General features: G+C 34.6%; 2 protein-coding genes across 2 annotated transcripts in view; both read right to left on the reverse strand.

Moving 5' to 3' along the window:
* The window catches only part of LOC129232464 (TD and POZ domain-containing protein 4-like), an 8,476-nt gene extending 7,584 nt beyond the window's left edge, over positions 1-892 (reverse strand). Inside the window, exon 1 of the mRNA XM_054866608.1 lies at positions 820-892. Coding sequence (XP_054722583.1) covers positions 820-892 — 73 coding nt within the window. The remainder of the gene's footprint in view (positions 1-819) is intronic.
* Positions 893-22,255: 21,363 nt separating this feature from the next.
* LOC129232363 (muscle LIM protein 1-like) lies at positions 22,256-83,777 on the reverse strand. The gene is made up of 4 exons (XM_054866515.1): positions 83,606-83,777; positions 37,463-37,584; positions 25,504-25,678; positions 22,256-22,880 (listed from the first exon to the last, which is right to left on the reverse strand). The coding sequence occupies exons 2-4, from the start codon at positions 37,575-37,577 to the stop codon at positions 22,847-22,849; spliced, it is 324 nt and encodes a 107-aa protein (XP_054722490.1). The 5' UTR covers positions 37,578-37,584; positions 83,606-83,777; the 3' UTR covers positions 22,256-22,846.
* Positions 83,778-144,179: the final 60,402 nt, after the last annotated feature.

Below are 144,179 nucleotides of genomic sequence, written 5' to 3' on the forward strand. Positions count from 1 at the left end.
ATCGACGGTCGTCGAAAATTGCGATTTTTTGAACTTCAATTTCACTCTGAAAGTCACTGAACCCATCCCCCCTCCCCTAATACTACCTGAGGTATGAAGAAATAACATTCCCGGGCTTATTGGCCGTGTTCGAAGTGGAAAAAGAAAATCCAGATGTTTCGTCAAGCTATGCGACTGATGCGCTGCTCCGGTCGCTCTTCGGCAGCTACCTAGCACCAGCATTTTACTAAATACCAGAGCAACAGGAGCAGCTCATCAGTCGCAACGAACTCATCCACTGATGATGTCAGCCACAGAGCTTGACGAAACGTCTGGATTTCCTTTTCCATTCCAACCACGGCTCCAAAGGGCCTGTAGATATTATTTCTTCATATTGATGCCGGTCGTGAAAGCTTGACCACGTTTTCGTTTCTTCATTCTCCTTAAAATGACAGTCTTACAAGTGAAAAAGTTAAATTCCGGATCCAGTTTAGCCTTGTCGCAATAAAACTTTCCCTGGATGTCAAACATTATCAAAAAATATTATAAAATCATCAGCCGTGGCGTGAATTTCATTGTTGGTGACGTCGGCGTCACTCGATCAGTGAATTCGTTATCTAGACTAACAATATAAAGCGGTAAAGTTTGTTTGAACGCGCTAATCTCAGGAATTACTGGTTTGAATCGAAAAGTCCTTTTTGTGCTGAATAGTCCATTTGTTGAGGAAGGTTACAGGCTATATAACATCACACTATGACTAATTGGAGTGGAACAGCAATAAAAAATGTAATGAAAATGGGAAAATTTATATTATAATATAAAATGCTTGGAACGCAGAACTTGCGTAGCCACGATGGCTCGACCTGAAGTTGTGGGCTTCACGATCCAACAGGCGTAGGTTCGAGTCAGCCATGAGGAAAATCTTGAGGGAACTGTTCAGAGAAAATCCTAAACGATGCTGAGAATGATTTGTAAAAAAAAAAAGTTATATATACGTATCATTCTCATATTTTTCTTAATAATTGTTAACTAATAATATAAACTGAAAAGTTTGTTTGGTTTGAACGAGCTAATATCAGGAACTACTGGTTTGAATCGAAAAGTCCTTTTTGTGTTCAATAGTCCATTTATTGAGGACTATTGATTTATCGAGGTCCATTTATTGAGGCTATTTTTAACCGACTTCAAAAAGGAGACGGTTATCAGTTCATACCGTATGTATGTTTTTTTTTTTTTTTTTTTTTTGTCCACTCATAGCGTCTCACCTAGTGAACCGATTTTGATGATTCTTTTTTTAATGGATGGAGGATGGCTCAACTTAGGTCCCATTACTTTGTTTGACCATATTTGTTCTTTAGAAAAAAAGTTATGGGCAAAAAACAGTAAATTTCTCTATTAAATGATTAAAATGATATTGTAGCGAAGTTCGCACTTTTCATCCGTGGATAACGGTGGCTCAGTGGTAGCATTCTCGTCTCCCACACGAGCTACCCGGGTTCAAATCCCGACTAGGACAAGGTGAATTTTACTAAAATTTCGTTTCTACTGTTTCCCGTATTTTCTCGAGTGTTCTATTAATTTCTGTATCTTTTCAAGTCTGGAAAGTTCCAGCACTTTTTCAAGTTGTTTATAAGGAGATGTAACGTTCATTCGTGGTTCTGAATAAAGATCTCGAGTTGAGACGAACGAGTATTCGCTTCATTTGGCTTTCACATTGTCTTCGCTATCTTCATCTACGCGACAATATGAAACTCATTGTTATAAAAGTTTGGTGCTATATAACTGTAACATTAATAGTAATTGTAATGATAATTTTGAATAAAGGCTTTTCTAAAGCAATACAGTGATATAGAGCCGCACTTCTTACTACGTAACTTCTTACTTTTACTGAAATATCTACATTTACACTAAAAAGAATGAAATAAAAAAAAATTGAAAAAAAAAAATAGAACCGACTTCAAAATTGCTCTAAAAATTGAAAAATAATTTTTTTCTTTAAACACCAACGATAATACTTTTAAACATAATTTTTGAAGTTGGCGCAAAAACAAAAAGTAAAATCCATTGTAACCATGCTTCGTTCATATTTTTATCAAAAAATCATCCAAACTTAGGAACGAAACATTTATATCATTACTCAAATATGCTGTCATCAATGCGTAATGCATGTGGTAGTGAAGAAACTGGACCTGGTTAAATTTATACTTGTAGTTGAGTTATGGGTGTGAATGATTTCATCGATCGTTTTTGCGCCAACTTCAAAAATTATGTTTAAAAGTATTATCGATGGTGTTTAAATAATAAAATTATTTTTTACTTTTTAGAGCAATTTTGAAGTCGGTTCTATTTTTTTTTTTTCAATTTTTTTTATTTAAAATCAGATTGACCGAAATGCTTGTAATTGCAAATTAAATGTTTAATTCTTTACTGTAAAAACGAATCAGAAACGTTCCTGGAAAATAATGTGCAGCTGATGTGCCCAATTTCTGCCAGTAACATATCTTGTAAAGTCCAGGTACGTCTTCCGGTAAAAGTGAAAACCTTCCTGAAATCATCCTTAAATCCTTCTGAATAATACAGAAATATCCCCGGTTAAAGCCAGTAAAGTTTCTGGAACCTTCAAGGAAAACTTAAGTAGTAGCTTGGCGCCTTCCTGATTCGCCAAGAAAGCTCCAAAAGTTCTCCTGCAACGAGCACCAGCCTTATAGTACAGTAAAATTCGGCCAAAAAATGGCCAAACCCAAACATCCAAAAAAAAACTAGTATGTTGTGGCCATCACGAAACTTTCTTCTATATTTTTCTTTTTTTTTTCTGATCCCTCCATATGCTTGACGAGGAAGCAATATTCCCAACAAAAATAAAATGACACATGCAAAAACTTGACGACCATCCCAATGTCTGAATTATTGCAAAAGCAAAGCAAAGAGCGAAAATTGAAAGTTATTTTAAAAGCCTTGCTTGAATTAATTACAAATATTTTATTTGTTAACAAACATAAGATGGCAACAGTTAAAAATTTTAAATCATTGAGATAATATTTCTGATCATTTCCATACAATTAAAATCACGAGAAATCCGCAGACGACAATCTATTACGATTTATCTTTCTTATTGTTGCATTAATAAAACTATTTTTATTCGCTAAAAAATAATGATAATAAAAATAAATCAGCACCTCTTGGCGCGATTGGCGCCAAAGTTGAACCAAAGCCTGTTTACATATAGATTCACATATATTCCAAATTTCAACCAGAACGTAGCATTACTTCTTGAGATAGGGCACTCACAATGGAAAAAAAGAACGAGCGATTGCGCTACCCCCTTTTTAGCTGTTGACACCAAAATAAAATAAGCTCTTATACCCACTAAGGGGTACTTGCCGATAAATTTTTCTTTCATTCCGTTCATTATTTCTTGAGATACAGCAGGCACACTTGACGACGAAAAACGTTCTATAGCTCAACACCCGTTTGAGTTATTGACACCAAAATTGAATCAGCACCTGTTCCTGTTAATGGCAACATATGGACCAAATTTTGTTTGATTCCGCCAGTTACTTCCTGAGGAATAGCAATCACGCGTAACTCAAAAAACGTCCCATTGCTCCAGCCCCCTTGGAGGAATTCGCGCCAAAAACCAATGGGCACAAGTTCACATAGGGGCACATATGTGTACCAAATTTCGTTCAATTTCATGCGTTAGTTTTTGCTGTAGAGCGGCCACAAAAAACTGGTCACACACAGACGTGACACACATACACACACACATACATAGACACACACATACATACACACACACAGACAGACAGACATTTTCCAAAAATAGTCGAAATGGACTCAGCACACCTCAAAACGTTCGAATCCGTCAAAATTCGAAATTCGAAAATTTGCACGAATCCAATACTTTCTTCTATGTATTAGATATGGAAGAAAGTAAAAAGGTGAAACCTGTTGCAAATTACTTCTTACCCTTCCAGCAAGAAGGGGTAAAAAGTCCCAGCACTTTGCGCGTCGGGTTTGGGGGGAAGGGGGGACGAAATAATCCTCTATTTAAATAAAAATAATTTCTATTACTTAAAAAAAAAATTCTCAAACCTCGCAGAAACCACTCTATAATAGTAAAACAATAAACTCTCGCAGAAAAAAATTCTAATTAACAGGGGTGCACAGCCGGGGGGGGGGGGGGGGGGCATGGAGCAGCTTTGCGTCATTGGAATTTTTAATGCAGTTTTTTTAAGGGGTATTTCTTTCTTTTTTGAGGACTTTTATTCTGGGAGCTTAGTCAATCTGCATAGCCACAATCGCACTGAAGACGACGCTGTTTATGAATTTCTTCCGTCAATCTCTAAACTGGTAGCTAAAATTACACTTCCCAACTGTGATAAATCTACATTCGTGCAATTCCGTGTAATTCAGGAAACTTTTTGACAAATGTACTTAATTTTCAAGGGAAATCGGTGCAAACCTGGAAAATCCTGAAACGTTCCATAGGAATTACCAGTGACGTTTTTGGAATTTTTTTTTACAAGTTTTAGTTCTATGAATTCCTAATAGATGGCGGGGTAAGTTAACTGTTCGAGAGGGCGCTGGCCAATAGTGTCAATAGCTTCGAGGAACCATGCCCAATGCTACGCTGTTGTGATCAGCGAACAGGTTTTTTGATGCGCTTTTTTTCAATGCTCAGGTACATAGTTTGATTTTGTAGGATTTTTCTGTTGGGTTTTGTTTTCCTTATTTCTTCAAAGTTTGTTTTTGTTCTTATGGTTGAAGACAGTTACTTATCTAAGTAAATAATTTGAATTGTCGGATTATTTAAACCATGATTGTTCTTTATAACGTTTTTATAATAGCACTGTTTATATGGCGAAACACTTTAAATTGCAGGGGGGGGAAAACTTCACTCGCTAAGGGTTACGGTAGCGTGGTTGCTTGGCGCGTTAAGCGATGAACTATGTAGTTGAAGGATTATTTTGAGTTTTAAAGCTATCATTAATATTTTTATGTGTTTCGGTAAATAGTTTTAAATTCCAAAGAGACTTTAATAGTCTTTTGAAAAGGTGTGTGCGCATTTTAGTAGAAGAAAAATGATCATTTCACATCAGAAGGGGGTCGGGGACGTGGAATTTTGTTTTGTTTCAACTTCCTTTAACTTCTTATCACGGGCATCGCCGTGCGGGTACTGTTAGTTATATATATATGAGGTTTAATAAGTATTCTATAAGTACGTGGGGAAAATTGCATTTGATGTATTATAGGATGCCTAAAATTTAATGACAAACTGCTTAGGGTAACACACCCAGTATTAGGGAAGTTTTCGATTTTTCAATTTGATTTTTATATGATAGAGTAAGGTGAATGAACATCATAGGTGAAAAAATTTTTGTGATAAGATAAGTAGTTTTTTTTAAATTAATTTTTAAAGTTCAAGCGATTGTGACGTCAAATGGCACAGGAAGTGACGTCATGCGCTCTTAAGCCGCGGGAGAAACCGAAGGACGTGCAGTTGACTTCGAAGACGAAACTAACGTAAGCCGTAGAAAAGACGGCTTACCTCTTCGCATTTAACTCCTTGCGTTTCTTTAACATTAAACCTCACCTCCTCTCGGAAATATTCGAATATCATCATTGATGTTACTTGAGGAAGATTATTAGATTGTGCTTTAACGAATCCGGCCTCCATAGTGTGTTCAAAAGGGTTATTGAATTTCTAAAAAATAAAAATAACAGCGCGCTCAAAATGTCCGTAGCGAAAACAAGGGATCTTCGGCGGGAGGCTGCCCATTAGTGCCCTGTGACGTAAGCTCGTGACGTTTCAGAAGAGCGCACTTTCGCGCGTGGATTTTTAAAAATTCATTAAAAATCAATCACGGTGTTTTAAAATTCCGCGATGGTGAATTTTTTAGTTTTGAGGGTCAATTAACAATATCCAATAGTCAAAATAGGAACATTTAATAGGTTGCAACTTCCCTATTGGCAGGCCACCAGTGATTGGCACTTTCAACAAAAATGTCCTAAAATAAGATTCATATCCAATCTTTTAAAAGCAGAAGGCTATATACCAACTGAAAGTACATTTACCTCAAAGATTATAACTTCAATTCTTGTTACTAAATGATAGCTGTGCATAGGAAAGAAAAACAATTTTAGTTTGTGTAAAATCAGACATTTTTGTCTCAAAAGCTTCTTTAAAATCTAACTTAAAATATACGAGGCGTATCCGGAAAGTAAGTACCGTTTTGGAAAAAAAAGCTATATTTTTTTTTTTTTAAGATTATTTAATGTTTACATGAAAGATCATACCTTAAATTATTTTTCAACATAGTTTCCACCATTGTTGAGGCAGTTGTCGTAGCGGCTCATCAGCTTATTTATACCTGCCTCAAAGAAACTTGCCGCCAATGAAGAGAGCCATAAATTTACCGCGTTTTTTGCGCCGTCATCACAAGCAAAGCGCCTACCTCCAAGTTCTCGTTTCATGTGCAGGAACAAGTGGAAATCAGACGGTGCCAAGTCTGGGCTGCACGGCGCGTGATTAAACTGCTCCCAACCGAACCGTTCAATTAGTCTTTGAGTGTCACGAGCAGTATGGGGCCGAGCATTGTCATGCAGCAACACAATTCCTTCACTGAGCATTCCTCTACGTTTGCATTCAAAAACCGGATCACAGAACGAATTTCACAGTCGGCGGGATCATCGATTTTTTTAAACATTATATACGGCCACAGTAAACGCAAAACACAACACAAATCAACCGTAATGGCGCGAGTTTGTAGCCGATGAACAGAGGAAACAAGTACGCATGCACTGAGCGCCGACAGCAGCGCTGCAGCGGCATTAGAACGAAACGGTACTTACTTTCCGGATACGCCTCGTATTTTAAATTTTTGTCGTCAAAAGTTTTGTTTAGTTGAAAGGTGTTACTTTAAGTGGGAAGAAGTATATGTTTGTCCCTTTTTGGATTTTTGAAGTAATGACGTATGCCATTTAGTGGTGCTTCAGATTTGCTTGTCCCCAGTAATTGGCACATGTAGCAATAATAGTCACTAATGTGTTGTGCTTAATTTCTGATGCTTTTGCAGCAACAATATTATATAGGTTGTACTATTGATTTGAATCCTACAAATTCTACTGTTATATTTTAAAGAGAGAGAGAAAAAAAAAAATTAAAAAAAATTAATTTGAATTTTGACATCTTGAATTCAAATTATGTGTTTCGCAATCACGAGTGTGTGTATGTAGGCTTGTGTGTTTGTGTGTGGGGAGTATGTGTGTTTGTGTGTGGGGAGTATGTGTGTTTGTGTGTAAAGGGTATGTGTATGTGTGTGTAGGCATATGTGTTTGTGTCTGTGTGCAGGCATGAATGTGTGGGTAGTTGTATGTGTGTATGTTTTTTTGTGTGTGTATGTGTAGGTGTATGTGTGTATGTGTTTGTGTATGTGTGTGTATGTGTTTGTGTGTGTAGTTGTGTATATATGCGCGTGTGTGTAGGACATGGATGCAACCTGGAGACGACTTTCGCTAGAGGAGCAGCATCGTGAGGAGCCGGTCGACGGGTGAAGGTGCGGAGGGTGGCGGTACGAAAATAAAATGATAGCACGCCAAAAACAGTAAAATGAAAGCAATAAGCAATCGTGATTGCTCAACAATATGTTTTGGCATCAAAGTAACATTGCGACTGCAGAGAATCGTTTCATTGTTTATGGTCCCTTAGAATCATCAGGCAATTTTCCTTTTTATGTGGAAACAGGCTATAATTCGTGAAATCAAAACTACATACCAACTGATGGAACAGCATTAATCTCGATTTTTTTCCCATGTAATTCTCCAATTTTATTCTTATTTCTCTAAAACACTTTTTCAACTTCAAGATGTATGATTTACCATTAATTTATGTAAAATTACGTTCTTTAAATCAACATTAATTATTTTTCTGATGATGATATAAATTGAATATAATCTAAAACTAAAAAATCAAACTATTTTCCAGTTCTATTAATGTGTGCCAATCACTGGATCACAAGGTGTCATACACTACACTCTTAATTCAAAAGAGCGAAAAAATAACTCTTAAAAAGAGTGAAATCTATTGCGGGTGCATTCATTCTTTCTGAGTGCTAGCTTTATCGAAAAAAGACGCTTTACGAAAAAACCAAGACTAAAACTTTTCTTTATTCGCGTGAAATTCGAAAACACTCCGTTGATGAGCGAAATATAAAAACATTCTTTAAAAGAAGGACTCAAAAACATTTTCATTGGTTCGATTCTGTCACGTGATTTTGTTTAGGGAGAATTTTCTATACCTCCACGTTAGGCTTACCCAACGTTGGTCGCGAGTAACAAGTGGATGTCGCATTCTAAATGTCTTCATTTAATGAATTTAAATAATATTTGTTGTCGAATGAGGTTTCTGAAGGAAGTGCACAAAAACTGCATGGTAAGTGCGAAGAATTTTCTTTTTTATTAAAACTTGTAACTGTTAATATTTCTTGAACTGCTCGTATATCATTACAAATCATCCACGTGCAATGTTACGGCGAACTTTTTGTAACTTTTTCTTCCAAATGAATGAAATTTTCATCAACAATTTTATTTCGATCATCGAATCAAAAATATGACATTTGAAACAGTCGTTACCATCTTTGGTGAGTGTGTACTGTATATATATTTTAGGCAGGTGTTACAGACCCGACCATGCGCAAATCTATAGGTCGGATACCGAATCCGCTCCCGATGGTCGGAGCTCCAACCACTGCGTATATTTTAAATTAATCAAACATTGTTTTTGTGTATATTAAACTTTAAAGAGTATCATAAACTTTGTATAATACACCCATTCATATGTGTAACGGGCCATTCATTAATTCAGGGTCCTGAGGGGGAGGGGGTGGAAAATTCTCTACAAACCCTTGCTTGGAGAGGGGGAGGGGGGGGGGGTAGATCCATTCTTACGTAATATTTTCCAAGCCGATATTTTATATTAGAAATCCGCGGTCAAGTGATTTGGCAAATATTATATTTCATTTGCTTCAGGAAGGTAAAAGTATGTATTATAGGATGAGCTGTTTTTTACTTTTGTTTCAAAGAATGAAACGTGTAAAATATAATAAAAGACTCGCACTGTGTTTTGCATGTCTTATTTTTAATTATTATCGCATCATATACAAAAATTATTTGTCAAAAAACATTCGGTCTAGATTCCTTAAAAATTTTTTTAAAAAATGATAGTTAATTTAAGAACGATCCCAGTAATGTAATATTTGTTATTTTATTATTGTGAAGAAAAAAAGAATCTTACCTAAGATGGGGGGGGGGGTCTTACATACCCTTACATAGGGGGAAGGGAAGGTCAAAAATTGCCAAAATTGTCCTTACGTAATTAATGAATGGCCTCGAAGAAACAAAATTGAATTCAAACGTATCTTGTCACAATTTATGAGTGACTTTTTAAATTAATTTGAACTGATGTAACTTTTAAAACATTATTAATGTTAAAAGGCACACCGAGAATATCAATATAGAGTTTCAAAATTTTAAATCTATTTATTTGGAACTGTGTGGGTTTTTTAGTTTTATTTCAATCTTTAGATTCGGAAATGTACGTAATATTGCACGTGGGTGATTTGTAACGGTGTACCAGTAGTTCAAGAAATATTACCAGTTAAAGTTTTAATAAAAAAGAAAATTCTTCGTATTTGCCATACAGTTCTTGTGCATCCTCTTCGGAAACACTAAAAACATTTTTTTTTTTCATTTTTTAATTTAAAAAACTAATTTTTTTTTTCAAATGAAATAAGTTTTAAAAACAGTTTTAAATTCAAATACACAGCATAAGCACATGAAAACACGTTTAAAAAACAATTTCACCAAAGGAGAGTGAAATGATTTTACGTATTTTATTCTAAAAAAAGAGTGAAATAGCGGCTTTCCAAAACAGAAAGCAACCACTCATTTAGGATATTAATTTAGTCTTAAAAAGAGTGAAAAACACTTATCAAAAGGGAGTGAAATAAGCTTATCCAAAAGGAGTGAAAATAACCGCTCCGCAAAAGGAATGAAATTCACTCCTATAAGGAAAGTGCGTTTTCGACACTGGAAAGGAGTGAAAATTTACTCAGTCTGAGTTAAAATCGCTGGAATTTTTTAAGAGAGTAGGGTATCAGGTGCCATTTACTGGTGATTTTAGTAACTTTTTATACAGATATTTTTATAAAAATATCTGTTCAAAAGTTTTTGCTTTTAGTTGACTGAATAAATGCATAGATGTGCATTCTTTGATTGAAAAAGAAAATATTTGCAAGGAAATACGTATTTGTTTTCTAAGTGAAGAAAACTGAGGTTAAGTTGAAAAGACAAACTCTTAAAGTGCCAATTACTGGGGTCGTTACCCTATATGGGATCCAAGTTCGTAGTCCATAATCAAGAAGGTAAACGTGGTTCCTCATCATAGTCGAAACTAGCAATATAAAAAAAAAAAATTGAATTTTGACCTCATGAATTCAAATTATGTTTTTCGCAATCACGAGTGTGTGTATGTAGACGTGTGTGTTTGTGTGTGTGGGGGGGGGTTGTGTATGTGAGTGTAGGCATGTGTGTTTGTGTCTGTGTGCTGGCATGAGTGTGTGGATAGTTGTGTGTATGAATGTTGAGTGTGTATGTGTGGGTGTCTGTATGTATCGTGTGTGTATGTGTTTACGTGTGTATGTGTTTGTTTATGTGTGTGTGTGTAGGCGTGTGGGTTTGTGTGTGGGGGGTATGTGTATGTGTGTGTAGGCATGTGTGTTTGTGTCTGTGTGCTGGCATAAGTGTGTGGGTAGTTGTGTGTATGAATGTTGTGTGTGTATGTGTAGGTGTCTCTATGTATGCGAGTGTGTATGTGTTTGCGTGTGTATGTGTATGTAGGCGTGTGGGTTTGTGTGTGGGGGGTATGTGTATGTGTGTGTAGGCATGTGTGTTTGTGTCTGTGTGCTGGCATAAGTGTGTGGGTAGTTGTGTGTATGAATGTTGTGTGTGTATGTGTAGGTGTCTGTATGTATGCGAGTGTGTATGTGTTTGTGTGTGTATGTGTTTGTGTGTGCATGTGTTTGTGTATGTGTTTGTCTGTGTATGTGTCTGTGTTTGTGTATGTGTGTGTATGTGTACTGGCATAAGTGTGTGGGTAGTTGTGTGTATGAATGTTGTATGTGTAGGTGTCTGTATGTATGCGTGTGTGTATGTGTTTACTTGTGTTTGTGTATGTGTGTTTATGTAGGCGTGTGTGTTTGTGTATGGGGGGTATGTGTGTTTGTGTGTAGGGGGTATGTGTATGTGTGTAGGCATGTGTGTTTGTGTCTGTGTGCTGGCATAAGTGTGTGGGTAGTTGTGTGTATGAATATTGTGTGTGCATGTGTAGGTGTTTGTGTGTGTTTGTGTATTTGTGTATGTGTAGGTGTCTGTATGTATGCGTGTGTGTATGTGTGTTTGTGTCTGTGTGCTGGCATAAGTGTGTGGGTAGTTGTGTGTATGAATGTTGTGTGTGTATGTGTAGGTGTCTGTATGTATGCGAGTGTGTATGTGTTTGTATGTGTATGTGTTTGTGTGTGCATGTGTTTGTGTATGTGTGTGTATGTGTACTGGCATAAGTGTGTGGGTAGTTGTGTGTATGAATGTTGTATGTGTAGGTGTCTGTATGTATGCGTGTGTGTATGTGTTTACTTGTGTTTGTGTATGTGTGTTTATGTAGGCGTGTGTGTTTGTGTATGGGGGGTATGTGTGTTTGTGTGTAGGGGGTATGTGTATGTGTGTAGGCATGTGTGTTTGTGTCTGTGTGCTGGCATAAGTGTGTGGGTAGTTGTGTGTATGAATATTGTGTGTGCATGTGTAGGTGTTTGTGTGTGTTTGTGTATTTGTGTATGTGTAGGTGTCTGTATGTATGCGTGTGTGTATGTGTTTGTGTATGTGTGTGTAGGTGTATGTGAGTGTATGTGTGCGTGTGTGTGTAGTTGTGTATGTCTGCGCATGTGTGTAGGACATGGAAGCAAACCTGGAGACGGCTTTCGCTTTAGGAGCAGCATCGTGAGGAGCCCGTCGACGGTGATGGTGCGGAGGGTGACGGTGGGAAAATAAAATGATAGGGCGCCAAAAACGGTTAAATGAAAGCAATAAATAAATCCTGATTGCTCAACAAGGGGCTACTGTGCTAATCTCAAGCAGAGTAATTTTCGAAATACTTACATGGACATTTCTTCTCCGTCAAACTGCCATGTGTGACGGAATTCACTTTCAATTCGCAGAAGACAGTCAAAGTATTGTTAGGCAAAAGGTCTTCAGCAAAATCACGAAGCGTATCCTTAGGGATGGATTGTTGGTGACACGACTCATTCATCCTCGAAATTAATTCATTTTCCCTTTCGTTCGAGAAGCACTCGGACCCGTGTCTATCTTTAAATCCAATTCTGAAACTCAAGCGTCTAGATTTAGAAGACACTTCTACCAAGCTTACTATGACGTCCCCGTGGTTGTGGTGACGTCTTCCGTTCGGATATAGTCTTAGACTCCAGGAAGTGTCCAAACATTTTATCACTGAACTTTCGATAAATTCTTCAACTTCAGCTTCAGATGGTAGAAAATTTTCTATTTTCCATTTGAAATAAGTGCTTTCTTTGCGTATGCTGGAAACTTGTTCACAATATCGATTCATGTCCCATATAAAACAAACAATACTAACTGCTTTATATTGCACCGTCGCAGAGTGTAACAATCATTTGCAGCTTATGCAACTCGTAATAGAATATCCTTCACTGACACGCAAATAAATACCGCTAGTTGAAGTTAGTTAAATTTCCATAATTTGCTCAAAATATCTAGCGATAAAATTTCGAGGGAAGAATTTTTCGCGGTAGAACGTACGCATGAAGGGAAGACATCTGAACGTAACTAGCACAAAAGAATTACTTTGATGCATTCGATATCCTTATGAAAACCCCGATGCACTTGCGTCACCGGGGAAAGCGGGGGGGGGGGGGGGGTAACACTTCTGTTTATCAATAGCGCTCGAAAAGTATGAAAGTACTTTGAAGTTTCGCCGAGATACGCAAATACTGTTTCAAGTGAAAAGTTAAGAATTGGAATCGAAATCTTTCCGTTCGATAAGATGTTCTTGAAGATTGATCTCCGTCGTGGATTATCTTCATCTTAGAAACTGATAAGTTTTTTTTTTTTTTTTTTTTTTGAGCAATCACGATTGCTTATTGCTTTCATTTGACTGTTTTTGGCGTGCTATCATTTTATTTTTCCACCAGTACCCTCTGCACCATCACCGTCGACCGGCTCCTCACGATGCTGTTCCAATAGCGAAAACCGTCTCCAGGTTGCATCTATGTCCTACACACGCGCATACATACACAACTACACACACACACGCACACATACACACACAAACACATACACACACAAACACATACACACGCATACACCTACACACACATACACACATATGCCTACACACAACTACCCACACACTTATGCCAGCACACAGACACAAACACACATGCCTGCACACATACACATACTTCCAACACACATACCCCCCTCACACAAACACACACGCCTACATACACACTCGTGATTGCGAAAAACATAATTTGAATTCAAGATATCAAAATTCAAATTAATTTTTTTTTTTTTTTTTTTTTGTCCTTCAGCTACAATCTCAGAAAAGTATGCTTAAATCTCGCAAAATTTTCGTCAAATTGACGAACATTTCGACAGATTTGACCATGAAAGAGAACTATTTATTTCTGAGAGTGTATTTATTTGAGATACCATTCTTTCCGAAATAAGGCAATTAAGACACTAAAATCTTTAATATGTTTTTTTTTAAATAGGGGAATAAAGAAAAATATTTTTGTTTTCTCTTCAAATAATTACTTTGGAAAACCACAAATTACGGAAAAGTGTAACATAACTCTTATTTTTAATGTCACTTTATCTTACCTAAAAAATACTGTGTTAGTCTACGGTAGGGGTGACCGGGGCTTGCATGCGAAGGGGTAAGTGAGCGAATCTGCGATATTATTCTTGTTTTGTATGTGGCAGGTCTGAGTTCCGAGTCGACTGTCACTCAATTGCATCTACTTCAATGATACAAGGGAAAACAATGTTTTGGAGACTGTAGAGAGGAATATTTTCGCACAGTACGCGAAAAATTGAGAATCATTGCAAAAAAGCTCAACGCCTTACAGCACTCCCTCATTTCGTCCCCCCTTCTCCTGCCCATTTTACTTTATCAATTTTCCCTTCAAGGGTGTTTTTTTTTTTTTTTTTTTTTTAAGTATAGCGCCTAGACCGTTCGGCCGATTTTCAGGAAATTTGGCACAAAGTTAGTTTGTAGCATGAGGATGTGCACCAGGAAGCGATTTTTCGAAAATCCGATGTGGTTCTTTTTTTTTCAAGTTTAATAACAAAATTATCATAAGATGGACGAGTAAATTACGAAATTATCATAACGTGGAACCAGAACACACAAGGCAATTGGCGAGAAAATCTACCATACATTATTTGTAATTATACAGGCGAACCAAAAGACCTTTTAATTTTCTATTACGGACAAAGCCGTGAGGGTACCTCTAGTATCTAATATATAGAAGAAAGTATTGGATTCGTACAAATTTTCGAATTTCAAATTTTGACAGATTCGAACGTTTTGAGGTGTGCTGAGTCCATTTCGACCATTTTTGGAAAATGTCTGTGTGTGTGTGTGTGTGTGTGTTTGTGTGTCCGTATGTGCGAGACCAGCTTTTTGTGGTCGCTCTGCAGCAAAAGCTACCGAATGAAATCGAACGAAATTTGGTACACATATGTGCCCCTATGTGAACTTGTGTCTCTTGGTATTTGGCGCGAATTCCTCCTAAGGAGGAGAAATAGGACGTTTCTTGAGTTATGCATGCCTGCTATTTCCCAAGAAGTAACTGGCGGAATCAAACAAAATTTGGTTTTTAAGTTGCGCCTAACAAGTACAGGTGCTGATTCAATTTTGGTGTCAATAGCTCAAACGGGGGTTGAGCTATAGAACGTATTTTGTCGTCAATTGTGACTGATGTATCTCAAGAAATAATGAACGGAATCAAACAAAAAGCTATCGACAAGTAGCCCTTAGAGGGTATAAGAGCTGATTTTATTTTGGCGTCAACAACTGAAAAGGGGGTGTCGCAATCGAACGTTCTTTTTTTCCCATTGTGAGTGCCATATCTCAAGAAGTAATACTACGTTCTGAATGAAATTGGGAATGAATGTGAATTCATACGTAAACAGGCGTTGGTTCAATTTTGTCGCCAATCGCTCCAAGGGGGGGGGGGAGCTGATTTTTTTGTGTGAATAAAAATAGCTTTATATATGCAACAATGAGAAAGATAAATCGTAATAGACTGTCGTCTACGTATTTCGCGTGATTTTAATTGTTGGAAAATGACCAGAGAAACACGATGATTTAAACTTTTTAACTGTTGCCGTCCTATGTTTATTAACAAAAAAAATATTTGTAATTATTCAAGAAAGACTTTTAAAATAATTTTCAATTTTCATTCTTTGCTTTGCTTTTGAGATAAATCGGGAAGTGGGAAGGTCGTCAACTTTTGGCGTATGTAATTTTGTTCTTTTAGGAATATTGCTTCCTCGTCAAGCAAGTGGGGGGGGGGGATCAGAATTATTAGAAAGAAATAGAAGAAAGTTTCTTGATGGCCACAACATACTAGTTTCAAATTACTATTGACAAAAGGTTGAAAATTATTATATAAAACAAAAATTATTCTAGTTGTTCATTATAATAGTTTTATTGATGCGTTGAAATTTTTTCAGTTTTTTTTTTCCTGTGAAACTAAATCTAACTTGTAGAAACTTCCACTAAATAGTCCATTACTGGCAAATCACGCTATATGCTTCTGCATGATTTTCTCCATTCCTTTCCATTCATTAAGATGGTTCGCCTACTGATCATACTGCTAAATCTCATCCATACCAGCATGTGCTTCAGGGAATAACGACCTTATCTCCTCAAGTATAGGAGAAGAAGCCCAAAAACTGTCAAATACGAAAACACACTATATAGCAATCAATATTCATTGATACTCCTGTCAAAGAGGCTCTTGAAGAAAAGGACAATGCTACAGCAAAATGAAAATCAGTACAAAAAATCCCCAAAACAAGAATCAGGGCGGTCATTCCAAGCTCGCCAGCTTGCGAGATCTAGAACCCCTAAAACTGGAGAGGCCGACGCATCCGCCATTTTGGAGCAAGCGTACAACAGGGAAAGCTACCTTTATTGGCAATCCTTCGCCAAACAGGGAACGAGAGAGTCGGACAGCGAATGTGAACATTGGCGAAATTTTGTAAACAGTTGGCGTCGTTTCCAGGTTGCTAGTCACTTCGCGGGCGATTAATTATCCATTTCCTTTTTCTTTCTGCATCTGCTGGAAATCTGAAGAGTTTAAATCCTTTTTTTTGGAGCTGTTTGCACAATTTACAGCCGAACAACCACCCATTTGACTCAATTTAACACATGCTAAAGAAAGGTAAACATCAGCAGCAATGCCATCGCTACTAAGCACTGGATCAAGTTTGCTCCAAAATGGCGGATGCATCGGCTCCTCCACTATAGGGGCCTTAGCGAGATCGAGATTTTCACTCACGTGATCGGTTGTGACGTAGAAATGTCGCAAAGTAGTATTCTAATCTACTCGAACCTAGCCGAAAGCAAAGTTCAAGTACATTAGAATACTACTTTGCGACATTTCTACGTCACAACCGATCACGTGAGCCAGAATCTCGATCTCGCAAGCTGACGAGCTTGGAATGACCCCGCCCTGAAGATGAAAGTAAACAAAAAATCTCTCGAGGAAATTGGATCCAGTGTGGAAAATCTCTCATGTAGTACGTTGGAGGAGCACTCATTTCCGTTTAATATGAAAATGCAATGCCTGTGACTGTATGGGAGAGGGGTAATCAACTTATGCAGTGTATGTTAGGAACTATTTACAATTTTTAAATACAGAGTGTTCCGTTTCAACCGGCAAGACCTTTATTTTCGCAACCGTCAGTCCTAGATACATACTTCTAATTTCAAAAATGTCCAAAATCAGATGGAGTTTTAAGATATTGAAAGCTTGAAGTGAAAATAAAAATGAGTCAAAAAATACGAAATTTAACTTTTTATACGAGCCCCAGGTCCCCTAACTTATAATTAGTGAAATAATCTCCATTGAAAAGCAATTCCAACACAAAAAGTTTGAAATTAAAAGGACCAATATTCGTCGGGATATGAAACGCAGCGTTTTGTGACTTACACCACTTTACACTCGCCGTTAATAATACCTTTTGAGGGAAAATATAGCAGTTAACAAGTGTTAAAAAAAATTATATGTGTTTATATAGTGTGGTTTTTCAAATAGTTTGAGGTTTTGTGCTGTGTTTTTGCGTATCACGTCATGACATTTGCATTTATTTTAGAATAGCAATAAAAAATATAAATACCTTGCTTTTCTTACTTTGACAACCAATCATTCTTCTGAAAAGAGCGATAAGTTCCAATCTCATCTACAGTATGGTCCCTTAAAACTTTGAACTGGATTATCTCCTTCAGTTTTGGTCGCACAAATGTCAAAATTTTGGTGTCAGTAATAGTTTTTAATAGAGATTATTTCTCCACACGTTAGTTGAGGGTCCTAGGGCCCGTATAAAAAGTTAAATTTTGAAATCTTTGACTCGTTTTTATTTTTGCTTCAAGCTTTCAATACCTTAACTCTGCATCTGATTTTGAACATTTTTACAATTGGAAGTATGCATCTAGGACTAACGGTTGCTAAAATAAAGGTCATGGTGGTTAAAACGGAACACCCTGTAAAATAGCTTACTAACATAGTCTCCATTTTTTAAAACAAATTCTTGAAGTATAAAAGTAAATACGACGTTGTTCAATTTACGTAACGTCTTATTACTTCCTTTTTCAAAAAAGGAAGTATTGTATTCGCGAAAAAAATTTCACTCAAAAATCGTCCTTAATTTTCATTTTGCTCACCCCCGAATGAATGTTGAGTTTTTTTTCGACCCGACCACACGTGCATATATACCTAAGAACGTATAGACGCCTGAAATATCAATTTCGAAGTTTTCCGAGTTAATTACATCGAGTTTTCTCGTGACGTCTATATGTACGTATGTGCGTATGTATGTTGCATAACTCAAGAACGGTATGTCCTAAGAAGTTGAAATTTGATGCATATACTCCTAGTGGGGTCTAGTTGTGCACCTTCTTTTTTGGTTGCATTCGGGTGTTTCTAAAGGGGCCTTTTGCACCTTTTGGGGGAAATCATTGTTAATTTCGTTGCAAACTTAAGTGGTGATATAATTTGATGGACACTTGGCGATATATCGCCAGTCTTTTGGTCGCCAAGTTTTGTTGCCAACTTGGCGACAAATTTGGCGGATTTTCTTTTTCAATCTGGTTTCAATGTGGCCATTGTTGGTGATATTTAGAGAGTTAGAGAGAGAATCCCATTAAAATTGCAATAATAGAGAAATAGCATTAAATTGGTGTAAAAGGAAGTCATGTGATCAGCTCGTTTTTTCAACATCTACTTCTAAAATCGAAGTTAAACTATTTCTATGGAGTAGTACCTAACTTCAAAGCAATTACAATACTAGTTTTGCTTTTTTTACTCATTGGTAAGTTTTTCTTGTTTAATTAAAATATCCCAGAGGAATTGTGTCAAACTTTCTGTTTCGATTATGAATTTCTTCCAATTCGCTAACTCACCCAGTTGACACCGTGACGGGGCAAGTGGGCGAACTATGCAGAGGTTCACAAAAAATTATGTAAAAAATACACAAAGGATAAAAGTGCCAAAACGAAAATACGGCATCACTGCTAATATTATTCAGATCATCCAAGCAATAGAAGAAAGTTGTTCTACTTCATTTACAACCTTTAAAACGAGCCGATGTGTGCATCACATGACTTCCTTTTACTCCAATTTAATGTCATTTTCCCGTTATTGGCAGTTTTAATGTGATTCAATAGTTTACTCTCTAAATATCACCAACAGTGGCCAAATTGAAACCAGATTTTAAAAAAAAGTTTAAAAAAAATCGCCTAATTTGTCCGTAAGTTGGCGATTAAACTTGGCGATATATCGCCAGTCTTTTGGTCACCAAGTGTCCGCCAAATTATAACACCACTTGAGTTTACATCGAAATGAACAATGATTTCCCTCCAAAAAGGGGCAAAAGACCCCCTTTGGAGCATCCGAATGCAACCAAAAAGAGAGGTACACATCTAGATCCCACTAGGCGTCTATGTACCAAATTTCAACTTTCTATGACATTCCGTTCTTGAGTTATGCGACGTACATACAGACGTCACGAGAAAACTCGTTGTAATTAACTCGGGGATCGTCAAAATGGATATTTCGTGTGTCTTTACGTTCCTAGGCATACATCCACGTGTGGTCGGGTTGAAAAATAAACTCAACATTCATTCGAGGGTGAGCAAAATAGAAATTAAGGCCGATTTTAGAGTGAAAATTTTTTCGCGAATACAATACTTCCTTTTTTGTAAAAGGAAGTAAAAAGCAAGTTTAAAACGTTCGCCAACATGCCCCAGTCTTAAAGCATTGTACTTGTTAAAGCATTGTAAAACAGAAACGATAAACGTTTTTGGAATTTCTGTAATTAAAGAAGTCTATTGGAATGATATCAAATGCACTAAATATCATCCCATTCGAAATATGTGTATAAGTTCAACGGACATTTTTTTTTTGATGAGAAAGGAACTTTGCTTACCTTACACACAAACACACACACACTTTACACTTCTCAGAAAAGCCCAATTGTAAACAATCAAGGTTTTATGCTTTACTATTAATTTTTTTTTCAAACACTGCAATAAGCTAATAAAATGTATGATCTAAATTAACAGCGTTGTCTGAATAAAAGTTTTTAAATTTCCTTTTGAATACAGAAATTTTAAGGATGTACACTATTGTTCTATTAACCTCTTCAGTCGGAATTACGAAATATTGGACCAAAATGTTGATATTTGGTACACAGTGTACTATGGTAAAGGGTATCTTACAAACAAAATTTTGAGTTTATAGGAGAAAAATTAAAAGAGTTATGGCACGTCCAATATTCCGGACTTATATTTTTGAAACCAATATTTCATATACAAAAACGATAAAATACCGAATAAACTTCATTATAAAATGTTCTACAAACAATTATAAAACATAATATAAGCGTTTGAAACGATTAATTAAAGATTATATATTTTTAAAAAAATGAGGAAAAAAACCTCGCTTTTCAGATGAAAATCCATGGTTGGAAAAATGAGCCACTTTCTATCTCTCAATCCTTATATGTCAGTGTTGTCAATCCCAAAACGAAAAATTATTTCACAGATTATAATAAGTAGAATGTAAAGAGTCAACTACAAAAAAAAACAAGTAATTTAATCAATTATTAAATGATTAGCAGCTGTTTAAAGTGTATGTCCGGTATACCGGACACCAGGTCTGAGGGGGTTAATTAATTTTTTTCAAGCACTGCAATAAGCTAATAAAATGTATGATGTATTATGAGAACTGGTTGGTATTTTTGTCTAAATTAACAGCGTTGTCTGAATAAAAGTTTTTAAATTTCCTTTTAAATACAGAAATTTCAAGGATGTGCATTATTGTTCTATTAAATGCCTCCATGCAAGAAAAAAAAAACACATTTGTTGAAAAAGAAAGCAAGTCATAATTTCGAAAGTGTAATTTATTAGTCATAATTTCTTTATTAAATTTATAAAGACATATATTTAGTCATAATTTCGAAAGTGTAATTTCAAGGATGTGCATTATTGTTCTATTAAACGCCTCCATGCAAGAAAAAAAAACACATTTGTTGAAAAAGAAAGCAAGTCATAATTTCGAAAGTGTAATTTATTAGTCATAATTTCTTTATTAAATTTATAAAGATATATATTTAGTCATAATTTCGAAAGTGTAATTTCAAGGATGTGCATTATTGTTCTATTAAACGCCTCCATGCAAGAAAAAAAAAACCCATTTGTTGAAAAAGAAAGCAAGTCATAATTTCGAAAGTGTAATTTATTAGTCATAATTTCTTTAAATATATATCTTTATAAATTTAATAGTCATAATTTCGAAAGTGTAATTTCAAGGATGTGCATTATTGTTCTATTAAACGCCTCCATGCAAGAAAAAAAAAACACATTTGTTGAAAAAGAAAGCAAGTCATGATTTCGAAAGTGTAATTTATTAGTCATAATTTCTTTAAATATATATCTTTATAAATTTAATAGTCATAATTTCGAAAGTGTAATTTCAAGGATGTGCATTATTGTTCTATTAAACGCCTCCATGGAAGAAAAAAAAAAAACACATTTGTTGAAAAAGAAAGCAAGTCATAATTTCGAAAGTGTAATTTATTAGTCATAATTTCTTTAAATATATATCTTTATAAATTTAATAGTCATAATTTCGAAAGTGTAATTTCAAGGATGTGCATTATTGTTCTATTAAACGCCTCCATGCAAGAAAAAAAAACACATTTGTTGAAAAAGAAAGCAAGTCATAATTTCGAAAGTGTAATTTATTAGTCATAATTTCTTTATTAAATTTATAAAGATATATATTTAGTCATAATTTCGAAAGTGTAATTTCAAGGATGTGCATTATTGTTCTATTAAACGCCTCCATGCAAGAAAAAAAAAACCCATTTGTTGAAAAAGAAAGCAAGTCATAATTTCGAAAGTGTAATTTATTAGTCATAATTTCTTTAAATATATATCTTTATAAATTTAATAGTCATAATTTCGAAAGTGTAATTTCAAGGATGTGCGTTATTGTTCTATTAAACGCCTCCATGCAAGAAAAAAAAAACACATTTGTTGAAAAAGAAAGCAAGTCATGATTTCGAAAGTGTAATTTATTAGTCATAATTTCTTTAAATATATATCTTTATAAATTTAATAGTCATAATTTCGAAAGTGTAATTTCAAGGATGTGCATTATTGTTCTATTAAACGCCTCCATGGAAGAAAAAAAAACACATTTGTTGAAAAAGAAAGCAAGTCATAATTTCGAAAGTGTAATTTATTAGTCATAATTTCTTTAAATATATATCTTTATAAATTTAATAGTCATAATTTCGAAAGTGTAATTTCAAGGATGTGCATTATTGTTCTATTAAACGCCTCCATGCAAGAAAAAAAAACACATTTGTTGAAAAAGAAAGCAAGTCATAATTTCGAAAGTGTAATTTATTGAAAACATGGACTTGAGATACACAGCACCGATATCAGCATTTCCCTTTGAACCATCCTAGTATAACTTACATAAAACTAGGAACATCGACAGAGTTGAAAATAAAATTTCCACTAAACAAACAATATCCTAATAATGAATCCTCGGAACATTTCAGTAACGAAATAATTACAAAATTGCTATTTGATTTGCTGCTCAACAAACTTGAAAAGTAAACACGTCAACACTTGCTTTTCAGAAATTAACACCTTTGTCCAGGATAACCGGTACTGTAGTAACACAGAGCATATCCAAGAAACATAAGCTGTTGTTTAGAAATAGCAAAAAAACTAGATGCGGTGGCATTGTCGGAATCGTATTGCGCAGTTTCTTTGTTAATATCTTCGGAAGTTCTTCTTTTATTAATTGAAAACAACAAAATGAGACGAATTCTAAGTAACAAAAAAGTTGTGATTCTTCGTTTAACTTGATAAGCACATTTTTCAGCTGGTATTTTTTCTTTTTTCGGAACGAGTTTTGCAGATCACCCAGAGAAAGTTCTATACAGAATAAATTAGTGAGTGGGTGGTTTAACCATAAGTTGGGTCCAATGTGGGCTTGTTGCTGAAAGGAAAAAATAATATTTATAATTTGTTGTAATGGTGTTCGAATTAAAAAGAAAAAAACATTAACAGTTTCGTAATCGTATTCATTCAGTTTTTTTTATACTCACTTGTGCTAGAAATATACTACATTCTACCTATTTGGAATAGGCGTGTCAAAGCCAAGTAATTTTCTCACTCTCTATGCTTTTCCCCTTCTAGTTGTCGTGGTTACGGGAACTATAAGCTTTTTCCACACGCTGTTTTTGCCTTAGATATTCTCAAAGATCTAAGGTTTCTGCAGAACAACTGACCATTTTATTTGTTAGAGAAGCAACGTGGGGGGTAAAAGTTCATAGCTCCGTAACCTTGACAACCAGAAGGGAAAGAGCGTTGAGAGTGGAAAGTTATTTGTCCTTGACACGCCAATTCTAAATACATAGACTATAAAGTGAATCATAAATAAATTTTGCGATAATATGACTTACTTATTTCGTTAGTAAAGCAGTGTTTACTAAAGAAACCTGGCATTCGATGTGCAAGCAATTATATTCTACCGCCTGAGCTAGCTGTCAGCTAGCCCTTCAATACTAGGGCAACACTAATATTTTATTATGATTATTAAGTTGATAATCATAATCATCATATTAATTAAGCAGTAAGTTAATACCCAAGCTTTACCTTTAATTAAGCAGTAATTTAATACCCAAGCTTAATACCCAAGCTTTGCCTTCAATTGACTAGTGTTCAATTTCATTCAACTGACGAGGTACCATTTTTGCGAACTCCGGTGGTGAGATAAATTCACTTTAGCTACCAGTTTGAAGGTGCTCTCAGCTTCAATGAGACGACTTATGCCTCCATCTTACCTTATTGCCGATTCAAGACTTATGAGTCGACAACAAGGACGGAACTACAGTCTCTGGGTGGCAAAATCGGGCTGTCGGTATAGTTTATGTACTTGCCGTGTGTCATATATCTACCGCAGTTCATGCACATGCATACATGTTGTACGTTTCAAAAGTTCATCTGCGTGAAATGTTTCAAAACTTATGACTCACTCGAATGAAAATAAATATAAAAAATTTTTGCGTAGCCATGATATATATATATATATATATATATATATATATATATATATATATATATATATATATATATATATATATATATATATATATATATATATATATATATATATATATATATATATAATCTACCCGTTAGACTAATACAATTTTTTTATTAGTCTAACGGGTAGATTTTTCTCCATTTAAGAGCTATATAAAGGATGAGCCAACTATACAAAAATTGCTGAACAAGAGTTGAAAAAGCTTGATGTTGATAAAAAGATGCTCGATATAATTTAAGTTCTTATGTTGATGTTTATGAGCAGATTCCTTGCTAAAAAAAAGTGTTTTTTTTTTTAACGTACTAAAATTTAGGGCGACATACTAAATTTTAAAATTTATTTTTAAAGCGCACATTAATGTTTTAACTTGACAATTCCGTAAAAATACAGTGATATAGAAGAAAAAAGTATTTAAAAAATTACAAATATCAGTTGTGCACATAATCTACTTAATGCTAAGTTAATTATTATTGTAATTTTATATTACTTTTTTCAAACCCTTAAAGAACCACAAATAGAATTATTACTCAATCCCGGATTATATGCACAAAAATCGCTAAAATATGCACTAAGCTACCTAAAATGTTCAGTTCTACCTAAAGACATTTAAAAGGAGCGCTTATATTTTTGACCGACGTCATGAAAAGATATAGCTTCTGAATTTATATATATATATATATATATATATATATATATATAAGTTGCCTCTTTCTTTTGCACTTTATTATTTTAAGTCAAAAAACATTAATTGAAACTATTATTCACACAGAAAAAAATATTTTCTTTAAGGTTTTCTTCAGTTTGATATTACTTTTAGTAGAAAGATATCATTTCTAAAAATCAAAATATAATTTTGTCTTCTACAAATGCTATTGGGTCACTTAGCCGTATCTGATTTCTGAGAGACAGTATTAGCCAAACGAAAAAGAAATGGTAGATGAACTAGAAGTGGAAATGGATCACTTTATTTTTATATAGATAGCATCAGCCGGATCGCGCCAATAGTAAAAACGTAACTGCGAGTGCGTTCTTGCTGATCTTGCCTATTACAAAATGACAAGCACAAATGAAGAGAGGGGAGGTGGGGGTAATCCCCCCCCCCCCGAGGACCTCTGCACCAGCATTGTTTAGGAATTGAAGTTTTGGAGACGCAGTTTTAGGTCATCTTTGATGACGTTGGAAGAAAGAATGAGATTCGGAAATCTCTCCATGAAATTTTCCGGAATTGAAGTTCTGTAGACGCAATTGCAGGCCATCTTTGATGACGCTGCAGGAAAGATTGAGATTCGGAACCCACTCCAGGAAATTTTTCGAAATTGAAGTTGCAAAACCGCAATTTTAGACGATCTTAGACAAGGAGAAAAAGGAGAGATTTGGAAGCATTCCCCCGGAAATTTTTCACAAATGGATCAACTCGGGATCCGCCCTTGCAAAATGAAATGTTCCATTTCCGCCTCTAGTTTATCCACCATCTTTCCGTGCTCAAGCTATAGAAAAAGCAGCGCAAACTCACCTCATTGCACATTCTGTGTTTCCGAATTGTTCTCCTTTGTCCATGCTCAGGCATCCAGCGCCACCACCGAATCCGTATCCCTTGGGTCCGAATTTCCTGCCGTAGCACTGCTTGCAGTACAGTTCGCCAGCGTGTTCGGTGGCATTGGTGCTGTCTAACCTTTTGCGGCACAGACCTTGGGAAGAAAATAGAAATTAAATTAAATATAGATCAATCGCAGATTTCAGAAAAATTGCATTTTTGCATAAGGAGGAAATGACATGTTTAACATTACTCTGCAGAAAGTTGGTATAATAATGACTATAGATTTGACAAAACTAACCTTTCAGCATTGTGAAGGCTACGCAGATCCTAATCACAACGTTACGAAGCTGCCAAGTTTTAGGTTTTCCCCTACTATAGTTACTCTTTGTTTTTGGTATTTTACTATAGCCCATGTAGCTTGGCGGTAATTTATGAAAACATCAAGCAAAATAATAAAAATATTGTTTAGTCATTACCCTTATGAATAAACAATAGGGTATACCGAAGTACGTTAACGCGGATTTTTTTCAATGACTTTTCTAAATTTTATGTTTTAACTTAGGAAATTTTAGACATTGCGGTTTTATAAAGCAGTTAATGGAGTCAAAATTGGTATATTCAGTTTCTGATCAGTTTGTGTTTTTAACCGTTAAAATAATATTTTTGAGTCCACGCGGTTGCGTGGACTATTTTGACATCTAACGTGGTTCTGTTGGTGTTTTGAACAAAGTGTCTTACCATCGTTAAAATACAGCAAATTTATTACAGACTGAATAGTGTATAAAGTAAAAGCTGAACGGGCATGAAGACAGCACTACATGATTGTACGCTTATAAGATACGAATTTGTAACTCAATTGAAAATTAAACAGTGATTTTCAAAACTAAATGCACTGAAAATACTAAAGTTTAGAGACAGTTCGGAGCGAAAAAAGCGTCAGAGCACGTTTAAAAGTAAGACACAGTAAGAAGGTGTGTAAAGGTGCTCAGACGTCAACGCGTAAACTTGCCCCGTCGCTAACTTAGGATTTATTTTTAACGTGCAAACAAATTTAATAACATTTCAGTACAATTAATACATACAAATACAATTCTCAAAAAAAGGATAAAATTCTGCTAATTTTCGTATATCATTCTTTCTTAACTTAAGGAGTCTAAGGACCTTTAACCTTCAAAATTTTCGATTATCTGGAAAAAATATATGTTGTGCATAATTTAATTCTGAACAATTTGATATCTTTTTTATTACCATACGCCAAACACTTTTCATGTTATCGTAAAAATACGTTAACTTTCCCCATAGGGGTTTATGTTAACAGCAACTGTTGAAGCCTCTTTTTCTCAGGTGCCGCTTTCTTCGGTTTTCTCGTTTTGCGCGCATGATATCTCACAAAGTTTCTTATATATTTCCGTAAAACTTTTCATGCATGTTTGTCTGGTATATTTTTATGATCTGAACCTATGAAAGTTAATATTTAAAAAATATATATATTTGCCCATAATTTTGGAAATTTTCGATTTTAACTTATAAAATTTCAAAAAAATAAATAACTTTAGATTCAGGTCATAAATATAAACCAGATAAACATACATTAAAAATTTTACGAAAATATATAAGAAACTTGCTGAGATATATCATGCGCGCAAAATGAGAAAACCGAAGAAACCGGCACTTGAGAATAAAAAAATTTTGAAAAAAAAATAGAACCGACTTCAAAATTGCTCTAAAAAGTGAAAAATAATTTTATTCTTTAAACACCATCGATAATGCTTTTAAACATAATTTTTGAAGTTGGCGCAAAAACAAAACGTAAAATCCAGTGTAACCATGCTTCGTTCATATTTCTTTTCAGAAAAGCATCGAAAGTTACGAACGAAACATTTATATCGCTATTCAAATATGCTGTCATCAATGCATAATGTATGTGATAGTGAAGAAACTGGTCCTGGTTAAATTTATAGTTGTATTTGAGTTATGACTGTGAATGATTTTATCTATCGTTTTTGCGCCAACTTCAAAAATTATGTTTAAAAGCATTATCGATGGTGTTTAAAGAATAAAATTATTTTTCACTTTTTAGAGCAATTTTGAAGTCGGTTCTATTTTTTTTTCAAAATTTTTTTATTTCATTCTTTTTAGTGTAAATGTAGGTATTTTAGAAATAATAAGAAGTTACCATCACGAAACTTCACATTTTTTCTTAAAAATGCTCCATACTAAAAAAAAAAAACTATATTGACACGCGTTAAACTTTAAGCGATTGGCACTAAAAACCTATCTTTGTTCCTCTCTGGAAATCATGCATAGTTAATTTAATTATAACCATTTAAGTATTACGTTTTTCCTAACTAATTTACATTCCACAGCATCTAAGTTGCTCATGATGCAATTCTGTATTTTCTTACTTAGCCCCGATCATCTGTTATCGGCCTAGATGATAACGATAAAAATACTACAAAGTAGTTGAGTCAAACCTAATGCTTGCATTGTGAAGGCTAAGCAGATCCTAATCACTGCATCACCTCGCTTCCAGGTTAGGTTTACCCCTACTATGGAGCAATAGCACTGAAGAAAGGAAGATTTTGATAATTCACATTGGGTTACTATAAATCAGCAGGGTTACTAAAATAAAATTATTTACGCCAAAAATGAGACGACAGCGTCAGATTCCCCATTATCGAAATATCCCTTGAAGAAATTTGATGCTTGCTTCAGAGAAGCCTTCATTCAAAATTATCATTACAATTACTATTAATGTTACTGTTATAGGGCACCAAAGTTTTATAACAATGAGTTTCCTATTGTCGCGTAGATGAAGAAAGCGAAGACAATGTGAAAGCCAAATGAAGCGAATACTCGTTAGTCTCAACTCGAGATCTTTATTCAGAACCACGAATGAACGTTACATCTCCTTATATACAACTTGAGAAAGTGCTGGAACTTTCCAGACTTGGAAAGATACAGAAATTAATAGAAGATTCGAGAAAATACGGGAAACAGTAGAAACGAAATTTTAGTAAAATACACTTTGTCCTAGTCGGGATTTGAACCCGAGTTGCCCGCGTGGGAGGCGAGAATTCTACCACTGAGCCACCGTTGTCCACGGATGAAAAGTGCGAACTTCGCTACAAAATCATTTAATAGGGAAATTGCATGAAATTTACTGTTTTTTGCCCATAACTTTTTTTCTAAAGAACAAATATGGTCAAACGAAATAATGGGACCTAAGTTGAGCCATCCCCTATCCATTAAAAAAAGAATCATCAAAATCGGTTCACTAGGTGAGACGCTATGAGTGGACAAACAAAAAAAAAAAACATACATACGGTATGAATTGATAACCGCCTCCTTTTTGAAGTCGGTTAAAAAGAGGCTTAAACAGCTGCTGTTAACATAATCTCTACGGGGAAAGTTTACGCATTTTTACGATAACTTGAAATTTTTTTTACTTATGGTAATAAATAAGGTATCAAATTGTTCAGAATTAAATTATGCATAACCTATATTTTATCCAGAAAATCGAAAATCTTGAAGGTTAAAGCTCCTTAGACGCCTTAAGTATTTATTCACAATAGGCTTCAAAACGTTCAATTCAATATTTACTCCACTTGGTAGAATACAGATTATTTTTTCTGCATGCTAGACGGAAGCTCGACTGGTGCTGAAAAAGTTGTGAGGATATTTGCTAAGGAGCAGCATCAATATGTTATGACTGTTTGCTGTCCAGTTATAATTCGTTTTAAAAAAAGGGCACTGCGTAAAAGTGACCCAGTCTACCCTGTTGTTATGTAATAATCAGGGTATTCTAAAATTAATGAAATTCCTACTTACAATCAATCTTTAATCAGAAAATAAATTTGAGTAAGCATTATAGTATCTTAGAAACTTTATATTATCGAAGCGATTGTTTTTACAGATTTATTTCACTAACGTACAAATAGTGTTTTCAAAATAAAATTAAAGCGTATTTTTTATACGATTCTTTTTTTTTTTTTTTCTTTTTTGAGCAATCACGATTTCTTATTGTTCTCATTTGACTGTTTTTTAGGTTACGCTGATTTTATTTTCCCGCCAACACCCTCTGCAGCATCACCGTCGACCGGCCGCCTCACGATGCTGCTCCTCTTGCGAAAACAGTGTCTAGGTTGCGTCCATATCCTACACACACACGCATACATACACACGCACACAACACACCTACACACCTACACATACACACCTACACACACACACACACACACACCCCTACACATACACACACTCATGCCTATACACAGACACAAACACACATGCGTACACACACACACACACGCGAACGCCTACACGCACACGCGCGTACACCACACTCACACACATCCATACATACACTCACACGCACCCAAACACATGCGCCTACACAAACACACACGCGCATAGACACGTTCGTGATTGCGAAAAACATAATTTGAATTCAAGATGCCAAAAATTCAAACTAATTTTTTTTTTTTTTTTTTTTTTTTGACAATAGTAATATTCTGATGTTTCAGTTGCATAGGAAAAATATAATGCATAAATTATTTGTTAGAGATAATTTGTAAAATAAATTTTCAGCTGAAAGACACATGTGTCCCATGTTCCTGAAATGAGGAAAAACGTTTTGACAGGCGACACATATGTTCCATGGTCTTTGAAGTGTTTAAAAAGTTGCTTATTTAACAGGAGACACATATGTACCATGTTTCTCTAAGGGTTAAAAAGGTTGCTTATTTGACAAGGGATACATGTGTCCCTTGGTCCTTAAAGGGTTAAAAAAGTTGCTTTTTTGACAGGAGACACATGTGTCCTATGTTTCTCTAAGGGTTAAAAAAGTTGCTTATTTGACAGGGGACACGTGTCCCATGGTCCTTAGAGGGTTAAAAAAGTTGCTTATTTGACAGGAGACACATTTGTTTATTTCACAAGGGTTGCTTATTTGACAGCCCGTATTTTTTGACTGCACAGCAAATGACAGTGAGAGAAATTACTCAAAAGTTTTTTTTTAAAAACCCATATTTCTTAAAGGTTAAAAAAGTTGCTCTTTTGACAGGAGATACATTTGCTAATTCGACAGTTGGTATTTTAAGACTGCACAGCAAATGACAGAGACCAATTTCATAAAAGTTTTTTTTAAAAAATCATATTCTTCAATGGTTTTTAAAAAAGTTGCATATTTGACAACGCACATATGTCCCATGATCCTTAAATGGTTTAAAAAGGGGACACATTTGCAAATTTGACAAGGTTCGCTTATTTGTCAGCCTGTATTTTACGATTGCACAGCAAATGACGGTGAGGCAAATTACTTAAAAGTTTTTTAAAGTCATCCTTAAAGAGTTTAAAAAAGTGCTTATTTGAGAGTTAAAGGCTAAAAAATTTGATTTGAAAATTTCCGAACAGACACATATAATGTATTGAAGAAAAAACATTTAACTAAGACTTTTGATCTCTTTCTAGAATTAAACCGCAATGCATTTCATTGAATATCGTTTTCAGCCCCGCCTGTTCAGATTATGTTCGATTTTAGTGTAGCCCTGAATATAATCAAATCATTGTACTGCATTAATTACCCTAATTACATTTCCTTAAACTATGCTCCCAGTGTATGACTCATTTTCAAATTAGGTTTATTCTGGGAAAACAACTTGTCCTTCTGTTCCTCTCAGAGACGAAACTGATTGATCAAGTTCATTAATGACGTTTTGAACTAATAATTAATGGTGCCTTTATCTCCAAGAATGATTACGAGTTCGAAATTAATGGTTCGTTCCCATGCAAAAGTGATTCACTTTTTCGATTTGCCAAATCGATAAAATATCTTTCTAATTATAGCCACCGTAAATCGATCTACAACATGTAAGACCTTTTAATTCATGGGCTTCAGTTCTTGGATAAGCTACGTCTGAAGCAGTAAAATAATATATTCAGTAAATTACTAAGTAGTATTAATGACTGAGCTGGCGGTGTATTTCACGTATTTCTGCTTTAGCCCTGGCTAATGGGCGGTAATTTACTGAATATACCTTGCCTCGCGTTCAATCTTCGAGTTGAACCGAACCATTGCTTCGGTCACTCGTCTGGTCTGCTAATTCTATATTAGCTACCAGTTTGTTTCGCACTCTTGGCTTCCTTAAGAGGTTTTCCATCTCCAGCTCAGTCACTTTCCTATGCCGGGCTGATGAGTGCTAATCAGCACGAAACTGCAGTCCTCGGCTGGAAATGACTGAGCTGGCGGTGTATTTCACGTACAGTAAAATAGTGTTTCAGCTTATTTTAAGGAGGAGATTGTTGTTAATTAAAGATTTTTATTAGAAAGGGAACGACCTTATTAATGAATTTGGTTATAGAATAATAACTTTTATTGCAGTACTAGAAAAAAAGTTGCACATTGAACGGGTATGAAATATTTGCTCATATATTTGCACTTTATTCATTGAGTTTTAAACTTAGGCTTTCAATTGTGATAGATTCGAACATAAGGTATTACAACGTGAAGTATCAACTGTTCTAAAAAAAAAATATTTTACTTACGCATTGTGGGCGCGACAGTTTGGTCAAGCCCGTAAAATAGTGTATTTAGTAAATTAGCCCATTAGCCTGGGCTAAAGCAGAAATACGTGAAATACACCGCCAGCTCAGTCATTTCCAGCCGAGGACTGCAGTTTCGTGCTTCTTAGCACTCATCAGCCCGGCATAGGAAAGTGACTGAGCTGGAGATGGAAAACCTCTCACAGGGGTCTGTGCTAATTCTACATTGGCTACCAGTTTGTTTGGCACTCTTGGCTTCCGTAAGAGGTTTTCCATCTCCAGCTCAGTCACTTTCCTATGCCGGGCTGATGAGTGCTAATCAGCACGAAACTGCAGTCCTCGGCTGGAAATGACTGAGCTGGCGGTGTATTTCCCGTAAAAGAGTGTTTCAGATAATTTTAATTAAGGATCCTTTTTATTTAGGGAATGACCTCATTAATGAATTCGGTTATTTAATAATAACTTTTGTTGAACTTTTAGAAAATAAGTTGTACATTGTTCCACCCATTCGCATGGGTGTGACGGGTTTGGGCAGGTTTTTGCATTTGATTCATGAAGTTTTAAACTTTGACTTTTAATTGTAATATATTTGAATGTAAGGAACTGTTATATGTTGTAATATGAAGAATCAACTACTTAAAAAAAATATTGTACTTGAAAACTAATGATTTTTACGCGTTGTGGGCGCGACAGTTTGGTCACGCCCTTAAAATAGTGTTTCGGATAATTTTAATAAAAGATCCTTATTGGAAAGGGAATGACCTCATTTGACAAATTCATAGAAAAAAAAGTTGTACATTGCTCCACCCATTTGCGCAGGTGTGACATTTTTACGCATATATTTGCACTTTATACATGAAATTTTATATTTTAGCTTTCAATTGTGATACTTTCGAACATAAGGAACCAAGAATCAACTACTTTACAAAAATAATTGTATCTGAAAACTGATGATTTGTACGTGATCTGGGAGTGGCAGTTCGATCACGCCCGTTACACGTACATATCACTATTTTTTTAATACATACAAGAACATTTTCGTAAGTTGATACTTCATACTATTACTCAAAATAGTTTTTATATTAGAATACATCACAATTGAAAGCCAAAGTTTAAAACTCCGTGAATAAAGGATGAATATATGCGCAAAAATGTCACATCTGTGCAAATAGATCAAGCAATATACTGCCGTGGGAAGGTAAAGGGCAGCAACTGCAAATTTTTCATTTTTCATTTGTTTGCATTTCTGTCGTCTGTTGTACTTCAGCTGCGTTGTACAAGCTTGCTTATTTGGTTTCCGTAGAAATAAAGCACAAAAAATAAATAAATAAATAGATAAATAAAAATTAATTTGAATTTTGATATCTGGGAATTCAAATTATGTTTTTCGCAATCACGAGTGTATGTGGGTGCATGTATGCGTGGTTTTTTTTTTTGTGTCTGTGTGCAGGCATGAGTGTGTGTAAGTGTGTGTCTGTGCGCAGGCATGAGTGTGTGTATGTGTGTGTAGGTGTGTGTATGTATGCGTGTGTGTGTAGATGTACGCAAGCTGGAGACGGTTTTTGCAAGAGGAGCAGCATCGTGAGGCCGGCCGACGGTGGTGCTGCAGAGGAAGGCGAGGGAAAATTAAAATCATAGGACATCAAAACAGTCAAATGAGGACAAAAAGCAATGTGATTGCTCAAAAAAAAAATGTCAAATTTACATTTTTCTATTGTTATATATTGAATCCAAAGCGCGTTTCTTTAGGGTTGCCAGAGTCCCGGATTTCAAGGGACAGTTCCGTGTTTTGAAAAATTGTCCAGCGTCCGGGAAATTTCCATACGGGTCGGCTAAAATCCCATATTCCAGCTAATAACAATATTTTGCGTAACGAAACATTATTTTAAGAGGAAAAAATAAAGTAAAACAAAAAATGTGAAATAAAGAGCAATAAGAAAATTATGTGGCAGCAAACGCAAAAATTATTTCGTTTTAATTTGGTTTTTGTTTTGGCAGCAAGTACATGAGGAGCCGAATGATTGCTTCCTCTTAGCTCACTGACTAATGTTGGAACTATATCTCTGCGCATGCGTCGTCAATCGCAGTCAAAACGATTTTTATGCTTTAATCGGCGACATTTTGTAAGGTTTAATGCTTTGTTACGATTGCATTTTTCAAATTTATCATGAAGAGACATTCTATGTCGGAAAGTAACCCTTAAAAATACACCATATCCAGTAAATGCCCTCAATCTCAAAAATATCCCCCCCCCCCCTTTTTACTCCTAGAAGCCTGTCTCGGATTTACTGTTGTTAAATCTGACTACCTTGTACTGCGTTTTACTTTTCCACGGCAGTATAACTGTGAGCAGCAATAACCTCATATAAAAATCGTAATAAATGCACCACAACTTCGACTGGTCCAACAGTTTGGTGCACAATAAGCAGCAGTGACCTTTTTAATGAATACTAAAAGAAATCGTTTAATTGTGGTGGTACTATCGAAACAAGCTCAAGTCATGAATTTTCAAAAGAGGTAGTTCTTTTTTTCATAAGTTGATACTTCTGTTTGTTGTGAACGCATCCTGTTTCAGACTGATTGAGCATCTAGCTCAATCAGGTCGAAAACAACTGTCAAAAACTGATTTTGATTGAATGCAGCTCAATCCGGGAATATTTTTTGTCTTTCTATCAAAACTTTTAAAAGGGAAAGGTTATTGTAAGCGGAAATATTTATTGACGTTTTGATGTATAATGAACACGGTAGGTAAGAATGTCTGTTGAGTCAGTGCTGATTGATGATAAGGCTTTTTCAAACCCTTTTCAGAAAAACGAGAGTGTCTGTTGAGTCAGTGCTGATTGATGATAAGGCTTATTCTAACCCTTTTCAGAAAAACGAGAGTGTCTGTTGAGTCAGTGCTGATTGGTGATAAGGCTTATTCTAACCCTTTTCAGAAAAAGGAGAGTGTCTGTTGAGTCAGTGCTGATTGATGATAAGGCGTATTCTAACCCTTTTCAGAAAAACGAGAGTGTCTGTTAAGTCAGTGCTGATTCATGATAAGGCTTATTCTAACCCTTTTCAGAAAAACGAGAGTGTCTGTTGAGTCAGTGCTAATTGATGATAAGGCTTATTCTAACCCTTTTCAGAAAAACGAGAGTGTCTGTTGAGTCAGTGCTGATTGGTGATAAGGCTTATTCTAACCCTTTTCAGAAAAAGGAGAGTGTCTGTTGAGTCAGTGCTGATTGATGATAAGGCGTATTCTAACCCTTTTCAGAAAAACGAGAGTGTCTGTTAAGTCAGTGCTGATTCATGATAAGGCTTATTCTAACCCTTTTCAGAAAAACGAGAGTGTCTGTTGAGTCAGTGCTGATTGATGATAAGGCTTATTCTAACCCTTTTCAGAAAAACGAGAGTGTCTGTTAAGTCAGTGCTGATTGATGATAAGGCTTATTCTAACCCTTTTCAGAAAAACGAGAGTGTCTGTTGAGGCAGTGGTCATTGATGATAAGGCTTATTCTAACCCTTTTCAGAAAAACGAGAGTGTCTGTTAAGTCAGTGCTGATTGATGATAAGGCGTATTCTAACCCTTTTCAGAAAAACGAGAGTGTCTGTTGAGTCAGTGCTAATTAATAATAAAGTTATTTCAGAATTTTTTTTAGAAGCTAAGAAAAATATTAAAGTTAAGCGTGTTGATGATAAGGAACAGACACAGAAAACACAAGTGTGTATTGAGCCATACTGATTAATAATAAAGTTGTTTTAGAATTCGGTTAGAGAACAAGAAATAATATTGAGTCAATGCGGGTTAATAATAAGGATCATTCAAATTCTTTTCAGAAAACACGAGAGTGTCTGTTGAGATAGTACTCACTAATGATAAAGGTTATGCAAAATATTTTCAAACGATCAGAAGTGATTTATATTATTTTCATTTTAAAAAATAGCATGTAATCGTATTCGTTAGTTTCCAACTCTGCAGTACTAGAAATTCCAAGCAATAGAGAATAAAATTATGGCATCAATTAGAGATTTCTATTCTAATTTTGCATGATTATTGAAATACCACATATAATTACTGTAATGTGCGAAATTATCACTAATTAGCGTGAAAATATTCAGAACCTTTTGAAGTTGACAAATTGAAATATTTTTATCGTATTGTAATAAAATTTAATTTCAAATTCTGTTTAATGAAGTACGAATATTTCTTTAGTATAGTGTTTCATTTTTATGCTCAGTATAAAAAGTATTGAATAGTACAGCATTTAATAGTATGGAATAATATTTCAAGTTTATACTAAGCGTTAAAAAATATGTTTTGAGCTGAAATAGATTGTAAGCGTACAGTGTTTAAGAACATTGAATGTGCACACACAACGTAATTAAGAAATAGCCTACAATTTTTAAGATGTTTTGTTCTATATTGTTAAAATTTTTCGTAATTTTTGTGAAGAGGATCCATTGAGTATGTGTGTTTATGGGGGGGGGGGGGGGGTTGCCTTTAAATTTAATCCAGAATATCTATTAAGTCAAGGCAATGTCCACAGATTTCCTTTCTGTAGATACTACCGAGACTTCCTGCATGTACAGTTGGACCTCCATATATCGAAGTAGCAAATTGTCGGAAAAAAGTTCGACATATAGAAATTTCGATATATAGAAACGATCTTATTTTATCTTAAAAATCTCCTAAAACCTTGAAATTAGAACTTATTTTCGTGTATGAAACCTAATCTCTAATTTATACGAGCAACGAATTAAATCAAAGTTAATAATTAAAAAAATTACAAAAACTACATGTTGCTCCTTTATACATCTTCATTCTTCGGCAATTCAACTTGATCCGCAACATTAGGGGATTTTCGTTTTGACAGTGTAATCGAGAGAAAAGTAAAAAACGAACCTATATTTAACTTGAATGATTTTTACTGCATCTATAAAGACTGGGAATGATAATCAACATACAATAGGGATAACTTTAAACTGATTTTACATTGTTTCTGGTTACAACTAATATTTGAAATGAATTTGAGGGAATTCAAGAACTCCAGAATGAAACAACGACCTATCTACACACCCTTACACTCCAGATTCCTAAAGAGTTTCGTAGCAACCTTTAGTGTGAACATAATTTTCTCCCCTAACCTTCATTTTTCATGAGACAAACATTCTAAAGTGGAAAAAAAATCTACGAATGTCTCGAAAAAAATTCGATGTATAGAGATTTTTTCGATATATAGAAACAATTTTTCTATGCAATGAACATAGAAATTTGCTGGGATTTCGATATATAGAAAATTTCGATATTTGGAAGTTCGATATATGGAGGTTCGACTGTAATTAGTTGTGCTGTTCTGTAGCCACATATTTTTTCCAAGATGTGCCTTGATCGGCGGTGAACTCTACTCACCACAGTTGAAGCAGGTTTTGTGCCACTTGGCTCCAGCGGCCAGCATCTCTTCAGCGGCGTAGACGGATTTCCCGCATTTGGGGCATTTGGCTTGTTCCACGGGTGTGAAAGGCATCTTACACCTGCAAAGAAAGAACGATCTTTTAGGAGTGGGCGGATGAGTCAAAATACGAACGCCTGCCAACCCCATTTTTAGCCCAACTTTCAAGCTTTTTTTTTTTTTTTTCCGTCCCAACTGAACCATGGAATGTCTTGAAATACACTGCCAGCTCACTCAATTCCAGCCAAGGACTGCAGTTTCGTGCTTATTAGCACTCATCAGCCCGGCATAGGAAGTGAGTGAGCTGGAGGTGGAAAACCTCTTTAGGAAGTCAAGAGTGCCAAACAAACTAGTAGCTGATACAGAACTAGAACTGACCACACGTGTAACCGAAGCAATGGTTCGGTTCAACTCGAAGATTAAAGGCAAGGCATGGTATAGTCAGTAAGATCTACCATGCCTTGTTGATCATTTAATGCCTGTTGAGCTGATACTGATTAATGATAAAGTTTACTCAGAATGTTTTCAAAGTCTGTTAAGATTGTCTTTCGAGACAGTGCTGATTAATGATAAAGTTTTTCGGAACGTTTTCAAAGTCTCTGAAAATTGTCTGTTGAGCCAATGCTGATTGATCAAAAAGTTTTTCGGAATGTTTTCAAAGTCTGTGAAGATTATTTGTTGAGACGGTGCTGATTAATGATTAAGTTTTTCGGAATGTTTTCAGTCTATGGAAAATGGACTGAAGGGAATTAAAGTCTATGAAGAATGTCTGTTGAGTCAGTGCTGATTGATGAATAAAGTTTATTCAGAATGTTTTAAAAAATCTGTGAAGATTGTCTGTTGAGACAGTGCTGATTGATAATAAAGTTTTTCAGAATGTTTTCAAAGTCAATGAAAAATGTCTGTTGAGCCAATGCTGATTAAAAATAAAGTTTATTCAAAATGTTTCAAAAAGTCTATGAAAAATGTCTGTTTGGCCAGTGCTGATTGATTATAAAGTTTATTCGGAAAGTTTTAAAAGTCTATGAAAAAAATCTGTTGAGTCAGTGCTGATTGATGATAATGTTTATTCACAATGTTTCTAAAAGTCTGTGAAAAATGTCTGTTGAGCCAGTGCTGATTGATGATAAATTTTATTCAAACTATTTTTCGGAGTGTATGGAGAATAAATACTGCGACAGTGCTGTTTAATTAGAAGTTAATTAAGTTAAAGCATTCGGACATTTGGCACGTTTCACAGGTGTGAAAGGAATCTTACACCTGCAACGAAAGAACGATCTTTTAAGAGTGGGCGGATGAGTCAAAATACGATCGTCTGCCAACCCATTTTTAGCCCAACTCGCAAGTTGAGCTTTTTTTTCCGTCCCAACTGAACCATAGAATGGATTATTTTGGATCTGAAATATCGCTCCGATCTTTTTTATCATCTGGAATAAGTAACGTTTGTTCGTTTGCATCTGTTCTTTTTTAGAATTCTTGTCGTTCCGTTCGAGAAGATGGAAAGTGGCGTCATTTCTCGAAGTGACATAGCGTAAATGGAATTCCCTTGCACTTTTAGAAACAGATCCTAACAGTAGTTCTTTCTGCGCGTTGGACGCTCTTTTTTTGATGGCGATAAAGCTCGTCTAATTGCTAGTAAAAGGTTGTTGGCATGATGAGCAACAAAGTACCTATTGAATATTTTCTTTCGGGAAAAAAAAAATTGGAAGGCAATTTTTTTTCTCATTGAAAAAGAATAGATAAGTTATCATTCGAAATAGATGAAAACGGTTATTTTTAATTTTGTCCATTTTAATAAGTGACACTAATTAGTTTCATATGTGACCATAATTAATCTCTCACTTTTTTTTCTTAGCTTTCCACGTCAATGAACTATTAAAAGTTTAAATAATTATTTCGTGCTGAACAGGGAGCCACACGATAGCGTTATAACGAAAATGAAACAATAATATTTGAAAGAGCATACTAAAACACCTTTCTTGACGCATAAATTACTTATTAAAGCAATCGTGATTGCTCAAAAAAAATTAATTTGAATTTTGACATCTTGAATTCAAAATATGTTTTTCTCAATCACGAGTGTGTGTGTGTGTGTATGGGTGTTTGTAGGCATGTGTGTTTGTAGGTGTGTGTGTATGTATGTGTGTGTTTGTGTCTGTGTGCAGGCATGATTGTGTGGGTATGTGTGGGTGCGTATGTATGTATGCGCGTGTTTAGGTGTGTGTGTGTAGATATGGACGCAACCTGGAAACTGTTTTCGCTAGAGGAGCAGCATCGGGAGGAGCCGGTCGACGGTGGTGCTGCAGAGGGAGGCGGGGGGGGGGGAATAAAATCATAGGAACGCCATTCAAAGGCCAAATGAAAACAATAAACAATGTGATTGCTCAAAAAAAAATCAGCGATTGTTATGAATGCGCACGTTTTAACTTAGCAAGAGCAAAATCTTCTTTTTATGCATTCCTTCCCCCCCCCCTTCCAACGACATCAAACCTTCCAAAGTCAACGAATTCTAAACAGTTAAACGTGAGAACTGCACCTAACACTAATTACTGCTTTAGATCTACGCTACTTACCAGTTTTTATATGTACTCCGCTTACAGATGTTTTTTATCTCCACTGTTTAAGCGCCTAAACGGAATGCCTAAACCAGTCTTCTGTGGCAGAATCAGTTTGCGCGATGTATTTAAATGTATGCAATGGGGTGAGTTCGTTCAGTCAAAAGTACTACTTTTAGTCATTGAAATTGATAGAATGAGCAAATAAAAAAATAAAAAATATAACATGGACCAAAAAATACTTTTATTTTATCAGCAGTTATTTTTTAACTAATTTTCTTAACTGTCCGATTTTTCAAACAAGGCGTGGTCTCGATGACGTCACAAATGATGCACTGTGGCGTATCTTTTTACCACTTTTCCACGTTATGATAATGAAGAAGCGAAATAAACATTGCCCTCAACGCTTGCTATCAAACCTATCGTTGCCAATTCACGTGAGTAAAGAAGCGAATTAAATATTTTGCTCTGTGAAAATGGCAACACTGAATGGCATTTCATCATTCGTGGTGTCATCGGGCAGAAGCGTAAACAATGAAAGCGCACCGGTTTAAGTAATTTTTTTAATATATCAAACTTCAACAAATTATTTAAAAAAATGGTCTGATCCCATGTTTTTAAGCATGCTCTTTCAGAAAAAAATACTTTTAAAATTTTGGAAACGACCCCATTGTTATTGATATTTTTATGCTATATTTCATACACTAACATCGTTTTTTACCTGGTTTGCGTTGTTGGAATTCCAGCGCTGTCCAAGCACAGCACAGCATTTGTTGGGCTGTATTTCTCTCCCCCCCCCCCCCATGAAGGATCGGTTTTTGCTGATTAGGTTGTTTAGAAAAAAATCGATTTCTTTATTTATGCATCATTTTACCTCTCAACAGTTGTAGTTTGGTATACTCAATTGGGGAAACATAATAACAATAATTCTTAAGTTGACATCTTCAGTTCGCGCATGATACTGAAAGTTTGAAAAAAAGGCTAAAAATTGAATTTTTTGAAAAAATAATAAAATTAGATTTTCACTTCCTTTTACAATAAAGGAAGTATTGTATTCACGAAAAAAATTTCACCCAAAAATCGGCCTTAATTTCCACTTTGCTCTCCCCCAAATGAATGTTGCGTTTTTTTTCCAACCTGACAACACGTGGATATGTGCCTAAGAACGTACAGACTCCCGAAATATCCAATTTGATTATCCCCGAGTTAATTACAACGAATTTTCTCGTGATGTCTGTATGTACGTATGTGTTTATGTGTGTCGCATAACTCAAGAACGGAATGTCCTAGAAAGTTGAAATTTGGTACACAGTCTCCTAGTGGGGTCTAGTTGTGCACCTTCATTTTTGGTTGCATTCGTATGCTTCGAAGGGGGTCTTATGCCCCTTTTTGGGGGGAAATCATGGTTAATTTCGATGTAAACTCACGTGGTGTTATAATTTGGCGGACACTTGGAGATATATCACCAGTCTTTTGGTCGCCAAGTATTGTCGCCAACTTGGCGACAAATTTGGAGATTAAATTTTTTTTTTTTATTTGGTTTCAATTTGGCCACTGTTGGTGATATTTAGAGAGTAACTATTGAATCACATTAAAATTGCCAATAATGAGAAAATGACATTAAATTGGAGTAAAAGGAAGTCATGTGATGCACACATCAGTTCGTTTATATTTCATAACGCAACAGCCATAAATTGTCAGTATATAGCTTAGTTTGAACCTAAAAAAATACTTCACAGTTTTAACATAAGATCTTTTGTTTGCGCATCCGCCTTAAATAGAGTTAAAATCTCCTGCCCAATCTAAGGCGTATGCGCGAATTAAAGATCCATAAAATATTTTTTTAGGTTCAAACTACGCTATGTACTGACAATTTATGTCTGTTGCGTTATAAAAATATGAAAAAACTAATTTTATTATTTTTTGAAAAATTCAATTTTAGCATATTTTTTCAAACTTTCAGCCTTGTGCGCGAGCTGAAGATGTCTACTTAGAATTTTTTTTATTAATTTTCCCCCCAATGAAGATACCAAACTGCTACTTTTGAGAGGTAACGCGATTCAGAAATAAAACAAATTAATTTTTCCGAACCATCTTATTGTTTATTTAAATGAAAAGTAAGGTTTTTGTTCCAATCTCAAACAAATCTTTTTATGAATAAGTTAGTAAAGTTTTAGGGATGCATTTAAGTGTTTTGTACGCTCTAAAACAAAAATTATGAGTTTGGCCGAGGCATGCAGCTAATTAAAAAATTATGAAAGATTTATGACTAAGTGAAGGGAGTTACTATCCAAAGCAAAAAGTCATGATAGTTTAAGGTATGATTCCAAAATTTGAGGAGCTATTCTATTAGAATAATAAAAATCCTGAAAGATTATGCCAGGTATAATAATGATGATGAAAAACAAAATCGCTGTATCTGAAAGGGCAGTTTTTAAAACTTTAGGAAATTTCTGTCATGACTAAAGAAAAAAATCATTGGATAAAGAAAACACTAAACAAGTTTTTGGGACAGAAGAAGAAATACAGTATGAGCTATATCAAATGATTAAAAAATAATAACGATAAAAGAAAAGTTAACCAAAAGTCAAGCTGAAAGAAAAATCTTTAAAACTAAAGATACATTTTTCATAACAGTAGGAAAAATTCTAGTGATTGAACAACAATCTTTATGATTGAAAAAAAAAAAACATAGTAACTGAAAAAATAAATCTAATAACTGAGGGAAATTTTCGAACTATTAAGGGGAAACGTGGCAAATAAAAAAGCTACGAAACTAAAAAAGTGTAACTGTTCATTAAATGATTAATTATAATAATTTTGGAGAGAACCTAAATTTCGAAGAAAAGTGAAGTTAACTTTTATTCTGAATGAAGAGAAAATTTTAATAAACAAATGTAAGTGAGAACAAATGAAACATACTTTCTATCACTGTAGAGAAAATTCTACTTACTCAGAAAAAACGTTAGTACGTAAGAAAAGTAATATAAATGCAATAGATCTTTTTTTAATTTCTTTTAAGAAGGACATAGTGTGTGATAAAAATTAAATCCCGCCAAGAGAAATAAGAAACTTTTAGATTTTATTCTTTAAAAAAATTCAATGGTGATTATTTTATTGATGTTTTAATTTCCGCTGAACCAGTAAGTTTTGAGAAATGTAAATGAGTATATATTTGTTAAATAAGTAAATAGTTGTTTAAAATTGGAACATAAGTAAAATTTTAGTTATGTTCAAATATATAAATAATGTTAAAGTTATAACATTAAGAAATAACCTATACAGTGTTTGCAAAAAACCGTAGTTTAATATAGAAATGAGTTTGAGATTATGGCAACATTTGCATGAACTTTTTTGAGAGAGTAAACATAAATTTAATTCTTTTTTTTATTATTGAGTTTTAACATCTGCATCTCAAAACGAAAAGATAGGAAAATATCGCAGACAAAAGGTAAGGATGCGGAAAAGTGAAGAATATTAAAAATTTCAATTGAGTAAGAAAAAGAAAAATCGTGCAAAGGTGGGAAAGGCTATCTTTTAGATTCATATATATTTATTTTTAATTATCTTTACTAAAAATAAGATATCTAAATCTCTCTCTGTCAGAATCTCTGTGACGCGCATAGCGCCTAGACCGTACTGCCGATTTTTATGAAATTTGGCACAAAAATTTGTTTGTAGCATGGGGGTGTGCACCTCAAAGCGATTTTTCGAAAATTCGATTTTGTTCTTTTTCTATTCCAATTTTAAGAACATTTTACCGAGCAAATTATCATAACGTGGGGGAGTAAATTACCAAATTATCATAACGTGGAATCGTAACATGGGCGAGCAAATTGACGAGAAATTCCCCATCCATTATTTGTAAATATACAGGCGAACCAAATGACCTTTTAATTTTTCTACTACGGGCAAAACCGTGCGGGTACCACTAGTTCTACTTAAAAAGAGTCACTTAAGTTTTATAAAATCCGCGCTGCTGTTTTGCATCTATTTCGCTCAAGTATGTTCAATTCCATGTAATTTCGCTCAAACAAAGGAAATTACTATACAGCATGAAAAAACGTGATTTATATAAGCGCAAAATGTCTGTTTGCGCTAAATTTACTCTTAGTTTACTTCTTGCTGGCAATAAACATTTGATCTTAATCTTTCGCCTAACTTTTTTTTGTAAACTTAAGCAAAGTGTTTGGTCCACACAAGCGAAAAAAAAAAATTACGAAAAATAGTTTTTTTTTTTTTTTTTTTCAAACGGGAGCAGGGGGCTATGACAGAAGAAACTAATATATTCCCTTTCCACCAGCTAATTTTTTTTCTAACTTCGATTGCACTTTAAAAACAAAAATAAATCATTGAAATTTTTATTTCTTAAAACAGAATAAAATAAATCTCAATTAACTAGGTCCATTAAAATGAAAAAAAAAAAATGATTTCACTGATTCTTCTAGTTCAATGGAAGAAAAATGATTTTATGAAAAAAATATAGAAAAACATCAACATCAGTTTTAAAAAGAGATTTAGAGAATTGATAATAGTCAGAAACTGCTTTTCTCCTTTCCACCTGTTGCTTTTTCGCCAAGTATGTATTTTCAATCATATCTTGTGGCGCCATCTACTAATGATGTAGTGAACTTTGTAAGTATAGGTACAGTTCAACCTCGTATATACAAACTTACTATAGAAGAATCATAGGTAATTCGAAAAATAGAAAATTCGGGGTAACATGGTTAATAAGCAAAATAAATCTTTAAAAGAACTAACTTACCGTTTTTTATGATGATTAAAAACCGCATTTTTGTAATAAAATTAGCAGTTGAACGTCGAGAATTCGAGTTAATTGGGACCATAGTTAGTTCGGATTTTCAAATTGTTCGGAAATTCGAAAATAGCTAAGAAAATACCGTTTAGAAAAAATAATACGTCATTCAGTCAATTAAAGTTGTAATAGAATATCAACGTACTTAACATGCAATACAGTGTACAAAGCCGGGAAATGTAATTTCATTTGTAAACAATAATTAATTCCCAATCCTTTACAACATAGAGTAAACATTTCCGTAAAACATTTTCCGCAGAGCCTGACTACCGCACAGGCCAACTAGGCCTGGGGACCCATCTTCTTCAGAGGCCCCGAATTTTTAAAAACTTATGCATAGCATTAAAAAATCATGCATTTTGGTGAAGATAATGAAAATTAATGATTTATTAATTTTTAAAAAATGTCTCTTTTAAATAATGTTAAACATTATTTTGCATTGACTTAAAGTGATGGAATAAAGAGGGGGACCTCCAAAGCATTCTGGGCCTTGGGCCTCACATTTAGTTATTCGGGTCCTGATTTTCGGTACTGCATGTACTCTGTGAGGAACTATTATACAGTACAGGAATCCCTCGTATTACAGTTACTTTATTCCGTGTAGTATCGAAACCGTGTTGTACGAGACTTTTTTAAAAAGAGTATTTTCACTTATTTTTTAAGCTAATTATTCATGTACATACCATAAATCATGTCAATATGATTCGTGTTATATCGAACCCGCGTTCCGTGTTATATCGAAACCGAGTTATACGAGACTTTTTTAAAAAGAGTATTTTTACTCATTTTTTAAGCTAATTATTCATGTACATACCATAACTCATGTCAATATGATTCGTGTTATATCGAAACCACGTTCCGTGTTATATCGAAACCGTGTTATACGAGACTTAGAAATAATGTAAATCAAGGGATGTGTACCGCGTTATATCGAAACCAAGTTTCATAAAAACAAAGTAAAAATTTATTAGAGTTATCAACCATTAACAGGATGTATTAAACAAGAATGAAATACACAATCTTTTATAATATAACATTCTATATCAAAGCCATGAAGTATTAAATTCAAGATTTGTCCGGTGTTATATCGAAACCGTGTTATACGAGACTTAGAAATAAATGTAAATCAAGGGATGTGTACCGTGTTATATCGAAACCGCGATCCGTGTTATATCGAAACCGTGTTATACGAGACTTAGAAATAATGTAAATCAAGGGATGTGTACCGTGTTATATCGAAACCAAGTTTCATAAAAACAAAGTAAAAATTTATTAGAGTTATCAACCATTAACAGGATGTATTAAACAAGAATGAAATACACAATCTTTTATAAATATAACATTCTATATCAAAGCCATGAAGTATTAAATTCAAGATTTGTCCGGTGTAGTATCGAAACCGTGTTGTAATAATCTTAAATTTGGTACCGTGTCATATCGAAACTGTGTCGTAGACGTACTGTGTTATACGAGGGACGCCTGTATTTAAACTAAGAAAATTGATTGAGTTTCTGAAAGTACACCGATTGCACAAAAAAGAAGTAATTTCTGAAAGGAAAAACTGATTTAAACTTAAAAAAACTTGCTTTTAACGTGAGAAAGTTTTGAAATTCCTTTGAAAGTGAATTGAAACTTCATGTGAATGATTTCGGATTTTCAACATTTCGGACTTTTGGTGTTCGGATTTTCCGGCTTTCAGCTCTTTGCAGTTTTACTGTGTACACACACATTGTCCACCACTGCCAGCCCACGAAATAGTACACATTTAGTGCCGCACGTGACAAAACTTAAACTAATTTAAAAGCGTGAAATAAGATATATATTTTTTTTTTATTAAGAAATCACACGTGTATGCAGGGCCGTATCGAAGGGGGTAGCTTATAGGATTCAAACTCCCTCCGAATTTCTTCATCAAAAGAAATGCTTTCCATTATTTATTTATTTTTTATTTATTTATTTTTAATGACAAAAATAATATTGTTGTTAATATTTTTATTTAAATTTTATTTGTGAAATGAAATCAGCATGACTGAAAAAGTGTACAAACTCATTGTGTGTTTATGGAAGTTATTGAGAAATTCATTTATTGTGTAACAATATGGCGTTTTGTAAGAACATCCGCTCCCTAAATTTAGATAACCTATTGTAACAAAAATCAATAGAACACATGAAACCAAATTTGATAGACGATATAAATGTTTCAAAGAATGTATTTGGTAAAACCCCCTAAGAAAAAAAAAACGGCCCTGCGTGTATGTGACGTTTTTTAGGAAAATATCTGTGTTTCGTATATTTTTCAAACATTGTTTTGACGCAAAATGTGTGTGACAAAATGTCTTTTTTTTTTTTTTTTGAAGTGGAATGGTTCACTATTCGTTTAGCTTTGAAACAAACCGTAAAAAAAGTAAAGATCGCTAAAGTTCTTAAATTTTTTTTAAAATTTTAAAAACAACAGATTTATAAAACCATTGTAAAAGAATTTATAGAAAAAAGTGTGTGCTTTGATGCCGTAGTAAATATTAAGAGTACAAAAACTTCGCTCAATTCCCCTCCTTCCCAGAAATCGAAATTGGAAATAATGAGCGGCTATGCATTTAGAACCATGAGTTGACTGTGTCGTTTGTGTTTGGGGGCGTCGAAAATAATGTCCCGTTTTGAGGGGGAGGGATTCGTGAAAGTGTGACAATATGTGTGACGTGGGGGGCGGGGACAAGACGTGTAACATCACGTCCTTTTTCGATGAAAATATATTTATGAAAAATAGATTTGCATGTCACACAGGGCCGCTGAGAGTCAAGGCGGGCCCATGTCAGTTATGTCACCGAGCCCCTGGTCGCCCCCACCCCCAAAAAAAAGAAGAAAAAGTAAAAGAAAAGGGGGTAAAGAAAAAGGGGAGGGGAAAAGAAGAAAGGGGGAAAAGAAAAGAAAAGGGGTAAAGAAAAAGGGGGAGGGGAAAAGAAGAAGAAAGGGGGAAAAGAAAAGAAAAGGGGTAAAGAAAAAGGGAAAGGGGAAAAGAAGAAGAAAGGGGGGAAAGAAAAGAAAAGGGATAGAAAGAAATAAGAAAAAGTGGGGGAAAAATCAAAACTGCTTTCTAGAAAATAATTATCTCAATTTTAAGTGCCATAAGAGTAAATTTTACTTCATCTTTACGTTTTCTCTTATTCAGAGTTTTTTTTCCCCTTTTTTCTTTTTTTTTTTTTTGTTCAGTGTCGCCACCCCCCCCCCCCCCCCAAGCACGGGACCCTAGTTTCCGACATGGCAAACATGGACTCTCTTCGGGCCTGATTTCACGGGGGAGTTGAGGGGGTCAAGGGAAGTGTCTTACATCAGAGGCGGATTTACAGTCGATTTAAGGGGGTGGCGGTTGAAAACTGTAAAAGCCATTCCTCCCTTCAAATTCATTATGTAGGGGGGCAGGGAGAAATTGGCCGCTCCCGCCCCCCCCTTTATCCTGTCTTTTAAATACTAATCGCCTCCTACCGCCCCTCACGAACATATCTCCCCTTGAAGTGTCAAACCCCCCTTTGGAGGTTGTCACCAGGGTTGGAAACCACTGTTCTAAGCCATCAAAATGTATTTTCATACCAGTATATAGTGGAATAGAAAAGTTGGAAGACATATACAGGGTGTCTCAAAAGGTCGTTTACAAACTTAACATGCTGGTCTGTCATATCATGATGAACAAGATTTACATAGGAACATGTGTTCGCAAACGCAATGCTGGCGCACTCCATGCACACAAAGTCAGACACTAACGGATGCACAACATGTCACATGTCTATTATACAAAGACGGTTTTATACAACATTTTAGTCTTTTAGGAAAGCTTAAAGCAGTTGCCAAAATTTGAGTCCTGCCAGCTCTCATAATCACGTTGCAACGACAACGCAGCGATCAGAGAAATCTTGTCAGAATGGATCGTTATTACGACGGTCGGTACTTCGTTCGTTGCGACGGTGTCTGATAGTTAAAGGCAGCAAATTTGAACAACAGCTATAAGCCTTCCTTGAAAACTAAAATGTTGCGTAAAATCGTCTTTGTGTAATAAATATGCGACATGTTCTGCATCCGTTAGTGCCTGATGTGTGCGTAGTGCGCGAACGTATGTTACTATGTAAATCTTGTTCATCATGATATGGCAGACCAGCATGTTAAGTTTGTAAACGACCTTTTGGGACACCCTGTATAGAAACATAAAAATTATTAAAATTCAAAAAAGGGGCGAGGGACGAGCTTGGGTTCAATTTAAAAAGTGTGTAACCCCGTTCATCCTCGACAACACAAACTGTCTGAACTTAACTTAAAGCAAATTTGTGGAATATACTTGATTGAAATTAATAGCGATTACTTGTAATTCCTTCAATTCTATATTATTAGTCTTAGAAAATGACGGTCACGGAGGGGACGGTCGCCCTCACTGCCCCCTCCGTAAGGGGGGCGGTTTTGACCCCTTAGTAAATCCACCACTGTCTTCCATTGTGACAGTAGGCAGACTTAGATAAAATGAAAAGCTTTCTGCGAACACAAATCCTTACTGGAAAATTTTCTGCAAATAATTATTTTGCCTAACTCACCCTTGAATAAAAAATTAAACTTATATTCAAATATGAAAGACACAAAAAAAAAGTGCTCTAAATCATTTAATTTTTTTTAACAATAGCATATAGTTTGCTTATTTTTCACCAACTGAAGAAAACTGCCAAAACCATTATTTTTTTTTACACATGTGCTTTAAAAGGCTTTTGGAGAAAGGCTTTAACAGAAATAAACTCTGGGATTTTCTCTAAAAATTCCCTTTAAAAAAAATTAAAAATAATAATAATATATTTTTTTTTAAGTCAACCATTAGCAGTTTGAAAATAAAATTTCTGCAGAGCCAAAAATTTTCTGCGAACACCGTTCGCGCGTTCGTCTATATTATGCAAGACTGACAGTAGGGGGGAGGGAGGAGGGTCAAAAATGTTGCAAAACGTAGCATTACTCATGGACAACCCTTTATAAATAATAGCGCGTGTAACCAGTCGTGATTCATAGCTGAAACTATTTGAACACGATTTTATTAAAAAGGAAAACGCCCCGTGAGGCAACTCTTCGTCGCACAAAGAGTAAAAAAGTGCGCGTAAAAAACGCAATATCAGTTCGCAGATTGAAAGAAACCCGGTGTTCGGGGAGAAGGTTTTGAGGGTGGGCCATATTTGGCAATGCTCGATCTATAATTGGCTGCTAGTGGGTGGCTGGGGAGTGTCACGTGACTCTGCCTGGAAAAGCAGACGCGTGGGATGTGAACTCTCTGGCAAAGACTGGAGTCGCTCTTGTTTTCTTAAGAGTTTCTTTTTTTTTCTTTTTTTTATCGGAGTTTTCTAGAAAGAGATTTGGGTGAAGACTCAGTAGCCAAAACTTATTTCTAGCTTTATTTCTTTTCTTAATCTTTGAGCAAACGGAGAGCTTAAGTGGTTTGAAAGGGCCTCTTGAATCAAATATGTCAGCGGAAGCTTCTAAAAGTCGATCCTCTATTTCCAAGCGATTACTAAATCTGAATATAAACATTAGAAGATCGTAAGATTGAGGAATGACGAAATAGTGTGAATGACTTGTTATGGTTAAGGAGAATTTTAAAATTTATAAGCAAACTAGCTGCGTTGCCCGGCTTTGCCCGGTTCTCCTTGAAAATAAAAATTGTGTCAAGTGATGCATATTCAACAATCAGGCGTAAAAAATAAATAAAGAAAAACATCATGATTTCCCTTCCAAACAATGACGACAGATATTAAAATACTTTTAAGAAATTAAATCCAGAAAGATGGATTTAAAATGCGTAACCATGGAAACACAAAATAAAATAAGTGTAAGGAATTAAAATGCGAAAGAAAATGATTCACAATTTGAATAGAATCGAGATTTCCTAAACTTGATTTAAAAAGGCTTGTAACTTTTTTTCCTTTCGAGATAAAAGCTTATTTTTTCGACCACAGGTCGAGATAGATCTGGAGTAAAAAAGGTCGCCTTTTCGAATGGCGTCAAAAAGAAAGCTGTGGGACAATTCCTTCACTTTTTATTGATTTATTTGATGAGGAAAGTAGGGCCTAAATTTCAGCTAAGCCTAAAAAATTTCGAGCTAAAAAAGCAAAGAATTCCGGCCGTAATAAAGTTAGAGCATTGGAACAAATTACGTAGAACGCGGAAAGTTTTACCCTTTCTAACGATATGTAATATTAATATGTGCAAGTAATTTTTCACCCCCATATTTGAGAATTTATGTGTAAATTGGACGTAAATTGGAATAAAAAATGAACTATTAATCGAATTTTATTCGAACTGGTCTGCAAACCTTTTCAGGACTTAAAGGAACAAATTGTGAAAATTTCAGTTCAATCGGCCGGGTAGTTCTCGAGTTTTGCGAATTCAAACACACAGACGCTTTTTGGGGACTTCATTTTATACTATGTAGAGACGTTGCAATTCAAGTACATGGAAAAAACGAAGAGCTTACAGTGTGATATTTTCACTAATTTTCAATCATGATTTATATACATTTTTTGAAATTAATTGGAATGAATTGGTTGAACCAGTTACGGTCCTCTGCTCGCTTAGTTATAGAAATACCAAAACCTAGTACAGTAGACCCTTGTTTTACGCGGGCTTATTTTACGCGGTTTAAAGATTTGACACCTTTATTACTTTCTTCTATATCTAATATATAGAAGAAAGTATTGGATTCGTGCAAATTTTCGAATTTCGAATTTTGACGGATTCGAACGTTTTGAGGTGTGCTGAGTCCATTTCGACCATTTTTGGAAAATGTCTGTCTGTCTGTGTGTGTATGTATGTATGTGTGTGTGTATGTATGTGTGTCACGTCTGTGTGTGACCAGTTTTTTGTGGCCGCTCTACAACAAAAACTACCGCATGAAATCGAACGAAGTTTAGTACACATATGTGCCCCTATGTGAACTTGTGCCCATTAGTTTTTGGCGCGAATTCCTCCAAGGGGGGTGGAGCAATGGGACGTTTTTCGAGTTACGCGTGCTTGCTATTCCTCAGGAAGTTACTGGCGGAATCAAACAAAATTTGATCCATATGTTGGTATTGACAGGAACAGGTGCTGATTCAATTTTGGTGTCAATAACTCAAACGGGGGTTGAGCTATAGAACGTTTTTTGTCGTCAATTGTGACTGCTGTATCTCAAGAAATAATGAACGGAATAAAAGAAAAATTTATCGGCAAGTAGCCCTTAGTGGGTATAAGAACTGTTTTTATTTTTGTGTCAACAGCTAAAAAGGGGGCCGCGCAATCACCCGTTCTTTTTTTCCATTGTGAGTGCCCTATCTCAAGAAGTAATGCTACGTTCTGGTTGAAATTTGGAATATATGTGAATCCATATGTAAACAGGCTTTGGTTCAATTTTGACGCCAATCGCTCCAAGAGGTGTTGATTTTTTTTTGAATAAAAATAGCTTTATTAATGCAACAATAAGAAAGATAAATCGTAATAGATTGTCGTCTGCGTATTTCTCGTGATTTTAATTGCATGGAAATGATCGGAAATATTATCTCAATGATTTAAAATTTTTAACTGTTGCCATCTTATGTTTGTTAACAAATAAAATATTTGTAATTCATTCAAGCAAGGCTTTTAAAATAACTTTCAATTTTCGCTCTTTGCTTTGCTTTTGCAATAATTCAGACATTGGGATAGTCGTCAAGTTTTTGCATGTGTCATTTTGTTTTCGTTGGGAATATTGCTTCCTCGTCAAGCATGGGGAGGGATCAGAAAAAAAAAATATATAGAAGAAAGTTTCGTGATGGCCACAACATACTAGTTTTATTTTACGCGGATGAGTTTCGGTTTTACGTGGATGCGGCAATGCAAACAGATAATATTTTCCTCTTTTTCAAAACTTGGATCCCAGGGACTCTTTATGAGATTGGTTCCAGAGTTCTTTCCAGAAGTAACGTTATTAAACTCACATCGTTCAGAAGTCACTGGGAGAAGAGCTTTCAGGAGTGACAAAGGAGGGAAAAACCAACGAGGATACCGACTTCGGTGACACACAACCAAAAACGTTCACATTGACAATTTTGAGCCATTCCTAGACAATAGAAGTGATCTTTCTGATTTGTTAGTGAAGGAAGATTTTATCATGGAAATGACGCAAACGATCATGGATGCGTTAATGCTCTGCAAAGAATGACAGAGAAAAATTCTTAATGACTGCCAAAAGACTATCATAGCCAACTTCTCTTTATAAACAGAACACGAAAGTAATTTATGTTTTCTTTATGCATGTTGTGCATGAAAATCGATATAAGTACACATTAAACTTATTATACAATTAGTCATCACTACAATGAAGTATTTTTTTATCTACGGAACCTGACTCCTATTTTAACACTACTATTAGATCTCAATTTACGCGGCATTTCCGTGGTCAGGCTAACTGAATTCAGTTGTTTCAAGAAAGACACGCACCAAAAAAAAAAAAAGAGAGAGAACAATATTAAAATTAATATTTTTTTTCTTATTTAATAAATGAGCCATTTAAAGTATATTAAAATGAGCGCTAACTTCAAAATTCTGATCGGAAAACCCAATTTAAACAGAAAAATGAGTACAGGTTCTCAAAATAGCCTACGGAATTCGATTGCATACTGACCATTAGAGTAGATGACAGTCATAAAAGGAGCAGCAATATTTTTAGCATGCTGGTTTAAAGTTAGCAGTCCACGAAGAAATTAACACAAACAACAGATTTTATAAAAGAAGTACAGTAATACCTCCTTTAAGGGTCAACTTTAGTTGAGGGGCATCTTTCCTGGTCCCAGTCCCTTTGAATAGGGACCTCCATATATTTACTCTCATTAAAGGACACTCTATTTAAGGGACTGTCACATAGAAAAATTACAAAAATTACTATATAAAAACATTAGAAATGTTGAATTTTTTGGAGTTTAAAGTTCGCTTTTTGTCCAAAAATTAACTGGTAAAAGTTTGTCTTGACATAACATTCAAAAAAAAAAAAATCTCAACTTCTTGCTGAAACTTACACTTATGCTTTTCCTTCTCATTAATTTCTTTATAAATGAAAACCAGTTGCAAAATTTGTTACTATACACAAGTTTTGATAAAAAAAAATTTAATGTTGTTTTCCCTCTTTGAAGAGTTATGAATTTTAGTATGTATGAAAAAATTGTAACAAATGAAAGCCAGTTACAATAATTTGTTACTATGCACAAGTTTTTAAAAAATTTTAATTTTTTAATGTTTTTTTTTTTCTTTGAATAGTTATGAATTTTAGTATAATATTATTTAGTGTATATGAAAAACTTGTAGCAAATGAAAACCAGGTACAATAATTTGTTACTATACACAAGTTTTGAAAAAAAAATTTTTTAATGTTTTTTTTCTCCTCTTTGAATAGTTTTGAATTTTAGTATATCTGAAAAAATTGTGACAAATGAAAACCAGTTACACAATTTGTTACTATACACAAGTTTTGATAAAAAAATTTTAAATGTTTTTTTCCCTCTTTGAAAAGTTATGAATTTTATTATATATGAAAAAATTGTAACAAATGAAAACCAGTTACAATAGTTTGTTACTATACACAAGCTTTGATAAAATTTTAATTTTTTAAATTTTTTTCCCCTTTTTGAAGAGTTACGAATTTTAGTATATATGAAACATTTTCAATACTTAATCTTAAATATTATTAGTTTACATTCATTATGAAATTATATTGGGTTAAGTGCGCAGCATGCATCAAGTCGCCTACCTCCGGAGAAGGAACACCTTTATTTAAGGTACAAGATGTTCAGTCCCCTTAGTGTACCTCATTGAGAGGTTCTACTACATTTAAGGTAGCGAGGAGCAACATGGATTTGGAGAGGGATCCCCCCCTGACTCCTTGATATTAGTGCATATCGGAAATACTAACACGGTTTCTTATATGCATGTAAGGAGTGTTACGACCCCCCTCCCCCGAAGGTGAATAGGGAAGTTTTCGATTTTTCAATTTTATTTTTATATGATAGAGTAACATGTATGAACATCATAGGTGAAAAAATTTTTGTGATACGATAAGTAGTTTTTTTAAAATTAATTTTTAAAGTTCAAGCTCTTATGACGTCAAATGGCATAGGAAGTGACGTCATCCCCTCTTCCGATAGGGGAGAAGCGAAGGTCACGCATTCGACTTCAAAGACGAAACGTAAAAGGCTTTCTCAACGCATTTAACACCTCGCGTTTCTGGAACATTAAACTTCTCATCCTCTCGAAAATATTCCAATATCTCATTGGTGTTACTTGAGGAAGATTATTTAGATTGTGCTTTAACGAATCCGGCCTCCATAGTGTGTCCAAAAGGATTATTGAATTTCTAAAAAATAAAAATATCAGCGCGCTCAAAATGTCCCTAGCGAAAACGAGGGATCTTCGGCGGAAGGCTGCCCATTCGCGCCCTGTGACGTAGCCTCGTGACGTTTCAGAAGCGCGCACTTTTGCGCGTGGATTTTTAAAAATTCATTAAAAATCAACCACGGTGTTTTAAAATTCGGCGATGGTGAATTTTTTAGTTTTGAGGGTCAATTAACAATATCCAATAGCCAAAATATGAACATTTAATAAGTTGCAACTTCCCTATTGGTGAATTCCGGCAGCGCTAGTGCTGCATTGTTTTTTTATTCCAAGAAATACAAGTTAGTTGCTTATTTCTGTTTGATGAGGATGACTTAACAGCATCACAACTCCAGGATAGCCGTGGTTTTTTAGATAGTTAAACTTTAGTGAACGTAATCTTTACCTTTACTAATAATAAAGCTGAAAGTCTCTCTGTGTGGGTATCTGGATCTCTGTCTGTCTGTCTGGATGTCTGTGAAGAGCATAGCGCCTAGACCGTTCGGCCGAGTTTCATGAAATTTCGCACAAAATTAGTTTGCAGCATGGGGGCGTGCACCTCGAAGCGATTTTTCGAAAATTCGATTTTGTTCTTTTTCTATTCCAATTTTAAGAACATTTTACCGAGCAAATTATCAAAACGTGGAAGAGTAAATTACGAAATTATCATAACGTGGCGAGCAAATGAACATAGCAAATTGGCGAGAAATTCGTCATCTATTATTTGTAAGTAAACAGGCGAACCAAATGACCTTTTAATTTTTAACTACGGGCAAAGCCGTGCGGGTACCATTAGTAGTTTGAATAAAGTAATTAAGGGCTTTGGACAGACAGACACACAGTTCTCCATTTGACAACCCTACTTTTGTTTCATGTTATTCTTTTTGTTTATTTATTGAGCAATCAGGAATTTCTGTTCTTTACTTGACGAAAGTCGACGTTGCTCTGATTTTTCAGATTGCCATGACGACGGTTGTTTTTAATCTTTATTTAGATAGCATAATTTTCGTTGTCATAGTTACAACTCGTCTGCTGTTTGATTTTATCATTGCCTCACTAAATTTCCGCTTGCGCGTACGGGCTTTGACAGCTTTTCCCTCCACCAATCAAAGTCAATGTTTCAAAGTTTGTTTTTTATTTTTGATTGGACGTCAAACACTTTGACCGCAAGAGGCGTTACAGGGAACCCTTGCATCCACCAATCAATGGTGAAGTAATGGAACAGGGGTGCCCTGTAGCACCCTCTTTGTTGCCATGGGTTCCAGCGATTGCCACGGCCTATAAGAATTAAGTGGCGAAAAGATTTTATTCATATTTATTTCAGGGCTTGACCTCAAGCAGACTTTACATTAAAAAAAGGATTTTTTTGTGTAAGATTATGTTTTTTTCTGGAAAAAACACCTGTAAAAAGAGAACAAACAGCAAAATTTCATCTAAATATAGAATTTCCAGATTATTAATCCCCTTTATTTAAGATTAATAGGAATTAAAAATAAATAACGCAGTAAATAATCTTCATGATATGTGTACTGGTGGATATCGGCCATAAAATCTTCGTCTTTTGTTAACGCACCCTAATCACCAATTCTTTTTTTATGGACATGTCTCGTATTACCTATTCTAGAAAATCGTCAGTCATAATATGACGGGTGAAATTTGTTTGGCCATTTCCATTCCATTCCATTTGTAGAAACAAGAAACTAAACGAGTAGGGTACTACAGCAATTCTCGAAAAATATAATTTGAATTCAAGACGTTAACACTCAAATGATTTTATAATTCTTTTAATATTTATTTCACTGTTTAATTTATTTTTGACATTGTTTTTCATTTTTAGCAATATTTTGCATTACATTGTGCCATTTTTCCTTTGCATTTTTAAAAACCTTTAGAGAAATAGATTAAAACGAAGGAAAATATTTAAATGGATGTGTCAGTGTATCACTAAAATATTACTAAACAATTTTGTTTTAATTATCTTTACTAATAATAAAGCTGAAAGTCTCTCTGTCTGGATCTCTGGCGAGCATAGCGCCCAGACCGTTCGGCCGATTTTCATGAAATTTGGCACAAAATTAGTTTGTAGCATGGGTAGTGACTACAAATAGTGACTACAATAGTTTGTAGCATGGGTAGTGATACTCAAGGTGAAGTCTGCACCTTGAAACGATTTTTCAAAAATTCGATTTTGTTTTTTTCTATTCCAATTTTGAGAACATTTTACCGAGCAAATTATCACAACGTGCACGAGTAAATTACCAAATTATCATAACGTGGAATCCTAACGTGTTGGAGCAAATGAACAAGCAAATTGGCGAGAAATTCATCATGCATTATTTGTACAGGTAAATCAAATGACCTTTTATTTTTTTTACTACGGGCAAAGCCGTGCGGGTACCGCTAGCAATAAATAGAGTAGCTTAACAAACATCGAAAATAAAAAATTGAAACGGAGTTGTACGACGATGAAATATTTATCGCTATGTCAATCTGTCTATATGTACACACCTAAAAACTTTTGAAAGAAGGGTCGCATTTGTACAATTTTTTTTTTTTCGAAAAATCTTGTTTAGGACATTCTCTCTCCTCTCGTTGTTCAATTTTATTGTTTGAACTATTTTTTATTTAGTTTTAGTTTTAAACAATTGGAAAAAAAGTCAACGTTTTATCTCCAGGAAAATTCCGAAGTGAAAGACGGATTTGCTTTGACCAAAATTTATTGGAAAGAACATTTTATGCAGAATATATATATATATATATATATATATAAGCATTTTTACTTTCTTCTATCTATACATATAATAAAATAAGATGTTTGTGTGTGTGTGTGTGGCGCGCATCCCGAGAAAACGGTAAGGCCTAGAAAGATGAAATTTGGTATACAGGTGCAGTTTTTGCTGAAGATGTGCACCTCGGGTTTTGATTTTTGATATTTTAATTAGAAAAAATGTTATTTAATGTTTTATGTGTTTTTTTGCACTTTTTACCTCACAGACCCCGAACCAATCACACCACACAAATATTTTTTGCACTATAAGGTAGGAGATTTATTTCTAAATATGATGAATGAAAAAAATTTGAAAATAGAGCAATTTTTGTATTTTTAATGAATTTTTCAAAAAACCTTTAATTTGCATTTTTCCTGGGTTTTGGTTTTTTTAAATATCATCCTGCGAGAAGTATCAAAGCCCCATTTCTAAAATTTAAGTTGGTAATATTAAAACCATTTCGCCCTCTTCATAAGAAAAAAGTTCTTAAAAATACGCAATAGTTTTTTTTTAAACACTTTTTTAATGCTGAACACATTACGTCTTTCCACGCATCGGTCGAAAAAAACGTTCTTTAATCTTTTATGCCTTTGACGTCACTACTTGGATTTCGATTCGGTATTTACGATGGAATCTTAATCGCAAACAATGTTTATCTTTTGTTTTTACTATACAGCTTACTTCTACATTTTATGACGTGATGACCGCGTGTTTTCCGGCAGAGCTTGCTTTTTTTCTTTCCTTTTTTTATTTTATTTAGAGATTGCATTTATTTCTTTTTCCGTTCCCTCCAACCCCCAAGTTGCAACGTTTTGCTGCATCTATATTACGTTACATTTCATAGTTATGCACATTTAATTCAATAATAACAGATATTTTTTTTTTCTTTGTCAAACGCTACTTTTTGCACACTATGGGGAATTTTGAAGATAACTTTTTTTTTGCTCTACTTAAATAAAAAAAAGGTGTTTTTTTTTTTTTTGAGTGATCTTTGTTTTTATCAGGAAATGGGCGGGGAGGTTAAAATAAATAAAGATGGATAAGAAAATTTAGAGATAGATCGTAAAGGTAGATAGCCGCCGAAGGCGGCAATCTTGGCGTAAAAATGTGAATGGCACAACAAAAGATAGAGATTTATTGATTAATACTCCTGCCAAATTTATTTAAACAGCCAAGTAAAAATTTAAATGACAAGTTAGCCAAACAGCCGCCGTAGGTGGCTGCATGCATAGAAAGGCGAATGGCGTAAGAAAGCGGACCAGCTGGTCGCCGCAGGTGGCTAGTATCTAATATATAGAAGAAAGTATTGGATTCGTGCAAATTTTCGAATTTCGAATTTTGACGGATTCGAACGTTTTGAGGTGTGCTGAGTCCATTTCGACCATTTTTAGAAAATGTCTGTCTGTCTGTGTGTGTGTGTATGTATGTATGTATGTATGCGTGTGTGTGTGTGTGTATGTGTGTCACGTCTGTGTGTGATCAGTTTTTTGTGGCTGCTCTACAACAAAAACTACCGCATGAAATCGAACGAAATTTAGTACACATATGTGCCCCTATGTGAACTTGTGCCCATTAGTTTTTGGCGCGAATTCCTCCAAGGGGGGTGGAGCAATGGGACGTTTTTCGAGTTACGCGTGCTTGCTATTCCTCAGGAAGTAACTGGCGGAATCAAACAAAATTTGGTCCATATGTTGGTATTAACAGGAACAGGTGCTGATTCAATTTTGGTGTCAATAACTCAAACGTGGGTTGAGCTATAGAACGTTTTTTGTCGTCAATTGTGACTGCTGTATCTCAAGAAATAATGAACGGAATGAAAGAAAAATTTATCGGCAAGTAGCCCTTAGTGGGTATAAGAACTGATTTTATTTTTGTGTCAACAGCTAAAAAGGGGGGGTAGCGCAATCACCCGTTCTTTTTTTCCATTTTGAGTGCCCTATCTCATTTATATTGATTTTTCAAAGGTTCGCAATAGTAATCAGGGTTCGCCGCTGTATATCAGTCGATATATATTATGATATATATCACGATATATATCCGATATTTATTTTGAAAATATCATGATATTTTGATATTTTCGATATTTATTTTTTTTTAACCACGGTATTTTCAATGTAAAAATTATATTAATCATACATACTAATGTTGATCATTTATTATTTTAAATGACAAACAAGTAATATTCTATATTTATGATGATTTAACTAAACCATTATAAATATAATATGTTAAATTGTATCTGATACAATGATGTTTTTCTGTGCCATTTACAGGGAACAAATAAATTAGTTAGTAGTAGTATGTAATTAGCTTTACAGAGCATATTAATAAAAATCTCAACTTCCAATATTGCAGTTAAGATCAATATCGGTTATGAATAATAATTTTTTTTTTTAACATTAAGTTATCAGACTTTTTTTTTTTTTTTTTTTTGTGTGTGTGCAAATAATTGTAACTATCATTCACATAAAGATACTATTTAAATTATACATAAATTTTTGCATAAAATATACAAAAAACTAAACAATAGTGATTTGAGATGCATTTATTAAACTCAAAGGCTTTAATTTGCGCTGAATGAAAATATCGGATGTACATCAAAATATCCAATATATATCAAAATATCGAATACTTTCGATATTTTTGAAAATATCATGATATTTTCGAACCCTGATAGTAATAAAATAACATTTTCTCCTACCTTACTTACAAGTACTAAATCCTGAACTAGTCCACGGATTTGCTTCGACGGGAACTCTATAGAGGAAATCGTTTGATAATAAAGATAAGGTGCAAAACAGTTTCGTGGTTTGGTTTTATAAAAGTACAGTAGAACCTCAATAATTCGGACCCTGTTAGTCCGGATCTCCGGATAATCCGGATCGATTGAAGTGATCGATTTTTTTACTTCCTTTTACCAAAAAGGAAGTTGCATTCAGATGTTCCAAAGGGGGTCTTTTACACCATTTGGGGTAAAATCATTGCTAATTCAATGCAAACTCAAGTGCTACTATAATTTGGCAAACACTTGCCAATATATCGCCAAGCTTTTAGTCGCCAAGTTTTGTCGCTAACTTGGCAACAAATTTGGTGGGTTTTATTTATTTTATTTTATTTATTTATTAACCGACTTCAAAAAGGAGGCGGTTATCAGTTCATACCGTATGTATGTTTTTTTTTTTTTTTTGTTTGTCCACTCATAACGTCTCACCTAGTGAACCGATTTTGATGATTCTTTTTTTAATGGATAGAGGATGGCTCAACTTAGGTCCCATTACTTTGTTTGACCATATTTGTTCTTTAGAAAAAAAGTTATGGGCAAAAAACAGTAAATTTCCCTATTAAATGATTAAAATGATATTGTAGCGAAGTTCGCACTTTTCATCCGTGGATAACGGTGGCTCAGTGGTAGAATTCTCGTCTCCCACACGAGCAACCCGGGTTCAAATCCCGACTAGGACAAAGTGAATTTTGCTAAAATTTCGTTTCTACTGTTTCCCGTATTTTCTCGAATGTTCTATTAATTTCTGTATCTTTTCAAGTCTGGAAAGTTCCACACTTTTTCAAGTTGTATATAAGGAGATGTAACGTTCATTCGTGGTTCTGAATTAAGATCTCGAGTTGAGACTAACGAGTATTCGCTTCATTTGGTTTTCAAATTGTCTTCGCTATCTTCATCTACGCGACAATATGAAACTCATTGTTATAAAAGTTTGGTGCCATATAACTGTAACATTAATAGTAATTGTAATGATAATTTTGAATAAAGGCTTTTCTAAAGCAATACAGTGATATAGAGCCGCACTTCTTACTAGGTAACTTCTTACTTTTACTGAAATATCTACATTTACACTAAAAAGAATGAAATAAAAAAATTTTGGAAAAAAAATAGAACCGACTTCAAAATTGCTCTAAAAAGTGAAAAATAATTTTATTCTTTAAACACCATCGATAATACTTTTAAACAAAATTTTTGAAGTTGGCGCAAAAACAAAATAAAATCCATTGTAACCATGCTTCGTTCATATTTTTATCAAAAAATCATCCAAACTTAGGAACGAAACATTTATATCGTTTCTCAAATATGCTGTCATCAATGCGTAATGCATGTGGTAGTGAAGAAACTGGACGTGGTTAAATTTATACTTGTAGTTGAGTTATGGCTGTGAATGATTTTATCGATCGTTTTTTGCGCCAACTTCAAAAGTTATGTTTAAAAGTATTATCGATGGTGTTTAAAGAATAAAATTATTTTTCACTTTTTAGAGCAATTTTGAAGTCGGTTCTATTTTTTTTCCAAAATTTTTTTTTTTTTTAATTTGGTTTCAATTTGACCATATTTAGAGAGTTAACCATTGAATCACATTAAAACTGCCAATATTGGGAGAATTTATTTGTATAAAACGCTTTCTTTGCTCCGATTCGCAACAAACTTGGGATGAAAACCATAGACTAATAATAAGAGTAGACCGAGCTATGGCAACCCTTTTGCTGCTTATAAACCAAACCATGTGACTGGTGGATATCCTAGCAACAGCGGGCGTTGATCGTAGCAGACGATCAACGCCAGCGCGAAATAAAATAAATAGAATTGATGGAACTCGGAAGAATGATCTTTTATGGAGTCCGATTTGTAAATTTGTTATTCTAAGTTGTAAATATTTTGTTAATGTAGTGAGTTTTTCGTTTAGATAGTATTGTGCATTTTCTTTATTCAATTTCAATAACACTCTAAGCAATTAAAGATGCAAGCCCCCAAAAAGAATCGGCAAACGGTAAGATTTTTGCCTACAATTTCAATTTAAGATACCGGTTAGTACATTTTTTGCGTTAACGCAAAACGTTTACGCCATTACGTTTACGCCAACTCTGACGTAGTAGTTCCGAATGAAATAAAAGTTACTGAAAACTGTGACCAAAAACTATTACTAATGTCAAAATAATGCATAACTAAAAAAAAAAAAAAAAAAAAAAGTTCAATCTCTGCACTTGGAAATTTTTTTTTAATGAAAACACATTGTCTTAAAATACATGTCGAGTGTCAAACTATAGATAATGCTGCCATCTAGCAACCATGCTGCCAAAGTCTTCGCCAAGCCCTTCCACTAGTCACGTGATACATCTATGAACCAATTTTCTTCATCAGCAAGATTGAAAAAGCTCGGTCTACTCTTATTATTAGTCTACGTGAAAACATTTTAAGTGTTTATTTGCCCCTATGCACTATTATCATTAAACTGGATTAAAAGGAAGTCATGTGATGCAACCGTCAGCTCGTTTTAATTTGAGGAGCGATCATCAAATTTCCACAACATTAATTTATTTAACCCTCTCACGTGCAAGACCTTGTTATGTCGTGCAAAATGGAAGTTAAGGTCGATTTTTGAGTGATTTTTTTTTTTTTTTTTTCTTTTTTTGCGAATGCAATACTTCCTTTTTTGTGAAAGGACGGAAGTAAATACTTCCTTTTCTAACATTAAGAACTTTAAGTTCTTAATGTTAAGTTTTCACATTAAGAACTTAATGTTAAGTTTTAACATTAAGAACTTAATGTTAAGTTTTAACATTAAGAACTTAATGTTAAGTTTTAACATTAAGAACTTAATGTTAAGTTTTAACATTAAGAACTTAATGTTAAGTTTTAACATTAAGAACTTAATGTTAAGTTTTAACATTAAGAACTTAATGTTAAGTTTTAACATTAAGAACTTAATGTTAAGTTTTAACATTAAGAACTTAATGTTAAGTTTTAACATTAAGAACTTAATGTTAAGTTTTAACATTAAGAACTTAATGTTAAGTTTTAACATTAAGAACTTAATGTTAAGTTTTAACATTAAGAACTTAATGTTAAGTTTTAACATTAAGAACTTAATGTTAAGTTTTAACATTAAGAACTTAATGTTAAGTTTTAACATTAAGAACTTAATGTTAAGTTTTAACATTAAGAACTTAATGTTAAGTTTTAACATTAAGAACTAATGTTAAAGATCGAACTAATGTTTCGATCTTTAACATTAGTTCTTAAAAGGAAAAGAAAATTCCTTTTAAGAACTAATGTTAAAGATCGAAGTGGCTTTTCTGAATTTGATTTCTTTCTCGGCTGCAAAATAACGAAATACTTATTAGTATTGATTAAGTGGAATTACGTATAGTTTGAAATGGTGTTGTTGTTACACTAATCCCAGATGATGTAGCTTAGCTACATCCTATATAGTATCCCATTTTTGATGACTTTGGGTTTTACGAGATTCTTTTCGTGGTCCTGATTCGCAAATGCCAATGTATACTGTAAGGGATCGCGAGTATCTGGAGTGAAATGAAACAGCTCATTAATTAAGAGTAATATTTTTAAATGGCTGGTTGTGTCTACCTTGACCTACTTTATCTATCAACTTGTTTGTATAGAAGCTTATGTCCCGTCATAACATGATTGTAGTTTTCTGCTGTTATTGAGTTAGCATTATATTTTTGTGTCAGTATACGAGGTGTTCCATTTTAACCTGCAAGACCTTTATTTTTGCTACCGTTAGTCCCAGATGCATACTTCCAATTGCAAAAATGTTCGAAATCAGATGCAGAGTTAAGATATTCAAAGTTTAAAATGAAAATAAAGAGAAGTCAAAGCATACAAAATTTTACTTTTTATATGGGCCCCAGGTCCCCTTACTTATGTTTAGGGAAATAATCTCCTTTGAAAAATAATTCCAACACATAAAGTTTGAAATTAGTACGACCAATATTCACCGAGATATGAAACGCTGCGTTTTGTGAGTTATACCACTTTTCACTCCCCGTCAGTAACACTTTTTGGGGGAAAATATAGCGGTTAACAAGTGTTTTAAATTATTTGTTTCCAAATTGTTCGAGGTTTTGTAGTGTGTTTTTGTGTATCACGGCATAACATTTGCATTTATTTTTGAATGACAATGAAGAATATATATATATATATATTTTTTTTTTCTTACTTTGACGACTTGTGATTCTTCTGAAAGGGCGATAAGTTCCAATCTCATCTTTTGTATGGTCCCTCAAAACTTTGAACTGGAATATCTCCTTGGGTTTTGGTCGCACAAATGGCAAGTTTTTTGTGTCAGTAATAGTTTTCAATGGAGATTACTTCTCTAAATATTAGTTAGGGGACCTAGGGATCGTATAAAAAGTTAAATTTTGTATTTTTGACTCATTTTTATTCTTGCTTCAAACTTTCAATACCTTAACTCTGAATCTGATTTGGAACATTTTTGCAATTGGAAGTATACATCTAGGTCTAACGGTTGCGAAAATAAATGTCTTGAAGGTTAAAACGGAACACCCTGTAGATATTCACTAAAATTGTGAAAAAAATATTGCAAGGGAGCATTGAGGGGAGGGGGTTGTATATCCCACAACTCTTTGTTTTATTCCATATTTTCACTCCTAGTATGATGATATGCATACTTGTAAAAGGAGAAATCATGCTATAAACAGCATAAATTGTTAAAATTATTATAAGTAATTAATAATAAAAGTAATAATAAAACTACTAAAATAAAAAAATAAAATAAAATGAAAAACTATTTTTGTATTATATGTTTGCTTATTTTACTGATAAAAGGTTTTTAAAGCACGACAAAAAATTAACAAATATCGTCAAATAAGAAAACTACAAAACAATAAATGAAAAAAATAGATAAAACAAACTCACTAAAAAGAAAACTCAAATAATGAAAATCGCCACAAACAACCCAAAATCATCAGTTATGGTACTACCTACAGTTTTAATGTTTAAAATGATAACTGTTATTTTAATGTATAAAGCAGTAAATTAAAATGGCATTTAAAGTTATTAATACAGTTTTAAGTATTTAAAATAATAAAAATATTCAGTGCGCACTTGAAAAGAAATATAAATAAATAATTACCATGATTAGCGAAAGACTCATTTTAACTAAAAGTTAATAAAACCTAATTACTTATCCAAAACTTATTTTTAAGACATTTCTTTATCCACGCCCTACATTCAAAAAGTTGATTCTCCCGTATGGTGATTTGCAATCCATATCAGTCAAAACAGGAAGTTTTTTTTTAAGTGCTATTACAATAAAAGACTCTAAGCTAGATTTCAAAAAGTTTTCAAGCAACATTTAAGAACTTTAAGAAAAGTAGTAGGTAGCTTAGGGTGGTTCAAAAATACATTTAAAAAAAAAAAAGTTTTTCCTAGACAACAGGACACCTCTCAGTATTTTTAGACTCGTGAATAGTAACATACTGGAAGAATTTTAGCTTCCTATTTCAAATGAAAGACGGGGCTCAATCCCCTCCCCAAAACTTCATAAGTATGGGGAGGGGGTTCAACAAAATGCATTAAACTGAAAAAACAGTGCTGCACATTATCATATATACTAGTAATATGCATATACATTGCAATAAAATAATTATTTACAGAAAAAAAAAACAGCTGGAGAAATTAAATGTTTCTCAATGTGTGGCATTTTCTATGCTACGGCTAATGTTAAATGGAGGGGTCATTGAGCACCGTCTTAACATTTGAGTAAGAAGCTGAAACTTTTACAGCATAGTACTATTAGTTACTTAAAAAAAATAGGGGGTTTCCTGGACTCTAGCTGAAAAAATTCTTTTGAACCACCGTACGGTAGCTATTGTAAAAAAAAAAAAAAACGAGCTGATGTGTTCATCACATGACATCCGTTTACTCCAATTTAATGTCATTTCCCCATGATTGGCAATTTTAATGTGATTCAATTGTTTACTCTCTAAACATCACCAACAATGGCCAAATTAAAACCAAATTTTTAAAAAAAAATCGCCAAATTTGTCGCCAAGTTGGCGACAAAACTTGGTGACCAAAAGACTGGCGATATATCGCCAAGTATCCGACAAATTATAACACAACTTGAGTTTACATAGAAATTAACAATGATTTCCCCCCCCCCAAAAAGGGGCAAAAAACCCCCCTTAGGATCATCCGAATGCAACCAAAAGAGAAGGTGCACAACTAGACCCCACTAGGAATCTACGTACCAAATTTCAACTTTCTAGGACTGACCGTTTTTGAGTTATGCGACATACATACACACATACATACGTACATACGGACGTCACGAGAAAATTCGTTGTAATTAACTCGGGGTTCGTCAAAATGGATATTTCGGGTGTCTTTACGTTCCTAGGCATATATCCACGTGTGATCGCGTCAAAAAAAAAAAAAAAAACTCAACATTCATTCGGGGGTGAGAAAAATGGAAATTAAAGTGGATTTTTGAGTGAAATTCTTTTTCGCGAATACAATATTTCCTTTTTTGTAAAAGGAAGTAAAAAAAGAAATCACTGAAATTTAAAATAATTACTCTCTGCTTCCCCTTGAATAAAATAAATTTTAGGTCGGGCACTACATGTTGGAAAACACGGCCAAAAGTATTGGTGCTGACTTCTGCACAAATCTTAGATCGTAATTTCAGTTGATTCACATCGGAGTATAACAAACGACGAAATAGCCTTGTGATTAGTTTCAGCTCTTATTGGAATAAATCCTTAATAGCGGATCAGATAGTCTTATAAACCACACTTAAAAGAAAATTAGTCATGAAACTTACAGTAGTCAAAATGACTAATGACCTGCAAACACTTTTGAGAAACGCATATTTGAATTTCCTCATCGAGCGCTGTTAAGTTTGCTTTGCTGTGCATCCTCTCTCACTATGTAAAGAAACAACATTTACAGATTTGTTAGCATGTCCAAGAAAATCGCGAAGAAAAAAGTTTTAGGAAGGACGAATGTTTGTGAATATGGTAAAATCTATGTTATCCGATATTCGATTAACCGAATAGTCTCTTTAACCGGACAAATTTCCCAAGAGAAAGACATGGTTTTCTCTCTATCAAATGCTATGTTTTCAGGAAGTCTAATCTAAAGCAAAGTATAATCTCAATTTTCTTTTTAAAACTGGTTCCTTTTTACTTCCTTTTACGAAATAAAGGAAGTATTGTATTCGCGAAAAAATTTTCACCCAAAAATCAGCCTTAATTTCCATTTTGCTCGCCCCCGAATGAGTATTGATTTTTTTTTTTTTTTTTTAATCCGGCCACACGTGGATTAGAACTTAGCACCTAAGGACTTAGAAACACCCGAAATATTCATTTTGACGATTCCCGAATTAATTACAAAGAGTTTTCTCGTGACATTTGTATGTACGTGTATGTGCGTATGTGTACGTATGTATCTCGCATAAATTAAAAACGGTATGTCCTAGAAAGTTGAAAATTGGTACGTAGACTCCTGGTGGGGTCTAGTTGTGCACCTCCCCTTTTGGTTGGACTCAGGTATTCCAAAGGGGGTCTTTACACCTTTTTTTTGGGGGGGGGAATCATTGTTTATTGCAAACTCAAATGGTGTTATAATTTTGCAAACACTTGCGATATATAGCCAAGCGTTTGGTCGCCAAGTTTTTTCGCCAACTTCGCGAGAAATTTGGCGTTCCTTTTTTTTTTTAAATCTGATTTTATTCTGGCCACTATTGGCAATATTTCGAGAGTTAAACATTGAATCACATTAAAATGTTCAATATTCGGAAAATTAATCTGTACAAAACGTTTTTTTTTTTTTTTTTTTTTTTTTTTTTGCTTCAGTTCGCAACAAACTTGGGTTAAAAATATTTAAAGTTTATTTGCTTACTCCAAGGCACTATTATCATTAAACTGGCGTAAAAGGAAGTACTGTCACATCAGCTTGTTGTGTTTGATTTTGGTATTTAAGCAAATTTTTTTTTCGAATTCAGGCGATTTTTTAAGTACATTTTAATTAAAAGTTATGAGTGTAAGTAGTAAAAAAGCCTTCTTTCCCACGATTATAGCAATCTTTCTTTTTCCTTTTCACTGGATATCAGTTAATTCCTTTTATGACTATTCCAATTAATCAAGCAGTTTTTTGATGTGCTAAAGAGCTTTATCGTGAACTAGCTGCGTTGCCCGGCTTTGCCCCGTCCACCTTGAAAATAAAAATTGTGTCAAGTGACGTATATTCAACAATCAGGCGTAAAAAATAAATTAAAAAAACATCATGATTTCCTTTCCAAACAATGAAGACAATATTAAAATACTTTTAAGAAATTAAATCCAGAAAGATGGATTAAAATACGTAACCATGGAAACACAAAATGAAATAAGTTTAAGGAATTAAAATGCGAAAGAAAATGGTTTACAATTTGAATGGAATCGAGATTTCTTAAACTTGATTTAAAAAGGCTTGTAACTTTTTTTTCCTTTCGAGATAAAAGCTTATTTTTTCGACCATAGGTCGAGTTAGATCTGGAGTAAAAAAGGTCGTTTTTTCCAATGGCGTCAAAAAGAAAGCTGTGGGACAATTCCTTCACTTTTTATTGATTTATTTAATGAAGAAAGAAGTGCCTAAATTTCAGCTAAGACTAAAAAAATTCGAGCTAAAAACGCAAATAACTCCAGCCATAATAAAGTTCGAGCATTGAAACAAATTGCGTAGAACGCGGAAAATACTACCCTTTCTAACGATATGTAATATTACTATTTGCGAGTAAATTTTCACCCCCATATTCGGGAATTTATGTGAAAATTGGAAGTAAATTGGAATAAAAAAAGAACTATTCATGGAGTTGTTTTCGAACTGTTCTGCAAACCTTCCCAGGACTCAAAGGAACAAACTGTGAAAATTTCAGCGCAATCGGCCCGGTAGTTCTCGAGTTTTGCGAGTTCAAACAAACAGACGCTTTTTGGGGACTTCATTTTATACTATGTAGAGATTGAAAAGGTTGTCGACATTTAAAATACAGCTAAAGTTTTCTTAGTGTTATTTTTTCTGCTTTATTAGTTTTTAAACTGTTATTTTTCTTTTGGGCTTAATCAGTTGCTCAAATGCAGTTTTTAATTAACCGTTAAGTTTTAAACCATTACTATAGAATCAGTGGCGCACGCAGAAATTTTTTAAACAGGGAGTGGTGAGTTGAAATTCGACCATTTTTGCATCACACCCGACATCAAGCATATTCATTTAATTTCATCAATTGTCGGGAACAAAAAACATAAGGAAAAATTACTGTACATTCACTAATTTAAAAAAAAACTAATTATTAATAGAAAATACTTAAATCACCAGAAAGCGCAAGAATTTATGTATATACACTTTGTTTTCATAATTCAAAAATGAAAAAAAAGGCAAATCACTTTCGGAAGAATCAGAACCTTCCAAAATATTTTGTATTGTGTGAAAATCTTCACGTACATTTTTTACGAAAGACAACAATGTGACTTGTTTTGCTTCCTCGATTTCGGTCAGTCGTTTTTACAATATGTGATTTTAAAATCATGACTTTACAGCTAAAAATCAAAATGGAGCTACTCTGTATTAATAGAATACGCTCGCTACGTACTCGTGTACTATCGTGCAATACAAGTATTGAACGAATTTTTGACTTTGGTTGTCACGTGGGTTAATGGCTTATCAGTGCACGTTATGAGATGACAACTATACAAATAGGACTATAATCAATCGAAAAAAATTGAGGGTGATAGGTGGACCGAAACCCCTGGACCCCCCTCCCTTTTTGCGAAACATAAATCATCGCACTGCGATTCCAGTATGTTCCTATTTAGACAGTACAGCTGTTTCGAGGTGAAAGATAATTTTTTCAGGAGTTGAAATGAATCTTCGGAGCTCATAATGTTGTTAACAATTTCATAACATACGAGTCAGTTCAAAATATAAAAATCAATACAGAAAAGCTGTTTTGAGGTGCAAGCCAGTTTTTTTCTAGGGGTTGAAATGAATTTTCTAAATTCAAAATTCTGACAAGTATTTAAAAAGTGCTGTTAAAAGGGTAGATCTTTCTCCCCCTCTCTCTTTATTTTATTATATTATCATTGTTATTATTATTATAAGGCCCGCGGAGCAAGAATTGAAACAAAATTTCTGGCTGTTAAATTTTTCATTATAACAATTTAGTCGAGCAATAACACGCGTTGCCAAAAAACACAGATACTGGCAAACTGATTACTCATAGAATAACAAGTAAATCCTTTACCACAAATTACACTTGCAGATTATTGCTATTTATATTACTATTTATGTAATAGATTGCAGTTATTTTCAACACTCAATAAGATGCAAGTATGATTAATGTGTTGAACTCAAAATCACTGCCAAAATTATCCTTATCAAGTTTCTAGTAATCTAATGGTGGATGTAAAAATTATGACCGATTATCGAATAGTTGATGTGAAGATTATAACTGATTATCGAATAGTTGATATAAAGTTTATAACCGATTATCGAATAGTTGATGCAAAGATTATAACTGACTATAGAATAGTTGTAGATTATGACCGATTATCGAATAGCTGGTGTAAAGATTATGACCGATGATGTAAATAAGCAAATAACGGAAAATTGCGCAAAAAAAAAGACTTAAAATTTTCTGATAAACCGAAAAATAAGGAAAAAACTCGCAAAAGTATTTTACAGCCAAGACTTACTGACTAACCCATTTCGAAGAACACGATAACCAAAAAAAAAATGAAAACTCCCACTTGATAAATAGGACTTCAGCTCTGACTCATAAAAACAACTTCTGAGCCAAAATTATCCTTATCAAGTTTCTAGTAGTCTAATGGTGGATGTAAAAATTATGACCGATTCTCGAATAGTTGATGTGATGATTATAATCGATTATCGAATAGTTGATATAAAGATTATAACCGATTATCGAATAGTTGATGCAAAGATTATAACTGATTATAGAATAGTTGAAGATTATGACCGATTATTGAACAGCTGATGTAAATATTATGACCGATTAATTGAATAGTTGATGTAAAGATTGACCGATGATGTAAATAAGCAAATGACGGAAAACTGAACGTAAAAAAATAAAAAAGACTTAAAATTTTCTGAAAAACGGAAAAATAAGGGGAAAAACCCGAAAGAAAATCCGTTTTACAGTCAAGAGTTACTGACTAACCTATTTCGAAGAACACGATTACCAAAAAAAATTGAAAACTCCCACTTGATAAATAGGGCTTCAGCTCTGACTCATAAAAACAACTTCGGAGCCAAAATTATCCTTATCAAGTTTCTAGTAATCTAATGGTGGATGTAAAAATTACGCCCGATTATCGAATAGTTGATATAAAGATTAGAACCGATTATCGAATATTTGATGTAAAGATTACGACCGATTATCGAATAGTTGATATAAAGATTACGACCGATTATCGAATAGTTGATATAAAGATTATAACCGATTATCGAATAGTTGATGCAAAGTTTGTAACTGATTGTCGAATAGTTGATGTAAAGATTACGATCGATTATGGAAAAGCTGATGTAAAGATTATGACGAATTATCGAATAGTTGATGTAAAGATTATGAGCAATGATGTGAATAAGCAAATGACGGAAAATTGCCTTAAAAAAAAGACTTAAAACTTTCTGAAAAACCGAAAAATAAGGGGGGAAACCCGAAAGAAAATGCGTTTTACAGTCAAGATGTTACTGACTAACCCATTTCGAAGAACACGATAACCAAAAGAAATTGAAAACTCCCACTTGATAAATAGGGCTTCAGCTCTGACTCATAAAAACAACTTCTGAGCCAAAATTATCCTTATCAAGTTTCTAGTAGTCTAATGGTGGATGAAAAAATTATGACCGATTATCGAATAGTTGATGTAAAGATTATAACCGATTGTCGAATAGTTGATGCAAAGATTATAACTGATTATCGAAAAGTTGAAGATTATGACCGATGATGTAAATAAGCAAATAACGGAAAATTGCGCAAAAAAAAGACTTAAAATTTTCTGATAAACCGAAAAATAAGGAAAAAACTCGCAAAAGTGTTTTACAGCCAAGACTTACTAACTAACCCATTTCGAAGAACACGATAACCAAAAAAAAATTTGAAAACCCCCACTTGATAAATAGGGCTTCAGCTCTGACTCATAAAAACAACTTCGGAGCCAAAATTATCCTTATCAAGTGACAAGAAGAGGAAGGGTGTTCTATTCTTGCCGCCAGTTTCTTTTTAAGCATTCCTCCAATCTACCCCCGCTTAAGAAGAATCCGTGAACTTTAAATAACTGGGGAGACGCGATTTTTGCGAGTCGTAGACTGCCAGATCGTTTGACATAAAGTTGGCTATTGTTTTAATTTCTATTTGTCGTCTGATAGTTTCTTCGCGCGCGAACTGTTCTCTGAGCCACATGAGGGGGAGTGATGTCACTCGAAGAAAAAAGAACGATAGAAGTTTATTTTCGTACTATTTTCAACAAAGGAGACTCTTATAAATATCCGGAGTTGGCTTCAATGATTATGTAATTGATTGTTATATTCCTCATGTGTATAAACAGAGATGCCAACACCTTCGAAAAACCCGTAGTTTCTATGAACTAAAGCCTTAAACTACGACGCTACAAAAACGTGTCTAAAACCTACGAGTTTCTTCCTTTTTTTTTTTTTTTTTTTTTTTTTTGAGCAATCATGATTGCTTATTGTCCTCACTTGACCGTGTTTGGCGTCCGGTTCCTTTTTCAGCTTGGACTAGGGGCCTCTGCAGCGCCACCGGCCTCTGCAGGCGCGGCTCCTCCGGTACCGAGCTATCCTCTTCTCCTGGTCGGAATCGTCCATGTCCTACACACACGCACGCTCACACACAAGACTTCACACACATACACTCACACACGCCTACGTGCATACACACATGTCTACGCATACACACAAGCCTACACACACACACACACACAACTATGCACACGTAACCGCCCAGGAGGAGGGACAGGCTTGGGGGGAGCCGTTTCTAGAAACAATAACTCCAATGAGTAGGGTCCTGTCGCAGTTCGTGATTGCGAAAAACATAATTTGAATTCAAAATTTCAGATTTCAAATTAATTTTTTTTCCCTTTTTTGTTATCGCAGGAAAATTTTCAATCATTACAGATAATGTCCATGTTATAATCATTTAGATAATATTTCCTTTCCTGATAAAATTCTTAATGTCTGTTTAAAAATAAGCAAAAGAAATTTACCACAGTTTTTATCTGAAAAAAACATCCTAATTTGTAATGTTAGTACGTTTTTTAGAGTAAAGTGTTACTTGCACTGCTGTTAATTTAAACGTAAATTATTCATTGCGTCTGTTTCATTCGTAATTAAATTTTCCGTTCCCCCCCCCCCCTCCCAAAATAAAACTCTACTAATTTAGTTTCATAGAAGTTGGCAGCTCTGTGTATAATAGCGAATGATCGAGTAACGCTGACGTCATCAGTAATGAAACTCGCTCCACGCCATGATAATTTGATACTATTTTTTGGTAATGTTTAAAATGCGGGGAAAGGCTTTATTGTGGCAAGGCTGAACTGGATCCGGTCACTTAACTGTTTTACTGGTAAGACTATCATTTTAGCGGAATGAAGGAACGAAAAAATGGTCAACAATGAACGCTATCTACTGGAGTTTAGGGTTAATTCACTGGAGTTACGAGTTAAAAAATTTCAACTATCAAAGTATCATCCGACGGGCAATGGCTTCGTTAAAATGTAGAAGCAATTTTTACCCGTCATACCTTGACGGCAGATGTTCTAGTCCTTAATAATTACTTACCTTAGTTAGAGAACTAACAGCTTGGCGGTGTCACTTCGGATCTTCGTATGTGTATGTTGGGGGGGGGGGGGGGAATCTGAATAAATACATCGTACTAGTGACACTATCGATTTTTTACAACCATATACGTAGTTAATAATCTTTATATTTCTGTACTCCAATCGCTAAACTAAGTCCAAAAATGACGATGTTTAGCTAATTACTGCATGGTATGTAGAATCCAACTTCGCATTGAACCCTAACAACGGAATTCTACCACACCAAAATTCCTTTAAAATCATTTATCAGTGTTACAAGAAAGCTAGTTCCTACCTTTGTATCCACCAGGCAAACGTTTTTTATGCTGTCCTGCACAGTAGTGGTTAATGTGACTTACGTTAGTCTTGTTTTGAGCTACAGATTTTTGCAACTTTAGTTACATATTTGCGTTTTTGGTACGTCACAACATATAAAATAACGACTACAAGAAAGAATGAAGTTATCTTTTCACAATCTTTGTAACACAAACTCCTGAAAAAATGAACGCTTCAGAGGAAAAACAAGTTATGTGAAGCAAAGCACGTAACGTACCTGTGATTTATTTTTAATGACTTAAGATTTCGACGAAACATCCCCCCCCCTTTCCTCTCTTTCTTTGCCAGCCACTTTTCTTCTTTGCATAATTACAAAATTTTGACCAATCATTGGAAAAATTCATTAGTTTCTAAGGATTTAAAAAGAAATTTTTTATCTTTAAAACTTCAATTCTTTTCCTTCAAAGGACGTTTTTGGCTCTACTTTTAGAAAATGATAATGGTACTTCAGGGAAAGTTTAATAAACAGTTTCTGTATTTTTAGCGATCATAAAAAACACTCAAAGTATTATTTAAATAAATTAAAAATAACAGTTACAAAAAATTAGGTATTTTTAAAAAATCACTGCAATTTTGATTGAACCAGAAAAAAAATCTAAATGTTTAAAACCACTCTGTTTTTGGCTGTTCTATGATATTTGTGTTTGAATATACTCTAATTGAAACAGACTCGGACAGTGAAATATTTACTGTCTTGGATCAACAATATTGCTCAATATTGACTGACATCTTATTGACATCTACCGTTCAGTAGTCAAAGTTTACACTTGTTAGCGATACAACTGGATTAGTGGCGTTTGGTTGTTCTGTGATATTTGTGTTCGAATATACTCTAATTGAAACAGACTCGGACACTGAAATATTTACTGTCTGGGATCAACAATATTGCTCAATATTGACTGAAGAATCGTAACGTCATAAGTCAAGTGTCACTTAATTCCAAGCAAAACAATATCTTAAATGTTCAATGATAGCTTAATTCCTCATTTTTAACCCCCGACACAGAAAGGAACGGGATTATAAGTTTGACGTGTCTGTGTACCTGTGTGTCTGTCTGTGGCACTCTAGTGCCTAAACGGATGGACAGACTTCGAAAAAAAAAATGTTCGAAAGGAGAGTTGATCGAGATTGTTTTTAGCTAAATTGCGTCTTCGGATGACATTAATTAACGAAGATATTAATTAAAAACCTCTAAAAGGTTTTTCGCATTTTTTCCAGTGAAAACATAGTTAACATTTTTTAAATTTAATACTGAAATAAAGAGATTTTTTTCCCTCGTCTAATAGAGTGTGTTTGGAACTTCCAACTTTCTTAGAATTCGATTTATAACGTTTTTTTAAAGCGGATTTTAATAACGGCTAAGCCTTTATTCACGCGATTGATAACCGAATTCATTGTTGGCCGTCAAGGAAATGGAAAAAGCAATGTTTTAAAATTTTAATCTGTTGCCAGTTTCTATTTAATAGAAAATAAAAAAGTTGACATTGATTTTTAGTAATATAAGGCTTTTAAAAGGATTTTCAATTTTTCCTTTTGATTCTCCAGTTGCGACTCAGTCGGGGTTTTTTGAGCAATCACGATTGCTTATTGTTCTCACTTGACTGTTTTTGATGTTACGCTGATTTTATTTTCCCGCCAGCATCCTCTGCCAGTACGACCGTCGCGTCGACCGGTCTCACGATGCTGCTCTTCTTGCGAAAACAGTCTCCAGGTTGCGGCCATATCCTATACACACACACGCCTACACACTCATGCCTGCGCACAGACACAAACACACGCTCCTACACAAACACATACACATACACACACTCATGCCTGCACACAGACACAAACACATATGCCTATATACACACACACGAACGCCTACACACACACACACACACGCGCGCGTACACACACAGCACTGCATACACAACACGCACACACACACACACGCGCATTCATTATCACACACGCTCGTAATTGCGAAAAACATAACTTGAATTCAAGATGCCAAAAATTCAAATTAATATAATTTTTTTTAAATTTTTAATTTTATCGTTGTTATTATTCCTTTGTCTTGAGCTGACAGAAAGTTTAATTTTCATGTTCAAATAACTCGTTAAGTGGTGAGATTGTTGACGCATCTGATATCCTATAAATGAAACTGAACTCTTTATGCCTCAAACGATTGCTTGGATTCAGAATGGTCAGTTGCCGCCCACACACTAAACCACTTGTTAATATGTCGGTCATCGGCGACTGACCTTGTCCTTGACTAAGATCGAATAGAGATCCCAGTGATGCATTTTTTTTTCTTTCAGTCATTGGTTAGTGATATTTTTCTTTCAGTCATTCATCAGTGATGATGTTTTTTATTCAGTCATTGGTCAGTGACGAGGTTTTGCTTTCAGTCACTGGTTAATGGTATTGTTTTTCGTTCTTTCAGTCATTGGTTAGTGATATTTTTCTTTCCGTCATTCATCAGTGATGATGTTTTTTATTCAGTCACTGGTTAGTGATATTATTTTTCTTTCTCTCGTTGCTCACTGATAACAATTTATGTTCGAACCGCAACAGTCGTTAATGGCTATTAGCATTAGATGTTACGAACGATTTTAATGATTATGAACTGTACTTAGTAAGTGGTGAATGTTACGATAAAAATATTTTGGATGCATACATTACAAAATAAATCAAATTACGAAAATACAAAATTATTTAAGTTTAATGTTTTCCAATAACAAAAGGCGATTGGATTTTTTGTTTTTAAAACAATCAGGAAAAACACAAGTTGATTCTGAGCAACCGTGGTAAATAGAGGGTTAAATAATGCATTGATAACTTGTATCAAATGATATATCGCAATGAATAACAAATAACTGGCTAGTTTAAGAGGCATCATTTTTCGGCAAGCGATACATTCAATTCTAGCCACGATTCTTATCAGTACTAAATAGAAAACTTTCTGTCAGAGCAACGATCAGAAGGATAAAACAACACTAGATTTCAGGCCCGATATTTCAACCGAGTTGTTCATCCTCAGTGTACTAAATTTAAAACTTTTCATCAAAGCAAAGGTCTGAAGGAAAAAGCAGCACTAAATTTCAGACCCGATATTTCAGCTGAGTTCATTATCAGAACTGAACAGAAAACTTTTCGCCCAGTAACGGCCCGAAGCAAAAAACAATACTAGATTTCAGGCCCGATATTTCAACTGAGTTGTTCATCCTCAGCGTACTAAATTTAAAACTTTTCGTCAAAACAACGGTCTGAAGGAGAAATCAACACTAAATTTCAGACCCGATATTTCAGCTGAGTTCATTATCAGAACTGAACAGAAAACCTTCTGCCAAAGCAACGGAATGAAGGAAAAAACTACACAAGATTTGAGACCCGATATTTCAACTGGTTTATCATCAGTGTACTAACTGGAAAACTTTTCGCCAAGCAACGGCCCGAAGGAAAAAGCAACACTAAATTTCGGACCCGATATTTTAGCTGAAATTCATTGTCAGAACTGAATAGAAAACTTTCTGCAAAAGCAACGGAACGAAGGAAAAAACGCTAAATATCAGATCCGGTGTTTTAACTAAGTTCATTATCAGTGTACTGCTCAATAGAAACTTTCCGAAAAAGCAATAGTCTGAAGGAAAAAACAACACTAGGTTTTAGACCCGGTATTTTAACCGAGGTCATTATCAGTACTAAACGGAAAACTTTCCACTGAAACACCAAATGGGAAGAAAATACAACATAAAATTTCGGGCCTAAGATGAAATATATTCCAAGTTCATTATTAGTACTAGCTGCGACTCCCGACTTTGCTTGGTCCACTTCGAAAATAAAAGTTATGTCAAGTGAGGCGTGTTCAACAATCAGGCTTGAACAAAAAGAAAAAGAAAAGAAAAAAATCAGTACAATTTTCTTTCCTTATTACAGGAAAAGTCTTTAAAACAAAACCAGAATTTTATTTATTCATATTCAAGAAAAAAAATGGCAACAGATCTCTCGTCTCAATGATTTTCTTCACGCTATAAATTTTATTAACAGCATTGTTGCGGAAAGTTGAGATGAAGCACTGAATAATAATTTGAATGGAGGAAAGCCTTCGAAAAATAGAGATTTTATGTCGAAATCTAAGTGTCATAATTAATAGTTTTTAATTGATATCTCCGTTAATTATAATCGAAGGATTATGTAAATTAGCCAAACATAAAGACGGGAAGATTACGAATCCATCGATACCTGGTTTGATGGTCAGTTCATTGGCATTCGGGAGAAGTAATTTGGACATACATACATAGTTACATACATAGGTACATACGCTCAGTTTTTAATTATTGATAAGATAGAATAGTAAACTCTCCATCCAAATACTGATTTGGAGAGAAAAAAACATGGCTAACATTCAGGCCCGGTTTGATGAAAGAAGTTGATGAAACTAAGATTCTAGTTTCAAACTAAAATTCTATCGTGTGCTTCATCGTCCGCAAGAGTACGAGTATGCATTAAAAGTATTATGCTATACACTAATAATAACACTTAACTTAGTTGTCATCCACCTTTGTTTGCATTCTAACTATAAAGAGCACGGATCAAAAACTATGTTTTGCATTCAATAACTTAACATAATCTTTCACAGTACATTATGAAATAGTGTAGCCGTTTCGTAATGTATCGCAAAAAATTATAGCCTGATAGTTAAAAAGTAAGTGTACTGAAAAAGAAATAGAGTATACAAATAGTTGTGTCAAATATTAAGGATATAGTTGCGTTAAGTATTTGACACGAGTCTCAAATAGTTAAAAAGAATGTTTACCAAAAAAGTAGTTAAGTATACAAATAGTTGTGTTAAGTATTAAGGATATAATTGTGTTAAGTGCTAAGGATATAAGTGTGTTAAGTATCAAGGATATAAGTGTGTTAAGTATTAAGGATATAAGTGTGTTAAATATTCGGGATGCAAGTGTGTTAAGTATTAAGGATATAAGTGTGTTAAGTATTAAGGATATAAGTGTGTTAAATATTCGGGATGCAAGTGTGTTAAGTATTAAGGATATAAGAGTGTTAAGTATCATGTTGGGAACATTGTTAAGTATCTTACATATGTTCAAGTACAACAAACTACTTGAAAAACAACGAGATAGTGCCGCAGCTTCGTAATATGTTGAAAGAAATATCGTTTGATAGTGAACAAGAAGTTCCGTCTAGAACTAGACGAGCCTACTTTCCCGTATACCCATACTACTTTCTAGTACCTGATCAATATTCTCAAAAATAGCTAAAATCGCAAATTTTTTCAAACATTTTTTTTAAATATTTTAAGCTGATTTCTAGGAATAAAATATTCCTTACTTTTCTTCAAAAAAAACGAACAAATAAAATAGCAGCACCTTTTAAACAAAGCAGCTAATACACTTCTTTCCATTAAAAAAATTTTTTTAACAGCTTTCAAAACGAAAAAATAATAATAAGTTCATTAAAATAAATACATCATATAAAAAAAATCGTTTCTTTTTCCCCTGTTGCCGAAAATAATTTTTTAAACGAATTAATGCACTTACCAAAATAAAAAAAAAAAAAACAATAAAATGTCAACTTAAAGAAATAATTTTCATTGTCAAAAAAAAAAAAAAATCGTCTGCGCATATTTTACGAGTTTATTCACCGAAAACTAAATACCTAAATTAAAACTTTAGCGTGAAAATAAAAACAAATCATATCAACAATAATTATTTCACAGTTAAAACCACAGCAGCGGAGTCGGAGTCGGAGTCAATCTCATTTTGGGATAAAAGAGTCGGAGTCAAATATCCAAGAATCGGAGTCAGTTATTTGTCCTCCGTGTATAAATGTTTGCCAAAGCTACGAAGTCAGAGTCGAAGTCGGGGAGTCGGAGTCCGATTAATTGTCGGGAACAGGAGTCAGAGTCAGTGTCAGGTCCCCCTAAATTCTCGGAGTCGGAGTCGGGAGTTGGTCGTCAAGAGCTATTTCCAACAAAGTTTGTTTGGAGTAAATCCGCCTTCAAGTACGGAATCTACATTGACTTTCAGTTTCCCCGTAGGCGCTAATGTTAAGGGATTTGAACTGTTCAAAATTGAACGGAAAATTGTTCAAATCAAAAAGATATCTTATATACAAGTTTTTTATCAAAAGCTTTTTCCTACAAAGTTTGTTTGAAGCAAATTCGTCTCACAGTTCGGAATTGCTTTGAATTTCCCCGTAGGCGCTAATGTTAGGTTTTTTTGAACTGTTCAAAATTGAACAAAAAATAGTTCAAATCAAAAAGTGAAATATGGGAATGAGGTGTCCTCGCCGAGATCTTTCGAACAAAAAAAAGTTTGTTCGAATCGGACTATTCATTCAAAAGTTATTAGGGGGGACAGACAGACAGACCGACAGACAGACCGACAGACAGACAGACAGACAGACCGACAGACAGACAGACAGACCGACAGACATTTTTCCCCATCTCAATACCCTACTTTCCAATTTTTAATTTTTCAATATTCATTTCATTATTTTATTTATTTTTGACTTTTTTTTGTTTTTCACGATATTTTTAAGATGCATTAAGCCTTCTTTCATGCTTTTTTCTTCTTTTTCTGACTTTTACTGGGAAAGTAGGCTAAAAAGTACAGTTGCTAAAAAGAAATAGTATATGTAGGAGAAAAGTATATGTAGTATGTTGCTACTGTATTTTTTTTTTCATTTGCCAAATTTTGCTTGTCATTTTATAACTATAGTTTGGCAATAAATACTTTTGTCTATTTGACTGTGAAACATGACTGCAAAAAACAAATTAAGAAAAGAAAGTTTAAGCTCTGCAATTACAAAATATTTTCCTTGTAATTATTTGAATTATGGTATGATCGCTATTCTTAAATAATAATTTTAAACATCCTTTTCTACTGCATGCTATTGTACTGCAAACAGGTGCCCCGGACACCGGACGTGTTAATAGTAAATGTATGAAATGACGTGTAACGTATGATGAAAAAAATATCGTGTAACAGTTAAAAATACTTTTATCTGTAAAAACACAAATTCAATAGAATCATTCTATTCCTACATTATTATTAACATATTAAAGATAATTCAACTGCTAAATAATTATTTATCTCTTTTTTCCTTTATCGTTAAGTCAAAACAAGGATTCTTGAGTTATAGACTTTTGGGTGTTGTAAAAAACGAAAAAAAAAAAAAAAAAAAACACTTTTAGTGATCAGATAAGAAATAAAGTCTTTTTTTTTCTTTTTCATCCCAATTCTTGTTATTCTACGATTATAAAGCGGTTTTCATTTCCCCTAATATTTTAGATCTTTCTTTTTTTTTTTTTTTTTTTTTTTTTTTTTTTTTTTTTTTTTTTGCATTAAATATTGCTGAATAATTTTTAGGCGCTAAACCATTTTTTTCTTATAGATCAAGAAACTACTCCTGAATCTAAATAATTTTTTGAGAAAAAAAATCCAAAATTTTGACGCTTTAAAAAGTTTGAATAGAAAAGAAAAGAATTGAATGAAGAAAAGTGGAAGTTTTCGAAGCAGAATATTTTTCAGCAAGTTATTTAATAACAATCTTAAATATAACTTCTCTATGAGGAGAACTTCCTTTAAAGTTATTATTTCCGCAAATGAGCGGTACATAAATTGAAGCAATTGTTCAAACAAATTTGTTGCCGCAAAACTATATTTGCTTTTCGAATAAAAAGCTTGTAAGAAAATAAATATAAATTCATTCCTTGCGTCTTTGCAAAAAATGATTTGATCCGAATAAATAAATTAATTTATCTATTCAAAACAAGGTACAGTGTTACATAAATACAAGGTACAGTGTAAATCATAAATAAATTTAAAAATACCGATTATAATGAAGTGGTAAGGAACAGCTAGCTCTAAAATTAGTAACAACTCCAAACTGTCTTAATGAAAAATTGTTTTCCCTAAAATAAATTAAAAATAAAATACATGAAAAATGTTGCTTAATCTTGTACTCGGGGGCATAGTAATTTTCTTTAAAATTAGTAATACGCAATAAAGGAGTTAGAGAACTTTAAAAAAACTAAAAGTAAACTAGTTTAGTGAAAATTATTGGTGAGTGTAGTAATAATTAGCTGAGAAATTCTCTACATTGCATCTTCAATGAAATGGATTTTTTGAAAACCTGTAGTAGACGACACCTAATGTTAATAGTGTTTTCAAACATTAATTAACTAATTTAATTCAATTTCGATTTTGCCGCTTCATTTTGTAATTCCGTCCCGTGCTTATGCATATTTATATTAATTCGAACTATTTAGTAAAATGGAGCTAAAATATTTTTAAAAAAAATCTTGTCGAGCGAAGTAGGAATTGACTTTATTTTACTTTTATACGACATGTTTTCTTGCTGAAAATTGACTAGATAGTGAATATATCAATAATAAATTCTTACTATTTAGTAAAATGGAACTAAAATAAAATTTTCTTTTGTTGACCTAAGTAACAATTGATTTTATTTTTTATATTACTTGATTTCTAGTTGAAAACAAGTTACAGAGCAATCATATCAATAATAAATGCCTGAAAAATTCAAGAAATTATCCACAAAATAGAAAACAACTCTCCTCACCTCTAATAGAGCTGCGGCGGAAAGAAAAAACCAATGAATTTCCTTTTCAAAGCTGGCGTAGCACTAACTGCGACTGTACCGTGTGGCTGGTGTGTGGGACACTGATTTCGAATCTCCCAGAAGTAAGGGGATTAGATAGAACGAATCCTTAGCGTTTTCTACCGCTTTGCACACGGCACACTTGCGCGCAAAAGGCAAGAGAGGCTAAATTGCTCTCAGAGACTTATATGGAGACGGGAGGGGGTGCAGACCACACCCCCCTGCACAGTTTTTCCGCGTTTTGAGCCTCTGAGATCACCCGCGCTTCTCGGATTTCGGAGCGGTGGTGGCGGTGAAAAAAGTGAGAGATACCCACGTTTTGAGGAAATTGTTTTTGTTGGGGGAAGCTTTACTGGGGTATCAGACGAAATTTTTCATTTTTTTTAGAAAAACCGATGTGCTTTCGTTAGCGTCTTCACATCCGAAGCCGTCGCTTGTCAACTTTTCATGACACACATCCTCAATAATTCCTGGTTAATCTCCAAAATGAACACACTGTCCACAAACTTAAGTTTTTGGGAGGGCAGAAATTCTCAATTTGCCCAATGGAACTCCAAGTTTTGCCGACTGATGATAATTTTGCCTAATGGAATTCCTAATTACGCCGACTGATGATAAGTTTGCCAACTGAAACTCCAAATTTTGCAGAATGATACACTAAGAAAAATGAAGTTTTCAAAAATGAGTACATTCGTGATTTCCAATTTTCTTGAAACCTTTTGTTTCAAATATGAGTACCCGTGTTTACAAATAGAGTGTGCTGAATTATTTCATACTCAAAAATGAGAGCATAACTCGGATAATGCTCAATTTTGACATTGTTACATATTCAAAAATGACACAAATACCTCAAAAGTGACACATGTTGATTTGAGTATTTGTTGAATGTTTCAAATTTAAATGCCACATAGTCGGAACCAATTTGACTCTGCGGTATGTTCAAATTTGAGTACTTTTTCGTCATTTTTGTTGTTTTCAGAGAGTAATAATTTTGCCGAATGGAACTCCAAAATTCGCTGACTGATGATAATTTTGCCGAATAGAACTCCACATTTCTCCGACTGATGATAATTTTGCCGTAGAACTCCAATTTTGCCGAACGATGATAATTTTGCTGAATGAAACTTTAACGAATAGAACTCCAAATTTCATCAACTGATGATAATTTTGCCGAATGTAACTCCTAATTTTGCCGACTGATGATAATTCTGCCGAATGAACTCCATATTTATGCCGACTAATGATGATTTCACCGAATGGATCTAGAAATATTTCCGACTGATGATAATTTCGCCGAACGATGATAATTTTACTGAATCGTCAGACAAAATTTCCGAATAAGGAAATTTTTAGAATGTCACAGTGACCCCCCCCCCCCCGCGTGAACTCCCAACTGGGCTTCACTGACACTTCTCTGCAGATATTGATTAAAGTCTCATATTCAGTAGAGATGAGTAGTTTAAAAAATTGAACGTTTAGTAATTTTTGTGTTCTAATAAAACCAATGCTTTTCGATTCGCATTTTCTCCAAGGCCGCAGTCGGGGAGTGGGAATAGAACTGATTTTGTGTAAAGAAACTTGGAGTAGGGGGGATTCGAAAGCTTCGAAATTCTAAGAGTCTGGGTCTGTCAGCGTCGGACGTTTTCCCTTCGACACGTCATTTCTATCAAGTCTTCGGATATTAGGGTAAACGAGTCGAAGTCGAGCATAGATCGAGGGCTCGAAAATTCTAGGAGTCAAAACCGGAATCGGTAATTTTCCTTCCGGCTCTTTTACCTTTGTTTTCTTCGCTAGAAATTTATACTCAGAAATCATTTTCATTCATCACTAGTGGTACCTGCACGGCTTTGCCCGTAGTAGAAAACTAAAAGGTCATTTGGTTCGCCTGCATATTTACAAATAATGGATGATGAATTTCTCGCCATTTGCTAGCCCACGTTGCGGTTCCACGTAATGATAATGTGTTAATTTACTCGTCCATGTAATGATAATTTGCTCGGTAAAACGTTCTTAAAATTGGAATAGAAAAAAAAACAAAATCGAATTTTCAAAAAATCGCTTCGAAGTGCACACCCTCATGCTACAAACTAATTATGTGCCAAATTTCATGAAAATTGGCTGAACCGTTTAGGCGCTATGCGCGTCACAGAGACATCCGCACAGAGATCCAGATATTCAGACAAACTTTGAGCTTTATCATTAGTAAAGATTTTATTTTTCAAAAGACAAAACGTGCTTTCGTTATCGTCTACTCATCTGAAGACCATCACTTGTCAACTTTTAATGACACACATCCGTAATAATTCCGTGGTTAATCTCCAAAATGAACACAACGATCACTCTGGATAGTAGGGTAGTGTGGGGCAAACTGAAATGTTTAAGATGACTGAGCTTTTTCAAAATTAAAAAATTGGAAATTTGTTTTGAAAATTGCAGTACATAAAGAAAGAACATTGTATTTTGTAATAAAACTTGCACTGAAACGTAATTTTTTATTTTTGGCAGTAAAATTGTTCTTTTAAAAAAAATAAAATTTTCACCCCTTTTTTTTCTTGGGGCACAATGAAAAATTAAATATTTTTCGAATGAAATATTTTTTATTCGATTGTGAAATATTACTTTTGAATAAACTAATGATCAAATAAAAGGATAATTAAATAACAATAAGTTCCGTCTAGAACTAAACGAGCCTACTTTGTCGTACACCAACATCGATTTTCTGGCATTAGGTAAAAAAAAATTTCAACAACTTTCTCAAGAGGTTAAAGTTTTATATTATGTCAAACACATCTTTTTTACACTTGAAACTGATTTCAAACAATTAAACATGCATCTCTTATGCAAATAAAATAAATAATAATAGTTTGCTGTATATGATTAAATAACGCATACATGTATATTTAAATAATTACATATTAATATAATTTTCATATTAATATGTAGTCAATGATACTCCCATCAATTTTTCTGAGTGTATACTCCCAGTAATCCATTACGCACATTATGTGTATAAGATCATATACATAATATGTCATAATATGAAATTTTTTGAAGCTTGAGGGTATACGCTATATGTCTAAGAAATGTTTGATAGTATACTTCGTATACGGAGTATAACCGTATGGGAACACCCCTGTATGTAGTATCAAATTCAGTTACCAAATTTGTTAGAGTTTACTTTTCAGTAAACTTCAACCATTAATTGATTTTGTCTAGAACACTTTAAACCAAGCTATTTTTTCTTACATTTAAGCGTATAATTTTACGACAGGAAAATTGAAGAACAGAATTACAAAAAAGATATTTCTCCCAACATATAATTTCGAATCTGAATGTGCAAAAAATGAATAAACAAATAAAGTAACAACAGCAAATGCAAACGTAGCTAGTATATTAGCTTTTTCAGTTAAACCTTTTTAGTCGTTTGCAAAATTTAAACAGTAATTAAAAAAAGCTTCAAAATAGATCATTTTTGTCAAATGTGAAATCAATAACAGCTCTTTCTTTGGGGGAAAACTATTAATCTCGTCGGATTTCTTTCCTTTTTCCAGTTACAAAAACTTAAAAATAAATAAATGAATAACATAACTTTAGAAAAAATTTAGGATTAAAGCAAATGAAAGAAACTCTGTTTTTTTTAAATATTTCCCGTCGCCAAAAATACAATAAATAAATTCTTTCGTAAGCGCTAATGTGAAAACAATTTTAATTGTTACTTTGAACGTTCTTTCATGAACATATTCTTTATCAAGAGCTTTTAACAATAAAACTTGTTTTAAGCAAATTTGCCTTGAAATTCGTCATTACCTTAAATTTCCCCGGATACGTTAAATGTTAAAAAATTTGGAATAGTTCATTTTGAATGTTCTTTTTTTTAATATGTTCTTCGTTAAAAGCTTTTTCCAACAATATTTATTTTAAGGAAATCCGGCTTTAGTTTTGAAAGCTGCAATTGCCTCTTTGTTTTAACTCTTCAGACGATTTTTTTACGCAAAAATTATTTGCTCTCGTGCCCTCGCTGCCGAAATTTAAAAAAAGGCTGTAAATTAAAAGACTTGGCGGGAAATTCAAGGAATTTAAGTAAATTTCGAAAACCTCAAATGAATTTTAGTTTCACTTTACTGCAAAAATTGCTTTGTCTCGTTCCGTTGTTAAGATGTAGAAAGCTTTTTGAGCGATCAATTTTGATTGTTGATTTTATTTTGCCAGTGCCAGACGTTTCACAAATCTGTTGTCTTTATGATTACTACATAGCGAGTCGCAAGATTCATGCCGAGAGTGGCTCTTAGGTCCTGCAATTAAAAATATATATAGTGAGTTGAAAAATCCTTTGTTTTTATTAATTTTTTTTTTGTTTTTTGCAGATAAAAATCTTTCGCAAATCATTTATTATTATTAATATTATTCATTATTATTATTATTTATCATTATTATTATTCGCTGAAGTTATTTTTAAAAGAATTTTTATTGTTATTTTATTAATAAGTACCTGGACGACCGAGCCTCGCTCGGTTTTAAAAGAATTATTTTTTGTCAAATTGTGTTTTTTTTAAGGTTCAATACTTTTTCAAATATACTTGAAAAGCTTCACGTTAACGAAATATTATGTACTCGACCTTCTTATAACACTTAAGTACCAAACAAAGAAGATTCTGAATGTAATTAAATCAACATTTTGCTTTAAACTATCTATTACGTTTGTTTCCACTATACAATACTCTTGTCAGTAATTAAAATATTTTGACTTTAGTTTTGCTAAGGTGAAATCGGTTTTTAACCGAATACTTCCTTTCATACTATGATGCGTTTCAAGATTTTATCCCAATCGAGATTTTCTTTTTGATTAAGTACTTTCAGTTTTTATGCCAGAAGATGCTACATGCAGCATGATATCCATCAAAACTGATGATCCACAAACCATTCCAACAAATGATAACAACTGTCTTAACAAAACATAAACAATCTCAAGACAAACACTTCTTCGAAACAAAATTTAGATGCGTGATTTAAAAAACATGTTAAACTATTTGAAGTGTAAAAAGAAAATAAAAAAATAAAATAAAATAAAATAGGATGGTCAAGCAATAGTTTCACTTAAAAAAGAAAAAAAGCCTTACATCGACTTACATAATGCTTTTGAATTTGTTTTCAGCCAAGTGTGATTGAAATGAGTCAAAGTGGCTAATATAAGCCAAGCCTGGCAACCCTAAGCAAGTATAAAATTTTAAAGCGAGAAGAGACATATTTTCATTGTTATGATTGCAAATCGTCTGCCTGATGCGCCAACTCACAGTTTACTTCAAGGCTTAACTTAATTAGACTTTATATTAAAAAACTGTTTTTTGTAAAAAAAATCGCGTTTTTACAGAAAAAACACTGATGTAGATGAACTTAGAATGCTAAACTACAATTAAATCCAAAATTTCATCCAAATCGTTAGAGCCGTTTCCGAGATAAGAAATATATACATACCCACAAGAATTGCTCGTTTAAAGATATAAGATATTCTTATTATTTTTATTGTTACTAAACTTAATGTCTCTGAAGTTTTTGAGAGATATACAATCGCAATGTTTTCCATCATTGGATTTTGGCTTGAAATCTTATTTGAATAATCTTAGCTATCGTGTCAATTTGACTCTTCACGCTGACAATAAGAGTGGTTACCGTAGAGAGACAATAGCTGTCACATGGATAAGTGTAAAGAGCTGATTGAAAGAATGTTTCTTTTGCGAACTTACAGAAAAAAAGAAAGAAAACCAACATTAGAGAATCCAAGCTTGTTTAATTGAGTAGCTTGAAACGACCGACTTCACTCCCTGACGCACACAAAAACTCCTTGATTCCTCCTTTTTGCACATAGTGCCAGATTTTACTTCTGCTTCTGGTATGGCTCCCAGGTCAATAGGGAAGTTGCAGCCTATTAAATGTTCATATTTTGACTATTGGATATTGTTAATTGACCCTCAAAACTAAAAAAATTCACCATCACCGAATTTTAAAACACCGTGGTTGATTTTTAATGAATTTTTAAAAATCCACGTGCAAAAGTGCGCTCTTCTGAAACGTCACGAGCTTACGTCACAGGGCGCGAATGGGCAGCCTTCCGCCGAAGATCCCTTGTTTTCGCTAGGGATATTTTGAGCGCGCTGATATTTTTATTTTTTAGAAATTCAATAATCCTTTTGAACACACTATGGAAACCAGATTCGTTAAAGAACAATCTAAATAATCTTCCTCAAGTATCATCAATGATGATATTCGAATATTTCCGAGAGGATGAGAGATTTAATGTTCCAGAAACGCGAGGAGATAAGCCTTTTACGTTTCGTCTTCGAAGCCAACTGCATGCCCTTCGGCTTCTCCCGTATCGAAAGAACGCATGACGTCACTTCCTATGCCATTTGACGTCACAAGCACTTGAGCTTTAAAAATTAATTTAAAAAAAAATTACTTATCGTATCGCAAAAATTTTTTCACCTATAATGGTCATACATGTTACTCTATCATATAAAAATAAAATTGAAAAATCGAAAACTTCCCTATTATATCTGTCAAGAGTGCTTCCTTCACATTCGGTACAAATATTTTCTCCCCCTAAAGCGACTTTTAAAAGTAGCAAAATATTAAGGAAACGATATTCCATCCGATTACGACTCTAGAACTGATATAACAGGTGTAAAGTTACTTATCGCTTGTGGAAGGTATTGCTATGGTAATGTAACTATAGCGTAACGTCTCAGTCATTTCTACGTAAGGTTACACCAGAATTTTCTGTATGCTTGTAGAGATATTGTTTGAAAGGTTACACATTAGGCAAAAATAAAGCTTTCATCTGACTTTCTCGAACGGGTGTTCCTCTTCTTCTTCTTTACTAATAATAAAGCTGAAAGTCTCTCTGTCCGGAGGATGTCTAGATGTCTGGATGTCTGTAGGATGTCTGTGACGCGCATAGCGCCTAGACCGTTCGGCCGATTTTTATGAAATTTGGCACAAAGTTAGTTTGTAGCATGGGGGTGTGCACCTCGAAGCGATTTTTCCAAAATTCGATGTGGTTCTTTTTCTATTCCAATTTTAAGAAAAAAATATCATAAGATGGACGAGTAAATTACGAAATTATCATAACGTGGAACCATAACATGGGCACAAGCCAATTGGCGAGATACGAAGTTATCATAACGTGGAACCATAACATAGGTACAAGCCAACTGGCGAGAAAATTCACCATACATTATTTAAATATACAGGCGAACCAAAAGACCTTTTGATTTTTCTATTACGGGCAAAGCCGTGCGGGTATCACTAGTTACTAATAATGAAGCTGAAAGTCTCTCTGTCCGGAGGATGTCTGTGACGCGCATAGCGCCTAGACCGTTCGGCCGATTTTCATGAAAATTGGCACAAAGTTAGTTTGCAGCGTGGGGGTGTGCATCTCGAAGCGATTTTTCGAAAATTCGATCTAGTTCTTTTTCTATTAAAATTTTAAGAAAACAACTATCATAAATTACGAAATTATCATAACGTGGAACCGTAACAGGGGCACAAGCCAATTGGCGAGATACGAAATTATCATAACGTGGAACTGTAACGTGGGTACAAGCCAATTGGCGAGAAAATTCATCATACTATATTTGTAAATATACAGGCGAACCAAGAGACCTTTTAATTTTTCTATTACACGCAAAGCCGAACGGGTGCCACTAGTTAATTATAAGTAGACTTATGCTTCAAGTTAACCATTCGATGGTTTAAATTGTCTAGATATATTGAATAATCAAGCAATAATTTCTTTCTATACTTTTTAAATTAAAAGTACAAAAATAATTTGGTTACACTGCTTGAAATTTCTGTATGACAGTATTAAAAAAAAACACATTCTAGAAACCCTTTCTTTACAGCTCTTGCTTTTAATTATTCGTTTATTCAGTATTTGTCAAGGTCATGCCTTTCACAACCAATATACACCAACTATTTATTTATTTTATATACAAAAAAGACATTTTAATTGCACTTAGAGAGGAAATAACCCGAGTGGTGTCCGAACACACAACGCGAGTGTCACAAACAAGTCGCAAAGCAAGGGTTTTTACCACTTGGCCACCAAAGGCTTGTTTTCGTTTCGTTATTAAGAGTTCACCTGCTCTGAGCCTATTCTGATCCTTGCGCATGCGCTTTGAATTCTACTGAAACCGTACTGCAAGGTTCCTCCAACAATTTCAGTTTTTAAAACAATGATACTACACACTTTGGAATTCGTGTAAAGTTACACCTATTAATTCTGGTAACCTTACACATCTTTTACAGTGTGACTGATAGATAGATACCAAGTCACATGATGCACAGTCTGAAGGGGTTGTTCTTAAATGACGTCACACTTCTTAAACCTTTTTTGCTCTCCCCCTCCCCTTTTTGTCATTTGTAAATAATGTCACACTTGTTGTTTTTCTACTTGCCAAAAAAAAAAAAAAACATTTTTGACAAATCTGTACAGCAGAGCCAGACTGACATAAGTCAAAAAATTGCGTTTTTCAGTTTATTAGTGCATTATATATATATATATATATATATATATATATATATATATATATCTGTGTGTGTGTGTATTATGATGAACCAGTATTAAAAGAGCGTGCGTCCAATGTTTTGCATGAGCCAGACAAAAGTTTTTCCTCTCTCTTCTAAAGTTGTGATTGACTTACGTTTTTCTGGCTCTGAGGTACAGAAATGACAAAGGAGGGAGGCCCAACCCCCTTTTGTCACTTGTCACACTACTTTTCATCTGTAAATGATGTCACACTTTTAAAACCCTTTTTGATCCCCCCCCACCGCCCCCCCCCCATGTCTCAATTTGTTTATCAGCAAATTCTTATAAAAGAGCGTGATGTTACACTTTTTATTACCTCCTTCCTTCTGTTCCTGAAAGCATTACATCATTTATGGGCAGTCCCTTACTTAAAAAAAAATTCAGGACAGTTTATTGTAGCTTATATTTCAGCTACCATAGTATAAATTACCATTTACATGAATACAAAACTCTTCAAATTTGTTCTGGATTAACCGAAGTTTCGAATAAACGGGAGCCGGATAAACGAGGCATCACTGCATCGAAAAAGTATTCATTTCTGGAACCCCAGTCAAATTTCCAGGGAACCCTCGCGTTTCGCGAAACCCAGGTTCAAGATTTCTGCATGATAGAAAACGAGCTGATGTGTGCATCACATGACTTCTTTTTGCTCCAATTTAATGTCTTTTTCTCATTATTGGCAGTTTTAATGTGATTCAATAGTTTACTCTCTAAGCATCATCAACAGTGGCCAAATTGAAACAAGATTAAAAAAAAAAAAAATTAATTTGAATTTTGACATCTTGAATTCAAATTATGTTTTTCGCAATCACGAGTGTATGTTTGTATGTGTGTGGGGGGGAGGGTATGTGTATGTGTGTAGGCATGTGTGTTTGTGTCTGTGTGCAGTCATGTGTGTTTGTGTCTGTGTGCAGTCATGAGTGTGTGGGTAGTTGTGTGTATGAGTGTTTGTGTGCGTGGGGGGGATATGTGTATGTGTGTAGGCATGTGTGTTTGTGTCTGTGTGCAGTCATGTGTGTTTGTGTCTGTGTGCAGTCATGAGTGTGTGGGTAGTTGTGTGTATGAGTGTTTGTGTGCGTGGGGGCGGGGTATGTGTATGTGTGTGTGTAAACATATGTGTTTGTGTCTGTGTGCAGGCATGAATGTGTGGGCAGTTGTGTGTATTTGTGTGTATGTGTAGGTGTCTGTATGCATGCGTGTGTGTATGTGTTTGTGTATGTGTATAGGGGTATGTGTGTGTATGGTGGTGTTTCTGTATGTGTGTGTATGTGTTTGTGTGTTTGTGTGTGTGCGTGCGTGTATGTATGCGTGTGTGTGTAGGATATGGACGCAACCTGGAGACGGTTTTCGCTAGAGGAGCAGCATCCTGAGGCCAGCCGACGCGACGGGTGGTGCTGGCAGAGGGTGGCGCCGCGCCGATGGGAAAAATGATAGCACGCCAAAAACAGTCAAATCAAAGCAATAAGCAATCGTGATTGCTCAAAAAATAAATAAATAAAATCGCCAAATTTATTGCCAAGTTGGCGATAAAACTTGGCGACCAAAAGACTGGCGATATATCGCGAAGTGTCCGCCAAATTATAACACCACTTGAGTTCACATCGAAATTAACAATGATTTCCTCCCCAAAAAGGGGCAAAAGACCCCCTTTGGAGCATCCGAATGCAACCAAAAAGGAAGGTGCACAACTAGACCCCACTAGAAGTCTACGTACTAAATTTCAACTTTCTAGGACATTCCGTTCTAGAATTATGCGACACACATACGCATATACATACGTACATACAGACGTCACGAGAAAACTCGTTGTAATTAACTCAGGAATCGTCAAAATGGATATTTCGGGTGTTTGTACGTTCCTAGGCATTTATCCACGTGTGGTCGGGTTGAAGAAAAAACTCAACATTCATTCGGGAGTGAGCAAAATGGAAATTAAGGCCAATTTTTGAGTGAAAACTTTTTTGCGAATACAATACTTCCTTTTTTGTAAAAGGAAGTGAAAAGCTGCTTTAGAGAAAAAGAAACAGGTAGAGGTATGATTTCAAGTTTAGCACCATTATTCGCTTATCATCGACAAACGGCGACTTTTCTTTATCTTTAAGTATTCTAATTACCGAAAATAATGTGCAAATAACAATGTGCACTGCGCCAACTGAGCCACGCTTTTTGAAGTATTTATAGTAAACCTATTCACCGGTTCACTGGCAAAATTCCATTTGGAAACTCTGAGTCATATCGAGTCATCATGAGGAGTTTTACTGAACCTGTGACGGCAATAAATTACCGCATTATAATCAATTATGATTCCGTTCTGCTTAACGCATTTGAAGCGCTTACACAATATGTTCTTTCTCTACTATCGGTAACCAACAGTGTTGCCAGATTGGGGGAAATTTCCCCATTTTAAGGAAATCTGGTGCTCTCTGGGGAAATTTTGGGGAAATGAGTTTTGAGGGGAATTTTTTGGGGAAAATTTTTTTTCTTGGGGAAAACCTGGGAGGAAAAAACTCAAGGAAAAAAGAATTTTTTTCATATTTAGCTTCGCATCAAGAAGTAGTAGTTACATTGTTTGTATCAAACAGCGTTGGTTTAGCTTTGCTCAACTTTATGGAATTCGCATTTCGCATTATGTGGAATATTATGCTACGGAAATAATATTAATGTTCTGTGTGAGTAACTACTTAATACGTGAAACGGGTAAAAATAAGTGTGATGAAGAATGTTCTTGGATAAATATATACAAAAATCATAGTTTAAATGTACGTACAGAAGCAGAGTAGTAAATATAAGTAGAAAAAAAAACATTTGGCTATTTCTTATCTTTCGGTCAGGCGGTTGTATTTATGACTAGTGGCACCCGCATGGCTTTGCCCGTAGTGAAAAATTAAAAGATCTTTTGGTTCCCCTGTATATTTACAAAAAATGCATGATGAATCTCTAGCCAATTGGCTTGCCCACGTTACGGTTCCACGTTATAATAGCTTGGTAATTTACTCGTCCATCTTATGATAATTTTGCTCGGGAAAATGTTCTTAAAATTGGAATAGAAAAGGAACAAAATCGAATTTTTTAAAAATCGCTTAAAGGTGCACACCCCCATGCTACAAACTAATTCATTGCCAATTTCATGAAAATCGACCGAACGGTCTAGGCGCTATGCGCGTCCCAGAGATCCAGTAACAGACAGAGAGATGTCCAGACAGAGAGACTTTCAGCTTTATTATTAGTACAGTTAAAGAAAAATAAAGATAAAGAAGACAAAAAAAAGCGAAAATAGAAAAAAAAAAGTTGGGGAATTTTATAAGAAAATTTGGCCACTTGGGGAAAAAACAAATTTTCAAAAGACAAAAATATTAGAGGAAGTCGATTCATTTTCTGAAAATATTAGTGGAAAAATAATTTTTGCATTTGGGGAATTTTGGTAGAAAACATCGCTTTTTGGGGAAAAGTTGGAAGGGAATTGGGGAAATCTGGATTTGACCATCTGGCAACACTGGTAACCAACTGAGGGCACTTTAAATTATTTTTGGAATTCATGCAAAGAAAGACCTTATAGGATTATTGTTAAACTCATCACAGGAGAAAACAAGTGATGCAGTAAAGTGAGAAAAACAACGTTAAAAAAAGCACAAATTTGCTAATTACAGCAGACACGTGTTTCGGCGTTACAGGGAAGGCCTTTTTTTCAATGCAAAAAGTAATGAGCTTATGGATGAAAAGACATCCGACAAAAGCCAAGAGCAGAAAAGCATGCAGATTAAAAGATAAAAATAGCGGATTAGTCAAACACCAATGAGAAAATTATAAACCGATAAGGAACCAATAGGAATGCAAGCAAAGGTCAAGAGCTTTCTCTTAGGTACGGAACCCATAAAAAAAAGAATTCAACTGGACAAAGATTAAACCGAAGCTTAAACAAAAAGAAAATGTCGGTAACCGTGAACCGCAAGAAAGGAAAAGCTGAATGGAAGAAAAAACATCACGAAATAAAATAAACAGAAACAAAAATATTCGAAAAAAGGAAAAATAAAGATAAATAGAAGAAAATGGGGGGAGAGGGGGGGGATGTTACTGTTCAACACAAAGGTATTTATTTATCTTAACCCCTTCAGACCTGGTGTCCGGTATACCGGACATACACTTTAAACAGCTGCTAATCATTTAATAATTGATTAGATTACTTGATTTTTTTGTAGTTGACTCTTTACATTCTGCTTATTATAATCTGTGAAATAATTTTTTGTTTTGGGATTGACAACACTGACATATAAGGATTGAGAGATAGAGAGTGACTTATTTTTCCAACTATAGATTCTCGTATGAAAAGCAAGGTTTTTTTCCTGATTTTTTAAAAAATATATATTATTAAATTAATCGTTTCAAACGCTTATATTATGTTTCATTATTGTTTAAACAACATTTTATAATGAAGTTTGTTCGGTATTTTATCGTTTTTTATATGAAATATTAATTTCAAAAATATAAGTCCGGAATATTGAGCGTGCCATATCTCTTTTAATTTTTCTCCTACAAACCTGAAAATTTGTGTATGAGATACCCTTTACCATAGTATACTGTGTACCAAATATAAACATTTTTGGTGAAGTATTTCATAATTCCAACTGAAGGGGTTAAGTAATGCAGTGTTCATGCATATGAGCCATTCCACGAAAAACGGCCATTTTGTCCTGCAAGTAACGCCTCATATATGTCAATAAAAATCTTATATAATTATAAACTGAGCGTACTCTCTTAAAAAATTCCAGCGATTTTAACTCAGACTGAGTAAATTTTCACTCCTTTCCAGTGTCGAAAACGCACTTTCCTTATAGGAGTGAATTTCATTCCTTTTGCGGAGCGGTTATTTTCACTCCTTTTGGATAAGCTTATTTCACTCCCTTTTGATAAGTGTTTTTCACTCTTTTTAAGACTAAATTAATATCCTAAATGAGTGGTTGCTTTCTGTCTTGGAAAGCCGCTATTTCACTCTTTTTTTAGAATAAAATAGGTAAAATCATTTCACTCTCCTTTGGTGAAATTGTTTTTTAAACGTGTTTTCATGTGCTTATGCTGTGTATTTGAATTTAAAACTGTTTTTAAAACTTATTTCATTTGAAAAAAAATTAGTTTTTTAATTTAAAAAATGAAAAAAAAAAAAATGCTTTTAGTGTTTCCGAAGAGGATGCACAAGAACTGTATGGCAAATACGAAGAATTTTCTTTTTTATTAAAACTTTAACTGGTAATATTTCTTGAACTACTGGTACATCGTTACAAATCACCCACGTGCAATATTACGTACATTTCCGAATCTAAAGATTGAAATAAAACTAAAAAACCCACACAGTTCCAAATAAATAGATTTAAAATTTTGAAACTCTAGATTGATATTCTCGGTGTGCCTTTTAACATTAATAATGTTTTAAAAGTTACATCAGTTCAAATTAATTTAAAAAGTCACTCATAAATTGTGACAAGATACGTTTGAATTCAATTTTGTTTCTTCGAGGCCATTCATTAATTACGTAAGGACCATTTTGGCAATTTTTGACCTTCCCTTCCCCCTATGTAAGGGTATGTAAGACTCCCCCCCCCCCCCATCTTAGGTAAGATTCTTTTTTTTCTTCACAATAATAAAATAACATATTACATCACTGGGATCGTTCTTAAATTAACTATCTTTTTTTTTTTTAATTTTTTAAAAACATTTTTGAGTAAAGAAATGTTTACTGTAAGGAATCTAGACCGAATGTTTTTTGACAAATAATTTTTGTATATGATGCGATAATAATTAAAAATAAGACATGCAAAACACAGTGCGATTCTTTTATTATATTTTACACGTTTCATTCTTTGAAAGACAAGTAAAAAACAGCTCATCCTATAATACATACTTTTACCTTCCTGAAGCAAAAGAAATATAATATTTGCCAAACCACTTGACCGCGGATTTCTAATATAAAATATCGGCTTGGAAAATATTACGTAAGAATGGATCTACCCCCCCCCTCTCCAAGCAAGGGTATGTAGAGAATTTTCCACCCCCTCCCCCTCAGGACCCTGAATTAATGAATGGCCCGTTACACATATGAATGAGTGTATTATACAAAGTTTATGATACTCTTTAAAGTTTATTATACACAAAAACAATGTTTGATTAATTTAAAATATACGCAGTGGTTGGAGCTCCGACCATTGGGAGCGGATTCGGTATCCGACCTATAGATTTGCGCATGGTCGGGTCTGTAACACCTGCCTAAAATATATATACAGTACACACACACCAAAGATGGTAACGACTGTTTCAAATGTCATATTTTTGATTCGATGATCGAAATAAAATTGTTGATGAAAGTTTCATTCATTTGGAAGAAAAAGTTACAAAAAGTTCGCCGTAACATTGCACGTGGATGATTTGTAATGATATACGAGCAGTTCAAGAAATATTAACAGTTACAAGTTTTAATAAAAAAGAAAATTCTTCGCACTTACCATGCAGTTTTTGTGCACTTCCTTCAGAAACCTCATTCTGCAACAAATATTGTTTAAATTCATTAAATGAAGACATTTAGATAGCGACATTCACTTCGTACTCGCGACCAACGTTGGGTAAGCCTAACGTGCAGGTATAGACGATTCTCCCTAAACAAAATCACGTGACAGAATCGAACCAATGAAAATGTTTTTGAGTCCTTCTTTTAAAGAATGTTTTTATATTTCGCTCACCAAAGGAGTGTTTCCGAATTTCACGCAAATAAAGAAAAGTTTTAGTCTTGGTTTTTTCGTAAAGCGTCTTTTTTCGATAAAGACTTTCCTCTATTCAAATTGTTATTCAGTGCTTCATCTCAACTTTCCACAACAATGCGTTTATTAATATTTGTAGCATGAAGAAAATCATTGAAAAGGAAGATCTGTTGCCGTTTTTTTTTCCTCGAATGTCATCAAATTAAATTCTGGTTTTTGTTTGGAGGATTTTCCTGTAATCGGGGGATCTAAAATATTTCCTTTTTGGTTATTTTTCTGCAATATGCCACAAAATTTTACTGATTTTTTTTTTGTTCAAGCTTGATTGTTGAGCACACGTCACTTGACATAACTTTTATTTCCAAGGTAGACCGCACAAAGCCGGACGACGCACACTGTTAAAAAAAACCTGAAAGTTCAGGTAGTTTTCTGACTGATTTTAACAGAATATTTCCGTAATGCTTCAAAACGTATTTTTTCCTTCCAAAAACAGAAATATCACGAAAGGAAGTAACGAAAACAGAATTTTTCCATTTCTAGGGTTGCCGCTGTGGTGTACTTTGTTAGTATTCTGATTAGCCTTCAAGTTATGATAAACATCGCTTTTTGATAGTGCTTATTAAATCGCACTGTTACATTTTTTAATTAAAAGCTTATTTAGAATAACAACTCAGATGTCGAATACAAAATAGATAGCTTGCTATTTCATGCCTGGAAAGTAATATACTCGTATGTCGAAATTGTTTTTACGCCTTTGGACTTTGTAAGTTTGGAAAAATGTTTGCGCCATTTTCAGACAGGCAGCTGTGTTTTGATCGCCCTGGTGATTTGATGTGAGTTTTACTGAGTCAGTATTAGAATATTATTGCGGTGTATTATTTTGCTCAATACTTGGAACAATTCTGTTCGTTAGTCATATTGTGTGTTCTAGCGGTGAGAATAGTTTTAGAATCTCGTGTTATCCATTTAAAATAAAGGCTATTGGATTACTTGTGTACAGACGCAATGGAGAGACTTAAACTTAGCACCGCTGGTCACATGTAAGTATTGTAGAATATCTTTGAACATGTTAATATACAAATGTATTTTTCTTGTTAATATGCATTTGATAGAATTCCGATGGTAGCTGATTTAGAATTTATAGAACTATTATAAAGTTACTGTTTTTGCTCTAACGCGGAAATCACCGGGGGGGGGGGGGGTATACATCATCTGGAGCAAAAAATTCTTCACGTGTATGTCAATGATTCTGTTTTTAAACACAGTAAATTGGTATGCGGTACCCTCCATCAGGTATATTATTCCAAGATAAAGTCAACCGGTTTTTAATGGTATTTTATTTGACTCATTCTGCAAAAAAAATATTCTATTTTTCATGTATGCTTTTCCATGCCATGGCAGAATATGTACGAGGAGATGTGGAAGAAAATATCGAGCAGTAATCAGCATCAAAAATTGGTGTTATATTCAAATCCACTAATTTCCTTGCTGGTACTTTTCGATTATTTTTATTCATCTGAATGCAAATTTCAAGATAGATGCTTGAAAGGTAAGTTATCAAGCAAAAATTTCACTTAAAATATATTTAAGTAATAAATACAAATTAAAAAAAATAATAGTTTTTGAATGGTTAACTATTTTTATAATATATATTATTTTAAACATAGGATAGAAAAACGAGAGTGAAATTTCAGTAAAATATGTAAAAATGAGAAACGAAAAAATAGCGCAACGAAAAATCAAGTACCGAAAGTTCTGTAAAGATACAGAAAATTTAAAAACGGAAAAATAGATGAACGAAAAATTTAAAAACGGAAAAATAGATCAACGGAAAGAAGAGAAATGGAATTTTCGTTAAATCACGGAAAATTTATAAATGGAAGAACAGAACTAAACGGAGAAATGAGAAATGGAACTTCTGTTAATTCACGGAAAATAATTTAACGGAAACGTAATATTTACGGCAGCTTTGCTGCCGGTACTTTATCCGTTATTTTCAGGAAATTTTTTTAACAGTGCAGCTAGTAATACCTAAAACATGATTGAGTAATTTTTTTCTGCTTAACAAATTGCAAACTTATGTATGATTTCTTAAGCAAAACATTTCTCACTATCCTTAAAAATTATTACTTTTTAATGAAATATATGAACCGTTACGTTTGGGGGGGTTGACTTTTTCGTTGAATATCCCCCCTCTGCGGAAGAATTTACATTTTCATATTTTTACTTCCTTTTTAAAAAAAAGGAAGTATTGTATTCGCAAAAAAAAATTTCACTCAAAAATCGACCTTAATTTTCATTTTACTCACCCCCGAATGAATATTGAGTTCGACTCGACCACACGTGGATAAGTGCCTAAGAACGTATAGACACGCGAAATATCCATAATAAAGATTTCCGAGTTAATTACAACAAATCTTCTCGTGACGTCTGCATTTACGTATGTATGTATGTATGTGCGGATATGCGTATGTATGTCGCAGAACTCAAGAACGGTAAGCGCTAGAAAGTTGAAATTTGGTACGTAGACTCCTAGTGGGGTCTAGTTGTGCAACTCTCCTTTTGGTTGCATTCGGATTCTCCAAAGGGGGTCTTTTGCCCCTTTTTGGGGGGAAATCATTGTTAATTTCGATGTAAACTCAAGTGGTGCTATATTTTGGCGGACACTTGGCGATATATCGCCAGTTTTTCGTCACCAAGTTTGATCGCCAACTTGGCGACAAATTTGGGAATTTTTTTTTAAAAAATATGTTTTAATTTGGCCACTGTTTGTGATATTTAGAGAGTAAACTACTGAATCACGTTAAAATTGCCAGTAATGGGGAAATGACATTAAATTGGAGTAAAAAGAAGTCATGTGATGAGCACATCTGCCCGTTTTCTCTCAGGAAAGACAAAAAATTTTAAAAAATGAAACCTTTTGTTTTAATTATTTTATTTTTTCTTTCCTTAATTTAGAACAGTTCATTTAGTTTATCTGACTAATTTCATTATTATATTTATTACTGTTAGTTAATATAATGATTTTTTTCTGTCTCTATTTTTCTTTCAAATTGGGCTGCGTTAGGCTATTTAGTGTTTTGCAGACCTAGTGCGATTCCTCGATATGGCATTCAGTTTTCTATGTACCATCATTAAGGCGCAGGCAATGGCGCAGATATTGGCATCCAGTTTCCAACCAGATGGAAGGCATCTGGGCTCTCTTCGCTGCGAAATTTCAATAAGGATTTAATTTTACCGAGGGAATTCAAAGCCAAACGAATACCCTAAGGGACCTCTTACATGCCGCATGATCATACGACATGGTCGCTGACAATTTTCTGCATCGCAAAAGTTCCATCGACTGACCACCGTGGGTTAGAACCTGGGACCACGGAGCGGATGGCCAACGCCGTATCACTACACCACCCACCATATTGTGGATGCAAAGAAATCTGACAGAAGCTTTTATCTGATGATCATGATAGTCAAAGCTATCTTAACAAATAGCATTACTGTTTTAACAACCATCTTGTAGCAGTGATATGTGTACTCGACCCATGGCTCCACCTAATTCTTATAGGCAGGGACAACCGCTGAAACTCAAGGCAACTAATAGGGCGCTACAGGGAACCCCTATTTTCATTACGTTGCCATTGATTGGTGGATTCAGGGATTCCGTTCAGCGCCTCTTGCGTTCAATATGGGCGACGTCCAATCAAAAATAAACAAACGTTGAAACGCTGATTGATGGATAGATGCATGAGCGGATCATAGTTGCATCGATTTAACATAGAAAAGTCGTAAATTGTCAAAGCCCGTCAAGCGTCAGCGCCATCTAGTGAGGCCATGCTCGGGTCTTCAATTTAGCATGCGTTTTGCGTTACTTCGGCTGCTTTATGGCCGAAGTCAAATTAAGTAAAATCTCTTTAACAAATTTAATAAAAACTCTTTAATTAACGTAGTTTGGCTCTGCTTGTTTTTAATGCGTCCACTTTGCATACCTCGTATCAGAACTCAATGGGGTTGGGTGAAAGGCGAACCAAAGTACCGGTGGTTTTGTTGGATATCTTCGTTATTTCACACACATGCGCATTTGTTAACAGTACACTGCGTGAATTCATAACATTGTCAAGTTATATATTAAAAAAACTTATGACTCACCCTAGTAAAGAAAGAAACGAGCTGATCACATGTCTTCCTTTTACTTCCAATTTAATGTCATTTCCCCATTATTGGCAGTTTTAATGTGATTCAATTGTAAACTCTCTAAATATCACCAACAGTGGCCGAATTGAAACCAAAGTTAAAATTTGAAAAAAAAAAAAAACCCTCCAAGTTTGTCGCCAAGTTGGCGACAAAACTTGGCGACCAAAATACTGGCGATATATCGCCAAGTGTGCCACAAATTGTAACAACACTTGAGTTTACATCGAACATGAATTTGAAACTACTAATCAAGCTGTACTTTAATTAAGACAGCTTAATATTATATTCCCACTAATCATTAAAATAGCTAATCGTTTCCACAATTAACAAAATTACTACTTTGATATTAAATTGGCCTCGATTTTTAAATATTAAAAGTTTTTTCTTTTTTTTTTAATTTCTATGAACAAGACGTTTTTTATTTCTTTCATTTATGAGTAAAATAATTGGAACTTAGCTGGGCCATTGTTTATGAAAACAAAAGGTTTCGAAATTGAAAAATATTTGCTTTCAAAAGTTACGTTTTCTGGAAAATGACTCCTAAGTGCCGGAGTTTCTCAACTGAATGCTTTGGCACCCAGGGTTCCGCAGGAAGAGGCAAGTGGTGTCATTAAGTGTCCATGGTAACAATCTACATTAGATGATGTTCATAAAACTTTCAATAAGCAAACGATTTCAATAAGCACTAACTTTCAAACTAATGGTCGGAATGACGTCATATTTCATCATAATAATCGTGAGGGGGATGGTATTTTCAAAGGAAAAAAACAGCTTTATAAAAGGTTGGTATAGTGTACTCAATAAATAAAAATTGTAGCAAAAGAACAACTCTTTTATTTATTTTGTTTACTAATAATAAAGCTCAAAGTCTGTGTCTCTGGATGTCTGTATGTCTGTTACGCGCATAGCACCTTTACCGCTCGGCCGATTTTTATGAAAATCAGCACAGAATTGGTTCCTAGTATAGGGGCAAGCACCTCGAAGCGATTTTTCGAAAATTTGATTTTGTTCTTTTTCTATTCCAATTTCAAGAACATTTTATCGAGCAAATTATCATAACATGGACGAGCAAATTATCCCAACATGGTCGAATAAATTATCACAACATGGTCGAGTAAATTATCATGACGTGCACGAGCAAATTACCGCAACATGGGCGAGCAAATGAACATAGCAAATTGGCGAGAAATTCATCATCCATTATTTGTAAATATACAGGCGAAACAAATGATCTTTTAATTCTCCACTACAGGCAAAGCCGTACGGGTACCGCTAGTTTAAAATAAAATTGCTTTTGAAAATCAGACATTTTTTTCCCCCACACTCCCTTTCAAATCAGTTTTCGTCTACGGTGTGCGTTTTAAATCTTAGAAACTGCATGAGTCCAAAACAGAAATGTGATCTCAGGCGACTCAGAGAGCACCAACAATTAGCACATTTTTAAAAAACTCCCGATTGTCTGTGGGGCGGATTATCCGCAATTTAATTAACAATCAGGAACATGTATTTTCGCAGCTAGAAACAAAAACCAGTGGTTTTTTTGGGGGTTTTTTTTGCGAAAAATTGTATATTTAACTTGGATTTCTCTTTCTGCGCTTTCTTCGTCGTACATCCACTTGTTTTAAATTGACGTTAAATTCTCTTGCGCAAAAATGCAAAGTATGTTTACTGTACTGTTTATATTTTCTGTGTTTGTACAAAGTATTATGTATCAATACAGCCAAGTTTTTGAGGAAGTATAATGTTTACCGTCATTTTAGCCTTTGATTTATCCGTGATTTTTATTTTCCGCGGCACACGTGCCGCCCAATGGGGTCGTTTCCAAAATTTCAAAAATATTTTTTTCTGAAAGAACAAGCTTAAAAACATAGGATCTAAGCGTTTTTAAAATAATTTGTTTAAGTTTAATATTTTAAAAAAATTACTAAAATCCGTGATCTTTCATTGTTTACATTTCTTGCCGATGACATCACAAATGATGAATTGCCATTCTATGTTGCCATTCACGGAGCAAAATATTTAATTCGCATCTTTACTCGCGTGTATTGGCAACGATAGGGTTGATAGCAAGCGTAGAGCGCAATTTCAATTCGCTTCTTGATTATCATAACGTGGAAACGTGGTAGAAAGATGCGCCAAAGAGCATCATTTGTGACGTCATCAAGACCACGCCTTGTTTGAAAAACGGACATTTTAAAAAATTAATTAAAAAACGAGCTGATGTGTGCATCACATGACTTCCTTTCACTCCAATTTAATGTCATTTTCTCATTATTGGCAGTTTTAATGTGATTCAATAGTTTACTCTCTAAATATCACCAACAGAGAACAAATTGAAACCAGATTTAAAAAAAAAAATCTTCAAATTTGTCGCCAAGTTGGCGACAAAACCTGGCGACCAAAAGACTGGCGATAGATCGCCTAGTGTCCGACAAATTATAACACCACTTGAGTTTACATCACAATTAACAATGATTTCCCTCAAAAAGGGGCAAAAGACCCCCTTTGGAGCATCCGAATGCAACCAAAAAGAGAGGTGCACAATTAGACCCCACAAGGAGTCTAAGTACCAAATTTCAACTTTCTAGGACATTCCGTTCTTGAGTTATGCGACATACATACACGCATACACACATACGCACATATATACGTACATACAGACGTCGCGAGAAAACTCGTTGTAATTAACTCTGGGATCGTCAAAATGGTTATTTCGGGTGTCTGTACGTTCCTAGGCATATATCTACGTGAGGTCGGGTTGAAAAATAAACTCAACATTCATTCGGGGGTAAGCAAAATGGAAATTACGGCCGATTTTTGAGTGAAAATTTTTCCGCGAATACAATACTTCCTTTTTTAGCCTACTTTCCCAGTAAAAGTCAGAAAAAGAAGAAAAAAGCATGAAAGAAGGCTTAATGCATCTTAAAAATATCGTGAAAAACAAAAAAAAAGTCAAAAATAAATAAAATAATTAAATAAATATTGAAAAATTAAAAATTGGAAAGTAGGGTATTGAGATGGGGAAAAATGTCTGTCGGTCTGTCTGTCGGTCTGTCGGTCTGTCTGTCGGTCTGTCTGTCTGTCCCCCCCTAATAACTTTTGAATGAATAGTCCGATTCGAACAAACTTTTTTTTGTTCGAAAGATCTCGGCGAGGACACCTCATTCCCATATTTCACTTTTTGATTTGAACTATTTTTTGTTCAATTTTAAACAGTTCAAAAAAACTTAACATTAGCGCCTACGGGGAAATTCAAAGCAATTCCGAACTGTGAGGCGAATTTGCTTCAAACAAGCTTTGTAGGAAAAAGATTTTGATGAAAAACTTGTATATAAAATATCTTTTTGATTTGAACAATTTTCCGTTCAATTTTGAACAGTTCAAATCCCTTAACAATAGTGCCTACGGGGAAACTGAAAGTCAATGTAGATTCCGTACTTGAAGGCGGATTTACTTCAAACAAATTTTGTTGGAAATAACTCTTGACGTCAAACTCCAGGTTCGACTCCAAGAATTTAGGGACACTTGACTCCGACTCCGACTCCTGTGCCCGACAATTAATTGGACCCCGACTTTGACTCTGACTTCGTAATTTTGGCAAAAATTTATACACGGTGGTCAAATGACTGACTCCGATTCTTAAATATTCGACTCCGACTCCTTTATCTCAAAATGAGATTGACTCCGACTCCGCAGCTATGGTTTTAACTGTGAAATAATTATTGTTGATACGATTTGTTTTTATTTTTACGCTAAAGTTTCAATTTAGGTACTCAGTTTTTGGCGAATAAACTCGAAGTCATTTATGTTTCTACATAAAGATATGCGCAGACGATTTTTTTTTTTGACAAAGAAAATTATTTCTCTAAGTTGACATTTTATTGTTTTTTTTTTTTTTTTTTTTTTGGTAAGTGCATTAATTCATTTAAAAAAATGTTTTTTGGCAACAGGGGAAAAGAAACGATTTTTTTTTTTTGATATGATGTATTTATTTTAATGAGCTGATTAATTTTAATTACTATTTTCTCGTTTTGAAAGCTGTTAAAGATTTTTTTTAACGGAAAAAAGTGTATTAGTTGCTTTGTTTAAAAGTTGCTGCTTTTTTTTTTTACGCATAAATTTTTTTTAGCTGAGTGGGGAATATTTTATTCCTAGAAATCAGCTTAAAGTATTTTAAAAATATGTTTGAAAAAATTTGCGATTTTAGCTATTTTTGAGAATATTGATCAGGTACTAGAAAGTAGTATGGGTATACGGGAAAGTAGGCTCATCTAGTTCTAGACAGAACTTCTTGTTGTAAAAGGAAGTAATAACTGTTGGGAAAATGAAAGAATTTTCTGTGTCCATGTTTTTTGAGCAATCATGATTGCTTATTGCTTTCATTTGACTGTTTTTGGCGTCCTATCATTTTATTTTCCCCACCGCCACCCTCCGCACCATCACCGTCGACCGGCTCCTCATGATGCTGCTGCTATAGCTAAAGCCGTCTCCAGGTTGCATCCATGTCCTACACACACGCGCATACATACAAAACTACACACACACGCAAACACATACACACACGCATACATACAGACACTACACATACACACACAAAAACATACAACTACCCACACATTCATGCCTGCATACAGACACAAACTTATATGCCTACATACACCTACCCCCCCCAAACACACACATTCATACACACAATTACCCACACACACTACACATACACACACAAAAACATACAATTACCTACACATTCATGCCTGCACACAGACACAAACACATATGCCTACACACACATACACATACCCCCCACACACACATTCATACACACAACTACCCACACACTTATGCCAGCACACACACAAACACACGCCCACATACACATACCCCCCACACACAAACACACGCCTACATACACACACTCATGATTGCGAAAAACATAATTTGAATTCAAGACGTCAAAATTCAAGTTAATTTTTCTTTTTCTTTTTTTTTTTTTTCTTATTCTATCAATTTCAGTGACTAAAAGCAGTACTTTTGACTGAAGGAAACACCCTCACTCCGCGAATAATCAGAAGTTTATTGTATATATTTTTTCCTTTGTCTAACGAAGCTCCATTGCCTCGCGACTATTCTAATAAATATCGATACATTCTAACTGGCACTTTAAAATTTAGAGCATTTTGAAATAGTAACTTTATTCATAACTAGCTTACATACCCAGCGTTGCCTGGGTCAGTAATAATATTGAGAAAGAAATTATACTCTCCCTTCATTTATTTTTGGCTGTGCTCCTGGGTTTCACCCGCGTTAATAAGACAACAATGTATTAAAAAACTATTTTAAGTACATCACGCTATGATATAAAGTAGTAAAAAATTACACACCCTTATCCTCATTATTGTTTAAATAAAATATTAGTAAGATTTAATTTAAAAAAAATTAATAAGAAAATGAAAAAAAAGTCAATAAAAAGTAATTGAAAACTTTTGATTAAATTAATTTTTAAATTAGCGGAGTAATAAACACTGAAAATCCCTCCCGCAGTCCGGATCAAACCCCGAGACCTCAGGGTTGCTGGCCTAGTGCTTTCCCGACTGAGCTATTAGGGCTATAAAATTTTAAGCTATTGATGCAACAAAAATGCATCACGATTATTATAGGTTTAATCTAAATTTATTGCTGCTCCTTTCCTTTCAGTCATAGCGTGATGTTATATAGCCTATAGATTTCTTCAATGAGTGGACTATTCAACACAAAAAGAATTGTTCAATTCAAGGCCAATAGTTCATGAGATCAGCGCGTTCAAGCTAACAAACTCTTCAGCTTCATATTATTACCAGCGGTATCCGCGCGGCTTTGCCCGTAGTAAAAAAAATTAAAAGGTCATTTGATTCGCCTATATATTTACAAAAAATGGATGATGAATTTCTCGCCAATTTGGTATGTTAATTTCCTCGCCCATGTTTCGGTTCCACGTTATGATAATTCGGTAATTTACTCGTCTCCGTTATGATAATTTGCTCTGTAAAATGTTCTTAAAATTGGAATAGAAAAAGAACGAAATCGAATTTTCAAAAAATCGCTTCGAGGTGCACACTCTCATGCTACAAACTGATTCTGTGCCAAATTTCGTGAAAATCGGCCAAACGGTCTAGGCGCTATGCGCTTCACAGGCATCCAGACAGACAGAGATCCAGTTATTCAGACAGAGAGAGAAGAGAGAGACTTTTAGCTTTATTATTAGTAAAGATAAAGATTACGTTCACTAAAGTTTAACTATCTAAAAAAATGTATGTAGCGAATTTGAAAAATCGCTTCGAGGTGCACACTTTCATGCTACAAACTGACTCTGTGTCAAATTTCAAGGAAATCGACCAAACGATTTCGGCTCCAAGCGCGTCACAGAGAGACATCCGGACAGATGTCAAGACAAACTTGGAGCTTTATTATTAGTAAAGAGTATAGATCACACTGTATCTGCATATAATAGAGATAGCCTAGGGAGCCGTGAGGAAGTTCAAATTCTTCAAAGGGTACCGTGAATCGGGACAGCTGGACATCGGATCAGATTCTGCAAAGGGTACCGTGAATCAGAAAAGCTAGACATCGGATCAGATTCTTCAAAGGGTACCATGAATCGGAAAAGCTAGACATCGGATCAGATTCTTCAAAGGGTACCATGAATCGGAAAAGCTAGACATCGGATCAGATTCTTCAAAGAGTACCGTGAATCGGAAAAGCTAGACATCGGATCAGATTCTTCAAAGGGTACCATGAATCGGAAAAGCTAGACATCGGATCAGATTCTTCAAAGGGTACCATGAATCGGAAAAGCTAGATCGGATCAGATATTTCAAAGGGTACCATGAATCGGAAAAGCTAGACATCGGATCAGATTCTTCAAAGGGTACCATGAATCGGAAAAGCTAGACATCGGATCAGATTCTTCAAAGGGTACCATGAATCGGAAAAGCTAGACATCGGATCAGATTCTTCAAAGGGTACCGTGAATCGGAAAAGCTAGACATCGGAGAAGTCTGTCAACTTCAACAGTAACTACACTGCTCAAAACAATTAGGGGAGCAAGCAAAAACGTGAAGAAAACCGGGCGAGACGGCCATGTATTGGCATACAATGGATAGTACACGCGTATCAATGCGCAATACAGAAAAAAAGACGTAAAATAATTGGAATTAAGTTTTAATGCTTTGAAAGTATGGAAAAAACGCTAAAAGATGATTTAGGGCAACAATTTGGTTACATGTAAATGATGAAAAAAGACACTGTTTAGACATGATGCATAAGTTTTAATAAGGCGTGTGGGCTCCTCGAACACCTAAGACTGCTGCACACCTGTTTGCCATGGATGCGATGAGGTTATCTATCTGACTTTGTGGAATACTGTTCCACTCCCCAAGAAGTGCAATTTCCAAGTCTCGAACAGTAACAGGCGGCCTTGGTCGCGCAGCAATGCGTCGTCCGAGCATGTCCCAAACATGCTCGACTAGATTCAGGTCAGGAGAGCACGCTGGTCATTCCATACGCTGTATTGTTTCAGCTTCAAGCATGTTCTCTACCAGACGAGCTCTATGCGGTCGGGCAATATCATTCTAGAAAACAACGGAATCTCCAATGGCTCCAGAGTAAGGGATGACATGAGGTCGCAGTATCTCGTATGCATACCTTCGGCCAGTCAAAGTGCCATTCCGAATGATATGCAGGTCCGTACGTCCGCCTATGCTGATTCCACTCCATACCATCCAACCAACTCATCTGTATTGTGACTTTTCACGAATGAATGCGAGGTTATTTCGAGTGCCCCTGTCCCTCCATACCAGAAAGCGTCGGATGTCACACTCCAGGCTGATTTGGGACTCATCTGTAAACAACACTTGGCTCCAATCATGTTGCTCCCAATCTCGATGTTCAACATCCCATCATCTTCGGGCAGCACGGTGGCGTGGGGTCAACGGAATGAGGACCATTGGCCTACGTGCATAGAGCTCTCCCTCATGAAGCCGATTACGTACTGTTTGGCTGGACATCCTTCGTCCTGTTGCCAAGAGTAACTGTCTTTGCAGCTGCGTAGCATTCTCTGTTCTGTTTCGACGGGCTATTAACAGTATATACTGGTTATCAGTTGCTTCAGTGGCATGTGACCGACCTTGCCCTGGTCGACGTTTAACATTTCCTGTCTCTTGGAATTGATTCCAAAGCCTTGCAACAACACTTCTGGAGACTCAAACAGCTTCCGCGACACTACGTTATGTTTGCGCGGATTCCAGTCTGCCTATAAGATGTCATGTCATGGATTCCGGTAAATCACTCTGTTAAGACATTCTCAAGTAACCTTGTCTCAAGAAAAAATACTGTGCAATCGAATTCCACAGTTACGGCAATAAAACGGACGTTTCTGCAACATCTCGATTTCTGCTCTTATCTCCTTTTTCTGGTTTTTGACGTCATGAACACTGATTGGCATATAAAATTTTCTTTTTCCGTTTCCTGGTAGGCTTAAAATTATGGATGTTTATATGTACATACATTTTATGTTATTTATTAGTATGCATCTTTGCGTAATTTTGTTAAAACCATGTGCTCCCCTAATTGTTTTGAGCAGTGTATGTTGCCTATCTTTTAACAACAATTGTTCACATCGCCAAACAATCGTTCACTCGGCTCAAATAACCAATTTGCTTTTGAACTTCCTTTCTACAAAGTTTCGGATCGTGTCACGAAATGGAACAGGCGCAAATCATTCCAAAGCAAAAGAACTTTGCGTTCGAAGGCGAGGTATTTTCGTTCGGCATTCCCTCGGAAAATTCCTCCGAAATTAACCCAAAACTGTCTTCGGGTGAAAGCGGAAACGTTTTCTTTGTAATTCTTCACTCGCCCTTGTTTTTAATAACCTCGCAGCTTTAGACGATTATTCGTCTAAATATACGAGCTGTAGACAGCTCAAGAACGTTAGTCATGTTTTCTGGTCTTGCTTTATTTATTGAACTGCAAGAAGACTGATAATTGATTGAAAGGAAAATAGCGTTTTGTGAATATATTTATTGAGCTCCAGTGGCGCACACAAGGGGAGGGTCGAGGGGGGTTCGTTCCCCTCCCGTTTCCCTTGAGTTTTTTTAATTGACTATAATCCTATGTACGTGGTAAGTAAAATAATTTCATGCATAGGTAACTATAATTTCAGATTTAATAATTGAAATATATATATATATATATATATATATATATATATATATATATATATATATATATATATATATATATATATATATATATTAGGGTGTCTCAAGATATAATGGCGAAAAAAAAAATATGCATACCCTCCAAATTTTTTCCACTTCACCTCAGAAACATGAGAAAAAAGTTCCATTGCAATTAAATAACGGGAACCCGTGCCGACTTGAGGTCAAAGTTGGACCTAAAATCCTGTAAGGCGACTACAGTAGAAAAATTGCTAACTGCATAATTCATTACTACACGCGACATCAATTTATTTAAAGCAGATATTTACAACAATATTAGACTAAAAGAAACATTACTGTACATATTTTTAATTCAATGTTTGCTTTTTGCAGTCAGAATAGAACGTCCTCTGCTCTTGAACACAACGTAACAGATTGTTTTTGTTCCTCATCAGCTGTTAGCAAACCATGAAAGTTCTGCATCATTTTTACCGCTCTTTCAGCTGCATCGTTTACTGCACTAAGCTTTGAGACAGTCTTTTTCACATAAAGGAATGAAATATTATTGACCATACCATAAAAGCTGGATGAATTTTTGTAGAGCAGCTTTTGAGATGATTGGGTCCACATTTTCGTACACTTTTATCAAAAAGCACAAATCTTTTTTGGGTGCTTTGACTGTCAAAATGCATTGAAGCCATGGTTTCACGTATATTGTCACTACAAAAAAGCAGACATCAAACAATGCTTCATTTTCCTTCGTATCTAATTTTAGTTGTGAACTAAATATAATAGTTTTACGGAGTAAATCGCTCGAGCCATCCATCGAGCTTTGTGCATGACTCCCGGTGGTCTTATTTTAAATTCATTTTCTGCGTCTCCACCCAAAAATATGATAGGCAGTTCTGTCAACTCTTGATAGTCATCCCTGAGCGTAATATTAGTAAGTTCAGCATGGTAAAAGTCAAGTAAATTTTCCAAGTTAGGGTACAGTTCGGAACAACTCCGCAGCTCCTCCATAGCACTGTATTTAAGTGAGATAGATCAGTTCATATATGTGATGGCGGCAAGCAAAGGAAAGCATTTTATTTCTCTATCAAATTTTTGCTCAAGAATAGTGCAAGAACCACTTAAAGGACCTGTTCTGGAAGCTGTAATATCACAACTTAACTTTGTCTTCGAGATTCCAATCTAAAACTGCCTTTCAAACAGCCTTTGTTTGTTCTTTTCCTGTGGAATTATCCAGTTTAGATTCAGCAATGAGTTGTTCCGTCACATCCATATAAAATAACTATAGATAGGCGATCTTCTTTTGATTTTTGAGCACTCAAAGCAGGCAACAGTCCCATCTTCCACTATTTTGATTAACCGAAGTGCATCAGCATGTGTAATATTGAATAAATTGTTTAAATTACTTGAAAATTCTTGTTGGCGCTGCCTGAATACTTCTTGCAGTTTCTCTGCATTTTTTTGTAAGTCTCTCTAGATTTGATACAGGTTTTTAAGTTTATTCACACAATTTAGCAACGATTTGGTGGGAACGCGTGCCTTTTCGCAAAAGATGATGCATTCCCGAATAGCGATATTTGCACTTTCACTGATGGTTAAATTTACTTCTCGAATGTTATAAAACAAAACCGACTAAACTTGTCCGTTAGAGGGAAGTTTCAAGCCCGTAGTTTGTTGTTTTACGACTCCTATTAAAAATATCCCTTTTTTCAAACTTTGCAATTCCACTGCCATGTTTCGTTCCCTATGGAAGGACTATACTGCGCTCGCTGACCGGAATGTATTCGTACTGACATGTTTGACGGTTTGCAAATTACTACGGATAAGCCCCCCTCCCCCCAACATATGTTTTTCTGTTTTCATTTGTTTTCTGTGCACTATTTACAGCTGTTTTGAGCTTTGCAAAGTATCGCGTCGCCAGCATTCGCTTGCTTATATGAATACACGTGCTATTTACACGTTTAGGCCTTTAGGCGCAAGTCGGCACGGGTTCCCGTGCTTCAAATTGCATGAAACTTTTTTTCCAACGGTTTTGATATAAAAGGAAAAAAATAAGAGGGTATGCGTTTTAAAAAAACGACTTTCATTTTTTTGAGACACCCTAATATATATATATAAATGAATGTTTGTCTGTATGTCATCCATGAACTCAAAAACTACCCGGCAGATTTCGCTGAACCTTTCACCGTTTGTTATTTTTGGTACTGGGAATGTTTATAGACCAGTTCGAAAAAAATCAGATCGATAGTTCCTTTTTTATTCCAATTTAAGTCACAATCCATTGGATAAATACGAATAAAATGATCTGCTGCAGAAATTAATTCGCGTGAAAGATCTCATTGATAAGAAGTTTGCTGTTGCCATTTTTCTTGAGTTTGAACAAATAAATTCTTTCTTTATTGTTTTATGGCTTTTCATGCAACGGGGGGATTTAAAACTTTTTCTATTTGATATTTTTAGCGATGGATTGATCTTGCAAACTGCGTGAGTACAAAATTTGAGTATAGTCACGGCTACACTTGATACCTGGACCGATTATTATGAAACTTGCTATATATATGTATTTTTCCACGGAGAAGGTGCATAATATGCTCATTGAAGCCACTCGCCACCAGGTGGCACTGCAGAGTAGCAACTTCTGCCCCGTTCAACCGATTGTCATGAAAATCAGTATAATGATGTATTTTTTTGTTGGCGTAGCAACGCGCGTCGGGTACAGCTAGTTACCTCATAAAAATATTACTTTTTAATGCACTGCAATTAAAAAAAAAAAGCTGCAACGTTGAAAGAAGCTACGCATATCCGCTCTTGCTAAGCAAGTAAAGATAAGACCATCTCCTTTTTACTATAGCGCAAAAGTATTAGTTTTTGATGCTTTGCTGGATAAAACGAAAAACTACAATGTAGGTAAAAGTTATGCACATACGCTCTTGCTAAGGAAGTAAAGACGAAAACATTTTATCTCCTTTTTATACTTCTTTACAAAATTATTACATTCTAATGTACCAACTGCTTGCAAAACAAAAATCTACAATGTTAGTAGAAGTTATGCACAACCGGTCTTGATTAGCAAAGCAAAGATAAAACTATTTATTTCCTTTTTAAATCAATCTAAAATTATTAGTTTTTGATGCATTACTTGTTTAAAAAAAAACTACAATGTTGGTATAAGTTACGCACAGCCGCTCTTGCTAAACGAAGAAAAGATAAGACATCTTATCTCCTTTTTACTACAATACAAAATTGCTGGTTTTCTGTTGCATTACTTGTTTAAAACAATCTACCATGTTGGTAGAAAATACGCACAGCCGCTCTCGCAGAGCGAAAAAAAGATAAGACCATCTCCTTTTTACTATATAGCAACAAAGTATTAGTTTTTGATGCATTGCTTGATAAAAAGAAAAACTACTATGGTGGTAAAAGTTACACAGCCGCTCTTGCTAAGGAAGTAAAGACAAAAACATTTTGTCTCCTTTTTACTTCGTTGCTAAATTATTACATTCTAATGCACTGCTTGCTGAAAACAAAAAGCTACAAAGTTGGTATGTTACGCACAGCCACTTTTGCTAAGCGAAGAAAAGATATGACATTTCATCTCCTTTTTACTAAAATACAAAATTACTACTTTTTTATGCATTGCTTGTTTTAAAAAATCTACAATGTTAGTAAAAGTTCTGCACAACTGCCCTTGATAAGCAAGAAAAGATAAGATATTTTATCTCCTTTTTACTACAATACAAAATTACTAGTTTTTGATGCATGACTTGTTTAAAAAAATATGCAATGTTGGTAGAAGTTACGCCCAGTCGCTCTTGCTCGGTGAAGAAAAGATAAGACAATCTCCTTTTTACTATAGCGCAAAAGTATTAGTTTTTGATGCGTTGCTTGATAAAAAGAAAAACTACTGTGTTGGTAGAAGTCATGCACATCCGCTCTTGCTGAGCAAGTAAAGATAAGATATTTTAGCTCCTTTTTACTACGATACAAAATTACTAGTTTTTGATGCATTGCTTGTTTAAAAAAAAATCTGCAATGTTGGTAGAAGTTATGCACATCTGCTCTTGCCCAGCGAAGAAAAGATAAGACAATCTCCTTTTTACTATAGCGCAAAAGTATTACTTTTTGATGCATTGCTTGATAAAAAGAAAAACTACTATGTTTGTAGAAGTTATGCATAACCGCTCTTGCTAAGCAAGTAAAGATAACTCTTTTTGTCCCAATTTTTACGTATTTACAAAATTATTAGATTTAATGCTGTGCTTGTTGAAAAAAAAATCTACAATGTTGATAGAAGTTACGCGCAACCGCTCTTGCTAAACGAAGTAAAGATAAGACGCCCTATATTTAAAACGAACAAGTCTGATCAGCATTTTAAAAGAAGAAAATAAAGTTATATCGTTCAAAATCTAATTTCCTTCAGACAAAAAAAAGGACGTATTTGGAGCAATATTGGCTCTTGTCCGTAAAAAAGCAAACTTTTTTAAAAGTACGTCTTTTACTTAAAAAAAATTGGCAACGACTCTGTTATTACTAACACCTTTCTCTTCAAACGCTTGCAACGATTCGTTCTGACGAGCTTAAAGTGTTGCCAACTTGCTTTTAAAATAGGGTAGCTTATTCAAATTTCGAAAAGCTAACATCCGTCTTCTTCTTCTTCTTTTTTTTCTTTTTTTTTACTTCCCGAGTTTTCTTAATGGGTAGAACTGAGATTAATAGAGTGCCTTAAATTAAACTGTCTCTTTAATTCTTTATTTAATTTTATCTGTCAGCTGGATGTACATAACATTCTATTATTTTGCTTTTTCTTCTGCGTAGGCTCTTTAACAATTGACCCGTGAAAATAAAATACTCAGGGAGAATACAGTAGAACCTTGTTTATCCGATATCCGTTTTCCCGGATCTCAGGTTTATCTGGATCGAATTTGTAGAGGTAAAAGAAGAATCACTTAAATAATAATTTTAAGTTATGTCAGCAGGAAAGGAAACATAAATGAACCAAATACTCGCTTTTACAGTCGGACCCCGATTTAACGAACCTCTATTCAACGAATTTCGCGATTTCACAAATTTTTTCCCAGACTAAAATGAAGGCAAAAACCCCAATTCACCAAAAAATAATCCCGGAATTAACGAATTATTTAAACAGCCGAGAAATTAAGATTATTATTTTTATTTATTTATTTTTTATTTATTTATTGAGCAATCAGGATTGCTTATTGCTTTCATTTGACTGTTTTGATGTGCTATCATTTTATTTTCCCGCCAACACCCTCCGCAGCACCACCGTCGGCCGGCCGCCTCACGATGCTACTCCTCTAGCGAAAGCCGTCTCCAGGTTGCGTCCATATCCTACACACACGCGCATACATACACAACTACACACACACATACACCTACACACACATACACCTACACACATACACAAACACATACACACACACACAAACACACACACGCATACATACAGACACCTACACACAAACACATACACACACATACACAACTACCCATACATTCATGCCTGCACACAGACACAAACACAAATGCCTACACACACATACACATAACCCGCCCCACTCACACAAACATTCATACACGCAACTACCAACACTCATACCTGCACACAGACACAAACACAGACACAAACACACATGCCTACACACACATACACATACCCCCTACACACAAGCACACATACCCCCCCACACACAAAAACACACAAGCCTACACACACACACTCGTGATTGCGAAAAACATAATTTGAGTTCAAGATGACAAAATTCAAATTATTTTTTTATTTATTTATTTTTTTTTATTTTATTTTATTTATTTATTTATTTATTTATTTATTTATTTATTTATTTATTGTTAGTTTGAGTAAGGAAATAATGGATTGTTTTCTAAATATTATCCATATTGTCCGAAATAGAAAAAGATTTTTCTTGGAATCAATCAGCAATTTTTGACAGGCGAGGGGGCAACCATCGAATACTGATTTTGATGCAGAAAGCGATAATGAAACTACCATTAAAACTCACTTTTTAAGTGCTTTACATGGCCTGGAAACTAAAAACATATGTCATGCAGCAGGATGCAAAAGACACAGTATTTTCTTCTCTCCATAAAGTCGAAAGAGAACTCTTTCGAATCAAGTATCAAGGTAACTGTCAAACATCTATTACTCAGCAGTTTTAAATTTCAAATTAACTAGTGTGTAATAAGTCGTGAAATGCTAAATAAATAGTTTCTAATTCAGTTTCACTTTCTAATTATGGATATATTTGCGCAGTTGCTTGTTAGGGGTTTTTGATAAGGTAAATGCAGTTTTTTTTGAGCAATCACGATTGCTTATTGTTCTCACTTGACTGTTTTTGATGTTACGCTGATTTTATTTTCCCACCAGCACCCTCTGCCAGCACCACCGTCGCATCGACCGGCCTCACGATGCTGCTCCTCTTGCGAAAACCGTCTCCAGGTTGCGTCCATGTCCTACACACACACGCCTACACACACATACACACACTCATGCATACGCACAGACACAAACACACACTCCTACACACACATACACACACTCATGCCTGCACACAAACCCATATGCCTACATACACACACACACACGAAAGCCTAATACACACAGGCACGCGTACACACACAGCACTGCATACACAACACGCACACACATGCATACATACACACACTGTTAAAAATTCAGGAAGATTTTCTGGTAATTGTTACTGTAAAATTGCATCGCCGACGCATCGCTGATTTTTACGGTAATTTATACCGGAGAAATAAGCGATCCCAGCGCCAATTGGTTGCTGCGGCCTACCGAGGATACCGTAAAATTTTACAGTAACATTTGATTTTTACGGTAATAGTTACTGGCAACATGGATGCCAGTAACAATTACCGTAAATTTTCCGGAAAATTTTTAACAGTGCACACACATGCGCCTACACAAACACACACGCGCGTTCGTACACACACGCTTGTGATTGCGAAAAACATAATTTGAACTCAAGATGTCAAAAATTCAAATTAATATAATTTTTAATTTTTTTATCTCACCCCGATATAACGAGTAACCCCGATTTAACGTATAAAAGTTTCGGTCCGGATAAATAAGTTAAATCGGGGTTTGACTGTCTTTTATTAAAATTTACAACTTTCCCATATTTCGTGCAGTAAATTATAGTAATATAAGAAAAAACGTAGTTTCTTTTTTTATTTTTTCATGTGGAAAAGTAAAATAAAAAATATTTCTATTTTCGTATTTAAAATATTTTGATCAAGGACGCACTGGCGGAGAGTGCACCTATAAACCGGCGGGCCAGTCCGCCCCTATCATTCGGTACGCAGGTACATTATATATATGTACTAGCTGTACCCGACGCGCGTTGCTACGCCAACAAAAAAATACATCATTATACTGATTTTCATGACAGTCGGTTGAACGGGGCAGAAGTTGCTACTCTGCAGTGCCACCTATTGGCGAGTGGCTTCAATGAGCATATTATGCACCTTCTCCGTGGAAAAATACATATATATAGCAATTTTCAAAATAATCGGTCCAGGTATCAAGTGAAGCTGTGACTCTACTCAAATTTTGTACTCACGCAGTTTGCAAGATCAATCCATCGCTAAAAATATCAAATAGAAAAAGTTTTAAATCCCCCCGTTGCATGAAAAGCCATAAAACAATAAAGAAAGAATTTATTTGTTCAAACTCAAGAAAAATGGCAACAGCTAACTTCTTATCAATGAGATCTTTCACGCGAATTAATTTCTGCAGCCGATCATTTTATTCGTATTTATCCAATGGATTGTGACTTAAATTGGAATAAAAAAGGAACTATTGATCGGATTTTTTTCGAACTGGTCTATAAACATTCCCAGTACCAAAAATAGCAAACGGTGAAAGTTTCAGCCAAATCTGCCGGGTAGTTTTTGAGTTCATGGATGACATACAGACAAACATTCATTTTTATATATATATATATAGATTTGGCATTTGGACCGATAAAACTATTCAGAGTTCATGCGAGGAAAAAAAATACAATTTAACACGACATTTGAGTGAAAAGTGAGTATTCGGAGACAAAATACTCACTTACTTAAATAGAATTAAACTTGCTGCGTTGCCCGGCTTTGCCAGGGCGGTCATTCCAAGCTCGTCAGCTTGCGAGATCGAGATTCTCGCTCACGTGATCGGTTGTGACGTAGAAATGTCGCAAAGTAGTATTCTAATCCACTCGAACCTAGCCACAAGCTACGTTCGAGTAGATTAAAATGCTACTTTGCGACATTTCTACGTCACAACCGATCACTTGAGCGAAAATCTCGATCTCGCAAGCTGACGAGCTTGGAATGACCGACCAGGTCTGCCTCGAAAACAAAAATTGTGTCAAGTCGCGAATATTCAATAACTAGGCTTAAATAAAAGAAAAAAAGAACAACATGCAAATTCCCTTCCAAACAATGACGGCAGATATTAAAACACTTTTAAGAAATTTAAATGAGAAAGATGGATTAAAAAGCGTAACCATGGAAACACGAAATAATATAAGTTTAAACAATTAAAGTGATGGAAAGAAACTATGGATTAAAAAAGCGTAACCGTGGAAACGCGAAAATAAAATGGTTTAGAATTTGAATGGAGATGAGGTTTTTGGAACTTGATTTAAAAAAGGCTTGTAACTTTTTTTTCCTTTGGAAATAAAAGCATAGTTTTTCGACCATAGGTCGATATAGATCTGAAGTAAAAAATGTCGCTTTTTCAAATGGTGTCAAAAAGAAAACTGGGATAATTCCTTCATTTTTGTTGATATATTTAATGAAGAAAGTAGTGCCTAAACTTCAGCTAAGCCAAAAAAAAAAAAAAAAAAAATCGAGCTAAAAACGCCAAATAACTCCTGCCGTAATTAAGTTAAAGCGTTGAAAAAAAACTGCGTGAACACAGAAAATTCTACCTTTTCAAACGTATGTAATCTTAATATGTGCAAGTTATTTTTCACCTCCGTGAAAACATAAAGTTTCACATAAAGTCCTTCGGGACTTTATGTGAAAATTGGGCCTAAATTGGAATAAAAAGAGAACTACTCATAGATTTTTTTTTATTTTTTTTGAACTGGTCTGGAAACTTTAAAGAAAGATACTCCGAAAATTTTAGTGAAATCGGCCGGATAGTTCTCGAGTTTTGCGCGTTCACTAAAACAGACGCTTTTTAGAGTCTTCATTTTATACTATGTAGAGATAAATATTTTATATTAAAAAATGTCGCTGTATAGTTAGTCTATTCATAAATGGTGCCAGTAAAACCATTTTCAACAAAGCATTTTTTTTATATCGCCTACTAGACTACGAATCTCTTCTGGAAGCTCTTGTGATGCACAAATAACCAATATGTGCAAGGGGTCGTTTCCACAATTTTAAAAGTATTTTTTTCTGAAAGATCATGCTTAAAAACATAGGATCTGGGCATTTTTTAAATAATCTGTTAAGTTTAATAAATTAAAAAAAACACTTTAATCGATGAGCTTTCATGGTTTACGCTTCTACCACTGACATCACAAATGATGAAATGCCATTCACTGTTGCCATTCACAGAGCAAAATATTTAATTCGCATCTTTACTCATGTGTATGGGCAACGATATGGTTGATAGTAAGCGTAGAGCGCAATATTTAATTCTCTTCTTGATTACCTTAACGTAGAAACGCGGTAGAAAGATGCGCCAAAGTGCGTCATTCGTGACGTCATCAAGACCACGTCTTGTTTGAAAAATCGGACATTTTTAAAAAAATTAATTAAAAAATAACTGCTGGGAAAATGAAAGCATTTTCTGGATCCATGTTTTTTGTGTTGCTTATTCTATCCATTTCAGTGACTAAAAGTTGAAATTTTGACTGAAGGAAACAACCCCAAAGGGGCCTCGGTGACCCCTCAGCAACTGCTTGCAAGCAGAGAGGAGCTGGTTCGATTCCCGCCCACTGTCCTGGGTATTCTTCTGATTTCCTTGTATTACAATAAATCTGAATTTGTGCCATCTGTCTTATGTGTCTGAGTAAAGTCTAGACTTCCACCTAAATGGGGCTCAGTCAAACGGAAGCCGCTTATATTCAAGTCAAAAAAGGATTAACATTTTCGTTATCAATATGCTTGGGTGCTCCAAGGGGCACACGGACGCTCATATACAAAATTTCAAGGGCGGCTCAGATATTTTAACCATGGTTTAGCAGGAAATTTTCGCCATGGAAACCGATTTCATGACAGATTCGAGTCATTAAAAGTTGACATTTTTAATATCTTATTTATTAATGGCTTGAGAAGAAATGTTTTTACATTTTGCAAAGAAAAAGTACTAAAAGCGAGGAAGTTCTAGTTTCTAAAGGTAGGGGACCTCGAGCCCCCCCCCCCCCCCGCTCCCCTATATGGGCGCCCTTGAAAGGGCATCAGAAACACTAACAAGGGTGCATTTGCATTTTTTGACTCAATAAACTTATTTTCCTTCCCATAAGACAAAATTCTGTTACGAGAATTGAGTGAAAAAAATAATCCTTTAAAGTTGACGGAAACAAAATTGGAATCTGAATCAACAGTATCATTATCAGCTACCACATTAATTCGTTACTACCAGTTTTTTTTAGCAATCACGATTGCCTATATTGTTCTCACTTGACTGTCTTGAATTCCTATCATTTTATTTTCCCACCAGCACCTTCTGCCAGCACCACCGTCGCGTCGACCGGCCTCACGATGCTGCTCCTCTTGCGAAAACTGTCTCCAGGTTGCGTCCATATCCTACACACACACGCCTACACACACATACACACACTCATGCCTGCGCACAGACACAAACACACACTCCTATACACACACATACGCATACAATACGCATACACCACACATCACTGCATATACAACACGCACACACATGCATACATACACACATACACACGCACCCACACACATGCGCCTACACAAACACACACGCTCGTGATTGCGAAAAACATAATTTGAATTCAAGATGCCAAAAATTCAAATTAATATTTTTTTTCAATGCAATTATATCAATTCTTATGAAACATATGTATACTTATTAATTCCTGCGTTAATTCCTGAATTTCTGGGAGTGAATTTCATGCCCGCAGTGCAAGTAATGGCAGTAATTGGCAACATGCAAAGTTTACATCTGTAGGTAAATTAAAATATTTTCCACGATAGAAAATCGACTTTTGTTTCTGACCTAAGTACATAAAGTATTTAAAATTATTCGCAATAGATGTCACTGTACGAACTAGTACAGCAGAACGTCAAATACAGTGAGCGCCTTATAATTGAATCAGTAGTTTATTAAATCATTTGCTTTAATGAATTAAATCCTAAAAACCAGAACGAAATATTGCTTTAACATTAAGACACTGCCGGATATTTTAATCAAACGCGCCGCTAAAATGAATCAACCGTATATGACTGGCCACTTCTCACAAACATGTAGTGTATCAGCGCAGTCTTTTTTACTTCCTTTTACAAAAAAGGAAGTATTGTATTCGCGAAAAAATTTTCACTCAAAAATTGGCCTTTATTTCCATTTTGCTTACCCCCGAATGAATGTTGAGTTTAATTTTCAACCCGACCACACGTGGATATTTGCCTAGGAACGTACAGACACCCGAAATATCCATTTTTGACGAACCCCGAGTCAATTACAACGAGTTTTCTCGTGACGTCTGTATGTACGTATGTATGTGCGTATGTGTGTATGCATGTCGAATAACTCAAGAACGGAATGTCCTAGAAAGTGGAAATTTGGTACGTAGACTCCTAGTGGGATCTAGTTGTGCACCTTCTTTTTTGGTTGCATTCGGATGCTCCAAAAGGGATCTTTGCCCCTTTTTGGGGGGAAATCATTGTTAGTTTCAATGTAAACTCAAGTGGTGTTATAATTTGGCAGACACTTGGCGATATATCGCCAATCTTTTGGTCGCCAAGTTTTGTTACCAACTTGGCGACGAATTTGGCGATTTTATTTATTTATTTATTTTTTAAATCTGGTTTCTATTTGGCCATTGTTGGTGATATTTAGAGAGTAAACTGTTGAATCACATTAAAACTGCCAAAAATGTGGAAATGACATTAAATTGGAGTAAAAGGAAGTCATGTGATGCACACATCAGCTCGTTTTTCTTTGCGTTCTTGTAGTAAAATAAGTAAGTTTGATTTTTTGGAATAGTTAAATAAGGTAGATTCAAGGTCTTCCACTCTCTAAGTGACAGTTTCTCAGGAATAGTCAAACAAAAGCGGCGAGACATTTTGTCGCCGGGACTACTGTGCTGTAGGCTTTGTTACTGGCAACTTTAACATTGGAGCAACGAAGGTGCGAATTTTGAGTATTACAGGTAGTTTTATGAAATTGAAAAAAAAAAATGTCAAAATTAATTACTACCTATTTTCGGCAATCGATCGCAGATACATTTTTCGAAGCACATTAGTTAAAATCATAACTTTATCATTACTTTTCCATACTGTTTTACTCTAAAATACTTGAAAAAATCAAATAAAAAGTATTTTTTGTGAACGGCATAACTTTAAGGATGCTTTAATCTTGCCAAAGTAAAATTTAAATATAACTATATCTTAAATTGCATGCAGAATTCCACGTTTAAAAAATGTGCATGACGGGACGCTCGCAAATAACTTTCATAGGATTAAATTACTATCATTATTTAATCCTATGAAAGTAACAACTGGCCATTCAGACAACTTAAACATAAGTTTTGATGTCGGCGCAAAAACAAGTGATTAAATGATGCGTCCTTTCTAAATGTTTCCTTTATCAGAAAAAACACTCAAACTTGCGAAACATTTTAGATTTTACTCTGTGATGAACAAATTAAATGTTTATTTATTAATTTTGTTTTCTCGGCCGTCCCCAACCCGCGCGTTGCGGAGTCTGCGGGGATAAAGTTCGTTTAAAATATGTACACCTTATCACAGTTCAAAATGAAGCGAGATATTTTTCGTATAACTAATCACAAAAATGTTGAGGGGTGTACATTGTACATCATGCTCAGTTACAGCATGAAATTCCTTCAATTTCTGTAACTTTTAGTACAGATTTGATGCCTTCCCAACTTTAGCGCCCTGGGCCCTGTGCCCCATGAGCCTTAATCTGTCCCCGTATCACTTCCTAAACTTGAATCATTTTGCGAAAGGCGCGTCTGACATTCTGAGGTGAGCAACAAACCTCTCTCCGTGGAGAAAGTATTTTTCCTTTCTCTTCCACTGGGTCAAGGAAAATGGAAAGTTCCCAGCGGTCAAGTCCACTTCGACACAGTTCGCCTTAGAAGGAAACGGAAGAAGTTGTTTTGGATGAGTCCGCCGCAGACTGTGACCTAATATTCTACTTTCTATGTCTCTCGTCTATGAAACTTCTGATTTAATAGGGTGCTTTTGAGTGACGGAAGGGTCATTCAAAAATGACAAATGCTGCTTTTAGAGGGAAAATGATTTATGATCGATGTTAAACAGTCATATCGGAAGCTTTCTCAGTGCTCTTTCATTATGTTACTCGTATAGGCAGAGCAGTGATGTTGATATTTACGTCTTTTTTATTCATCTATGTATTTACTTTTTACTTCATTTAAATTTATTTATTTTTTGAGCAATTACGATTGCTTACTGTTCTCACTTGACTGTTTTTTGATGCCCTTTGATTTTATTTTCCCACTGCCACCCTCCGCACATCACCGTCGACCGGATCCTCACGATGCTGCTCCTAGGAAAGCCGTCTCCAGGTTGCATCCATGTCCTACACACACGCGCATACATACACAACTACACACACACGCACGCACATACACAAACACACATACACCTACACACACATACACACAACTACTCACACATTCATGCCTGCACACAGACTCAAACACATATGCCTACACACACACACACAAACACACATACACCTACATACACAAACACATACACAAAACTACCCACATATTCATGCCTGCACACAGACTCAAACACATATGCCTACACACACATACACATACCCCCCACACACACATTCATATACACAACTACCCACACACTTATGCCAGCACACAGACACAAACACACATGCCTACACACAAATACACATACCCCCTACACACAAACACACATACCCCACACACACAAACACACACGCCTACATACACACACTCGTGATTGCGAAAAACATAATTTAAATTCAAGATGTCAAAATTCAAATTACTTTTATTTATTTATTTATTTAATTCACTTATAGGATGGTTCAAAAAAACTTTTTCTCAGCTAGAGTCAGGGACATCTACAATTTTTTTTAGACTTACTAATATTATTATGATGTAAACGTTTTAGCTTCTTACTCAAATTTTAAGAGGGTACTCGGTGGCCCCTTATTTTAACATTAGCCTTTGCATAAAAAATGCCGCAAATTTGGAAACATTTAATTTTCCCAGCAATTTTTTTTGTAAAAAATTATTTTATTGCGATGTTTATGCACATTACTAGTATATATTTATGATAATAGCATTGTTTTTTCAGTTCAATGATTTTTTTAACCCCCCTCCCCATACGTAAGAAGTTTGGGTGAGGGGGTTGAGCACCTTCTTTCAGTTGAAATAGGAAGCTAAAATTCTTCCAGTATATTACTATCCACAAGTCTAAAAGTATGGAGGGATGTCCTGTTATCTGGGAGAAACTTTTTTTTTTTTGACATGTATTTTTGAAACAACTTAATCTCTTATTTGTTCAAGTTTTTTTAGTTTTTGTGTCACTTTATTCATTCCTTTTATTTTATTTATTTATGAATTGTTATTTTTATTTTTTTAATTGTGTTTTATTTTCAGTTTCACTTTATAATTTCTGGTACTTTATTTATGTATTCACTTCTGTTCTTTAGTTTTTGTTTCATTTTATTCATTTTTTAATCAATTTTTTAAATTTAATTATTCACTTTCGTTTTTTAGTTTTTGTTTCATGAAATTCATTTCTTTCACTTAATTTACCTACTTTTTATTTATTTATTTTTATTTCTATTATAGTTATATATTTATTCTTTTTCTTTATCCATTAATTTATTCATTTTTTTTAACTTTATTTGTTTATTATTGTTTTTTAGTTTTTGTTCCATTTAATTCATCTCTTTTACTTTATTTATGAACTTATTTACTTTTGTTTTTCAGTTTTTGTTTCATTTAATTTATTTCTTCCGGTTTTTTCTCCTCAAAATCGCATTTTCTTTAGATAGCATTGCTCGTGATTTTTTAGCTCATTTTTAAAGCATTTTTACACATTTTTTTTAATACGTCAGTTCCTTTATTTTATAAATCTCTTTCTTTTTATATTTTTATTGATTTTTTTTTCAAGCATTTGTCTGTAAAAAAAAGTCCATTTTTCTTGTGAAAAAATAATGGCTTTCACACTTTGAAGCAAATTTGGGACACTTTTTAAAAGAAAAATTTCGAGCAGAAGACGACATTTTTATATGTGAATCTTCGTATTTTAAATATGCTCCAACAGCTGATATGCTGTTGAACATTTTTTTAAGGTATGAGAAGTGGTTTTTGTACATTATTCGTGCTTTTGGTTTTGATAATACCAAAAAAACGTTTGAGAATACAATGCAACCTTGATGAAGTTAGGGTTAAAATTTCAACTATAAAAATATCACCAAACAGGCAATTGATGCGTTCAAATGTAGAAGCAATTTTCACCCGTTGTACCTTGGCGGACGATTTTCTAGTAGTTTATGATGCGCAAAAAGAGGCTTGTTTGTTGAAAATACGGCTGCGGAGTCGAAAGGAAAAGGAGGGACTCCGACTCTTGGAATCTCACAGCCCTTGACTCTCGATTCCGACTCATTTTTTTCCAAAATTAGTCGGACTCCGAATCCGTCACTTCGCACCCAACCCTGCTTTAAAAAAAAAAAAAAAAAAAAAAAACGAGCTGATGTGTGCATCACATGACTTCCTTTTACTCCAATTTAATGTCATTTCCCCATCACTGGCAATTTTAATGTGATTCAATTGTTTTCTCTCTAAATATCACCAACTGTGGCCAAATTAAATTCAGATTTTAAAAAAAAACCCTCCAAATTTGTCGCCAAGTTGGCGACAATACTTGGCGACGAAAAGACTGGCGATATATCGCCAAGTGTCGGCCAAATTATAACACCACTTGAGTTTATATCGAAATTAACAATGATTTTCCCCCCAAAAGGCGCAAAAGACCCCTTTAGAAACTCCCGAATGCAACCAAAAAGGGAGGTGCACAACTAGACCGCACAGGAGCCTACATGCCAAATTTCAACTTTCTAGGACGTACCGTTTTTGAATTATGCGACATACATACGTACATACAGACGTCACGAGAAAACCCGTTGTAATTAACTCGGGAATCGTCAAAATGGATATTTCGCGCGTCTATACGTTTTTAGGCACTTATCCACGTGTGGTCGAGTCGAAAAAAAAAACTCAACATTCATTCGGGGGTGAGTAAAATGGAAATTAAAGTCGATTTTTTCGCGAATACAATGCTTTCTTTTTTGTAAAAGGAAGTATAAAGGTTCAGAACCCGCGGCTTAGAAGTCAAACACGTTTCCTAGACCTTTCGTGATCATAGCCAGGGTCCGATTAACCTTCTAAATTAGGGGAAGCTCGGCCTCATTTTGGGGCCGCCCACTCATTGTTTGGGGAAATTTTTCTAAACACTCTGTGTACATTGCTGCGATACTGACAAATGCTGAGTGACCCAGCAGAATTCAGAGTTAAGTTTATTCCACCTTACCGACTGACAGAATTTTCGTTTATAACATATGTTGCACTTGAATTCTCAGCAAATTTGAGTAGCAACATGCTGAATCATATTTGACACTGAAGGGGTCACAGTACATTTCAAACATTTTTCTTTAATTTAATTAAAATTTATATTTCTTTGAAACCATAACATGCATACTTATTTCTTAATCAATAATTTATTTTCAAAATTTAAAAATACTGCCTACTTTTTTTAAAAATTCAAAAAATTGAGGAAAATTTTAACTTTTTAAAATCTCTAAGGCTTTTTTATTTTTGCACTAATTAAAAAAAGTTTTTTGCTAAACGATCACTATAATCTTCTCTACAACTCTGCATTCATTTGCTTATGAGTTTATTAGAAAATCATCTGTGATTAATTATGTAAAAAATCAAAGTTTTTTTTTAAAAAAAATTGGTTTTTAAAGGTTTAACATGCTCTAAACATTTGAGTAATTTATAAAATGCTTATCCAATGCACAGTTTTGTCAAATAGGTTATCCCAATTGCAAAAAAAAGTACTTTAAAGCTGTATCTTAAATAGAAAAAAATCCTTAGGGATTCTAATGACATGAAAACACAAAAAAACCATCATCTAGAAAAAGCAATTTAAAGTTTTTCTTTTGCATAAGAACACATAGCGAGCATGGCTTAAATCCACTCATAACTTTTTAAATATTTGAACTAAAGCAATGAAATTTTTTTCCTGTGTTCAGAATAGTTTTTAGTTTTGAAATAAGCAATAAAAATTTTTTTGATCGTTTCATCATTTTTGAGGGGTAACCCCTTTAAAGACTTAAATCAAATCCCACATTTGAAAATCTAGCTTTTAGCTACACTTTATCAAATGTGTCCTCACTTTCAGCAATGTAATTCTCTCAAACATTTTTGTTTATCAAGTTCAAATGCTTGCAATCTCTTTAAAAGATGCAGTTAAAAGCAGAAACTGGAATTGTTAAGCACAGTTTTACAGTGATTTTTGGGCCCCCTAAAAATTCTGAGGGGAAGCTCAAGCTTCCTGAGCCTTTCGGGCAGGCTCGTCTCCAGGATTTCATAAAGGGAGGGGTTGAAACTTTTTACCTTTGTAACTTACGTTGTCAAAGGAAAACTAACTACGCGTGTTGAATAGTTCATTTTAGTTCGATAACTAGGCTTTTTTTTTTATACGTTTTGTGTTTTTTTTTTAATGAAATCTTATTTGTACAGTTGAACATTTTGTAAAAGCACACATATTTCTTTTATGCCACCTAATTCTAGTTTCTTTTGTTTTTCTTTTGTTTTTCCATCAAATAACATTGAACAGGAATTTAATGAAAATAAAAATTTTATTTAAAAGAAATTGCTGTTTCGCATAGAAACACTTTTCTAATGTGTGAAAAGACTAATTCATCCAACACTAAAGGCGTACCATAAAAAAAACCTAACAGTAAGCAAAGTAACCATTTTCCCTGCCCCTAAGTTTTTTTTTTGGGGGGGGGGGGCTACGTCATTGTCTAATATTCTTTTAAATAATTTTCCCCTGCATGCTTACAGCATTGCCGGACTCTTCAGCCATTCCTCCGTCGCTAATTTTTTCAAGTACTTAGAAGCGAAGGGGCTTGGGAATCCTACAATTGAGGAAAATGCTAATTGTTTAACATGGGGAAATATTAAAGAGGGTGAATACTGTATCAGAGTTTAACTCTAAAATTAATTAAACCTTGAAATACATTTTGGAAAATCGTTTAATGATTCAATGATTTTTTTCTTTCAATGGGAGGGGTTTAACCCCTAAAACCCTCCCCTTGGACACGGCTCTGCTTCGGGTAATCAGGCCCAGGTCATAGCGAAAGTCAGCGATCTAGATAATATCACATCATTTCTGTTCTCCACGCATTATACGTTTTGGAAAAAGCCAAAACACTTTTTTTAATTTTATTTATAGATTTCTAGCTCTTCGTCACTCACAACTCTCTCTAGTCGAAGCGAGTCATCCCGCCACATACCGGGGGTGGTTGCCGAATATAAACCCCGAGCATGAAAAATATCCCGAGCCAATCAGCGAGCCCTTTAAAATGCGTGACGTCATCCCCTGACGAGAATATCCGACGGCTTTAAATGGGGAACCTACAGTCTTTGAAGTTCCTCCACCCTCCTTGATGGCAGATTTTTTGTTATTATTATTATTATTATTCCCCTCTGAAGCCTTACGATATGTACCCATGAAGTGACACACTCCCACACATTTTTTTTTCCTCCCTTCTTAATTTTATTGGCGGCCTTTATTTCTTGGATTTACTCTGCTAAGTGCTTTGTTGTGTTTGGTCCTGCTACTGCTGTTGCAGTTTTGAAAATGCTCGCTGTTATAAAAGCAATGACCGTATCAGGGGTTGCCTACGGGGGGGGGGGGGGGGGGATTTTGGCGCAAGTTGCGCCATCAATTTTTTTTGGGGGGGAGGGAGATTTTTTAATTTATTTATTTAAATTTTGGGTTGATTTATTTTTAAGTTAAATTATTTATTTCATTTTATTTATTTTTTTTCTGTTTATATTTTATTCCATTTCTTTGTTTAGTTTGTTTGTGTGTGTGTATGTTATTGGCGTAGCACAGAACTTTTCTTATAAAATAATAATAATTATAAATAAATAAATAAAAATATTTTTAAAAAAATAAAAAAGAGAGCTAAAAAATAAACAAAGGAAAAAGGGTTGAAAAAATGGGGGGGGGATTTGTGCCATTAAACTTGGGGGGGCACCCTTGGGCCGCATTACCCTGCATTATCCGGCATGCCGAAAAAAAGCAAGGTTGACCAACATGCCGGAAAATTCGAATTATCCTGCATTCCGGATAATTTGCAACAAAACAAAAATAAATTTTCCCATTCAGTTCCAATCAGAAAGCAACTCACTGTAAGGAAAACAATAAATCCAAAAGTAACCTTCTTTCAAAAAAAAAAAAATGTGTATTGACGCAATATGTGCGTTATTTATGGTAGGTCATTATTAATGGATTTAATTATATGCCAATAAAGTCATCAATTCAGAAGCAATCATCGTTACTACGATTTGTTCATAATTTTTTTAAATAAATTATTTTATGTTCCTTTTAGAGAGATAAGTTTAATTTTTATTTATTGAATAGCTATGGTAAATTCTTTAGAACTAATTTAGGGGCGGTAACCTACTGCTTAAAGGATTGCTTACTAAGTTTTAATTTAACTTTTATGAAATTATTCGCTATTAAACAATATTTTTCTCGTTAAAATAGCAAATGGCATTGTTAGTAAATATTTTTGCAAAATTAAACTGTTTATTAATAATAATAAGATATGTATAGAGCTTATCTTCTTTTTTATGCTGATATTTTTCTTGGTAAACCGATTACTTATTGCTACGAATCACGATTGCTTATTTTTTCTTCATTTGACTGTTTTTGGCGTCCTATGATTTTATTTTCATCCCGCCATCCTCTGCAGCACCACCGTCCCCTCCCGATGCTGCTCTTCTAGCGAAAAGCGTCTCCAGGTTGCGTCCATATCTTACGCACACGGGCATACATACACAACTACCTACACATACACCCACACACACACACACCTACACACAACACACATACACATACCCACACACTCATGCCTGCACACAGGCATAAACACACACACATACACTCGTGATTGCGAAAAACATAATTTGAATTCCAGATGACAAAATTCAATTTTTTTTTTTTTTTTGAGCAATCACGATTGCTTATTGCTTTTATTTGACTGTTTTTGGAGTGCTATCATTTTATTTTCCCACCGCCACCCTCCGCAGCATCACCGTCGACCGGCTCCTCACGATGCTGCTCCAATAGCGAAAGTCATCTCCAGGTTGCATCCATATGCTACACGCACGCGCATACATACACAACTACACACAAACACATACAAACACAAATACACACACTCATACATACAGACACCTACACATACACACACACAAAAACATACACACACACACACAACTACCCACACATTCATGCCTGCACACAGACACAAACACATATGCCTACACACACATACACATACCCCTACACACAAACACACATACCCCCACACACAAACACACATGCCTACATACACACATACCCCCTACACACAAACACACATACCCCACACACACAAACACACCCGCCTACATACACACACTCGTGATTGCAAAAAACATAATTTGAATTCAAGATGTCAAAATTCAAATTAATTTTTCTTTTCTTTTTACATTTGTTGTTATTTGACGAGCAGTAAGTCGTGAAGTTTTTCAATTAAAAACTTTCCCATTCTCAAATTCTTTAAGTTTAGTACCAAGCAGCTTGACTATAAAAATAGATTGTGACGTCCCCAATCGCTTACTAAGTATTTATATCGTTATGTAGTGCAGCGTGTAAATCAGAAAACAAGCAAATTTTGCATTTTTAGAACACACAAATCTAACCGTCCTTATTATTTTGTCCATATTACAGGGATATCTAAATTCAAACTTCATTCTATGAGTACGAAATTCCTATGTATTTCTAATAAAAGTAATTAAAAATGTTTATTTACCATTAGTTTCCTGTAATAAAATTTGTATGACTTTCCGACCAAAAACAGTTAAGATTTTAGGAAGTTTTCTTTTGTTATTACAAATTTTGACCACCACTGTATATTGCAAGCTAAACAGTCCGTAAAAAAAGCTTTAGAAGTCACTGGAAAATGCTGCTGGATATAAAGAAAGAACTTAAATGTCCTCAAAACGAAAAAACCTCAACGATTTGTTTATTGACAATATGGCTCAGGGAAAGGGAGGGGCCGGTTATCCGATAACCCCATACTCCCGCGTTGAATCTCTCACACTTAGGGGAAGCTGCTGTACCCATGGACAAAATTTACTTTTCAATTTTTTCTGGTCTCTGGGAATGGAAAATTAATCGGAAAATTTTACTGACAATATCTACAGCTTATCATCTAATTTGGCAATTTTTGTCAGGTAAAAATCTCAAAACTTTCAACTTCAAAAAAAAAAAATTTTTTTTTAACCATCTTTTTTGTCCATGGGTACAACATCCCGTTCACCCCGTGGACAGGTACCTTTGTACCCATGGACATATAAAAAAATAATATATAAATAGGTATGAGGAAGTCAATCATACTCAATACATTTTCATAAGCCATTTTGTATTGAAATACTTCAAACAGCTATTGAAAATAACATTAAAAAAATACAAATTAATTTGAATTCTGAAATTTTGAATTCAAATTATGCGTTTCGCAATCACGAGTTGCGACAGGACTCTACTCATTGGGGTTACTGTTTCTAGAAACGATTCCTGTCCCCCCAAGCCTGTCCCACCTTCTGGTCGGTTATGTGTGTGTGTGTGTAGGTGCGCATCCGTGCATGTGTAGACTTGTGTGTGTGTGTGTGTGTAGACCTGTCTGTTTGCACATAGGCGTGTGTATATGTGTGTAAAGGCATGTGTGTGTATGAGCGTGCGTGTGTGTGTATGAGCGTGCGTGCGTGTGTGTGTATAAGCGTGCGTGTGTGTGTATATGAGTGCGTGTGAATGTATGGGCGTGCGTGTGTCTAGGACATGGACGCCACCGACCAGGAGAAGCGGCTACCGGGGGACAGTCGCGCCTACAGTGGCCGATGGGCGGTGGTGCTGCAGAGGCTGCTGGTCTAAGCTGAAAAAGGAACCACAACATCAAGGACGGTCAAGTGAGAACAATAAGCAATCGTGATTGCTCAATAAAATATCCAACAGAAATTAAATTTTGAAAATTAATCGAGGGTTTTTTCCCTTTATTTTTAAATTTTCCTTAATTTTAAACTTCAGTGAACTCTTTAAAATAGTTATTACTCTTAAGAGAGTTAATGACGTTATGAATAGTAATTATTAAGTTTTTAAACAAAAAACTAACTAGATTCATGATAGTATGGCCCTCTATGTACCTGCATAATAACTTCGATTTATATGCAAATTGAAACCTTTAACCAAAACTAATCCATTACAAAAAATTCAGTTTAGATTGAACCAACAAAAATCTTGAAAAGTCGACTTCAAATAAAAACAGATTGACGGTGTGTGGATCCTATAACAGGTGAGGGTTACTTCAACACTTATATCTTCAAGCCCTACTTCAAATTCATCATCATTGTTGAAAGTAAATTTCGGACGTTGATAACAAGGCACCATTTTAAGGTACGTCACATTGTAAGAAGACTCAAGTGTGACCCAATGAGACTAAAAATTGCCGTCCGTGGGTACAAAGGTACACCATTTTGGTTTTGCAAGACGGTCACGTCGACAAGACCACAGTTTCACGACATTAAAAATCAGAAACAACACCTTCAAAATATAGGGACTCATGATACCTACAACAAAAATAAATTATACAATCCACGACGGACGAAAAAAAAAAGAAATTGCTCATGTTTTTCTTCACTTAGATCCTACTAAAACCGAAAAAATGTGATAGAATCTTAAGTAACCGTTTGATAGCGTTGAAACTTTCTGGGGTACTGGAGAGGGCTGTGACACACACGTTGAACCCCAATAAGGATCTCGCTCGACGATACCCGGAATTTCCCGATCAACGCCCGTAGGTACAACCATCCGTGGGTACAGCAGTTTCCCCTACATTATAGGGAAGAAAATTTAAAGCACAGTAGAATATCTCAGTTTTCTGGGTTAATAAGGGAATCCTGAAGTAGCGGATATTAGGGGGGGGGCAGGGGGCTCGTGCCCCTTCCCCAAAGGATGAATTTATTTAACTATTTTATTCATTATTTTTAATTGACTTACATACAGCATTTTTTATATAGTTAATTAAAAAGAACACAAAACACAAAGAACGTATTTTGAGTAAAAGCTTCTTTGTTTGCTAAAATACTGCAGTCAGAGGCTCTGAGAGGCAGAATACATTTATATATTTAACTCGCTGGTTTCGAATTCAAGGGAACGTGATATCGCGATTCGTCCATTAATTCTTCTTTGATGGAATCAGTAATTGACATTCTTCAAAATGGTGTAGGCGTGCTTAAAAGAGTTATTTTGATCCAGGAAGCTATTTGCGAAATAATAGATTCCTTTTTCAGCTTATTAAAAAATCAAGATGAAAGAAATCATATGGTAAGTTCTTGGGAAAAATCATGATAAAGGGTGTCCAGCAAAGGACTCCCTGGTTTCAAAATTAATTATCTCGAAAAGAAAGGACGATATTGGAATAAAATAAACGGTATGTTTATTAAGAAACCTATAAAAATCATACAGGAACTTGGAAATTAGTTTAAAAAATTGCCAACAGGTGGCGCTTCACGCAGTTATTGCGATATAAGTCTCTATAAATAGTGCTAAGAAGCGGTTGGACGATATTTTGTAGTGTATGTGCAAGCATATCTGAGATGCTAAACTGCTGCTGAAAGAACTAATCTTTTCGCAGCACTATTTATGGAGACTTCTATTGCAATAACAATGTGAAGCGCCACCTGTTGGCAATTTTTAAAACTAATTTAAAAGTTCCAGTTCCAGTATTGATTTTATAGGTTTCACAATAAACATATCGTTTATTTTGTTCCGATACCGTCCTTTGTTTTCGAGATATTTAATTTTGAAACCAGGGAGTCCTTTGCTGGACACCCTGTATTAATGGAAACGGCATGTCTCAACAACTGTATCATGGCTTCAAGAACAAATAAGCAACTGCTTTGACATTCACGCAGAAATAGTCCTGAATTCTTCAATAAAACTTATATGTTTAATAGCTATGATTTTCTTAATTAAATAATATTTTGTAGTTAAAATATAAAATAATTTTAAAAAAATCAAATGAGGTATGGGTTTATTGAATAACCTTTCCCTCGAGTTATAATCATTATGACAATGTTCCTAATTAAAACAGCTCATTATACAGCATCACGGTGACATTATATTTGGTTTAGTATTTAATTTGCTTGAAACTATAAAGATGTTTTACGTCCACATTCAAAGTACATTAGTGCATAATATTTATGTACTTAGAAATAGATCATTAGCCTGAAAGGATCCTTACAAAATATTTTTCAAAAATAAAAACATTTAAAAATAAAGTTATGAAAACTTTGTCATGAAAAATCATATGTGGCGGGGGGGGGGGTCGCTATTCAATTTCCTGGGCCCCCTCCAAAAGATTTTTCTATATCCGTCCCTGGAATAGTGTACGGATTAAACAAAATAACCAATAATTTGAGCCAAGAGACATAAACAAATGTCTGTGCCAGTAAAAACTGTATGCTGAGTTCAAGAGAATGAAACATCAAACTGTATTAAAAAAAAAAAAAAAATCCTGTCACTAAAAATACATCAGTGTATTTTTATGACATCTAAATAACTGTCCGGATTAAGCGAAAGCCGGTTTAATAAATTCCGAATTGGCGAGGGTTAACTGTGTAGGGGAAAAAGTTCTGAATATTAGGGAAAAACTTGCAATCGATAAAAGCAGAATTTTTAAACCAGGAAAAAGTCTTAACTGAAGAGCGGAGTAATGATTCTGAGGGCTTGGAGAGTGTCTTGTTGGCAAAGAATAGAAATCATGAGGGTGTTAATATGTTTTAGTGGCTCCATCTATGATCGACTTAGTTAACTTTAAATACGAGTTAAAATATCACCTTGGGATACTTTCTTTTCTTTCTTTCTTTCTTTTTTTTTTTTTTTCGCATTTTCACTGTCAAAAGCAAAGCTTAAAAATTGAAAAAAAAAAAAACAAAGAAAGGGATAAACTGTATTGCTTTGAAGATAAATAAGATAAATAAATACCTTTGTGCTGAACAGTAAAGTAAGACAAAACAACGTAAGTAGAAGCACAAATTTGTAAATTACAGTAGACACGTGTTTCGGCGTTACAGGGAACGCCTTTTTCAATGCAAAAAAAAATGAGCTTATGGATGAAAAGACATCCGACAAAAGATTTGGCTTTTGTCGGATGTCTTTTCATCCATAAGCTCATTATTTTTTGCATTGAAAAAGGCGTTCCCTGTAACGCCGAAACACGTGTCTGCTGTAATTTACAAATTTGTGCTTCTACTTACGTTGTTTTGTCTTACTATACTGTATTGCTTTGGTATGGATAAAATGTAATTGTCCACTCAAAAGGAGCAATTTAAAAACTTATTTATTATTGAATTCTCCCATTTTCTTTAGGGAGAAAAAAGTAAACATTATTACTCGTAAGAATTTTCAAAGATATTGAAAAAGTAATCTGAAAATGAGGCATATATTGATAAAAATAAATTGTTTATCGATTAGTTTTTAAATTTATTATTTGATAATGCATTGATTTCTATATATTTATTTACTTCATTTGCATACTGTAGTTGGCTCAAACCTAACCTGGAAGGTTAGTTATGCTGTGAGTAGGATCTTCGTTGCCTTCACAATACTGCCAAGTTAGGTTTGCTTTAACCATAGCCGCAATATAATCATATTTTTCAGCCATGATATCTTCGGCTGTTGTATGAATATACAAGCATCTGTATAAAAAAAATCATATTAATCCGCATCTCAGGAGTGCCCACTTGGGAGGGGTGGGGGGGTGGTTATGGTGCAGACTGCGCAGGAGGTGTTTTATGGGGGTATTTTTCTCTTTTTGGGGAGCTCCCGATTTGGGGGTGATTTTTTGTGGTATTTCGTGTGGGTGCTCCCTTGCTCTTGGGGTTGGGCAATCCTGCGTATTGTTACAAATTCTGTAAATAGTAATTATTGTAGTAACGTAACCTGTAAATAGTTTCCCGTAATGAATATACAACCTCTATACATTCGGCTAAAGTATACGATCCCCCTATTTCTTTTTTTGTTCATTGATAAAATTTGATAACGGTCTACTATTTTCGAGAAGGATTTGGAATATTGTAGAATATTTGAGAAATCTCTTTCGGTGTGTATAAAAAGCGTTATGCATGATAAAGAGTTCAGTTTTCGATTGAGAATTTGTACTGAGAGTGTATTAGCTCTGTTTAATGCGAGGCATTTCGCTGTGTTGGTTTTCGTATTTGGAAGTAAATACGCGTGTAACCGTTGAGTTTACGGTGTTGTGTGATATTTGCTTAATTGCTGATGATTAATTTAACAGTTGTTGTCGATCTTTCCTGTACATAGTGTAAGTAAAGCTCCTGTGTTTTTATCAAGAACTGTGTCGTCCTTTCAAGAAAGTTGGAAGTCGCACCGGATCCGTTACAGTATCTATATCTCTATCTCTACTCCTATCTCTATGACCGCCCCCCCCCCCCCCCCCCCCCCGCTTTTTAATGCTGATTGCCAAACCTACATTCAGGGGTATTTCAGGGGAGCTTTCAGAGTTTCGCAAACGAATCAAAGCGATACAGATAGTCAGAACGTTACTCAAATTCGAAGTTTACTGTTTAATCTTTAAACGAAACAAGCCATTAAACAAGACCCAGGTCAATTTAAATGGAAAATGGTCCACCAAATAATTCAACTTTATCAATCTTAGATAATTAAAAACTGAGCGTATCTATGTATCTATGTCTGAGTTACTTCTCCAGAACGCCAGTGAACTGAACATCGAACCAGGTATCGATAGATTCGTAATCTTCCCGTCTGTAGGTTTGACTAAGGCCCCTATATATACGAGCCGACGCATCAGCTTAAGATTAGCCTTTTTAGATCGGAGTGCGTTTGAGTGGTTGTCTTTGCTGGCGAGTTATCGCTTTTGGTAATTGTTCACTGTGAGCAATTATTGGCGGCACGTGAATTGTTATTAAATAAAGTATTATTTTCGTCAAATTTGGCGAAATCCGAAACTTTTATGTGGTAACCCTAGCAGCGCAATAATTAAAAATCCGATCCAAAAGGCTAAATTTAAGCTGATGCGCCGGCCCATCTATATAACTGCTCTAGGTTTGACTGTTTAACATAATCCTCCGATAATAATTAGCGGAGACATCAATTTAAAGCTATTAATTATGACACTTAGATTTCAGCATAAAATCCCTATTTTTCAAAGGCTTTCCTCCATTGTAAGGGCTATAAATTTGTAAGGGCTACACAGGGCCCCCGAGAAAGCCCATAGCCTAGGGGCCCTCTGATATCTTAATCGGGCCCTGTCTGTCATACTTCGTGTACTAGAAAGCCCCTCAAAGCTTTCATTAAATTTGGATCGGCACCAAGTCATTATTGGGTCACGAAATGAACAAATCAGCTATGGCTGACTATACCGATGTGATTCCACCAGTTGTTTGCTATTTCGATTCAGTGTGTGGGGTCGTTCTAGAAATTCTTTCCCAGACCACACTCATCGTGAGAAAAACATGTTACGCTGGTGTTTTATATCTGTCACCAGAATGGGAGCTGGATAAATATAAGACCACACGTAAATACGGCTTTTGCTCCTCTTTTCTGAGAAATGTTGGAAATGAGATCTTCAAAATAACTGAATTTTATCCGAAGCTGGACATTTGTTGTGCACATAAACTTTCTCCGTTTAGTGTGATATGATGTCTGTGACACTATAGGGAACATTTTTCAACCACCTTGTCAACATCGTCTGACTGTTGTAAACAGGGGTGCATTCCCTAACAAATGAATCCACGTATATAAGAGAAAGTAAATAGGTCAAAGGGGGAGACACTCGTAGAGCAGAGAGCTGGGGAGTCACAGACGATGGCTCTCATAGTTAAAAATATCTTTGTAACATTAAATAATCTGTAATTTGTAATATAGCTGTAAATATTGATCGCATTAAACGTCTCTAAAAGACCATGCATTCTCTTGTCATCTTTACACAAGAGGTGGAAACAGTACACTGACATGTCGCAGATTCCAATGAAAAATTTTATATGGGTAAATCATGCATATCTATAAGGGAATGCAAAGTATCTTATATAATTAAAAACTGAGCGTATGTATGTATGTATATATCTATGTAGTCATATATGTCCAAGTTTCTTCTCCCGATCGACAGTGAACTGACCATCGAACCAAGTATCGATGGATTCGCAATTTTTTCGTCTTTATGTTTGGCTATTTAACATAATCCTCCGATATTAATTAGCGGAGACATCAATTAAAAACTATATTAATTAGGACACTTAGATTTCGACATAAAATCCTTATTTTTCGAAGACTTTCCTCAATTCAAATTATTATTCAGTGCTTCATCTCCGCTTTCCGCAACAACGCTTCTATTTAAATTTGTAGTGTGAAGAAAATCATTGAGAAGAAAGATCTGTTGCAATTTTTTTCTCGAATATGAACAAATAAAATTCTGGGTTTTGTTTTGAGGCTTTTCCTGTAATCGGGGAGACTTAAAATTTTTCCATTTTGGTTATTTTTCCGGAATCTTTATTTTTTGTTTATTCAAGCGTGATTGTTGAACACGCGTCACTTGACACAACTTTTATTTTCGAGGTAGGCCGTGCAAAGCCGGGCGAAGCAGCTAGTTAAAGTATTAAAAAACGAAGTAATCTACCAAATAAATGGCGTAATTCTTATTAAAATTGTTCTTTTATAAGGCGCAAAAAAGGCAACAGTAGTTGAAGCAAATGAATTTTTATTTATATTTATTTTATTTATTTATTTATTGTTTGTCGATTTGGCATGTCCTACGTTTTCTTAACTCCCCCGAAAGTTCGATAATTGAGAGCATGGCAGAGACAAAATTTTGAGAAATATTTATATTTTTCTTACATCGACGGAGCCGAAAAAATTATTTGTACCTCTTTTATGGCATCTAAAAATATGGTGACGGTTGAAAATTTTGTTCTGGGTTTCAACAGAAAACGTCGTTTACGTCGCCTCAATTTTTGCTCCTCATTTTGCATTCTAATGGAACTTTTTGCTTAATTTCGTTACAATTTTCTTTGGCGGACTATTTTAAATTTAAGGAAGCTTTCAATGCTATTTTATTTAGTTGGTGTATTATTTTACATTTTAATAAAACTTGTAATGTTATTAAATGTCTTTTTTTTTCTTTTTGTGGAGTATTTTACATTTTAATGACTTACATTATAATTATTTAACTATTTATTTTTCAGTTAATGGAACCTTTAATCGAATTTGGCCCTTTTCCGTTAAGGTAACATTACTTGGCGTATTTTTTTTTTTTTTTTTTTTTTTTTGGGGGGGGGGATTTTTTTTTTTCTTTTAATCGGAATTGCCAATGAAAAATTTTGTAGTTGGTGACATACGCAACTTTAATATCCATATTATAAGGATACACTTGTAGATATCACCAAACGCTTTAAAAACTTTCCCAGTCTCCCCCTCCCATCCAGAAAGTAAACAAGTCTCCAAATCAAACTTTAACTTAAAAGTCTGTCTTGTTTATAGGCATGGTTTACTTAAAAAGAATACATAATATGCAAGGTCACCAAATGAGCCGTTTTCAGATAAATTAAACCATATTGTCGGCAACACTTACGTATTAACGCCACCGCAGCAGAAGTTGCGCTATTGCTCCAATAAAAAGCAATCGTTTGGTGCATTTGTTTTTCGCGTGCGCACGCAGTTATAGTCCTACCGCTGAAAGTTGAGCCTTTGCTCCGCCCGTTACCGTCGCAACAGAAAGCCCAAGAACTGAATTGGTTGCTAAGGAGTACGTCATCAAGTTTAGGCAACTTTATTTTCACTAACATGCATATTCCATCTTATTTTATGATGAAGTTCGATATCATATGCCAGAGAAAGTTATTTCCGAAGGATTTGGAGTATATTTAAAACATTAAAGGTAAGTTGTGATATTTTTTGTCGGAACTAATTTGATATATCCCCCCAAATCGGAAATTTGGCGACTTTTTTTGTTTTTGTTGACACAAAACTTTGTTGCCACAAAAATTGTTGCCACAAAACTTTAAAAAAAACTCAAAAAATGGTACAAAATACAAGAAAATACTAAATTTGGCAACAGCAAAAACCTAAAAGCTGAAAAAACCTAAATTGGCAACACCAAAATAAGAAACAGCAACCCTAAAAAGTCCGTAGGAAATGCCAGATTTGGCGTGTAATTTTTGGGGGTGTATATCAAAGTTATACCTTTTTGTCATATAACATTCTGTCATAATCATGAAAGTAACTTTTCTTAAGCATTAACTGAGAATCCAGGTAGTGTCGGATTAGTTGACTATGAAACAATACGGTATAATACCTTGACAGCACCACAATTTATACGGGATAGTACAATTCAGATTTTCTTAGCGGAATTAAAATATTTTTACCCGGACAATGCTCGTTTAATTGAATTGAAAATTTCTTTTCTTGTTGGTAAAAGACGCACTTTATTTTAAAATTTAACCAGCTGATTCGAAAGTTAAGTCAAGAAGCTAGCTAAACTTAAACATTTTCCAAAAACCGTATCCGAAATTTTCGCTATGAGATGAAGTTCATGGATTACCTGTTTAAAGAATATGAAATGTTTGAAACATTTAGAGTAATACATTAACAAACTGTAATTTATATCTAACCGAAAATATAATCTATGATTATGACAGAGTTTTCAAAAGTTTGCTATACTTATCTGACGTATTGTCTCGCCGACAATTAATCTCGCCAAAAACTTGCAACGGGCGTTTTGGGAAAATCCGCTTGTAGACTTTTCTTTCCTTCTCTCTCTTTGTGTTGTGTGTGTGCGTTTTTTTCTTCAAAAGTTTGATTTTAACCAAGCATTTTTGCAAACAAAATATTTTATCGTAATTTCAAATTTGCTGAACTTGCGCTAGTAATTTAAAGCACGATTTTCGGCATGATTTTAAATACCGGAAAACAATGTTAAAATATTTATTTATGTAAAATAATTGGTCAACTAAATAAATGAAGCCGTAATATAAATTTTAAATGTGCATAATTGAGCGTGTTTTAGTATAATTTTTAAAACCCACTAAATTTGCGATACTCATTTTGAAAAACTTTGAGATGGAGATTTTTGGCGCAATTTCATGATCGCGAACGTTTTCTCGGCTTTCGACGAATTTTTAACTGCGCCTTGACATTTTTTTTTTTTTTTT

Source organism: Uloborus diversus, unplaced genomic scaffold (genome assembly GCF_026930045.1).
Source record: "Uloborus diversus isolate 005 unplaced genomic scaffold, Udiv.v.3.1 scaffold_12, whole genome shotgun sequence".
Taxonomy (NCBI): Eukaryota; Metazoa; Arthropoda; class Arachnida; order Araneae; family Uloboridae; genus Uloborus; species Uloborus diversus.

Coding starts and splice junctions, on each gene's coding strand:
- LOC129232363 (XM_054866515.1), bottom strand. CDS start 37,577: ATGCCTTTCACACCCGTGGAACAAGCCAAATGCCCCAAATGCGGGAAA. Junction 25,679..37,462: donor CAAAACCTGCTTCAACTGTG/GTGAGTAGAGTT, acceptor TTTCTTCCCAAG/GTCTGTGCCGCAAAAGGTTA. Junction 22,881..25,503: donor AACACAGAATGTGCAATGAG/GTGAGTTTGCGC, acceptor TTTTCCTTTCAG/CAACAAGCCCACATTGGACC.